This window comes from Pseudophryne corroboree, chromosome 5 (assembly GCF_028390025.1).
Source record: "Pseudophryne corroboree isolate aPseCor3 chromosome 5, aPseCor3.hap2, whole genome shotgun sequence".
Lineage (NCBI taxonomy): Eukaryota > Metazoa > Chordata > Amphibia > Anura > Myobatrachidae > Pseudophryne > Pseudophryne corroboree.
This window is the reverse complement of record NC_086448.1, coordinates 269605887-269750065: the sequence shown is the minus strand read 5'-3', so window position 1 is coordinate 269750065 and position 144179 is coordinate 269605887.

Below are 144179 nucleotides of genomic sequence, written 5' to 3'. Positions count from 1 at the left end.
CCACATGACAGCCTCTCCCTGTGTCAATGATGTGCACGGTGGTTCATTCCAGAACGCTGTGAAGATTGTGATTGGAACCCTGGAGTGGTGCTGCTGAGGCTGAGCATTCCAGGGATGGATTCTTTAGGCGTGGTGTCAGGAGATGCTGCTGCCTGAGGAATGGTTGTGGCCATACATGCACTGCAGCCACTCTGTGGAAAATCCCTTCATTCACACAAGGAAATAAAAGCTTTCCTCGCAATTCACTGACTTCAACTTTCTTTATCTAATTTTGCACCTTAAGCTGTGAAATTGTAATGAGACAATGTGACCTATTTTATCTTTGACTGAACTTGCCATGGCTTCTCACTTTCAGCACTCTTGACATCTTTTCTTTATTTAAGCATCAGAGGCTAGACTGTAGCCATGATTTGTTGCTCAGCTATCTTTATTATCTGTGTCATTTTGGGATAGCATGCTCTGTATTAGTCACTAACATGAGAAGCATGTCTTTTGTTCAGCAGAATTAAGGAATACCTGTGACAGAATTGGCATAGTGGACCTGCTGTGTTAATGATACTTTATCTGCGTTAAATGTGCTTAATAACAAATTTGATTTGCGGGAGCAGAAGAACATCCTGCGTCATTACAAAAGACATGATGGCCTGTCCGTGTGAGATCTTACAAAACATTAGCCTATTGCAGCACCAGAATAACATTCCACTTAATAGACCATTTTAATGTTTTCTTATTAGTTGGTTATGTAGAAATACATTAAGTTGCTGTGGTGCAAATGATTGGTATTCCTTCTATTATTTCAGTATATACTCAATGAAGATATTTAAGAGGTAATTTAACGGTTTCATTTCAAGAAGAGACGAACTGATATCATATAATTAACAAATATTGAGGGCATTTATCAAAGCAGAAAGAGATAAAGTGAGAAAGAGAGAGAAATAAAGCACTAACCAATCAGCTCCTAACTCATTTTTCAAACACCGCCTGTACAATGAGAGTTAGAAGCTGATTGGGTAATGTTTTAAATCTCCCCACTTTATCTCTTTCTATGTTTTGATAAATACCCCCCTAAGTCTGTACAGCTATGTAGTGTTTTCAAGGGCTGGCACTCATGTGAAAGCTATGGCAAGCCACATGCCATTTTGAGGTATATGATGTATGATTAGTTTGTGCCCTTTTGAATGAATAACCCCACCTTGCTTTGTTAGCTGAATGTCATGTTACCCACTACCCACCTAATCAATAATCATTTGATCATATGTAACCTGTGAAGTGTGACGTGTGTGCAGGGACGTGTAGTTTTAAGCTACACTTCCACATTTTACCTATGGCTGATTATATTTTATCAGTGTTGGTTGAAATAGTCCAGTGACTATGAGAGGATCTAAAATTACCTCCATCTCCACAGTTATTGCTTCTACATAATTTGTTATACCCTTGATGGAGATAGAGGATTGCTATTTTCCAAGTAGCGGTATTCTCCAGAAGTCTATGACTGGATCGCTTTAACCACTTCATTGACTAATATTTTTTTTTAACTAAAACAGCTCAGAAATTGACAGTTTTTGTGACTGAATTATGGTAAGAACATTAAGAACATGTTTTTATTTAAAACATTCATTTATTTTTAAAATATCACTTTTCCCCGGCAGTTGCCCCTGTCTACAGCTGCCAGGTGTACACAGCAAAGTAAGGACTGCTGTTTCCCCAGTGGCTGCTTAGCTCTGTAGCCACTGGATGGGGGTGCCGCCGAGCTGCCTGATCAGTAGTAATGGCAGCACAGCAGGAACAGGGGGAGGGAACTATTTGCTTCTGTTTCCAAAGAATAACAAGGCCAGGATTGCGAGCAGAATACAGAGATTTCCTGGCCTCTTGGTAGGAACAGTGGCTGCCAGCTTACCCGACCCCATGGGTCACACAGCCGCAGGTGATCCAACAGATCACTAATGAAAGCAGGAGGCATCTATTTATATCAGACACCTTTTGCTGCATTACCATACAAGTTTATCACTAATTCCTCAAAGGAAGCAGCAGTGATGCACTCTGCAACCACATCTGAAACAGGCCCAGTGGGCTTTTCTGACTGGTTGCATCTGATATGACCATGTCAGGGAAAGCCCAGCCTAGAGTGGTGGCACGCAGGGCCGGTGCTAGGGTGTTCGACGCCCCCCTGCAAACTATAAATTTGCACCCTCCCATACTTTACAAAGGGACAGCGGACATAATACCACCTATAGCAGTGATGCTTATACACATAACACTCCCTGTAGTAGTGCCGCTTATACACACAATAAACCCTGTAGCAGTGAAGCTTACACACGTAATGCCCCCTGTAGTAGTGATGCTTACACATGTAATGCCCCCTGTAGCAGTGACGCTTACGTAACGCCCACTGTAGCAGTGACGCTTACACAAATAACGCCCCCTGTAGTAGTGATGCTTACACACGTAATGCCCTTTGTAGCAGTGACGCTTACACACATAACGCTCCCTGTAGTAGTGACGCTTACACATGTAACGCCCTCCAGAAGTAGTGACGCTTACACATGTAACGCCCCCTGTAGCAGTGATGCTTACACACGTAACGCCCCCTGTAGCAGTGACGCTTACACACATAACGCCCCCTGTAGTAGTGACGCTTACACATGTAATGCCCCCTGTAGCAGTGATGCTTACACACGTAACACCCCCTTCTGGCAGTGAGGCTTATACAAGACTCCCCTTGTAGTAGTGATGCTTACACATGTAACACTCCCTGTAGTAGTGACGCTTACACATGTAACACCCCCTGTAGTAGTGATGCTTACACATGTAACGCCCCCTGTAGCAGTGACGCTTACACACGTAACGCCCCTGTAGTAGTGACGCTTACACATGTAATGCTCCTTGTAGTAGGGACGCTTACACATGTAACGCCCCCTGTAGTAGTGACGCTTACACATGTAACGCCCCCTGTAGCAGTGGCGCTTACACACGTAACGCCCCCTGTAGCAGTGACGCTTACACACATAACGCCCGCTGTAGTAGTGACGCTTACACATGTAACGCCTCCTGTAGTGGTGATGCTTACACATGTAATGCCCTCTGTAGTAGTGACGCTTACACACGCAATGCCCCCTGTAGTAGTGACGCTTACACATGCAACGCCCGCTGTAGTAGTGACGCTTACACATGTAACGCCCCCTGTAGCAGTGTGCTTACACACGTAACGCCCCCTTCGGCAGTGATGCTTATACAAGACTCCCTTGATGTAACGCCCCCTGTATCAGTGACGCATATACGCATAATGCCAACTGTACCAGTGATGCTTACACACGTAACGCCCCCTGTTCGAGTTATGCCGCACAGTCACAGATACACACACATACATACTGTACATACATTACAAACATACACAGTCACAGATACATATACACAGATACTGTATACATATATACACTAGAGATGAGCGGGTTCGGTTCCTCGGAATCCGAACCCGCCCGAACTTCATGGTTTTTTTCACGGGTCCGAGCGACTCGGATCTTCCCGCCTTGCTCGGTTAACCCGAGCGCGCCCGAACGTCATCATGACGCTGTCGGATTCTCGCGAGACTCGGATTCTATATAAGAAGCCGCGCGTCGCCGCCATTTTCACACGTGCATTGAGATTGATAGGGAGAGGACGTGGCTGGCGTCCTCTCCATTTAGATTAGAAGAGAGAGAGTGAGATTGATTTGAGACAGAGACACTTGATTTACTGGAGCTTAGGAGTACTGTAGAGAGTGCAGAGTTTAGTAGTGACTGACCACAGTGACCACCAGACAGTGCAGTTTTATTTAATATAATCCGTTCTCTGCCTGAAAAAAACGATACACAGTGACTCAGTCACATACCATATCTGTGTGCACTGCTCAGCCCAGTGTGCTGCATCATCTATGTATATATCTGACTGTGCTCACACAGCTTATAATTGTGGGGGAGACTGGGGAGCAGTGCCAGTTATAGGTTATAGCAGGAGCCAGGAGTACATATTATTAAAATTAAACAGTGCACACTTTTGCTGCAGGAGTGCCACTGCCAGTGTGACTGACCAGTGACCTGACCACACTGACCACCAGTATAGTTAGTAGTATACTATATTGTGATTGCCTGAAAAAGTTAAACACTCGTCGTGTGACTTGTGTGGTGTTTTTTTTTTTTATTCTATAAAAAACTCATTCTGCTGACAGACAGTGTCCAGCAGGTCCGTCATTATATAATATATACCTGTCCGGCTGCAGTAGTGATATATATATATTTTTTATATCATTATTTATCATCCAGTCGCAGCAGACACAGTACGGTAGTTCACGGCTGTAGCTACCTCTGTGTCGGCACTCGGCAGTCCATCCATAATTGTATACCACCTACCCGTGGTTTTTTTTTCTTTCTTCTTTATACATACATACTACATCTCTTTATCAACCAGTCTATATTAGCAGCAGACACAGTACAGTAGTCCACGGCTGTAGCTACCTCTGTGTCGGCACTCGGCAGTCCATCCATAATTGTATACCACCTACCCGTGGTTTTTTTTTCTATCTTCTTTATACATACATACTACATCTCTTTATCAACCAGTCTATATTAGCAGCAGACACAGTACAGTACGGTAGTCCACGGCTGTAGCTACCTCTGTGTCGGCACTTGGCAGTCCGTCCATAATTGTATACCACCTACCCATGGTTTTTTTTTCTTTCTTCTTTATACATACATACTACATCTCTTTATCAACCAGTCTATATTAGCAGCAGACACAGTACAGTAGTCCACGGCTGTAGCTACCTCTGTGTCGGCACTCGGCAGTCCATCCATAATTGTATACCACCTACCCGTGGTTTTTTTTTCTTTCTTCTTTATACATACATACTACATCTCTTTATCAACCAGTCTATATTAGCAGCAGACACAGTACAGTATGGTAGTCCACGGCTGTAGCTACCTCTGTGTCGGCACTCGGCAGTCCGTCCATAATTGTATACCACCTACCCGTGGTTTTTTTTTCTTTCTTCTTTATACATACATACTACATCTCTTTATCAACCAGTCTATATTAGCAGCAGACACAGTACAGTAGTCCACGGCTGTAGCTACCTCTGTGTCGGCACTCGGCAGTCCATCCATAATTGTATACCACCTACCCGTGTTTTTTTTTTCTTTCTTCTTTATACATACATACTACATCTCTTTATCAACCAGTCTATATTAGCAGCAGACACAGTACAGTACGGTAGTCCACGGCTGTAGCTACCTCTGTGTCGGCACTCGGCAGTCCGTCCATAATTGTATACCACCTACCCGTGGTTTTTTTTTCTTTCTTCTTTATACATACTACATCTCATTATCATCCAGTCTATATTAGCAGCAGACACAGTACAGTACGGTAGTCCACGGCTGTAGCTACCTCTGTGTCGGCACTCGGCAGTCCGTCCATAATTGTATACCACCTACCCGTGGTTTTTTTTTTCTTTCTTCTTTATACATACTACATCTCATTATCAACCAGTCTATATTAGCAGCAGACACAGTACGGTAGTCCACGGCTGTAGCTACCTCTGTGTCGGCACTCGGCAGTCCGTCCATAATTGTATACCACCTACCCGTGGTTTTTTTTTCTTTCTTCTTTATACATACATACTACATCTCATTATCATCCAGTCTATATTAGCAGCAGACACAGTACAGTACAATAGTCCACGGCTGTAGCTACCTCTGTGTCGGCACTCGGCAGTCCATCCATAATTGTATACCACCTACCCGTGGTTTTTTTTTCTTTCTTCTTTATACATACATACTACATCTCATTATCATCCAGTCTATATTAGCAGCAGACACAGTACAGTACAATAGTCCACGGCTGTAGCTACCTCTGTGTCGGCACTCGGCAGTCCATCCATAATTGTATACTAGTATCCATCCATCTCCATTGTTTACCTGAGGTGCCTTTTAGTTGTGCCTATTAAAATATGGAGAACAAAAATGTTGAGGTTCCAAAATTAGGGAAAGATCAAGATCCACTTCCACCTCGTGCTGAAGCTGCTGCCACTAGTCATGGCCGAGACGATGAAATGCCAGCAACGTCGTCTGCCAAGGCCGATGCCCAATGTCATAGTACAGAGCATGTCAAATCCAAAACACCAAATATCAGTAAAAAAAGGACTCCAAAACCTAAAATAAAATTGTCGGAGGAGAAGCGTAAACTTGCCAATATGCCATTTACCACACGGAGTGGCAAGGAACGGCTGAGGCCCTGGCCTATGTTCATGGCTAGTGGTTCAGCTTCACATGAGGATGGAAGCACTCAGCCTCTCGCTAGAAAACTGAAAAGACTCAAGCTGGCAAAAGCACCGCAAAGAACTGTGCGTTCTTCGAAATCCCAAATCCACAAGGAGAGTCCAATTGTGTCGGTTGCGATGCCTGACCTTCCCAACACTGGACGTGAAGAGCATGCGCCTTCCACCATTTGCACGCCCCCTGCAAGTGCTGGAAGGAGCACCCGCAGTCCAGTTCCTGATAGTCAGATTGAAGATGTCAGTGTTGAAGTACACCAGGATGAGGAGGATATGGGTGTTGCTGGCGCTGGGGAGGAAATTGACCAGGAGGATTCTGATGGTGAGGTGGTTTGTTTAAGTCAGGCACCCGGGGAGACACCTGTTGTCCGTGGGAGGAATATGGCCGTTGACATGCCTGGTGAAAATACCAAAAAAATCAGCTCTTCGGTGTGGAAGTATTTCACCAGAAATGCGGACAACATTTGTCAAGCCGTGTGTTCCCTTTGTCAAGCTGTAATAAGTAGGGGTAAGGACGTTAACCACCTCGGAACATCCTCCCTTATACGTCACCTGCAGCGCATTCATAATAAGTCAGTGACAAGTTCAAAAACTTTGGGCGACAGCGGAAGCAGTCCACTGACCAGTAAATCCCTTCCTCTTGTAACCAAGCTCACGCAAACCACCCCACCAACTCCCTCAGTGTCAATTTCCTCCTTCCCCAGGAATGCCAATAGTCCTGCAGGCCATGTCACTGGCAATTCTGACGAGTCCTCTCCTGCCTGGGATTCCTCCGATGCATCCTTGCGTGTAACGCCTACTGCTGCTGGCGCTGCTGTTGTTGCTGCTGGGAGTCGATGGTCATCCCAGAGGGGAAGTCGTAAGCCCACTTGTACTACTTCCAGTAAGCAATTGACTGTCCAACAGTCCTTTGCGAGGAAGATGAAATATCACAGCAGTCATCCTGCTGCAAAGCGGATAACTGAGGCCTTGACAACTATGTTGGTGTTAGACGTGCGTCCGGTATCCGCCGTTAGTTCACAGGGAACTAGACAATTTATTGAGGCAGTGTGCCCCCGTTACCAAATACCATCTAGGTTCCACTTCTGTAGGCAGGCGATACCGAGAATGTACACGGACGTCAGAAAAAGACTCACCAGTGTCCTAAAAAATGCAGTTGTACCCAATGTCCACTTAACCACGGACATGTGGACAAGTGGAGCAGGGCAGGGTCAAGACTATATGACTGTGACAGCCCACTGGGTAGATGTATGGACTCCCGCCGCAAGAACAGCAGCAGCGGCACCAGTAGCAGCATCTCGCAAACGCCAACTCTTTCCTAGGCAGGCTACGCTTTGTATCACCGCTTTCCAGAATACGCACACAGCTAAAAACCTCTTACGGCAACTGAGGAAGATCATCGCAGAATGGCTTACCCCAATTGGACTCTCCTGTGGATTTGTGGCATCGGACAACGCCAGCAATATTGTGTGTGCATTAAATATGGGCAAATTCCAGCACGTCCCATGTTTTGCACATACCTTGAATTTGGTGGTGCAGAATTTTTTTAAAAACGACAGGGGCGTGCAAGAGATGCTGTCGGTGGCCAGAAGAATTGCGGGACACTTTCGGCGTACAGGCACCACGTACAGAAGACTGGAGCACCACCAAAAACTACTGAACCTGCCCTGCCGTCATCTGAAGCAAGAAGTGGTAACGAGGTGGAATTCAACCCTCTATATGCTTCAGAGGTTGGAGGAGCAGCAAAAGGCCATTCAAGCCTATACAATTGAGCACGATATAGGAGGTGGAATGCACCTGTCTCAAGTGCAGTGGAGAATGATTTCAACGTTGTGCAAGGTTCTGATGCCCTTTGAACTTGCCACACGTGAAGTCAGTTCAGACACTGCCAGCCTGAGTCAGGTCATTCCCCTCATCAGGCTTTTGCAGAAGAAGCTGGAGACATTGAAGGAGGAGCTAACACGGAGCGATTCCGCTAGGCATGTGGGACTTGTGGATGGAGCCCTTAATTCGCTTAACAAGGATTCACGGGTGGTCAATCTGTTGAAATCAGAGCACTACATTTTGGCCACCGTGCTCGATCCTAGATTTAAAACCTACCTTGGATCTCTCTTTCCGGCAGACACAAGTCTGCTGGGGTTCAAAGACCTGCTGGTGAGAAAATTGTCAAGTCAAGCGGAACGCGACCTGTCAACATCTCCTCCTTCACTTTCTCCCGCAACTGGGGGTGCGAGGAAAAGGCTCAGAATTCCGAGCCCACCCGCTGGCGGTGATGCAGGGCAGTCTGGAGCGACTGCTGATGCTGACATCTGGTCCGGACTGAAGGACCTGACAACGATTACGGACATGTCGTCTACTGTCACTGCATATGATTCTCTCAACATTGAAAGAATGGTGGAGGATTATATGAGTGACCGCATCCAAGTAGGCACGTCACACAGTCCGTACTTATACTGGCAGGAAAAAGAGGCAATTTGGAGGCCCTTGCACAAACTGGCTTTATTCTACCTAAGTTGCCCTCCCACAAGTGTGTACTCCGAAAGAGTGTTTAGTGCCGCCGCTCACCTTGTCAGCAATCGGCGTACGAGGTTACATCCAGAAAATGTGGAGAAGATGATGTTCATTAAAATGAATTATAATCAATTCCTCCGCGGAGACATTGACCAGCAGCAATTGCCTCCACAAAGTACACAGGGAGCTGAGATGGTGGATTCCAGTGGGGACGAATTGATAATCTGTGAGGAGGGGGATGTACACGGTGATATATCGGAGGATGATGATGAGGTGGACATCTTGCCTCTGTAGAGCCAGTTTGTGCAAGGAGAGATTAATTGCTTCTTTTTTGGGGGGGGTCCAAACCAACCCGTCATATCAGTCACAGTCGTGTGGCAGACCCTGTCACTGAAATGATGGGTTGGTTAAAGTGTGCATGTCCTGTTTATACAACATAAGGGTGGGTGGGAGGGCCCAAGGACAATTCCATCTTGCACCTCTTTTTTCTTTTATTTTTCTTTGCGTCATGTGCTGTTTGGGGAGGGTTTTTTGGAAGGGCCATCCTGCGTGACACTGCAGTGCCACTCCTAGATGGGCCCGGTGTTTGTGTCGGCCACTAGGGTCGCTTATCTTACTCACACAGTCAGCTACCTCATTGCGCCTCTTTTTTTCTTTGCGTCATGTGCTGTTTGGGGAGGGTTTTTTGGAAGGGCCATCCTGCGTGACACTGCAGTGCCACTCCTAGATGGGCCCGGTGTTTGTGTCGGCCACTAGGGTCGCTTATCTTACTCACACAGTCAGCTACCTCATTGCGCCTCTTTTTTTCTTTGCGTCATGTGCTGTTTGGGGAGTATTTTTTGGAAGGGCCATCCTGCCTGACACTGCAGTGCCACTCCTAGATGGGCCAGGTGTTTGTGTCGGCCACTTGGGTCGCTGAGCTTAGTCACACAGCTACCTCATTGCGCCTCTTTTTTTCTTTGCGTCATGTGCTGTTTGGGGAGGGTTTTTTGGAAGGGACATCCTGCGTGACACTGCAGTGCCACTCCTAGATGGGCCCGGTGTTTGTGTCGGCCACTAGGGTCGCTTATCTTACTCACACAGTCAGCTACCTCATTGCGCCTCTTTTTTTCTTTGCGTCATGTGCTGTTTGGGGAGGGTTTTTTGGAAGGGACATCCTGCGTGACACTGCAGTGCCACTCCTAGATGGGCCCGGTGTTTGTGTCGGCCACTAGGGTCGCTTATCTTACTCACACAGCGACCTCGGTGCAAATTTTAGGACTAAAAATAATATTGTGAGGTGTGAGGTATTCAGAATAGACTGAAAATGAGTGTAAATTATGGTTTTTGAGGTTAATAATACTTTGGGATCAAAATGACCCCCAAATTCTATGATTTAAGCTGTTTTTTAGGGTTTTTTGAAAAAAACACCCGAATCCAAAACACACCCGAATCCGACAAAAAAAATTCGGTGAGGTTTTGCCAAAACGCGGTCGAACCCAAAACACGGCCGCGGAACCGAACCCAAAACCAAAACACAAAACCCGAAAAATTTCCGGCGCTCATCTCTAATATACACACACACACATATACACACACACAGGAGGGGGCTGCAGCCTGTTCCCGTGTAGCTCTGCCCCCTTTTGGGTCCCGCACGGCCAATCCGCCCTGTGAAGCTCCACCCCCTCTGCCCCACAATGCCCCTCCTACTTTTATTACGAACACTATCAAGTGGGGGAAGACTGGAGGCTTACCTTTAAGCTGCACAGTGTGACAGCGACAGTAGCCCGCAGCAGGGGGACAGGCGCAGCAGCAGAGCAGGGAGAGGGCCTGCATCCCTTTGCTGAGCGGGTAGCGTCGGGCCTTGTGGCACCTAATACTACCACACCAGGCACGTGGTTAATAATGTTGAAACAATGGTCATCATTAATTCACCTTTGACCAAGTTGGAAATGGTGCGCTCAAAATAAAGAAAAGGAATACATAGTGTTATCTATGACCATCAATAACACAACAATTTCCTCAGTCTACCAAGCCTGCTTCCATGGCATTACCTCACCCTTTTCCTGGCAACTCATACTGTTTATATGAGAAAAATATGTTTTATACAGAAAGTTTGTTTTTTATACTTTCTCCCCTACAACCTAGACTATAGTGTTAATTATGAATACTGTATTACAGATGTGTCCTCTTACATCTAGCCTCAGTACGCCATGCAGCTCAAGCTGTCTGGCTGGAGAGAGCCACCAGGTCCCGCACAACTATGTCAGGTAATGTCAGGTGTCTTTTTTTGCCGAAAATGCTTTTATTTCACAATGCAGTGGGACTAGGATGCATGAGGAGACTTTACTGAGTAATTTGATTTATGACACCTCAATCATACTTGCCCACTCTCCCAGTTCCTGATGGAGTCACACAATTTTTCGGGTAGTCCCCCCGCACCAAAAGAAGAGTCGGCACTTTTCCTGCATTCTGCCCATTTCCTAGTGAAGTGGGCAGAATGGGGAGAAAAATACAGTGCATCTGCTGTCCTGTGGATAGGACAGGGGCCTACTGACGTGTTTCTATGCTAATTGCATTATTTAAGATCCGCCCATATGTAAATATGGACCAATCGCTGCAGTTTCAGTGAGGGGGCGAGGCCTAATGACACAATTAGCTCAGCCCCTCACCACATACCTGCTTCTCCTCTCCGGGACTTGTATATTGTGTGTGACTGAGACCATATGGTATGCCAAAAGGGACTGTTTGTAATAACTGCAGCACAGATGTTCAGTATGAGGACTTACCTGTACATAGTACACTACTGTATCTAGAGTATAAGGAGGCCAATGTGTACCAATATGTCCAGGGATAGTGCTAGGTTCTTCTTCTGCTCCCCCATACTCCCAGACTTGCTCCAGTGCTTGTATTGTGATTGGTGCCCACATCCAGAAAAAACAACAACATTCAGTTCAGTCAGGCTGGCCTTGCTGCCACATCGAATGGCTTACTTTGATCGCTAACCCTATATACAGTTTGTCTAGGCCAGTGTTTTTCAACCACTGTGCTGTGGCACACTAGTGTGCCCCGAGCAGTATCCAGGTGTGCCGCCATAGAAGCAGAGCCAGGCCCATCACTGTTTTTGCCGCTACTGAGGCCCTGGAACAATCAATACTGGTGGGTTTAGTGGTTGCAGATACAGTTCTAATTTTGTGCCCGGGCAGTGTTGGGCTCTTCTGGCTTTCTCAAATGTGCCTCAGGCATTACCTATGGAGAAGTGACGACATGACAATCCTAGGACACGCAACTGCACCATGTATCACCATTATATTTGAGTGTGCTTTGGCAATATTTAAATCTTGTTCACTGTGCCGCGAGTTGTAAAAGGTTGAAAATCTCTGGTCTAGGCTATTAAATACAATAAATACGCTACAATTTGTATGAGTCAGACTACAGCTTAATAAGTGCTACTGTACTAAAGGTGTGTACACACGGTGAGATCCTTGCTATGGCTGATTTTGACTATGCTATTTCCCTTGAACTCCCCGGAGCCCAGCACCACTGATTTTGACTAACTTTTCTTTAGATATGGACTATGTGTGCTTACGATTTTGGCTTATGTGAGATATTGGCTTATGTGAGATGTCACTGACATGTGAGATGAACTAGATAGTACACCGATCTAGCAAGGATTGACTTGCCTGCACAGTCTATCTTTTCTTGCAATGCCGACCTGGCGGGACCACGCATCGGGACTGAATCGGGATCGCAAGGTGACTTTCACCTTGCGATCTACACTAACTTTTCTTGAGATTTTGACTATATAGTCAAAATCGAAAGAAAATATCTCACTGTGTGTATGTACACATCTTTATTGTCCTCTTCATGGGCTGGTCACCGTCATTCTAAAATTGAGCATTTGGAAAGCCCTCCTATAGAAATACTAAATTTTCCCCTGAATTATGAATGGAAACTAATGAGTTGTTCTCCAGGCCCCATTCTCATTGAGCTAGCACCAGGACACACAGAATTTGAGTAGCTCCAGTACAAGCCCGTACTTTTAGGGGTCCAAACTTGTTAGGGGGGTGTACAGTGTAATAACTCGAGGTCATGTGGTGAGGCACCCTTCATGGTGGGCAGCTTTTGCAGAGGTTCCTAGTGTTCACAACCAAGTGTTGCTATGCCACCATATACTTGGCCATACACACTCAGATCCAGAGCACAACATATATCTTGCCAGTCTTATGTATGGGGTCCTTTGTCCAGTACAAGCACTTTACAACCTGATTTTTCTAGCAATTCTTCCGAATAGATAATTTCTATTAGCATTTCACCAAATAAAAACTTAAGGATACACAAATGTGACATGGAATAAGCACAGTCCTAATGTCCCCACACTCTCATGATTAATTTAAGATATTCATGAAGTTAAGATCAAGCAGATTTTTTTTTTATAAGAAAATAGCAGTTGATATTAATGAAGGGTGTGGTCTTAAAGTGGAAGAAGGTTTTCCTTAGATGTGATGTTTTTATTACTTTGACGATGTTGACTTTTTTGGAGTGTCTGCCAGTGAGAAAATGTAAGCACAAAGTGATTATACGGGCATGTTTCCAAAGACTGTGAACATTACATGGGGCATATTCATTATCCTTTAATTGTCACAATTTTTACACTCCCCGGGAGATCTAGAAATTGTGACATTTATCAAACTCTTAAAAAAAATTTTTTTTACGGAGTTTGAATGTGAAATTGTTTGCCATCCTTAGATGACATTTAGTTTCCATTCAGGAAGTGTGTGTGTGTGTGTGTGTGTGTGTGTGTGTGTGTGTGTGTGTGTGTGTGTGTGTATGTGTGTAGCGTGGCGGAATCTTTGCTACATCCCGCTGCAGGGCTGCAGTTTCACCTCCTCATTCCTTTCATTGTAAAGTCCTCCCCAGCAGGCTCCTGTCTCTCTCTCCTTTCAGCATTGGCTCTCTGCTTTCAGAGGCGGTTCGGTGCCCCTCAGCGTGCAGCTTCTAGGGGTAGTGTGGGGGGTCTCCGTGCGGATGCTGCGGAGTGCCGGGGGCTGCAGCTAGGAGGTGTGAGGAAATCCTTATGGACGGCTCAGCTGCAAGGGGACAAATATCACTTTTCTGAAAAACTGCAAAAACAGCAGTTTTTTTTAGAAGTAATATTTTTATTAGAGAGGCATGGTGACTACTGAAAAAATTGTTAAATGAAAGGGTGAGAATTATCTGCCAGATATAGTGTGTACCTAGCTTTAGATTTGGGTGGGTTATATTGTTCTGTGCAGGGTAAATACTGGCTGCTTTATTTTTACACTGCAATTTAGATTTCAGTTTGAACACACCCCACCCAAATCTAACTCTCTCTGCACATGTTATATCTGCCCCACCTGCAGTGCACATGGTTTTGCCCATTAGCTGACAAATTTGCTGCTGTGATCAGGCCTGAATTAGGCACAATGGCCCTCATTCCGAGTTGTTCGCTCGCAAGCTGCTTTTAGCAGCATTGCACACTCTAAGCCGCCGCCTACTGGGAGTGAATCTTAGCATAGCAAAATTGCGAACGAAAGATTCTCAAAATTGCGAATAGAAATTTCTAAGCAGTTTCTGAGTAGCTCGAGACTTACTCTGCCACTGCGATCAGTTCAGTCAGTTTCGTTCCTGGTTTGACGTCACAAACACACCCAGCGTTCGCCCAGACACTCCCCCGTTTCTCCAGCCACTCCCGCGTTTTTCCCAGAAACGGCAGTGTTTTTTCACACACTCCCATAAAATGGCCAGTTTCCGCCCAGAAACACCCACTTCCTGTCAATCACACTCCGATCACCAGAACGAAGAAAAAACCTTGTAATGCCGTGAGTAAAATACCAAACTTCTTAGCAAATTTACTTGGCGCAGTCGCAGTGCGAACATTGCGCATGCGCAAATAGCGGAAAATCGCTGCAATGCGAAGAAAATTACCGAGCGAACAACTCGGAATGAGGGCCAATGTTCATTAGTTGCCCTAGAGCACATAAAGGGTTTGGTAAATAACCCTTATTGATATTATACATAACAACAGTGAAAGCAATACTATGACAAGCTTTACAATATTGCTGGGATAACTAGATCTAGTCAATCTAAATAAGGCATCTGAATTATGGATTGTGAAAACCATTGTACTCACTGGTTCAGAGCAGAGAGTACTACAGGTCATATTAGAACAATTAAACTTATTGGTGCGAGAAAGGGACAAGTTGAACAGTAGGAAGAATGGGATATAAATCATCCATAATGATAATTACTCTTACTATAGCTGCAAAATAATCACAGCTCAGTGTACTATGACATTATATAATATGATTACATTCTCCATGTTTATCAACTTCACAGAAAGATACATGGTATTGGATTTTAAGTACAGATGTGTCCTCTTTCATCTTACTTACTATTTGTAGCAACTGCAACTTATTTGCCATGAATAGTGAGCCCGCAAATGTGCGTGGTCACGTGCATACCTATGCACCTGCTTCCATTGGATTGTATGGTGCATACGCATGCTGCGACTAGTCGTGGTGGGCTGAGAATAGATGCGTACGCACGTGGCATTCATATACATGTAAAATGAACCTGGACACATCTGTACATGTATTTCTAAAGTAAAGAAATATTACACAGTGTCTGCTAGTGAGAAAATGTAGGCACAAAGTGATTATATGGGCATGTTTCCAAAGACTGTGAACATTACATGGGGCATATTCATTGTCCTATAATTGTCACAATTTTTACACTCCCCAGGAGATGTAGAAATTGTGACATTCATCAAACTTTAAAAAAAAAAAAAAAAAAAAAAATTTCGGCGTTTGAATGTGAAATTGTTTGCCATCCTTAGATGACATTCAGTTTCCATTCGGGAAGTGTGTGTGTGTGTGTGTGTGTGTGTGTATGTGTGTAGTGCGACAGGATCTATGCTATGTCCCGCTACAGTGCTGCAGTTTCACCTCCTCATTCCTGTCATTGTAAAGTCCTCCCCATTGTAAAGTTGTTGGTAACTATGATACTAGCAAGGTTAGATTAAAGCTATAAACACTCTTTTTATTTTTTTTAATTTTACATCCGGGATGTTAAATTCTCAAGGGCGTGTCTTGTTAGCACTATAAAATTATCTGGTAGATAATCTGCCAGATCTAGCTGGTTGGAATGAATATCTGATAATGGATGAGAGCAATTAACAAGCTATCATTTGTTCCCAAACACTGGAAAACAAACAAAACCTGTTGTTCATCCAAGTTGGTTAAACACAAATTTAACCAACTTGGATGAACGACTGTTTTTGACAGTTTTGCAGTGTTTGGGAACAAATGATAGATTGTAAATTGCTCTCATCTATTAACAGATTTTCATTCAAACCAGCTAGATCTGGCAGATTATCTGCCAGATAATTGTATAGTGTGTACCTAACTTAACATTAAATTGAATTGACAGATGCACATGAAACTTAACATGGGAATGCTTACTGATACACTATATGGTCAAAAGTATTTGGCCAGAGGCGGAACTGTGGGAGTCAATGGAGTCGGCTGTCGCCGGGCTCCTGACCTGCAGGGGGCACTTCTCCATTACCTCCCACTGCCTGACAGTCCATCCCCGCAACTGACTGGACGGAGGAGCGTGTCAGTGTCATCACACGGCAGCAGCAGCTGCCTCCTCGTCCTCGTATGCACAGACTAGAGAGGAGCTGACAGCTGGCTGCAGCTAGGGGGAGCTCCAGCACACAGCTGCTCACAGGGACTTCCAATGGAGCTGGACTGGCCGGCTGAAGCTCTCTCTTCCTCCGTTCTGCTAATAGCAGGTAGGCACTGGCACCACCTGCCTCCAGCTGCTGCATTGTGTGTGTGTGGTGTATGTGTGTGTGTGTGGGAAGGGTGATTACCGGGGGTATCTTTAATAAATGTTGGCAGCACTGTGTTTATGCGTGTGAATGGTTTTAAGTGAGGTGTGTATGTCTGTGTTTTTTAAAGGAAAGTTGTGTGTTTACGTAAAAGAGGCATGTGTGTGTGTGTGTGTGTGTGTGTGTGTGTGTGTGTGTGTGTGTAAGTTAAAGTGGCATGTGTGTGTATAATTGTGCATGTGAAAGTGTTGTGTGTGTGTAATTGTGTGTGTGTGTAAGTGAAATATGTGTGTGTGTGAAAGTGATGTGTGTGTGTAATTGTGTGTAAGTGAAAGTGGCGTGTGTGTAAGTGAAAGTGGCGTGTGTGTAAGTGAAAGTGGCGTGTGTGTGTAATTGTGTGTGTGTGTAAGTGAAAGAAGCATGTGTGTGTGTAATTGTGCATGTGAAAGTGACGTGTGTGTGTGGGTGTAATTGTGTGTAAGTGAAAGTGGCTCATGTGTTTGTGTGAAAGTGACGTGTGTGTGTGTGTGTGTGTGTGTGTGTGTGTAATTGTGTGTAAGTGAAAGTGGCATGTGTGTGTGTGTAACTGAAAGTGGCAAGTGTGTGTAATTGTGTGTGTAAGTGAGTGATGTGTGTGTGTGTGTAACTGTGTGTAAGTGAAAAAGGTGTGTGTGTGTTAGTGAAAGCGGCGTGTGTATAAGTGAAAAAGGTGTGTGTGCATGTGTAAGTAAAACAGGCACGTGTGTTTAAGTGAAAAAGGTGTGTGTAAGTGAAAAAGGCGTGTGTGTGTAAGTGAAAGAGGCATATATGTGTGTGTGTATGTGAAAAAGGCATGTATAAGTGAAAAAGGCATGTGTAAGTGAAAAAGGCATGTGTGAAAGTGAAAAAGACGTGTGTGTGTAAGAGAAAAAGGCATGTGCGTGTAAGTGAAAGAGGCATGTATGTGTGTAAGTGAAAAAGGCGTGTGTGTAAGTGAATAAGGCGTGTGTGTGTGGGTTTACATGAAAGGCATGTGTGTGTGTAAGTGAAAGAGGCGTGTGTAAGTGAAAGAGGTGTGTATGTGGGTTTATGTGAGAGGCATGTGTGTGTGGGTTTGCGTGAGAGGCATGTGAGTGTGTGTAATTAAAAGAGACGTGTGTTTGTGTGTAAGTGAAAGGAACGTGTGTGTGTAAGTGAAAGAGGCGTGTGTGTAAGTAAAAGAAGCGTGTGTGTGTGTGCAAGTGAAAGAGGCATGTGAGTTAGTGAAAAAGGCATGTTTGTGTAAGTGAAAGAGGTGTTTGTGTTTTAAGTGAAAAAGGCATGTGTGTGTGCAAGGAACAGAGGCATGTGTGTGTAAGTGAAAGAGGTGTGTGTGTGTGTGTGTGTGTGTGTGTGTGTATGTCTATACTACTATTGTGAAAGGCATCTGAGTATGCTGCTACTGTTCACCCTGAGTACCAGATATCTACATATAGCATATATGTGGGTGGGGGGAAGGGGGGGCACCAACATTTTATCATCCCTCCGGGAAACTGGGGTGAACTTACGCCGCTGTATTTGGCCACACCTGTTAATTATTGAATTCAGGTGTTTCAATCAAATTCGTTGCCACAGATGTATAAAATAAAGCTGCTAGCCAGGCAGTCTCCATTTGCAAACATTTGTGATATAAAATGGGTCTTTCTGAAGAGCTCAGTGACTTTAAGCGTGGTACTGTGATAGGATGCCACCTTTGCAATAAGACTTTTTGTGAGATTTCATCCCTGCTGGATATTCCACGGTCATCTCTAAGTGATATTGGGGGTCATTCCAATTTAGCACAGCTACGATCAGGCACTCAGACATGCGGGGGGACACCCAGCACAGGGCTAATCCGCCCCCAGCATGTCAGTGCTGGCCCCCCATGCAGAAATGCAAAAGCATCACACAGCGGCGATGCTATTGCATCTCAGGAGTTACTCCCGGTCAGCGCAGCTCATTCGGCTTACCGGGAGAACCTCTTCGCTGCCCCGGGTCGCAGCGGCTGCGTGTGACGTCACGCAGCCACCGCGGCCCGCCCCCCCAACGGTCTGGCCATGCCTGCGTTCCAGCCCCCTCCCACCCAGCGACCGCCTCTGCCTCAGAGGCAATCGCTAGGCAACGACGGCCTTTGGCCTTCTGGCATGTGCCGGCGCACTCCTGTGCATGCACAGTTCCGACCCGATCACTGCGCTGCGATAAACTGCAGCTAGTGATCGGGTCGGAATGACCCCCACTATTAGAAAGTGGAAGTGTTTAGGAACAACAGCAACTCAGTCATGAAGTGGAAGACCATGTAAAATCACAGAGCAGGGTCAATGACTGCTGAGGCGTATGGTCACCAACGCTCTGCTGATTCTATAGCTGAAGAGTTCCGAACTTCCACTGGCATTAATGTAAGCACAAAAGCTTAATGGAATGGGTTTCCATGGTGGAGCAGCTGCATGTAAGCCTCACATCACCAAGTCCAATGCCAAGCATTGGATAGAGTGCTGCAAAGCACACCAACACTGGACTGTTGAGTAGCAAAATGTGTTTTGTGGAGTGACGAATCATGCTTCTCTGTTTGACAGTCAGATGGGCACGTGTGGGCTTCAGGGATGCCTGGAGAACGTTACCTGCCTGACTGCATTATGCCAACTGTGAAGTTTGGTGGAGGAGGGATAATGGTATGGGGCTGTTTTTCGGGTTTGGGCTAGGCCCATTATCTCTAGTGAAGGGCAATCTTAATGCTTTATCATACCAAGACATTTTGGACAATGCTATGCTTCCAACTTTGTGGCAACAGTTTGGGGACGACCCTTTTCTATTCCAACATGACTGTGCCCCAGTGCACAAAGCAAGGACTATATAAAGACATGAAGCCTAATTCAGATCTGATCTCAGCAGCAAATTTGTTAGCTAATGGGCAAAACCATGTGCACTGAAGGCGGGGGGGGGGGGGGGGGGGGGGTAGATATAACACGTTCAGAGAGAGTTAGATTTGGGTGGGTTATATTGTTTCCGTGCAGGGTAAATACTGTCTGCTTTATTTTTACACTGCAATTTAGATTTCAGTTTGAACACACCCCACCCAACTCTAACTCTCTCTTACACATGTTTCAGATGGAGCCTCCGTTATCTTTGCCTGCCTAGTCGCAGGCGTGCACTCACGGCGTGACTAGGCGATCCGTATGCCTAGTCACGCCGGGAGTGCGCAGAGACGCTCCCATTCAGAGCGTCTCTGTCCGGGCGCGCGGACAAAGACGCTCTCCATTCAAGTGAATAGAGCACGTATCCGTCCGTGCACACCCGTCCATGCGGAGGCGCTCGGCGCACCTAGTCACACATGGAGCAAAAATAACGGAGGCTCCATTTGTATATCTGCCTCCCCTGCAGTGCACATCGTTTTGTCCATTAGCTAACAAATTTGCGTCTGCGATCAGATATGAATTATACCCATGGTTTGATGAGTTCGGTGTGGAAGAATTTGACTGGCATGCACAGAGCCCTGACATCAACCCCATCAAGCACCTTTGGGATGAACTAGTACAGAGATTGTGAGCCAGGCCTTCTTGTCCAACATGAGTGCCTGACCTCATAAATACTTTACAGAATGAACGTGCACAAATTCCTACAGAAATACTCCAAAATCTTGTGGAATGCCTTCCAAGAAGAGTGGAAGCTGTTATAGCAGCAAAAGGGGGACCAACGCCATATTAAAGTATATGTATTTGAATACAATATCATTACAGTCCCTGCTAGTGTAATGGTCAGGCATCTGAATACTTTTGTCCATATAGGGCAGGCATTCCCAACTGCGGTCCTCAAGGCACACCAACAGTGCAGGTTTCAGTGATATCCAGGCTTCAGCACAGATGGTTAAATCAAAATAACTGAGGTACTAATTAAGTCACCTGTGTTCAAGCCTGGATATCACTAAAACCAGGACTGTTAGTGTGCCTTGAGGACCGCGGTTGGGAAACACTGATATAGGGTATAGTCATACTTGCCTACCTGACCCTCTCCATGAGGGAGAAAATGCTTTGTTCCTGGACTTTCCTGGTAATGTATGATTGCCATCACATGTGGTGAGCTAGTTAATTGATAAGAAAGGTGTTTCACCACAGGTGATGGCAATCATACATTACCAGGAAAGTCCAGGAAGAGGGCATTTTCTCCCTCATGGAGAGGGTCAGGTAGGCAAGTATGGGTATAGTAAATGCACATATTTACAAACCGTACATTCTCAGATTTTTCTTATCAATCACATAGCTGTAGGTAGTTTCATTCATGGTTCCCTGCCACAGAATATTAATACAGCTCTACACTAGTGTCAGGGAACCCAATATTATATTGTAAGCCATAATATTAGAAAACACTGGTAAGAGAGAGAAATAAACGTTATGGTAAGAACTTACCGTTGATAACGTGATTTCTCTTATGTCCACAGGTATCCACAGGATAACATTGGGATATTGTCGAGCGACAGCGAAAATGGCACCAACACGGTCACGAGCTTTCTGGCCTCCCAGGATGCATTGGGGCCTCCACTATATAGTCCCGCCCACTGACTCAGTCAGATCAGTTCTTTCCACAGCGATTATAGGCAGGAACATTAGGTAGAGACCTGTACAGGCGATAAGAACACACATGCACACCCTTCCATACAAGAAGGAAGAGGTTTTTAGTGTTTGTCTAGATCCTCAAATCAGATGCGTCCGGGTGGGATCCCTGTGGATACCTGTGGACATAAGAGAAATCACGTTATCAACGGTAAGTTCTTACCATAACGTTTATTTCTCTGGCTGGGTCCACAGGATTATCCACAGGATAACATTGGGATTCCCAAAGCCATTTTAGTGGTGGGGACGCTCCTGATTGCACAGGAGGACCTTTCGCCCGAAGTCTGCGTCATGAGAGGCAAAAGTATCCAAGGCATAATGTCTGATGAATGTGTTTATGGAAGACCATGTGGCTGCCTTACATATCTGTTCTGCTGATGCACCCTGTTGTGCTGCCCAAGAAGGACCTACCTTACGTGTAGAGTGTGCAGAGACATTAGCCGGAATAGGGAGATCTGCATGAGAATAAGCTTCAGATATTACCACTCGGAGCCATCTCGCCAGCGTCTGTTTACTAGCAGGCCAACCTCTCCTATGGATCCGTAGAGGATGAAGAGGGAATCTGTTTTCCTGATGGCACTAGTACGATCTATATAGATTTTTAAAGACCGGACCACGTCCAGTGACGCTTCTCCCGCAGATAGTCCCGATACCTGAAAAGCTGGGACTACAATCTCTTCATTCAGGTGAAACTTTGACACCACCTTTGGAAGATAACTAGATCTCGTTCTGAGAACTGCTCTGTCTGGAAAAAAACTTAGGAAAGGAGACTTACATGATAATGCTCCTAAATCTGACACTCTTCTGGCTGACGCCATTGCCAGTAAAAAAAGAACTTTAATCGTTAACCACTTAAGATCCGCTCTCTCAAGTGGTTCAAACAAAGGACCCTGGAGAAATTTAAGAACTAAATTCAAATCCCAGGGAGCTGCAGGAGGAACAAATGGAGGTTGAATATGTACTACTCCTTGGAAAAACGTACGTACATCCTGTAGGTCAGCAATCTTCTGCTGAAACCATACAGTCAACGCTGAGACTTGCACCCTCAAGGAAGCAACCTTCAACCCCTTATCCAATCCTGCCTGCAGAAAATCCAAAATCCTAGCTACTTTAAAGGCTCTTGGATTGTATTTTTTTCCAGAACACCAATGAATATAGGCTTGCCATATTCTATGATATACACGGGCCGAAGAAGGCTTTCTTGCTCTAAGCATGGTTTGGATTACTTGCTTTGAAAATCCTTTAGCCTCTAAGATAGAGGTTTCAACAGCCACGCCGTCAAAGACAGGCGATCCAGATGACTGTGACAACAAGGACCCTGCATTAACAGATCTGAACGTTGAGGGAGCAGTATCGGTGCTTCCACAGACATTCTCCACAGATCTGTGTACCAATGCCTTCTTGGCCAAGCTGGAGCTATTAGAATGATTGCTCCTTTTGCCTGTTTTATCTTTCTCACTACTCTGGGTAACAGAGATATTGGAGGGAACAGATATGCCAGCTGAAACCTCCATTCTACTGACAGTGCGTCTACCAGGACTGCTCCTGGGTCCCTTGTTCTTGATCCGTACCTCGGAACTTTGTTGTTTAGACGAGACGCCATAAGGTCTATCTCCGGTAGACCCCATCTGTTCACCAGTGTCTGAAACACTTCTGGGTGTAGTGCCCATTCGGTTTCCTGAATGGTGTGCCGACTGAGAAAATCCGCTTCCCAATTTAGTACACCCGGGACAAATACTGCTGACAATGCTGGGAGATGGAGTTCTGCCCACTTTAGAATGGGAGTTACTTCCTCCATCAGACTCTTGCTGTGAGTCCCTCCTTGATGATTTAGGTATGCTACTGCCGTCGCATTGTCTGAGCGGATCTGGACTGGTCTTCCTTGTAGATTGTCCTTTGCCTGAACTAGGGCCAAGTAAATGGCTCTTATTTCTAACAGATTTATCGGCAGGCGACTTTCCCTTGCGGTCCATTTTCCCTGGAACCATAGGCTTCCGAGTACCGCGCCCCAACCTTGCAGGCTGGCATCTGTCGTCAGGACTTGCCACTCTTTTATCCAAAAGGGTCTCCCCTTGTTTAAATGGTCTGTCTGTAGCCACCATGCTAGAGACCTTTTTACATTTACTGGAATCTTTATCATCTGCTTCTTTATTGTTTGATGATTTCCGTTCCATTTTGTCAAAATGAGATGCTGCAATGGTCTGGAGTGGAATTGCACATATTCCACCATGTCGAACGTTGATACCATCAGACCCAACAGTCGCATTGCTGCATGGACTGACATTGTCTGGGCTTGCAACGCTTCCTGAGCCATGACCTGCACCTTGACTGTTTTCTTCTCTGGTAAGAGAACTCTCTGTAGGTCTGAATCCAATATGGCTCCCAAATTAACCATCCGCTGTGATGGATTCAGGGACGACTTCTCCCAATTTATGAGCCACCCGTGTCTCTGTAAACAAACTATCGTCTGTTGGAGATGGCTCAACAGTAAATCTTGCGACTGTGCTAAGATTAATAGGTCGTCTAGGTATGGGAATATCCTTATCCCTTGTTTGCGCAGACAAGCTGCCATAACCACCATGATCTTGGTAAACACCCTGGGTGCTGTAGCTAGCCCGAAGGTCAGAGCTTGGAACTGGAAGTGTTCCTTGAGGATGGCAAACCTGAGGTAACACTGATGTGATAGTGCTATAGGCACATGTAGGTAAGCATCCCGCACATCCAGAGATACCATATAGTCTCCCGGTTCCATAGCCAACATTATGGAGCGTAACATCTCCATGTGGAACTTCGGGATCCATATGTAATTGTTCAACATCTTCAGATTTAGAATTGGTCGATATGACCCATTTGGTTTCTGGATTAGAAACAGATTGGAGTAATACCCCTGTCCCTTTTGTGATGGAGGTACTGGGACAATCACACCTGACTGCAGTAATTTTTGGACTGCTTCTTGCAGGGCATTGGCCTTCGACTCTATACGAGACGGGCTGGTGCAAAAAAATCTTTGAGGAGGCTGCCTCCTGAATGGGAACCCATACCCCTGAGATACTACCTTCTGCACCCAGGCATCTGTTGTTGACTGGTGCCATGTGTGTGCAAATTGCAGGAGTCGGCCCCCAACCCTGGAATCCTCCAGGCGGAGGCCCGTCTCTTCAGGCTGAGGGCTTTTGTTCAGGTTTGGAAGCTGGCTTTTTGCTAGCCCACTGCTTCCTACCCCTGGATTTAAACTGGGGTTGTTTAGGCTCCTCTTTACCTTTCGCTTTGCTTTGCCAGCGAAATGAGCGAAATTTTAAACCCTTGGACTTAGGGTTGTAGGTAGCCGGAAATCTGACCTTCTTTGATTCAGCCTCTGACTCTAGGATATCCGATAAAGGTTTTCCAAATAATATATTACCCACGAAAGGCAATGCTTCCAATTCCTTCTTGGACTCCGCATCTGCCTTCCAGGTCCGTAGCCAGACTGCTCTGCGAGCGACTACTGCCAGGGCTGAAGCTTTAGAAGCAACAGTGCCTACATCAATGGCTGCTTCTTCTAAATACTGGGCAGATTGTCTTAAACGGCAAAGACGATCCTCTTGCTCCCTAGTAGGAGAGGGGATGTCATTCTCTAGTTCCTCTATCCATTCGCCCATTGCCTTTGCTACCCAGGCCGAAGCCATAGCAGGTCTTACCACTGCACCCACAAGAGAAAAAATATTTTTCAATAGGCTCTCTACCCTCCTGTCTGTGACATCATTCAAAGAGGTAGATGACAGTGGCAAAGCAGATTTGTGCACTAGTCGCAGAACATGTGCATCTACTTTTGGAGGAACTTCTCTCTTCGAACAATCTCCAGCAGGAAATGGATAATAAGAATCCCATCTCCTAGGAATCTTATACTTTTTACCGGGCGCTGCCCAAGACTCATCCATCATTTCCGTCAACTCCTCTGACGCTGGAAATTCAGCTTTCACTGACTTTGTTCGTTTGAATACAGGTGCTTTTGCTTTTAACGCTGTCTTGGCTGGTTCTTCCAGAGAAAGCACAGCCTTTACTGCATTAATGAGTTCAGCTACATCATCTGAACTAAAGCTCTGCGACTGATCATCATACGGAGTTGATTCTATTGTTTCCGCATCATCATCCGATGTATCCTCTTGTGTAGTCTGCCATACAGACGTATCTGTCTTAGTCTTACCTATCCCTTGGTTGCTTGTAGAGGCTACTGGAACCAAACCATAGGAAGGGAGCTGCATGTATGGGTTCATAGTGTAACCTAACCCTTGAGGTGGTGCTACTGGAGCTAACCTGTCCGCTATTGAAGACAGAGTCTTTGCGAACATATTCCATGGTGGCTCTACTGGAGGTTGAACTAACTCCTGTTTTTTACTTCGCTGAAAAGCGAAACAGTTTGCACACAAACCCTCATAAGTGACCAATTGAATCATATCAATTACCCCTGACTTACAAGATAAGCATGTTAGGGCTGTAGGAGTGCTTGACAAATTCTCCTCATCACTTTTGCCGCTCACAGACATTTTTCTGATATTGACTACCCAATTTTGTGACTGAACCACACCCTATAATCAGTATATAGAGGTGAAATCAATCTGACCACAGTGCACCTGATTTGAGGGTCAGAACAGGACTGACATTACACAGAAAAGTCAGCACACATACTAGCAGTCAGTCACATGTTAAAGCATTAGACATTGTCATATGAGAATACAACCTCCATAATAACTTATACATAAGTAGGAAATTTGTACTTCTGTTTAACTGGTTCTTTTTCAACATAACATGCAGAAAACACAGTAATATACAGGTCTCATATGCAATAGGTACTAAAAATTAACAGTGCACACTAAGAAGTAGAAGGAATTTTTAGTACTGTATACCCTGCCTCCAGGGAGCGGGATACAGGGAGACTCACCACACTTCCATATCCAAGCAAAGACGCTCGAAAGACGCTGAGTGGATTCAGACGCTACTGGTGTACACTGCCGCTCTTGGTAACTGATAACGGACACGGACGCTCACCAACGGACACGGACGCTGAGCGACTCCACGTGCATGCAGACACTAAAGGCCTGCGACTCGGTCTGGGCGGGTTTATATCCAGTGTACACAACCGCAGCGTCTAAGCTGCGACCGAGTACCCTCGTGGTAGCGTCTGAGCCGGAAGTGAGGTCATTCAGTTCATGAAACGAGAGACCCGCGGGAACTGGCCATGAACTCGGAGGAGGGACGGCCAGGAGAGCGTCTGAAACCCCCTGTTGACTTAAACTCCCAGGATCGCGGCCTCACCTAGTCCTGGCGCCTATGATCCCCGGAGCGTAGCGCTGTCACACTCGAGATGTTCGGCGCATCAACACGCTCTTTGTAGTCTCCACCAAATCAGCGTAGCTGTGTCCTGACCCCTCTAGTAAGAGGAAGTCCATATACTCACTGTCTCCCCATGCTCCGGCCACAGCCTGGTAACGTCTGCTGGACCTGCTAGAACATCCGACACAGACGCCCGTCGAGACAGCACTGTACCGCGAAGGTAAGCGTTGTTGCGACCCAGTGGGGAGTGACGGAGGCAGCTGACTGGACTAAGACCCGACAGGAAAGCCATCTGCATACAGGGTCTATGGAACCCGGGCCATCCAACAGACGTATGCACCGCCAGGATTGTTCTATATGAATAGTCTTGCATCCAGCCGGTAATTGTTCATTTTTGCAGCCTCCAGAGGATTCCCCACTATTGCTATCATTATATTATTGCACTTGCACTTTCTTTTGAATGATTGATGCTGGAAATTATGTTTTTATTGTATTAAACTGTACTTCACCATATGGCATATTTTTTCTTCAATTCCTTACATGCACATGAGGAATAGATCCACTTACGTTACCGTGGAGGAGGAGAAAAAAAATTGGTGAACGTATTCTGTTATACATTTTTATCACACTGGTTCTAGCGCATTGTGATTTACTTTCTGTCACTCTTATTGTATTAGTCTCTATATGGGGAGGTTGAGAGTACCCTCCTAGACAGAATTTTTTACACCTGCTGCTGTTTCTGAGCGCACTCCTACACTCTTTCCTCCACCCTTTGGTTTCACAAAACAAGATATTGAACTACGGTATGCAGTATCATTGTCAGGAATGAAGAAATTGACTCTGGCAATCGGGAACTGTGTTCAATTATGCTGTTACAACAAAGGTGTAGAGTTGATTCTCACCAGTGTGTTTTGTCAGAATTGAGAGAACACACTGTTGCAGGAAAATAAAGTCTTACTCATGCGTACGTTATACAAAACAACTTTCAAGGGCACATAAATATAGTACAAGCATTTTCATTACTATAGGTGTCGGCAGCAGGAGGTGCGAGGGGGTCAGCTGCTGCATGGATTTTGTAGCGGCTGGCAAGCCCCAAGACACCACTATAGGTGCTGGCAGCAGGGGGGATTGCTGCTACAAAGGCTGTGCAGCAGCCAGAGGCGGATTGGTCATAGGGCTTACAGGGAAGATTCCCGGTCGGCCGACGCACCCGTGGGGCCTGTTTTGTTTGAGGACATGTGGTCCTTTTTATAGACATAATGAATAAGATGCAAAATAATTTGCATATATGAAAATTACTTTGCCACTTAGCCTGTGATTGCAGATGATCTAGTGTATGCTCTCTCTGCCTGCTTGGCTGACATATAAGATTGAGTGAATAGTGATTGGGATACGGTTGGTGTAATAAGCAAGAAAATATATATTTCTAAAGAATGATATAGTTTCCTGAATTCTGAAGGTGTATCATATAATGTGCTCATAATATTTAATTTTATTTCTTTTTAACTTCCCCCTTGATGCTGGACATGCCCACTATCTGGAAAGTCTTGGGGGGAGGGTGCTGCTGCCATGGCCTATGGCTAGACCTTACACCTCTGGTGCTGCCCATGTGGGGCCACTAGTACAAATTTTTTCCAGGGCCGCTTTTTGCTCCCAATCCGCCCCTGGCAGCAGCTGGCCAGCCCCTGTATGTATAGTGAATATTATATATATATATATATATATATATATATATATATATATGATATTCACTCCCTAGTTTGAATGCTGCGCATGCCAGGGCAGCCAGAGGGGAAAATTATTACTATCCGGGGGGCATAATGAATTCTGAAAAATGGAAAGATATCCATGTGCTCATTTGAATTCTAAAAGATATAACACTGGCCACCCAATCCTCTTACTCCCTTTTGTCTTCCCCATACAATGGGTATGGGATTATTGAGAGTTGTGGTGGTGTCCCATTGCAACTCACCACTGCCTGCTCCTTCAAGCTACAGAAAACTGCCTTACCCTACCACCTGTATTTCCTGGTTCACTGTTTTGACATCTACCCCGTGTATGGCACTGTACGCTCCTTGTGGTGCCTAATAATACAATATATAATAATTGCTTCCACTAAACACACGGCCTCTGTTATTGGACACATCTTAGGTGACACAAAAATTCTATGGCATATTATTGGAATCTCGAAGTCAAGACTCCCTCTCTTACAGCTGTTATTAATAGGTTTTGGAATGTGTATCATCTAGAACTCATTATGAGTGCTGTTTTCCATTATTTTGGATTACATGGTCACCCTGGCTCTCTGGCTATCTGGCCCCTGACACATTTTCATAAATTAGCTTTCACTGGGGTTAAATCAGATGTGGTTGGAGTGAGCATCACTGCTGCTTACATGAAAACAGCAGTGATGCTCAGATATGTTAATGTAGCAGCAGGCGTCTGGTATAAGTAGACACCTCCTGCATGCATGTGTGATCCTCTGCTGCATGTGAGAAGGCAACATCAGATCACCTGTGAACCCACTTTCCTGCTAAGTAATCCCCGAGGTTACGCACACAGACCATGTCGCTGAGGCCAGGAAATCTCTGTCGGAAGATGGAAGTCCTGGGCTTGGCACTCCCAGAAAATGGAGGCTGTTTTGTTAAACATAGCACCTTCCCGTCCCCAAACGGCTACAGAGTGTCAGTCAACTGACATCTGCATCTACATCAGATGACACAGGACCCGTATTGCACATGCACAGTACGAGCGCGGTGCATGTGCAATGTAGCAGCCAGGGCCTGATCACTGATAAGGCTGCAGCCTGGAGCGCAGTGTCCTGGGGGGGCGCAGCGCCCATCGTCAGCAGACTCACAGTACTCACCCCAAAAATTCTCGTCCTGGCTGGTTCCATTCCCAGAGGAGCACTGCGGGTGCGGCGGATGTCACGTGCGTCAAAACGTCACGCACCGTACCCGCTCGTGCTCCCAGAGCCGCTGCAGACACTGAGGGGGGAGGCCGGGGAGTGACAGCGTTGCTGACACGCCCAGCAGGACCCAGCCAGGCCAGCACCAAGCGGGGAGGCTGAGGAGTGACAGCATCCAGCCCCAGCACAGTCCACTGCAGCCACCAGCCAGTAAGATCGGCCAGAGTCAGACCCAGTGTCACTACTTTTTTATAGATTGGCCAATGGTAAGCTCTAATACTTTATTGCCAAGCATTAATACTATTTGTAGTTTTGAAATGAGATGTCTACAATTGTAGTAGGGATTAAAAATGTTAAATTCATAAAAAATATAAAATATATATTTATAAGAAATAATATAATATTATATAAATAGGCTGAATACTTAGGTATCTCAATCTGTATTTGACCAATTGCTAAAATATGAATTAGCTAAATTGATATTCAGATTGAACTGCTCGTAATAATCAATGTTATATAAAGATGGACATTTAGCTGCATATGATCAAAAAATTGGTGGTGGGGGGTGGGGAAGGGTTGGGGGCGGCCACTTCTGTATTAGCCTAGGGCGGCTGGAACCGTTAATCAGGCCCTGGTACCAGCCATCAGTACATTGCATTCATTTTCATTTGAGATGGGACATGAATCTGGCCCAGTTACCTCTATATATCATATGATTGTCATGGTACAAAATTCTATAGTTTGGAGGTTTGCCTCCCTTTTGCCTGGATGTCCTCATTCAGCCACCCAGTCTCTGCTCTGTTACCATTTAAAAGCTTTCTTATTTCCCATACAAACAAGGTGTCATATCAATGTATATTATTTGGATATATGTTCTTATGTTATACTACATAGCAGAGTCAATTTAAGAAGTCTCGCTTCCTTTCCTTTTTTCTGTACTATTCCGCACCTTCAAACATGTTATGCTTTATAAAGTCTTCAATATATATTAAAAAAAATCATGGACATAGGTATCAAATGTCACGCTTGGCTGGGTTTGAGGATCCGGCAACTAAGATTTGCCCAAAGAAGTAATTGTCTGCGGATGAAGAAGACGAGGCTGGATATAGTTCCTTCTCATGGGACAAGGGATCAATGGAAGACGTAGGCGCAGCTAGGAGTTAGTGAGTTGTAGTTCTTAAGAACGAGGCTGAGGGTAATGAACTGCGGCTTGTGAATGGTGGCTTAAAGACGTGGCTGAAGATAACGAACTGCGGACTTGTGAACTGTGGCTTGAAAGACGAAGCTGAAGACAAAGAACTGCGGACTGTGGCTTGAAGGACGAGGCTGAAGATAATGAATTGCGGACTGTGGCTTGAAGGACGAGGCTGAAGATAATGAATTGCGGATTTGTGGACTGTGGCTTGAAAGACAAAGCTGTAGATAATGAACTGCAGACTGTGGCTTGAAGGACAAGGCTGAAAGGCATGGCCTTGTGAACTGTTGCTTGATAGACGAGGCTGAAAGGCACGGCCTTGTGAACTGTGGCTTCAGAGACGAGGCTGAAAGGCACGGCCTTGTGAACTGTGGCTTGAGAGACGAGGCTGGAAGCCCGGGGACCGTTCATGCCCAGAGGCCCTTACTGGATCGGGGTTTCCAGGAGCGCTTCCACAGGCGGCAGTAGGTTAGAAATAGGGAGGCCAATCCCGGGCGGTTTTTTTAGGTAGCGGTGCGGGAGGTAGGGAGGGTGTAGGTAGCGGTGCGGGAGGTAGGGAGGGTGTAGGTAGCGGTGCGGGAGGAAGGAAGAGTGTAGGTAGCGGTGCAGGACTCAGGAGGGAGGTTGTAGGTCGCGGCAGGGAGGGTTGGTAGCGGCGCGGGAGGGAGGAAGGCTGTATAGGGAGCACTGACTGCACGGAGGGAGAGAGGGTGGGTGTAAGTAATAGTACTTACTATTAGATGGGCGGCAAACCATTAACACACTGAACGCGGCGGCATTTCAAATGAAGCGCCGGCCGCCAGCCAACCAGAGCTGGCGGACCGGCAGCCAATCAGGGAAGCGGCCGCGGCAGTCGCTCCTGACTGGCTGCCGCTGCAGCTTCCCTGATTGGCTGCCGGTCCGCCAGCTCTGATTGGCTGGCGGCCGGTGCTACAATTGAAATTCCGCCGCGTTCAACTTGTTCATGGCTGCCGCCCACCTAATATTAGTAAGTACTATTACTTACACAACCACCCTCCCGCAGACGCGCATGCGCAGTATAATCCCGTGAATCCCGGGATTCATATCCCGGCATTTTTGGGCCCAAATCCCGCCCATCCCGGGATTGGTCTCCCTAGTTAGAAACGGCAGGGCTGCGGCAGCAACTAAGAGACGGCAAAGCAGAGCATGGGGTAACCAGGACACGGCAAGAATCCTGGGAGCACAGAGCTATAGCACCTACAACTGGGTTGTAACTTGAAGCACTGGCGCCCCTGTCATAAACCAGCCCCCTTTTATAAGGAGAGATCTCCCTGGATTTGCTGGATACACAGGAAGCCTGCACTATTGCTTCAGAATTGGTCTCCAACATGGCGGCTCCCAGTAAAGCAGACCTTTCTGCTGGCACCCAGACACTCCCCTGTCCCTGGTCTCCTAGCAACCGCCTTTGAGTGAGACCCACTGCAGCGGCGTTCCGCCGCCACGAGCGGACCCCCACCGCCACCTACCCGCCGCAAGCGGACCCACCACAGCAACCCTCCTCCGTCGCTGCCCACAAGCTGCCTGCACAGCAGACCTCGCAGCCCCGGCGTGCCGGTAAGACCCCGGACGCTGACAGTACCCCCCCTTTGAGGGTGGACTCCGGACACCTATATGGTTTGGCTGGAAACTTGGCATGAAATGCCCGAAGAAGTCTTGGAGCATGGACATCTTCTGCTCCCACCCAAAAACTCTCCTCGGGTCCATATCCTTTCCAATCAATAAGGTATTGGAGGCAGCCATACCGTCTGTGGGAGTCAAGGATCTTATGAACCTCAAATTCATCTCCTTGTACTGACTGGATCTTGGGAGACTTAGGCAGTGCAGCTCTGAATCGATTAAGTATCAACGGTTTTAAAAGAGAAATGTGAAACGCATTAGAAATTCTCAGATGTGGAGGCAACTTCACCTTGTGAGTCACTGGATTTAATACTTTCTCGATTGGATATGGCCCATTAAACCTGGGAGCAAACTTTTTAGTAGGTACCTTCAGCCTCAGGTTACGTGTGGAAACCCAAACTCGATCTCCCACTTTAAGGTTTGGTACAGCTTTTCGCTTTAAATCTGCATAGGTCTTATACCTCTTGGATGTCTTAAGCAAAGCCTCGTGAACTTGTTTCCAAGTTTTGGTGAACTGTCGAAGTGCTAATTCTGCAGCAGGAACCTCAAGCGTAGGTAGAAGTTGAAAGTCAGGAACTCTTGGATGATAACCATAGTTTATGTAGAATGGAGAAGATTTTGTAGCAGAATGGTAGAGATTGTTATGGGCAAATTCTGCAAATGGGAGATAGTCCAGCCAGTCGTCCTGAGAGGAAGACATAAATAAACGTAGGAAAGTCTCCGAGTCCTGGTTCACTCTCTCCATCTGGCCATCTGTTTGGGGATGATACCCTGAGGAGAAGTTCAGTTTCACACCAAGGGCAGAACATAGGGACCTCCAATACTTGGCCACAAACTGAGGACCCCTATCTGATACAATATCCTGCGGTAGACCATGAAATTGGAAGATCTCTGCTATAAACAACTTTGCCAACTGGGACGCTGATGGGAGACCAGACAGAGGAACAAAGTGTGCCATCTTAGAGAACCGGTCAACTATGACCCACACGGTATATCATCCGCCAGAAACAGCTAAATCGGTAATAAAATCCATAGAGATATGCATCCATGGTCTTTGCGGCACAGGTAATAGGTGGAGTAAACCGGATGGAGGACCTTTAAGACTTTTATGTTGGGCGCACTTCGGACAAGCAGCTACGAATTCTTGAACATCAGTCCTGAGACGAGGCCAACAGTAGGAACGCTGAATGAACTTGAACATTTTATGACCACCTGCATGGCCCATAAAGGAGGAGGAGTGAGCCCATGTAAGAAGTCTCTTGCGAAGATTCGGGGCAACGAATATTCTTCCGGGAGGAGGAAGTGGAGACGTACAAGTTGCTGAAAAAGAGATGGATTCCAAGATAAACTGTTCCTTTGAATGATCAGTGGGTTCTTCAGAACTTAGGGAACGAGATAGTGCATCTGCTTTTCTATTGAGAGAACCTGGTCGGTAACTGAGTTTAAACTTGAAATGGGTAAAGAAGATAGCCCATCTTGCTTGGCGTGGGTTCAGACATCGAGCTGATTGTAAATATAGAAGGTTCTTGTGATCCGTGGTTACCGAGATTGGATGCTGAGCTCCCTCCAACAGATACCTCTATTCCTCAAAGGCTAACTTAATCACCAGTAGTTCTTGTTCTCCAATAGCGTAATTCTATTTAGCAGGAGAGAATCTTCACGAGAAGAACGCACAGGATGGACTTTCTTGTTCTCGAAGAGCTGGGACAACACTGCTCCTACAGTGGAGGCATCAACGGACGACTGAGATCGGGTTGTCGCAGAACAGGGGTAGTCATGAAGGCTTTCTTTAAAGATGAAAAGGTTTCTAAAGCCTCCAGAGACCACTTGTCAGGATCTGCTCCTTTTCTAGTTAATGCGGAAATGGGAGCTATGACGGACGAGTAATTCTTAACGAATCTCCGGTAGAAGTTGGCGAATCCCAGAAAACATTGAACCCCCTTAAGGGTAGCAGGAAGCGACCAATCCTGGATCGCCTGGACTTTAGCGGGATCCATCTGTAACTTCTGTCCCGAGAGGATGTAACCGAGGAATGGAATCGTGGATACTTCGAAGGTACATTTCTCTAATTTGCAGAATAACTGATTCCTTCTTAAATGGGTTAGAACATCTTTGACTTGTTCTCGATGGGTCTTCAGGTCCCTAGAAAAGATGAGGATGCCATCCAAATACACCACCAAGCAGTCATAGAGGAGGTCTCTGAAAATTTTGTTAACGAATTCCTGAAAGACAGCTGGGGCATTACACAGGCCGAAGAGCATTACCAGGTATTCGTAATGCCCATCGCGGATTAAATGCTGTCTTCCATTCGTCTCCTGGGCGAATACGTATTAGATTGTAGGCCCCCCGTAAGTCCAATTTGGAGAAAACAGTAGCCCCTTTAACTCAGTCGAATAGTTCTGGAATCAGAGGCAATGGTCCTTAATTGTTATCTCGTTGAGACCTCTATAGTCAATACAAGGCCGCAGACCCCCGTCCTTCTTCTTGACAAAACCCCCCCCCCCGCCCCAGCCGAAGAGGTGGAAGACCGGATGAAACCTTTATCCAAATTCTCCCGGATATACTCCGACATTGCCTGTGTCTCAGGGAGTGAGAGAGGGTAAGTTTGACCCTGGGGAGGAGTTTTGCCTGGTACCAGATCAATGGGACAGTCCCAAGTTTGATGCGGAGGTAAGGTGTCCGCCCCGTGTTTACTGAAGACATCTTGGAAGGCCTGGTATTCCACAGGAAGGCTGGAGGGGCTGGAAGAACAGAGGGATCTTACTGTGAGCAATCAATTCTGAAAGCAGCTTCTCCTCCAAGAGAGAACATCCATTGTTTGCCAATCTATGTGGGGATTGTGTTTAATCAACCACGGGAATCCTAGGATCAGTTCGTGAAAGGCTTTAGGAATTACAAGGAAAGAGATGTTTTCTGAATGAAGAACTCCGACCTTCATCTTAAAAGGAATAGTACAAAAGGATATAATCCCCTCAGGAATATGACTTCCATCCACCGCAGAAATAGTTTAACCAGAGCTGAGGTAATGAAGCTTTCGGCGGCTCCGGAATCAACTAGTGCAGGGATGAGAAGGGAGAAAGAAGGGAGCTCCAGGTGAGTTAACAAAACAGACTCTTTCTTGGCAAGTAATTCTGGGGATTCTCCTAACTTAACCTCTCCGGCACAAGCTAGGAGCGGGCGTTTCCCGGACGTTGACTGCAGGATCTAACAAAATGATCGGATGCACCGCAATACATGCATAACTTCCCTTGTCGCCGTTTCTAGGCATTCTTCGTTGGAGAGACGGGAACGATTGATCTGCATGGGTTCTTCGGTAGTTGGGGATGGCGGTCGTGGCGGCGGGATGACTCGAGGCTTGGGACGATCTGACCGCGATCTCTCCAGACAGCGTTCTCTGTACCTCAGGTCTAATTTATTACACAAGGAAATTAGCTTATCCAACTTGTCTGGTAAGTCCTGAGTTGCTAGGTCATATTTGATCTTTTCGGAGAGACCGTTCCAGAAAGCTGCAATGAGAGCTTCTTCATTCAAGTTCAGTTCTGAGGAGAGGGTACGGAACTGGATTACGTACTGACTGACCGTACGTGTGCCCTGACGTAGGCGCAGGATCTCCAATGAGGCGGCAGAGGTCCTGCCCGGTTCGTCAAAGATTCTTTGAAAGGTGGCCACGAACTCCGAATAGTTAGAAAGGATGGGATCCGTTCTCTCCCACAAAGGTGAAGCCCATTCCAACACTTGCACAGAAAGCAGAGAAATTATGTAGGCTATCTTGGTTCGTGCTGATGGGAAATTGGCGGACTGTAGCTCGAACTGAATTTCGCACTGGTTAAGAAACCCACGGCATTGTTTTGGATTCCCATCGAACTTACTGGGTGATGGCAAATGCAAGCGTGGAAGTGGTACTGGCACAGGAGGAAGCGGAGCCGGAGGCGCTATTGTGGGAGCAGCCGTAGATACTTGGGGTGCCATCATGGCAACACAGAGAGAGTCCAGGCGGTCAGACATATTCTGCATGAACTGCACAATTTGAGATTGTGTGGCCTCCTGCTTACTCAAGCGGGACCAAATATCCGCAGTGGAATCAACTCCTGAGGCCTGATCACCCGTTGGATCCATATGGCCACTGCTTACTGTCATGCTTGGCTGGGTTTGAGGATCCAGCAATTGAGTTTTGCCCAAGGAAGTAGTTGTCTGCGGATGAAGGAGACGAGGAGGCTGGATATAGTTCCTTCTCATGGGACAAGGGATCAATGGAAGACGTAGGCGGAGCTAGGAGTCAGTGAGTTGTAGTTCCTAAGAACGAGGCTGAGGGTAAAGAACTGCAGCTTGTGAATGGTGGCTTAAAGACATGGTACTGTGGCTTGAAAGGCGAGGCTGAAGATAATGAATTGCGGACTGTGGCTTGAAGGACGAGGCTGAAGATAATGAATTGCGGATTTGTGGACTGAGGCTTGAAAGACAAGGCTGTAGATAATGAACTGCGGACTGAAAGGCACGGCCTTGTGAACTGTGGCTTGATAGATGAGGCTGAAAGGCACAGCCTTGTGAACTGTGGCTTCAGAGACGAGGCTGAAAGGCACGGCCTTGTGAACTGTGGCTTGAGAGACGAGGCTGGAAGCCCGGGGACCGTCCGTGCCCAGAGGCCCTTACTGGGTCGGGGTTTCCAGGAGCGCTTCCACAGATGGCAGTAGGATAGAAAGGGCAGGGCTGCGGCAGCAACTAAGGGACGGCAAAGCAGAGCCAGGGGTAACCAGGACACGGCAAGAATCCTGGGAGCACAGAGTTATAGCACCTACAACTGGGTTGTAACTTGAAGCACTGGAGCCCCTGTCATAAACCAGCCCCCTTTTATAAGGTGAGATCTCCCTGGATTGGCTGGATACACAGGAAGCCTGCACTATTGCTTCAGAATTGGTCTCCAACATGGCGGCTCCCAGTAAAGCAGACCTTTCTGCTGGCACCCAGACACTCCCCCGTCCCTGGTCTCCTAGCAACCGCCTTTGAGTGAGATCAGCTGCAGCGGCGTCCCGCCGCCATGAGTGGACCCCCAACCGCCACCTACCCGCCGCAAGTGGACCCGCCGCAGCAGCCCTCCTCCGCCGCTGCCCACAAGCCACCGGCACACCAGACCTCGCAGCTCAGGCGTGCCGGTAAGACCCCGGACGCTGACATCAAAAATCCAAGGGGAAAATATAGTACTTAAGGCAATAAAAACACGAAAACTCCAAAAAAAAAAAAATATTGAGGAGGAAGAGACTACTAAACTGTGTAACAGGATACATTGTTAACTCAGAGAGTGGTACAGTCATTATTCCTTGAAGTAGGTGAAAATATTAATTATCATCTACTTTCTAGGAATTAAGTAATCGGGCCTTTTATTACCTGCAGGAAAATGATCATGGATATCTCCTGCTTACCTAGCAGTCTTGATGATGGCTGTAGTCCCCATACACTAGTATGGGGAACGCCATTAATCAAACTCTGAAAACGGAAAGCTTTTGTCATTTGACTAAGAACCTATGTCATCTTCATATGTGGTTGGTTCATAGAGACCCACTCCATTCTATGGGAAGGAGATCTAGGAATTAGTAGCAGAATAAGTAGTGGTAGGGATAGCTTCTGTTCTGGTAGCATTGTAACCGTTGACGCAACTTGTGGCGTGTCCAATACATAAGTAACAGGTGACTTTAGAAGCATATTGATGAGTATGCCCCGGATACTGTAGGTGGTGATTATATATTTATTGGAAAAACCAGAGCTACTGTATTAAGTTCTGTATATAATTTCTCCAGAAGGACACCAATAACTGTAAGATTATACGAAGAAGGTCTAGTAAATTATGCAGGGTCTACATCACAAAACTTGCCAAGAAAAACTGTAGGACCATCAGATGCATAATTGGAACAGTGAAGATAGAGGTGGGATGTGATGGGAGTTTTCAAAACTATCTAAGGTTTAAGAAAGTACAGCATAGGAAGAAAGCATTCTACAGGGGAAAAGGTGTATTAGAACAAGGCAGGAGTGAACTCTGCATCAGCCTCCAAATCTTTAACAATTTAGCTTGTACGTGTGCAGTGTCGGGCTGGGACATGATGGGCCCACCTGGGGAATGCAGTTAAAGGGGCCCATACTTAGGGGTGTGGCCAGCCTACAAAGGGTGTGTGGCCAGCATCCACAGAGGCTTGAAATACACAATAGTTTAGTGCAGTGTAATGCAATTTATCTACCATGTATAACACAAGTGCACAGTCTGGAACCTAATCCCTAGAGGAAGGAGTGGGCCCTCAGGCAGTGGGGCCTACCGGTGGTTTCCCTGGTACCCCTGTGGGCCAGTCCGACCCTGTATGTGTGTATCTTAACTGGCCACAAGTGCCTGCAGAGTCAGAGTGCCCCATAGGGGTACAGAGGAAGCCTGCCTGAGGGTACACCCTCTTCTCTGGGGATCAGGGTTTAGAATTTGTACTTGAATTATACATTATATATGTTACATTATACTGCACAAGACTATTGTGTATTCACTACACTGCATTGTTGTTATTAATCTGCTACAGTATCGTGCATGGACTTACAGCATTTATTATACAGTATATCGAAAAAACGCACAAGCTTCCCTGGCGCCAATTAAATATCCGGTATAAGTAACAAATTTGCCGCAGCTTTGACAGACAGGGAATACTCAACCCTTTTTAGAACCAGGCAAAAAAAATAAAAAATTGAAAGCGCTGGCAAACTATGTATGTATAAAAAATTATTTTCTTTTTATTATTATTATTATTATTATTATATCATCTAGTCAAATTTAAAACATAATATAAGCAGAATACTATTAAAACAAATTTTCACACATGTCCCTAGATAATTATTTCTATGTGCCCTTTCCGAGTCACAGAGATCGCCGTTGCAGAGTTGAAACAATTGTAGCTTCTTTATGACTCACAGAGAGTAGATACATTTAAAATCATACAGTATGTTCATACAAATGATGTTCAGCCGAGTGTCCTATGTGACTCGGAAAGGGCACATAGAAATAATTATCTAGGGACGTGTGTGAAAGTTTGTTTAAATATTATATTGCTGATAATATGTTTTAAATTTGACTAGATAATATAACAATAATACAAATAAAATATTTTTTTATGCATACATAGTTTGCCAGCGCTTTCAATTTTGTTTTTATTATATGTATTTATAAAGGGACCCAAATCATACAATCTCTAATAGCTAGACAAGCCTCTGTGGTGGATGGCCACACCCCTAAGCATGGGACCCTTATCACTACCTTCCCTGATGGACCCTTCATGCCCCAGTCCAACACTGAGGGGCAGATGTATTAAGCCTGGAGAAGTGATAAAGCAGTGATAAGTGCAAGGTGATAACGCACCAGCCAATTAGATCCAATATGTAAATTTACAGTTAGGAGCTGATTGGCTGGTGCATTATCATCTTGCACTTATCACTGCTTTATCACTTCTCCAGGCTTAATACTGTACATCTGCCCCTTTGTACCTACTGTACTTGTCAACAGTCCTGATAGTTGTGTGGTTGCGATGTGCAGTTGTACCAAAAGGATATGTGGCCAACTTTACCATGTACTGAAAATAGATTTAGAAGAACAGTCAAATCAAGCCCAAGCCCAATATATAACACTGCATCATTTACTTTCACTTTGTTTTATACTGTATGTGTATATTTTTTTGCCATTTACTGACATTTCTATAGTCTCTGTTATACTGTATGATATCATATTTTTATTGGATGCAACCTTGAAGTCTGTACTTAGAAAATGTGTATGGCCTGCCTTGATGAATACCTGGACACAGTTCCTTAGAACGATAACATATCATTACAGCCCTGTTGATCTAGCCAGTTACCATATACAGTACACTCTTTACTTTTAGACATCTCACACATTTGAGAACATCACTGGAAAGATCTAAAATTAGATTATGTATATCAATGACTGCAGTTAGTTGCAGCCCCAGAATCTGTCTTTTACGTTATGGAAAAGCTAATACTGTATGTTTATTTCAGGCATTCTACTTGTAATGATACTATGCAAAACTGGGACAGATTTCTCTGGCTTGTTCAACATTTAAATAGGTCACAAAGCAACTTGAGACCATCTCTCAACCCCAAGCATTTGTACTTACACATGTAAATATCCCCAGGACTCCAATTTATACTGAACACACCTTCCTGGTACTGGCTGAGGTGGCGTGTTCATATGTTTCCTTTTTCCTGTTACGAACATACAGTATATATATATATATATATATATATATACATATACAGTGTGTGTGTGTGTGTATATATATATATATCTGTATATATATATATATATATATATATATATATATATATATACACACACACGTGTGTGTGTGTGTGTGTGTGTGTGTGTGTGTGTGTGTGTGTGTGTGTGTGTGTGTGTGTGTGTGTGTGTGTGTGTGTGTGTGTGCAAAACGACAGCAGAGGCCCAACAGCCTCGGCATTGTTACTGCATTGGAGCAGGTGTAACAGTTTTGTACACTTTGTTCATGATGGAACTTTATGACATGTACTCTCTTTGCTGATTATCCTGAGAGTTGATCCTGCACTCTTCTCTGAAGAGGGGGTGAGTGTGATATACTACTTGTTTATGGATCGGTTTGGAGAGGTGTCTCGTATACCACTATATGCTCTATATATATTTTATATGTATGAATAAAGAATCAAAAAGTTGGTCCAGCACTCCCTGCTCCCACCATGTTATTTGCACCTCAGTAACAACAACCCCTCTGAGCTTTCAAATTTGTAAGACAAGAACAGAAGAGTGCATTCACAATGGTTTTACTTCAGGAAAATAGCAGTGTTTATTTGCTCATGCTAGGATTCTATGTTGAGGTTTCAGACTGCGTACAGATCTTAGTGATTACACTCCACAATCAAAATGACAAACAACCCCCAATGGAACAATTAACCTCTTAGAAACCCACCTCTGTTAGGCTTAGTGATCCACTCTTGGGATGCCACTGGAAGTGACATCTTTATCACATGTATCAACAAATTTAATTTCCAGGTACCATTAGGACATAACCTCAACAACTGTTGCCTATGCTATGCAATTAATGTGATATGTATGTGTAAAACCACATATACCTTTGTCCATTATAGCACTTGTTCATTAATTTAAATATTCTGCTCTACAACAATCTTAGTTTTTGTACATAAGACTAATATGAGGCGTATAGCTAGCAATACCCAGCTTCTTCTTTCTGGGGAGCTTACTTAACTTACTAATCAATGTATTTTCTTGCTATAAATGGAAGACTTTGTGAACATATTTCTGTATAACATTATAAAATGCCATTTACAACTTGATGTGACATTTTCCTTATTTTAGGGTCATGGTTAACATCCTGGGCAGCCTGCTTCTCCATATAAGCTCAACTTTATGCCCTTGCTGTCTGTTCCCTTTCCTCACCCTCCTTTTTTTCTTTACTGTCCCTCTTTTGTCTTCCCTCTATTTAATATGAGATTTTTCAATAGGTTGTAACTACTGTTTGTAGGGGTTTCTATTATTGCATCTATTATTGCATGAATAAAATTAAACAGAAAGATTTTTTTTAATGGTATTCATATTGTGATCACAAGTTTATCTGCTTCTTAAATCATATTATGCATGTTCCAGTGCTTTCTTAAACAACTAAACTTGTTCAAGACTGAGTTCATTGCCTTCCCACCCTCCTGAATCCCCTCATTTCTATCCTTTTGACTATCGATAAAATCACTCTGCCTTTTGGCCCACAAGTCTGCTGTCTAGAAGATGTCCTTGACGCTGCCTTATTCAAATCCTACATTCATGCCTCTTCCATTTAGTCACTTTCAGCTTTGTAATATCTCCGGGATCAGACTGTTTCTCTCCCAGGAGGTGACAAAGACCCTCATGTATACTGGTGATCTTTTTCCTGAACTACTGAAACCTCTTATCTGACCTTCCTGACCTCTGTCTCTCTCCTCTCTAATCCTTCATTAAGGCTGCTGATTGGCTCACTTTTGTCTCCACCAGCTGTATCTGTATTTGCCTCCCTTCCTGCCAATGGCTCCACATCCCTTACAGAGTGCAATTCACACTCCACACACTCGCATATAAAGCCCTCACCCAATCTTTTCCCATCTACTTCTAGCTACACACTCCCACTCGCCTACGTTGCTCTGTCAACTACTGCTGCCATCTTGCTTCCCAACCTATATCATGTCTTTCATATCCTGCCTCCAGAATGTCACCACTGCTGCTCCCCACCACAGTGCCACTCCTCACTGCAGAAACTCACTACCATTTAGACTACACACCATTGCCAAAGCTTTCAATAGGCTCTCAACCTCATTTCTTCATCAAAGTCTTATCAGAAGCTCATCCTAATCCACTTTTATTGTCATTGCACATTGACTCCCACATCATCTTACCCATGTTCATCTGCCCAACCTCTACATTGTTAACTCTCACAATAAGGGCCATCTTGCTCATTCATGTACTCCTTTTTTAACTTATGTCATTATTTCCTCTCCATTAATCCCAGTCTGGATATAGATAAATATATATAGTTCTGAAGCTTGGTTGTACAGTAGTTCTTGTAGAGGAAAAGCTTGACTTTGAACCCTCTCTCATTTGATGTCTTCAAAGTTAAAGCAAATACAACTAATTACTAAATGACTATCGCTCATAATTTGCAACACACTCATCAAGATCATAATCACCTTGAAATTACAAACTGACAAGATAACTACATCTAAGGGCAGGAGCGGACTGGCCATCTTGTACTTCTGGCAAATGCCAGAAGAGCTGATGGCCAGATGGGCCGATCTGAACATCCACAGACCTGCACGAACAGCACTTCTGCCCAGCTAAACAAATTGGCAAAATGCTGCAGACTTGTAAGCCAAGTAACGTTTTATTGTATGAAACTTGCGTGCTGGTGGATGCTGAGGTGACTGATGAGGGCCCTGGATGGACTCCATCTTCAGGAACTGGACACACTGGACAGCATCTCTGGCATCAAGTTTAAAGGATTATGTTGCTTTGACCCGAGATTGAGACCTGAGCGGCGCACTGAATTAGGGTTCCCTGCATACCTGAGTGCCAATATATTTAGAGACATGGTTTCACTGGTGTTTATGCATTGGTTGTTACATTTATCTACATAATGTTTTATAAGGGGCATTACTGTGTGTGGCATAATGTGTAAGGAGCACTACGTGGTGTGGCATAATGTGTAAAGGGCACTACTACTGTGTAACATAATGTGGTGTAAGGGTCACTACTACTGTGTGACACTACTATGTGGCATAAAGTGAATAAAGGGCACCACTGTGTGGTGTAACATGAATAAGAGGCACTATCATGTGACATATTGTGAATAAGGGGCACTGCTGTGTGATGTAATGTGAATCAGAGGCACTACTGTGTGGTGTAATTTTAAGTGGAGGTACTATTGTGTGGTCATACACCTTCCCAGCAAGAACATTCCTTCAGCGTGCCCCCTCCTTTCTTAGAATATTGATGGGACACCAATGCTCTTCATGTACACAGGGCACCAAAATGTGTACTTATGGCTCTGCTTTGGTGTGCACAGATCTGTCCTCCTCTGTGTTCAGCACCTCTGCCCTAAAAAAAGCCTACCGTGAACACTATCTAATCCTTTACAACTGCTAAGCCAGGGCTTGGTTAATTGGGAAAATACCTTCCCTTTTCTTTGTGTGTGTGTGACCTACACCAATGAAGTGCCAGCTCTACCTAACAGAACTAACCAAATACCAAATGTCTGAGTATGGTACATGTTTGAATGCCTGCAGGATGAGCTCTGTTATGTGTATTTTAATACAGAGAATGATGTATACTTGCATGTTGTTCTAATATTAATTGCATTTGTAAGAGCATACACTAAAAAAGTAGGAGGAGTCAGGAAGAGAAGTCTATGCCAGGACTCAGATGCTGATGCCGAGGAGGGCCTGTGTGCTTAAAATTCCAGGGCCTATTTTTAGTCCGAGTCTGGTCCTGCTAAGGGTCTTACCATATGTCTACATACTATACTGGATGAATGCTGTCCCGTTGGAAAAACAGTACAGTATGGGGGTTATTCAGAGTTGGTCACAATCACATGCTGGGGGCAAAGCAAGGCCGCCCAGCATGTGTGGTGCCGCCTTGTGAGGCGATCGCAATTCAATTGCAATTGTATTGCAAAAACCTCAACCAGAGGTTGAGCCCTGCCTACGCAGCATGGCTGCGTATGCAGGGGCACCAACGCCATGTTTCCAATCGCAGAAGTTACAGACGACGTCATCGGTTGGCCCTGAAAACAGCCATGACATGCCTGCATTTCCAGTGACACTCCCAGGTGATCACGCAGAGCTCCCAAAAAAAGTGGGTCCTATGGACCCCTCACTTTTGAAAAAATTGGGGTCCTACCGCTCCTTTTCTGGGACCCATCGGAATGAAGGTTCTTATTAATCTTATTAATGATTCAAATATAAAAACACAGACTTCATTTGGACACTACAAAAGTATTGCAAGGGGGAGTAGGGGATGACAATGCGGAGAAGTAAGTTCTAAGCACACTCCACCCAATTTTAAAAAGCAAGCACAAAAAAGGTCATACCCACTATGTGCGTTAGGTTATTCAATTAGCGGGGTTTATCCTCTGCATTAAACTTCAGTGGTGGACTTTGTGTTGCAACTTTAGGAGCTGCGAAGAAAAGTAATTGAGAATAGGCCCTATCTGGGGTTTAATGCATGGGGAAAACCCATTGATTCAGCAATTTACATGGAATCTGTGGGTTAATGTGCGCAAAAAAAAAAATTAGTCAGCGTGATTACACACAAGACCTGCTGGATGGGATCTGGTCACCCATTCTATAGCAGAACAAAGATGGACTCAAACCATCCACCTGGGGCAGAGAGGGAATGGGTGCTAACCAACCAGCCAGGCAGAGCCGGCCCTAACCTATATGATGCCCTAGGCAAGATTTTGGCTGGTGCCCCCTAGCACCACCGCTGGTTCTGCCTCTGACCTTGCCCCTCACCCATAGCAGTCCTTATTTTGGTGTTTGTGCCCCCTATATTTTAAAGAGGAACAGTTCGCACATTTGGTGCTCAGCCCAAAAAGGGGTGTGTTTTTGCTGGCAAGGGGCATGGCCACACAAGAGTAACCCCAATTCCAGTTACGCCTCACAATACTGCAACTTTATTCACATTTGATCATGCGATAGTGTCCATAATTCATATTACATCCCACAGTAGTATCACTTTACCTTATAAACATTACTCCTCACAGTAGAGCCCCTTATTCACATTGCACCACACCATATTTTTCTTTATTCACATTACACCACACCCTATTGCTCTTTAGTCACATTAGACGACACAGTAGTGCCCTTTCTATACGCAACGCCACATAGTAGAGCACCTTATACACATAATGCCAGAGTAATGCCCCTTACACATGAGACCATAATGACACACATAGTGCCCCTACCCATTTGCTGCACATTATTACTGCCCCTATACAAATAATGATACACATACAGTAGTACACTGTTACACATATGCCGCACATTATTAATGCTCTTATACACATAATGACACACATAGTGCCCCTTACTTACACATATGTTGCACATTATTAATGCATTTTTACATGACACACATAATGCTCCTTACACATATTCCAAACACTACTGCACAACAAACCCACTCACATGCACACAGCACTCACACTGTCACTAACACTGTGACCTCTGCCTCTGCTTGGATACAGATGTGTATTCATAAATCTTGCCTCAATGCTAACTTCAGGCACCTTTTTGTTATGAAAATGCATCTTATTTGCATTGCTATGTGGCTAAGATGCACAAGCAGATTCTGCTGATTAAAATGATATGTAGCATGCCTATATACTGTGTGAGACTGTGGCTGTATCTGCATATGAAATGCTACACACAGACTATAGGCATGCTGCATATCATTTTAATCAGCAGAAGCTGCTGATGCCCCTAGGAATATCAAATGTCCTAGGCAATTGCCTAGTTTGCCTATGCCTATGGCCGGCTCTGCAGCCAGGTAAAGGGTGCCAACCACCCAGGGCAGGCAGGGAATAGGTGCCATCTGAACAGTCAATGTAGGCAGGCAACAGAAGAACACTGACCACCTAGTAGAAATGCTCTCTATAACTGCATTATGGGAGGGCAATATTAAACTCAACATCTACTAATACTTAATAATAGAGTAGCTTTATTAAGACATACCCAGAAGAAATCTACTTCCACAGATATTACAGCCAGTGTTGGTTTGAAGATGTCATGTGGAGCTGATAAGCAAAGAAAATAAATAAAATAATTGTAAAAATAAAATATAAAAATATCCAATCTCACAGGCAATACTTTATCCGGTGCCATGTAATAAATGCAGTTACTGGGAGTAATCAGGTAACAGAACCGTACAGTACAGGTGCCCATCTGATTACCAGCAATGAGCAGCAAGATGTGGAAAGCTGCCTGCCTGATTGCACAGCATATACAGCATGCCCAAACTGCACTAAGAGGCAAAGTTGCAGCAAGAGAGATGTGGCAGCGGGCACATACCACCAGGACTGGCACTGAGCTGTGAAGCAAGTAGTAGGAGGATCCTGGGAGCTGGGGACACTTCTGCACCTACATGCACTCACCGGTGAACTTGGTGCGCTGGTGTCTCCGTCTCCCTCCCCCCCAGTCACGGTAATGAAGCAGATAGTGGGTGCTGATAATCCCGGCAGAAGGGCTGCCCGGTGTCTGGAGGTCTCTTGCTGCTCAGTGCTCCCGTGTCCCATGCGTTGCAGGTGGTGATCATAGGCAAAACTAGATATTTGGTAATGGGTGGTCCCAGTGCTATTGTTGAAAAATAGGTTCAGGAACTCCCTGTGGTGGGCAGAGGTGAGTGAGCGGTGAGTGGATCTGTGAGTAATGTGGGAGGAGCTACAGTGTGGGGGGCAACTTAAAAAGAAAGAATTATCCATTGGAAAACAAAGAATTTGTGCCTTGCAGGAAAAGACTACCTTATACCCCAGTTTTGCATCCTGCATGGCCAAACATTAGCCACCATGCCCCTTACATTATTTGTAATTTTTCCTCCTTATAGTAATGCCCCTTTCACATTATGCCACACACTGTAATGCCCATTACACATGCTACACACCGTAATGCCCATTACACAATATGCCACACACTGTAATACTCATTGCACATTATGCCACACACCATAATGCCCATTACGTCACACACAGTTATGGCCCTGACACCATTTTATGCCCCACACACAATAAAACCCCTTACAAATTATGCCACACAGTAAGGCTTCAAATTACTTTTAAATTACCTGCTCATTGTCAGGGGTCTTATGCTCGTTGCCAAGGGTTTCATGCTCGTTGTCAGGGGTTTCATGCTCTGGGTTCCATGCTCATTGCCAGGGGTTTCCTGCTCATTGCGAGAGGTCTCCTGCTCATTGCCAGGTGTTTCCTGGTCATGCTTGTGTAAGGGTTTTCATGCTTGTGTCAAGGGTCTCATGCTTATTGGCAGGAGTTTCATACTCATTGCTAGGGGTTTCCAGCTTGTTGTCAGGGGTCTCCTGCTCATGTCAGGGATATCATGCTCATTACCAGGGTTTTCACACACAGCACTGGTGACCCCATATACTACAGACAGCATGACTATATACTACGGGAGGACAGCAGCAGCTTCTCCTCAGGCTGCTATCCAGTGCAGTATGGCCGCAGCCTGCGCCTTGGAGGAGGACAGCACAGTAGGGAGGAATGCAGCTTCTCCTCAGGTTCTCACCAACAGAGGCGGGCTTGGGCAGCCGTGTAGTATGGCCACAGCCCACTCCCCACAAGAGGACAGTGCGGGAGGGAGGACAGCGCGGGAGAACTCTGATGGCCCCGCAGGAAGATAGCACAGGAGGGAGGGTGGGAGGAAGCTACATGAGAGGACAGCAGCAGCTTCTTGGCAAGATGATCTGTCCCAGGCCAGGGTATACCTTATTATATGTGCGGAGCAACAGGCTGCCAGAGGCTCCTTGCTACTACAGCAGCGCCCTGCATTGACACTCCGCCTGACAGCATGGTACCATTTACTTCTCACAGCACCCCCACAGCGGGCACTATCCAGCACATCACCCTACAGCCGGCACTAGCAACACAGCACCCCCATAGCGGGTGCCTGCATCACATCACCCCACTCCCAGACTAACAGTCATGTCAGCACCGTAGTGGTCATGTCTCTGTACCCAGATCTAGACTGCCCCAATGGCTGTGACCGTTGAGGGGGAGAGAAAGATGGCGAAAGAAGTGCAGCCATGAGCTTCCAGCAGAGTACAGATGCTACCAGAGGCAGGCTTAGGCGGCCGGTGTAGAGTGGCCGCACTGCCGCAGCATGTACACTGCAGGAGGACAGAGGCACTGGCAGTCAAGGTGGGCAGGAGGAAAGCAGGCTGTTTTAAGCAGTCACCTAGCTGCGAACACTGCACTCCCCCTTCCCCTAACGCTGCGTCGCCAACCCCGAATGCCTGTCATCTGTCAATCATGATGAAAACGCATCCTTCTGGGATATGATCGCATCGTGATAGACCACGCAGTGTGTTCATTACACATGCGCTGATGGCCAAAAAATTGGCTGTTTGTGATCATCGACCATTTGTGACAGGGTCTCAATAAGGCCCTATATGTGAAATAGGGAGGTAATAAAAATAGTGTAAGATGTGTATGAAATGGGGATCTTTGCGAATGATAGGAGCATAAAACTAAAAATCAGCATTAAATATAGACTAGAAAGCAAAAATTTTTTAAAAATCTGCTGTATTGGGGCATTGGAAAGTGATCCCCAACTTTGTGACTATTGTGTGCCTACATATTGTGCAATGTTCAGAGGGGAAAGTGTTGGGGACAATGCAAGAAGTTTGATTTCTCATACGTCCTAGAGGATGCTGGGGTCCACTACAGTACCATGGGGTATAGACGGTTCCGCAGGAGCCATGGGCTCTTTAAGACTTTTTCAGAGTGTGAACTGGCTCCTCCCTCTATGCCCCTCCTCCAGACCTCAGTTTAGAAAATGTGCCCAGGCAGACTGGTCGCACTCTAGTGGAGCTCTACTGAGTTTCACTAAAAAAAACAGTTCGACACAACTCGACAATCAGACACCCTCACGCCGGGACCCGAATTCAACATATTCAATAAAAATTGGATTCGACAGTCCCGCTGTCGAAAAACGGACCAATTGACGATAGTGTGCGTCCTGGATTCGACTTCATGGACGGCACAAAAGTGTGTAAAAAATCCTGGGAAAAAAATGTGTGTGGTCCCCCCTCCTAAACATAACCAGTCTCGGGCTCTTTGAGCTGGTCCTGGTTGTAAAAATACGGGGGGGGGGAATGACAGGGGATCCCCCGTATTTTCACAACCAGCACCTGGCTCTGCGTCCGGTCCTGGTGCCAAAAATACGGGGGACAAAAAACGTAGGGGTCCCCCGTATTTTTAACACCAGCACCAGGCTCCACTAGTCAGAGAGATAATGCCACAGCCGGGGGACACTTTTATATCGGTCCCTGCGGCCGTGGCATTAAATTACTAACTAGTCACCCCTGGCTGGGGTACCCTGGAGGATTGTTTTTTTGTAGCAGAACTACAAGTCCCAGCAAGCCTCCCCCGCAAGCTGGTACTTGGAGAACCACAAGTACCAGCATGCGGGGGGGAAACGGGCCCACTGGTACCTGTAGTTCTATTGCAAAAAAATACCCAAATAAAAACAGTACACGCACACCGTGAAAGTAAAACTTTATTACATACATGCACGCCGACACACACATACTTACCTATGTTGACACGCCGACTCTGTCACCTTCTCCAAGTAGAATCCACGGGGTACCTGAAAATAAAATTATACTCACCAAAATCCAGTGTAGATCTGTCCTCTTCTACTTGTAATCCTCGTACTTGGCAAAAAAAGAAAACGAAAATCCCGGACCACGTACTGAAAGGGGTCCCATGTTTACACATGGGAACCCTTTCCCCGAATGCTGGGACCCCCGTGACTCCTGTCACAGAGGGTCCCTTCAGCCAATCAGGGAGCGCCACGTCGTGGCACTCTCCTGATTGGCTGTGCGCGTCTGAGCTGTCAGACGGCGCACAGCACTATGCCGCTCCATTATCTTCAATGGTGGGAACTTTGCGGTCAGCGGTGAGGTTACTCGCGGTCAACCACTGACCGCAAAGTTCCCACCATTGAAGATAATGGAGCGGCATAGTGCTATGTGCCGTCTGACAGCTCAGACGCGCACAGCCAATCAGGAGAGTGCCACGACGTCCCGCTCCCTGATTGGCTGAAGGGACCCTCTGTGACAGGAGTCACGGGGGGTCCCGGCATTCGGGGAAAGGGGTCCCATGTGTAAACATGGGACTCCTTTCAGTGCGTGGTCCGGGATTTTCGTGTTTTTTTTTTTTTGCCAAGTACGAGGATTACAAGGACATGTCTGAAGCAGGGAGCTCTTCCCCTGAGGGAGCCATTTTAGGGACACAGGAGTTGTGATGTGGTGGCGCTGCCGTCGCACCAAGAGCCTGAATGGGTGAAAGAATTACGTGATAGTGTGAATCATATCAGTAAGAGATTGGATAAGTCTGAGTCTCATGCAGAAAACTGGAGAAAATCTGTCGAAGATGTGATTTTTAATAGTTCTGCCTTTTCATCCACAGGGGATCCCTCTGATTCACATAAAAGGTCATTTGCACAAATAGTACAAACTGATACCGAGACGGACTCTGATTCCTGTGTCGACACTAGTGATTCCAGGGGAATAGATCCAAAGTTAGCAAAAAACATTCAATACATGATTGTTGCTATAAAGGAGATGTTAGAAGTTACGGAGGCCCCTCCTTTACCACAGGAGAAGGCTTACTTTTGTAAGGAAAAGAAAATTAATGTAACTTTTCCTCCATCTCATGAGCTGAACAGTCTCTTTGAGGGAGTTTGGACAAATCCTGAAAATAAATTTCAGGTTCCCAAAAGGATTCAGGTAGCTTATCCTTTCCCTGCAGAGTACAGGAAAAGGTGGGAGCCACCCCCTGTTTTAGACAGTGCCCTGTCAAGGTTAACAAAAAAGGTGATTCTCCCTGCGCCTGGGACGGCTTCACTTAAGGAGCCAGCAGACCGCAAGTTAGAGACTACGTTGAAATCAATTTATGTGGCCAATGGGACATTACTCAGGCCTACCATTGCCTGTGCATGGGTGAGTAGTGCTATTGAAAAGTGGTCAGAAAAGTTGTCATCAGACATTGACACAATAGATAGAGACGAGATACGTTAGGTCATATCAAAGACGCTGCTGCGTACATGCTAGAAGCCATGAAAGATACTGGTCTCTTGGGACCAATATCCGCTACCATGGCAATCTCAGCATGGAGGGCGTTGTGGATTCGCCAATGGAATGCTGACGCAGATTCCAAAAGGAATATGGAGGCTCTCCCGTACAAAGGTGAGGCCTTGTTTGGAGATGGGCTGGATGCTTTAGTTTCTGCGGCTACCGCGGGTAAGTCAACATTCTTGCCTAATGCTCATGCACCGGCAAAAAAGACACATCACTCTCAGATGCAGTCCTTTCGGCCCAATAAATACAAAAAGAGTAAAGGTTCCCCCTTTGCGGGTAAAGGAAGGGGAAAAGGAAAAAAGTCCACAGTGTCTCCAGGATCACAGGAGCAGAAATCAACCTCTACTCCCTTGCGGGAGTCCGCTCGGGTGGGGGCACGTCTAAAACTCTTCAGTCACTTCTGGGTTCAATCTGGCCTGGACCCGTGGGTCGTACAAATTGTGTCCCAAGGTTACAAACTGGAGTTTCAAGACATTCCCCCATGACGATTTTTCAAATCGACCGTAGCAGCTTCTATCCCAGACAGGGAAGTGGTAGCAGCAGCAATACAAAAATTGTGTCAGGATCAAGTCATTGTCCTGGTTCCCTTGTTACAACAAGGAGAAGGGTTTTATTCAAGCCTATTTGTAGTTCGAAAGCCGGACGGCTCGGTCAGACCGGTTCTAAACCTGAAAAATCTGAATCTCTACCTGCAAAGGTTCAAGTTCAAGATGGAATCTCTGAGGGCAGTGATTTCCAGTCTGGAGGAGGGGGAATTCATGGTGTCAGTGGACATAAAAGATGCCTACTTACATGTTCCCATTTATCCTCCGCATCAAGCTTATCTGAGATTCGCAATACAGAATTGTCATTACCAATTTCAGACATTGCCGTTCGGACTCTCCACGGCACCGAGGGTGTTCACCAAGGTGATGGCGGAGATGATGGTCCTCCTTCGACAGCAAGGAGTCAATATAATTCCTTACCTGGACGATCTCCTGATAAAAGCGAGGTCCAGGGAAAGTTTGGTGCAGAACATTGCACTCTCCCTGACAGTACTTCAACAACACGGTTGGATCATAAATTTTCCAGTCACAATTGGAACAGACGATAAGATTGTCCTTTCTGGGGATGATACTGGACACAGAAGTTCAGAGGGTATTTCTTCCAGTAGAAAAGGCTCTGGAAATCCAGAGAATGGTCAAACTAATTCTGAAACCAACAAGAGTGTCGATTCATCAATGCATTCGGGTGTTGGGGAAGATGGTAGCGGCCTACGAGGCCATACAGTTTGGCCGATTCCATGCCAGAGTATTCCAGTGGGTCCTAATGGACAAGTGGTCCGGATCTTATCTACACAGGCATCAGAGGATAATCCTGTCATCCAAAGCCAGAATTTCGCTCCTGTGGTGGCTACACAGTACTCACCTACTAGAGGGACGCAGGTTCGGGATTCAAGACTGGGTCCTAGTAACCACGGATGCAAGTCTCCGAGGCTGGGGAGTAGTCACACAGGGGTAGTACTTCCAAGGAAGATGGTCAAGTCAACAAACTTGTCTTCACATAAATGTTCTGGAGTTGAGAGCCATTTACTATGGCCTTCTACAAGCGGTGCATCTTCTTCAAGATCAACCCGTACAGATCCAGACGGACAATGTAACAGCAGTCGCGTACATAAGCCGTCAGAACGGAACGAAAAGCAGAGCGGCAATGGCAGAGGTGTCAAAGATCCTCCTCTGGGCAGAAAGACATGCAAGAGCTCTGTCGCCAATTTTCATTCCGGGAGTGGACAACTGGGAAGCAGACTTCCTCAGCAGGCACGATTTCCATCCAGGAGAATGGGGCCTCCACCAAGAAGTATTCGCAGAGGTGACAGGTCTTTGGGGAGTTCCTCAAGTAGACATGATGGCATCTTGTCTCAACAAGAAGCTTCAGAGATTTTGTTCCAGGTTGAGAGACCCCCAAGCAATAGCAGTGGGTGTTTCGGTCGGTATATGTCTTCCCTCCACTTCCACTCATTCCGAAAGTTCTCAAGATCATAAGAAGAACAGGCGTTCGAGCGATCCCCATTGTCCCAGACTGGCCATGGAGGGCTTGGTATCCAGATCTTCAGGAGTTGCTTATAGAAGATCCTCGGCCTCTTCCTCTACGCGAGGACCTGCTGCAGCAGGGGCTGTGCGTGTATCAAGACTTACCGCGGCTACGTTTGACGGCATGGCTGTTGAGCACCGGATCCTAGCCCGAAAGGGTATTCCCAAAGAAGTCATTCCCACTCTTATTCAGACCAGGAAAGGAGTAACGTCTAGACATTACCACCGTATTTGGAGAAAATATGTGTCTTGGTGTGAAACCAAGAAGGTTCCAACGGAAGAGTTTCAGTTAGGACGTTTTCTCCATTTTCTCCAGGCGGGTGTGGATGCGGGCCTACGATTGAGTTCAATCAAGGTCCAGATTTCGGCCTTGTCCATTTTTCAAAAAAATTGGCCTCCCTTCCAGAAGTTCAGACATTCGTGAAAGGGGTTCTGCACATCCAACCTCCATTTGTGCCTCCTGTGGCACCATGGGATCTTAACGTGGTGTTGCAGTTCCTTCAATCGGATTGGTTTCAACCTCTCCAGGAGATAGAGTTGAAGTTTCTCACTTGGAAAGTGGTCATGCTGTTGGCCTTGGCATCCGCAAGAAGGGTGTCTGAGTTAGGGGCCTTGTCTCACAGGAGCCCTTACTTGGTTTTTCATGAAGATAGGGCTGAGTTAAGAACTCGTCAGCAATTTCTTCCAAAGTTGGTTTCTTCTTTCCATATAAACCAACATATTGTGGTGCCAGTGGCTACTGACACCTTCGCTGCTTCAAAGTCTCTGGATGTGGTCAGGGCTTTCAGAATTTATGTCGCAGCTCGGATACAGAAAACAGAGGCTCTGTTTGTCATGTATGCTCCCAACAACATTGGGTGTCCTGCTTCTAAGCAGACTATTGCGCGCTGGATCAGAGGTACGATTCAGCACGCTCATTCTACGGCAGGATTGCCGATACCGAATTCTGTGACTGCCCACTCTACTAGAAAGGTGGGCTCATCCTGGGCGGCTGCCCGGGTGGTCTCGGCATTACAACTTTGCCAAGCAGCTACTTGGTCAGGGACAAACACGTTTGCTAAGTTTTACAAGTTTGACACCTTGGCCGATGAGGACCTACAGTTTGGTCAATCGGTGCTGCAGGGTCATCCGCACTCTCCTGCCCATACTGGAGCTTTGGTATAACCCCATGGTACTGAAGTGGACCCCAGCATCCTCTAGGACGTATGAGAAAACATGATTTTAATACCTACAGGTAAATCCTTTTCTCCTAGTCTGTAGAGGATGCTGGGCATCCAGCCCAGTGCGTACTTTACCTGCAGTTGTTAATTTGTTAAAATGTTTTCAGCACGGTGGCTGTAATGTTCATGCCCGTTGGCATGTGTTTTGTTGAATGCCATGTGTGCGGCATGGTTGAAGTGTGAGCTGGTATGAATCTTACCATTAACTTAAAAGTAAATCCTTTTCTCGAAATGTCCGTCTCCCTGGGCACAGTTCCTATACTGAGGTCTGGAGGAGGGGCATAGAGGGAGGAGCCAGCTCACACTCTGAAACAGTCTTAAAGTGCCCATGCCTCCTGCGGAACCGTCTATACCCCATGGTACTGAAGTGGACCCCAGCATCCTCTACGGACTAGGAGAAAAGGATTTACCGGTAGGTATTAAAATCCTGTTTTTGTAACATTTGTAACAAGTACAGTATGCTGCTCTTGTCTATTAAGTGCATGATTTGTAAGGGTATGGGTCGTTGGGTCGACTCAACTTAGGTCGACAGTCATTAGGTCAACAGGGGCAATAGGCCCACGTGGTCATTAGGTCGACATGTACTAGGTCGACAGGTCAAAAGGTCGACATGGGTTTTTGGACTTTTTTTGCTGTCGTTTTCTTCGTAAAGTGACGGGGAACCCCAATTAGTGTACCGTGTCCCCTCGCATGGCTCGCTTCGCTCACCATGCTTCTGCTACCGCTGCGCTCGGCACAGGTTACCGTTCCCAATTGTAGTCCACGTGGATCGTAATGTATGAAAAAGTAAAAAAAAAATTAAAAAGTGAAAAACGCATGTTGACCTTTTGACCTGTACATGTAGACCTAATGACCATGTCGACCTAATGCATGTCGACCTTCAGTGGTTGACCTAATGACTGTCGACTTAAGTTGTGTCGACCTAATGACCGTACCCCATATGTAACCCATGAAAATAAATTAAAAGATTTTGTTACCAGTATATAGTGTTGTAAGAAGACATTCATTTATTTATTTATTTTTATAAAGGTTATTTTGTACAGTTCCATCAAGCTTTGTAATGTACTTAATTTGAAAGGCTTAGAATTAAAAACAGATCAAAAAGAAAAATTGTCAATTCTTTTCCTTTGCTTTGTACCAATAAGTTGTCTGATGAATAGAAATTACTGACATGTAGGACCAAATCAATAGAGAAGACCGTACTCCAGTAAATACCAACATTAGTCATCTGGAAACAAAAGTCCAACCATGTTCTTAATAGGGCTAGTAATATATTAATAAAATGATATAAATGCTTCTTCAGTTACACTTTATTTCTTTAATTACTATATTTCCATAACATTTACTTAATGTCAGAGCAATTCTATCAAGCTATTTTTTTAGAAATAAAAAAGAAAAGAAACCAAATAAAAAACTATGTAGGCTCAAAAGAGCAAGCTTTATTTAATTGTCTCAGAGTTGCAGAATTGTAAAAAAGCTGTTTCAAGATGATATAAGTTTCAAGGTCAAAGTAATAAGCTTTGTTGAAATAAAGAGATAATTAAGATAAGGGCTTACATATAAATATTGCCGTAAACGTATTATTTTTTTATCAACGGTTTCTTATATAGTGCAGCAAATTCCATTGCGCTTTACAACTGGACACAGTGATAAAAAAAAACCTGGGTAATAGCAAATAGTTATAGCGGTAGGAAGGCACTGCTCGCAAGCTTACAACCTATAGGGAAATAGGCATGGATACACAAGGATAGGTGCTGTCTATTGCCTAGTTGTCCACCAGATTGCAAGGGTTCTTGGTGGGCTGCATAATATCACATCACACCAATGATAAACCAGGGTCAGCAGTAAGGGAAAGTGAAGAAAGAGAAAATATGTGGAGGATATGTGTGGACTGTACAGTAGGGATATAATTGCAAAGGAAACTTATGAAGGTTATGTGAGCGGTTCTATCACCTTTTTATCTTTAAACGAAACATTAGCCCTACTTTGATTTTGAAGTTCGCTGTGTTAACAATTGCTTATGTATTCCCAACCAGTAATAAAAATCTTGTACTATATAATTCGAATGTATATACTTAAATGTTTTCATTATGGCATTTGTCCTTAAATAATAGTGGATTTTTGGTTATTCTAACAGGGTTGGGGCTGGGAGACTGGCGGTCGGGATTCTGGCCGTGAGAATGCCGGCCTTGGGGCTGGCGCAGCAAAGCCCCTTGCGGGAATAAATCTTGATGATCGGTATTGCGTGTGTCAGCATAGTTAGATGTCGGGATTCCGGGATCGGTATCCTGACCGCCGGGATCCAAACTGCTGGCAATGTAACCGCTTACCATTCTAACATACAGTATACTGCTACTATTGGGCTTACAGTATATTGGCAAGTAAACCCATGTTTCCCAGAATAAATACAGTGATTGAACAATATAAGGAGTTTTAATTCTTGTACAATGTATTTAAACAGATCTAACATTGGACTTTATTTTCAAAATAGCGGCTTATACCGCTTCTCGGCAGGTTGGAGGTGAAAATGTAAAATGGCAATCACAGTCAGTGTAACGCATACCTTGCTAACAAAGCTACCGCTTCATAAATAAAGGGCAGTGTTTCAAATTTCATCCACTCAGGTCTTCAATTCTGGTTGGATTTGCGAACGCTTTTTGCTCCATTTAATATGATTAACTCAAGTTAATGAAATAACCTCCTGCAAAGAACTAATTAACAACTGTATGTCAAACCCTTTTGTGTTTGACATGTTCTTTTGACCTTGCATGCGCACATTCATTAGTAAGCACAAATAGTTCTATAAATACTGTACTTAGGTGGTCATTCCGAGTTGTTCGCTCAGTAATTTTCTTCGCATCGCAGCGATTTTCCGCTAATTGCGCATGCGCAATGTTCGCACTGCGACTGCGCCAAGTAAATTTGCTATGCAGTTAGGAATTTTACTCACGGCATTACGAGGTTTTTTCTTCGTTCTGGTGATCGTAATGTGATTGACAGGAAGTGGGTGTTTCTGGGCGGAAACTGGCCGTTTTCTGGGAGTGTGTGAAAAAACGCTGCCGTTTCTGGGAAAAACGCGGGAGTGTCTGAAGAAACGGGGGAGTGTCTGGGCGAACGCTGGGAGTGTTTGTGACGTCAAACCAGGAACGAAACTGACTGAACTGATCGCAGTTGCCGAGTAAGTGTGGAGCTACTCAGAAACTGCTAAGAAGTGTCTATTCGCAATTCTGCTAATCTTTCGTTCGCAATTATACTATGCTAAGATTCACTGCCAGTAGGCGGCGGCTTAGCGTGTGCAAAGCTGCTAAAAGCAGCTTGCGAGCAAACAACTCGGAATGAGGGCCTTAGTAAACTACCTCTCTTTCTACGTATTCATTAATATTAGTGTGAAATTGTTGCCATAATGAACAGAACAGAGCAATCCATTACATTACAAAGACAAACCTTATTTTGTGTGTATATATATATATATATATATAATACGTTATTCAAACAGAATAATCCAGAAAACATGAAAAATATATATATTCATTTTATATATCAATCAACAGTAATGAACTATCTATTGGCCTAATTCAGACCTGATCGCTGTTGTGTGAAATCACACAGCGGCCAATTATTGAATGACTGCGCATGTGTATGCACCGCATGTGCAGAGGCGAGCCCAAACAGGGACAGAATGGTGCAAAAATTTTGATCACTAGGCGTAGGTAAGGTGATTGACAGGAAGTGGACGTTTGTGGGTGTTTACTGTGGGCAGTACGGACGGTGTAACGGTTAGCATTACTGCCTCACAGCACTGAGGTCATGGGTACAATTCCCACCATGGCCCGAACTGTGTGGAGTTTGTATATTCTCCCGTACTTGCGTGGGTTTCCTCCGGGTACTCCGGTTTCCTCCCACAATCCAAAAATATACTTGTACGTTAATTGGATCCCAAAAACATTAACCCTAGCGTGAATGTGTGTGTGTGTGTGTGTGTGTACATGTGGTAGGGAATATAGAGTGTAAGCTCCACTGGGGCAGGGACTGATGTGATAGGACAAATATTCTCTGTAAAGCGCTACGGAATATGTGTGCGCTATATAAATAACTGGTAATAAATAAACAGATAACTGGCCGTTTTCTGGGAGTGTCAGGAAAAACACAGGCGTTGCCAAGTGTTTTCTGGGAGGGTTTGTGACGTAAGCTCTGGCCCCGAACAGTCTGTTTCTGACGCACTGTAGGAGCAAGTCCTGGGCTACGCACACACTCCACAAACTGGAAAAATTATTTGATGGTGAGTGAGTTGCAAACAGATTTGCAGATGTCCACTGTCTGGCGAAGTTTTCGCACGGCGTACACATGCATTCGCACACTTGCACGGGGCGGGTTTTCACTCTCTATGGGGCAGCAACAATCTGATCGCAGCCCTTGGCAAAAACGCAGAGGAGCGATCAGGTCTGAATTAGGCCCTACATTCATTGACAGTAGTCTGATCTCTGATTGCTTCTTACCTGCATTGTACAGTATGTCTAAACTTCAATAGCATATTCTCTTTAAAAATGACAGGACGCTCGGTGTCATTAGCCCAAGAGAGGAGTCTCACATTTAAGGTATTTACCGCCAATGCTGGAGAAGACCCCTGAGAGAACTCATTTATGCAAGTTTTATCATTATTGAAGGTATTATTATACATAATTACCACTTGCACGTGGATAAGAATACCAATCATCTCTCACTGGATTTTCACAAGAGGGGTGCTTTTGCACTAATTTTATGCATGATTTAAAGCACGTTCACGGCACCAAAAATAATTACCACCATTTTTTCACGTAGCCAAAATACTACACTATTATTGTCTATATTTGTTTTTTATACCGTGGTTGGTGTACTGGATTACTGGAAACTCCGGAAGACCGGTCTACTAAGATACAGAGAGACATCATGCACTAATCAAAAATCCATTGTTTTCTGGTACGCATATTGATTTTAAATATCCACTACGAGACAACGTACATCACTGTAGGCGCTGGGTCCTACCACTTATTGTATATCTTTCATTTGGACTTTGAAATAAGGTCCTTATCCAGAGGACTTTTTTGCAGCAGCCATCCTTATCTAGGAAGTGATTTATATATGTATTGATTTATTGCTCATATTCACAAATTGTGAGACTTGGATTAAATAGGTAGCAGCGCCAATTACACCCTCATATCTATATATATATATATATATATATATTATATATATATATATATATATATATATATTATGTATAGCTATTGATATATTATTTAAAAAAGGGATTGCTGGTGCACCGAGAAAAATATAGGGACGTGGCTTCATGGGGAATGGGTGTGGCCACAAAATAATACCAATTCATATTACGGTGCACAGTAGTCTCCATTATTCAAATTACACCACACAGTAGTGCCACTACACCAGGTATAGCCCCTTTTACAGATTACGGCGGACAGATTCCCCTTTTGACACATTACGGCAGAGTCCACCTTTTACACATTATGGCAAACATTGTCGCCTTTTTACACATTACGGCAGACAGCGTCCCCTTTTTACACATTACGGCAGAGCCCTCTTTTTACACATTATGGCAGACGGGTGTAGTACGGTATGCCGGCGCTCGGGCTCCCGCCGACCAGCATACCGGCACCGGGAGCCCGACCACCGGCATACCGACAGCATGGCGAGCGCTAAGGAGCCCCTTGCGGGCTCGGTGGTGCGTTACGCGCGCCACACTATTTTATTCTCCCTCCAGGGGGGTCGTGGACCCCCACGAGGGTGAATAGCTGTCGGTATGCCGGGTGTCGGGATTCCGGTGCCGGTATAATGTGCGCCGGGATCCCGACATTCGGCATACTGAAGACCACCCCGGCAGTCAGCGTCCCCTTTTTTACACATTACGGCAAACAGTGCCCCCTTTTTACACATTACAGCAGACAGCGTCCCCTTTTTACACATTACGGTAGACAGAGTACTCTTTTTTACACTTTATGGCAGACAGCTTCCCCTTTTTACACATTACGGCAAACAGCGTCTCCTTTTTACACATTACGGCAGACAGAGTCCCCTTTTTTACACTTTATGGCAGACAGCTTCCCCTTTTTACACATTACGGCAAACAGCGTATCCTTTTTACACATTACGGCAGTCAGCGTTCCCATTTTTACACATTACGGCAGACAGCGCCCCCTTTTTACACATTATGGCAGACAGTGTCCCCTTTTTACACATTACGGGAGACAGCGTCCCCTTTTTACACATTGCGGCAGACAGCGCCCCCCTTTGTACACATTACGGCAGACAGAATAGACAGACAGAATAGATAGATAGATAGATAGATAGATAGATAGATAGAATAGATTATACTTACTGTCTCCGCTGGATCAGGCAGTCAGGCTCCTCGGTGCAGGCAGTCAGGCAGATCCCGGGCAGGGGAGGAGGAGGAGGGAGCCGCAGCAGCCCAATGTAATTGGTGGCGGCAGCGCCGCTGCAACTGTCCCTCTCCTTACACATAGGCTGCTGTGATGAGGGAAGCGCATCCCAGCATTCACAGAAGCTGCGGCCAGCCTATGTGGAAGGAGAGGGACAGCTGCAGCGGCACCGCCACCAATTACATTGCGCTGATGTGGCTCCCGAGTCCCCCTCCCTCCTCCTGCTTCCCACCGTAGCTGCATCCCTACGCTCTGCTCCTCTCCTCTTCGGCGGCCCGCAGCACACAGCAGCAGGCGGCATATAATGAGTCAGTTTGACTCATTACATGTCGGTGGCTTTGGGCCCCTTGACAGCAATGGGCCCCAGTGCAAGGCACCGCTTGCACTGGTGGTAGTTCCACCACTGTTCCCACTGTTCTCAAGTCACAGCCTCATTTAGGGCTCTGGCGGCATGACTCGGCTATTACCGATGCAGTTGAAGCTGAATGCTTCATCAGGAAGGCACAATTCTGTATATTGGGGCTAATTCAGATGTGGACAGTACAGAAGCTATTGTTGCTGCTTCCTTGGAAGCAGCAGTGATAGCTCTGTATGTAAATGAAACCGGAGGCATATATTACAGCTTACAAGTAGACGCTTCCTGCTGCAGTAGTGATCCGAGTTGTGTTGTAGGATGCAGGCATTGGATAACTGTGACATCATTGGGTGGCTTGCGGCACCCGTGGGGGTCGCACAAGCCACCCATCACATATACTTGTTAGAGGCCAGGAAATCTCCGTCCAATGACGGAGATCTTAGCCGCTTCCCTCCCCTAAACTGCAGGAACATGCCTCCGTTTTCACAAGTAGAAGCCATTGCCCGCCCCCTCCTCGTCACCCTACAGCATCAGACTGTGAATCACTGACAGTCTGATGCCAGACTGCTTCTGACGTCACATGACCTGTCTGCGCATGCACAGAATTGGTCGGTACTGCACATGTGCAAAGTCGAAGAAAGTAGCATCTCCATCCACATCTGAATCATCCCCATTTTCTGGGATTGCCCATCGTACGCCCCTTTTGGGTAGCGGTGTATACCCGTATAAAAACTGTGTTATATCTCTTAATCCTGATCCTACTCTGGCCCTTTTACACTGGTATCCCCTTGTAGTCTATAAAGCTAATCGCTATGTACTCAGGGGTGGATGTAGGGGTGAGTTTGTCCCTAGGCACAACAGAAACGGCCACCCCTTGCCTGCCTAATTTTATTATTTTTATTGATTGGTTTTAAGCCCTCATTTGAGGATAGCCAATTTAATAGAATAATAAATAAAAAGTCACTAACAATGACATTTTTTTTATTTTTAATTATCTGTACATATTTACTAAGATGGAGGCACCTGTAATGGTGGATTGCAGCGGGGACGAATTAATATTGTGTGAAGAAGATGATGTACACACTGATGAGGATGAGGAATCGGATCATGGCGACGATGACTTCATCTTATCTATGTAGAGCCAGTGTAAGTAAAGATCATTGCTAGCAATGTTCACTGCACATTGACAGCTTGTTTTGTGGGGGCCCAAACAGACCAATCATTTCAGCCACAAGTGGCAGTTCCTGTCACTGAAATGATTGGTTTGTTAAACTGTCCATGTCCTGTACAACATAAGGGTGCGTGGGAGGGCCCAAGGACAATGCCATCTTGCACTTCTTTTCTTTGCATTATGCCACTGTTTGAAACACAAAGCATTTTGGGGGTGATGTATCAATCCTTTTAAAGAGTGTAGAAGATTAGCCTACAGTATACTTATAGTTAGAAGTTCTTTTAGAAAATTACACCTTGAGATTCTTTCAGTAGGAAATCTGATGGTGAGTTCCCTTTACTGATTTACCCCTTTATTTGAAATAACCTGTTTGATCTGACTAACAACCATGATGCAAGCTTTAACCCACTGAAGCATGAGTATAAAACCAAAAATCAATACTTTAAGAAGGAAACACCAAATAGGCAATATCATTTAGTTTTATATCAAATCTAGTTTGCATGCGGAAACAAAATCAGAATGGCTTGCTGTTTTTCTATCCTATTTATCCAAATGGCCTGGATGACAAGGAAGATTTATCTTGCCATTAATTGAGCTGCATAAGATATTAACAAACAAAAAGCATTATTTTATGAATGGAAAAGAGGAAATTAAAAATTAATGATAATGTTTCCCACAGGCTTTATTAGATAGGTTGTTGTGTGCTTTAGAGGATCAAGAGGAGGCCAGGAAATCTTATCCAGGGTATTTTAAAGCAGAAAACGTTTAGACAGATAACATCAAGATTTCATTCTGGTAAAGCTTTGATTTTTTTTATTATTTATTTGGAGGTGGGGGGGGGGGGGTTTATTATGCCAAGGAAACGTTACTGGTAGGAGGAACAATGGTGACTACTGGCAGCATAATCATATGTATCACTGCGAGAGGAGGCTATCTGAACTAAACTTAAAATGTGAGAAACATCAATGAGCAATAGTAAGAATTTATCTGCTGTTATGCAATCACATGTGTCTAGGGAATCAGTAAGAGTTACCGATGATCATGATGTCGGTCAGTATACCGACAACAGCATCCCGATCACCAGTAAGCTGACAGTGGGGCGAGCGCAAAAAGTCCCCTTGCGGGCTCATTGCACTCGCCATGTTGTGAGCTTGGTGGTGAGCGCAGGTTCTATTCCCACTTTATGGGTGTTGTGGACACCCACGAGTGGGAATAACCCCCGTTAGTCAGAAATTCCGGCTGGCATCATTGTCATCGGTCGGGTTCCCGGCGTCGGTATCAGCAACTTAACTACATACCGTGTCTAGAAACGAAACAAATTTTATATATACCTCAATTTCAGCAATAGCTTTATCCAATACTGTTTAAGGCTTCATGTCAAATTTATATTAACATACTCACTAAATAGTTCACTAAATAGTTAAAAATAGAAGTAATTAGAGAAGAAAATGTAAATTCATTTAAAAATACTGAAAATATTTTTATTGAAATAGTTCACAAGCAATTGTGCAATTACAAAAATTGTGTAACATGTACCAGAAATTACATCTATAACAACAGATGTACAGTATAAATTCACAATAAACTAACAAAAATCTATTTGTGATAATTGAGATATCAAATAACCATAATATACATTAAGTACCATAAAAGTGGGAAGGGAAGGGCAAGGGGAAAGGCAACATTTGACACATACCAGAACTAGAGAAAAACAAATTCACAACACACCAGGGAGTCAAACCAGGGAGTAGTCTATAAAAAGAAGAGTATCAGGGTTCCCAGGTCGCATGAAATTTATGCACAGTGCCGTGAAGAAGGGATGTTATGTATTCCATAGACGCTACATACCAGATCTTATTAATTAAGGCTTAATTAGGCTAGCCTTGCTTTGCTTCCAATTCACGGCAATCAAGAGTTTAGCCACATTATAAATGTGGCCACAAAGTTTATTTTGGGGTTTAGTGAGGGATCTCAAGGGTTTGCTCAATAACACATGTAATGGGTACCTAGGAAGAGAGATGCCAGTCACCTTGTGTATCAAAGAGTAGATTTTGTCCCAGTACGTAGAGATCACTTGACTATCCCACCAAGTATGTATATTAGTCCCAGCGTGGCTGCATTGTCTCTAGCACTGGTCTGATAATCCTGGAAAAATGTGGTGACCATGTAACAATGCCAGTATACTTTGTAGGAGTTCTTCTTTATATTGGTTTTGATGTATGATTTAGCTACCCATTACCTAATGTCTGCCCACACATTACATTTTTATTGCACAATCTGCAATATAAAAAATTTAAATTCTTTACCAGCTTATTGAGCCAAGGTATTTGTGTAGTTAAAAAGTAGACCTATGTTCATTTTCCATAATTGTAATGTATAATTTTCACTAGTAAGATCCCTTTATCTACCCAAGAAATGTTTATATTCCCGTGGAACTAGGTGACACGGGTTGGAACTAAGTGCTAAAACCCGGGTCAGACCACACATTTTGGTGGAAAAAGGGCAGCAAAATACTGTACCTCTGTACACCCCATCTCCCAAAAAGAGAGACCATATAAAACACAGCCGAGTCAAACCTTGTTCACACCGCAGGCTGGACCAGGCATATTGGCAGGTAAACACCTTTCAGACTGCACCCGTGAGCAGTCTCTCTGTTCTGCCGGTGCTTGGAGAGAACAACATCTCCAAGTGCCAGTGATCCGACTCTCTTTTGTGTAATCAGAGTTGCGCTGTTCACACTGCACCATTATCCGGGTCAGTGCCAGGTTCAACCCTAGTTGCTACCAGGGTCAGATTATTATTATTATTATTATCCTTTATTTATATGGCGCCACAAGGGTTCCACAGCGCCCAATTACAGAGTACATATGCACATAATCAAAACAGGAAAACAGTGACTTACAGTTGAAGACAATATAGGACAAGTACATGGTAACTAAGCATATCTACACCAGTAAACAACATAGAGATAAGTTCCAGGTGGCCAAAAAACTGCGGGATCTGGGCAGTTGAGGATTATTAAAGTAAGAAAAGTATAAGCACATGAGGGAAGAGGGCCCTACTCGTGAGAGCTTACATTCTAAGGGGAGGGGTAGACAGACAGGGGTGACACAGATGGGGTACATAGAGAGCGTGGAACAGAGGGTTAGGATGAGATTTGGCTGGGTTTGGTAAAGAAATGGGTCTTAAGAGGCCGTTTGAAGTTTTGTAGAGAGGTGGAGAGTCTGAGGGGGAGAGGTAAAGAATTCCAGAGAAAGGGAGCAGCACGTGAAAAATCTTGGAGATAGGAGTGGGAGGAAATAATCAGAAGACAGGAGAGTCAGCGTGCATTAGCAGAGCGAAGAGGATGGGTGGGAGAGTAAAGGGAGATAAGGTCAGAGATGTAAATGGGAGAGGAGTGGGTGAGTGCTTTGTAAGTGAGTGTGAGAAGTTTGAATTGGATTCTGAAAGGGAAGGGAAGCCAGTGAAGGGCCTGTAGGAGAGGGGAGGTAGACGTAGTGCGTTTGGTGAGGAAGATGAGCCGGCAGCAGCATTGAAAATAGATTGGAGTGGAGAGAGGTAATTGTCAGGGAGGCCAGTTAGGAGGAGATTACAGTAGTCCAGTCTGGAAATAATCAATGACTGAATAATGATCTTAGTGGCATCCTGGGTGAGAAAAGGTCTGATTTTGGAAATGTTTTTGAGATGAAAATGACAGGTTTGTGAGAGGTGCTGAATGTGTGGTATGAAGGAGAGGGAGTAGTCAAGGATTACGGCAAGACAGCGTACTTGGGGCTAGGGCAGATAGTCGTGCCATCAATGGACAATGAGATTGTGGGAGGTGAGGCTGTGCGGGAGGGTGGGAAGATGATCAGCTCAGTCTTAGGCATGTTGAGTTTAAGAAAGGGGCATCCAGGAAGAGATAGCAGAAAGACAGTTTGAGGTACGAGTGAGGAGAGCTGTGGAGAGATCAGGGGAGGAGAGGTAGATTTAATTGTCATCAACATAGAGGTGGTATTGGAAGTTAAAAGAACTAATGAGTTCACCTAAAGAGGACGTAGAGAGAGAGAGAAAAGGAGAGGACCAAGAACAGAGCCTTGGGGGACACCAACAGTTAGTGGAAGTGGGGGGAGGTAGCATCATGAGAGGAGATAGAGAAGGAACGATCAGAGAGGTAGGAGGACAGCCAGGAGAGGGCAGTATTACGCAGACCAAGAGAGTGAAGGATTTGCAGAAGGAGAGGGTGGTCCACAGTGTCAAAAGCAGCAGAAAGGTCAAGAAGAATAAGCAGAGAGTAGTGGCCCTTAGATTTGGCTGCATGGAGGTCATTGCAGACTTTTGTGAGGGCAGTTTCAGTGGAGTAGAGAGAACGGAAACCAGACTGGAATGGGTCAAGCAGTGAGTGAGAGGAAAGAAAGGCAATGAGGCGATTATAGACAATACGCTCAAGAAGTTTGGAGGCAAAGGGGAGGAGAGAGATGGGTCGGTAGTTGGAGAGAGTGTTAGGAACAAGGGTAGGTTTTGTAAGAATAGGGGAGACAAGAGGATGCTTGAAGGCAGGGGGGACAGTGCCTGATGAGAGGGAGAGATTGAGAAGGTGGGCAAGATGGGAACAGGCAGAAGGAGAGAGGTAGCGGAGGAGGTGGGAGGGGATAGGGTCGAGCGGGGAGGTTGTGGGGGGGGGAATGGATGAGGGCCATGACTTCCTCGCTAGATACATGGGAGAAAGATGTCAGAGTTGGTAAGAGGGAAGGGGAGGGGTGGCAAGAGATGGGTGGTGGCTGGTTGCTGGTCTGGTGGGATGTGATATCCTGACGTATGGAGTCAATCTTGGATGTGAAATAAGTGGCAAAGTCAAGAGCAGACAACGAGGAAGGGAGAGGAGGTGGTGGTGGGCAGAGGAGGGAGTTAACAGTTGCAAAGAGGCGCCGGGGGTTGGAAGACTGGGTAGAGATGAGGATTTTGAAGTATGATTGTTTAGCGAGGGAAAGGGCAGCACTGAGGGATGAGAGCATGAATTTGAAATGAAAGAAGTCTGCTTTAGAGCGTGATTTCCTCCAGTGTCGCTCAGCAGTACATGAACATTTTTGTAGATATCTGGTGCATTTGGTGTGCCAGGGTTGAGGTGTTGATCTGCGAGGGTGAATAGTGGTTGGCGGAGCAACAGAGTCAAGGGCAGAAGTAAGAGATGCATTGTATAGGGATGTGGCTTATTCAGGGCATGTGAGAGAGAGAAGAGGAGAGAGAAGTGAGTCAAACAGGGAGGATAGGGATGAGGTGTCAATAGCCTCAATGTTACGCTTATTGATGGTAGCCTTAGGAGGGAGAGATGGGGAAGCAGAGATAGATAAGTTGAAAGAGAGCAAGTGGTGGTCAGAGAGGGGAAAAGGGGAATTGGAGAAATCAGAAAAATCTCAGCGAAGAGTGAAAACCAGATCCAGTGAGCTCCCGTTCACATGGGAGGGTGAGGTGGTCCACAGGGAGAGACCAAGTGAAGAGGTGAGGTTAAGGAGTTTAGAGGCAGGTGATTTTGTGGGGTTATCGATAGGGATGTTGAAATCACCTACAATAATGGAGGGAATGTCAGAAGAGAGGAAGTGAGGTAGCCAGGAAGCAAAGTTGTCGAGGAATTTGGAGGAAATGCCAGGTGGACGGTAAATGACAGCAACTCGAAGATTAGTAGGTTGGTAGAGGCGTATTGCATGGACCTCAAATGTAGAGAATGTAAGAGATGGTTCTGGAGGTATAAGTTGGTATGTGTAGCTTGAGGGTAAAAGGATCCCAACACCACCCCCATGGCGACCCCCGGGTCGGGGTGTGTGTGAGAATGTGAGGCCCCCAGCAGAGAGCAGCAGGAGAAGTGGTGTCATGGGGAGTAATCCAGGTTTCTGTAATGGCCAGGAGGTGCAGGGAGTTGGAAATGAAAAGGTCATGAGTGGGGGCCAGTTTGTTGCAAACAGATCTGGCATTCCAGAGTGCACAGGATAGGGGGTATGAGTTTGTGGAAGAGATGTGAGTGAGATTATCAGGATTGCTGTAGCGTTGAGGTAGGAGTAACTTGGAAGGAAGGGATAAAGAGGGTGTAATGATGGTGCTGGGGTCTTGGCTAGGAAGGGAGACTGCAGGAGTGAGGCAGGGAGGGAGTGCAGTTTGATGCTAGTGGAGGAGAGGTGAGGAGACAGGCAGAGGAGGGAGAGAGCAGGGTTGAGTGGTGGGGTATAAATGGTGTGATGTGGCAGAAGTGAATTGCAATGGGGAAACAGAAGAGGGGAAGGGAGGCAGACAGAGGAGAGGAGAGAGGATGAGATGTAGGAGACTGGGAGAGAGGGATAGAGGTGGTACCAGGGGACAGAATAAAGGATTAGGAAAACAAGGATTAATGGGGGTTGCCAGCCTGGCCATAGTGTGGATGGGGTAAATAGTGGTAGTAAAATGAGACTAGGAGGAGGAGTGGTGGCTGAATCAGAGAGCAGTGAAGTTTGCAGAAAGAAATACGATTTGCAAGTATTTAAAATGTTCTTAATATCTACAGGTTAACAGTAAGTCAAATATTTGCTGATGTTAGATGGAAAATTACACAGTGTTGGCAAACCACAAGTCAGTGTTACGTCATCAAATATGCTTCTCAATAAAACATTTGTTTTCCAGGTATTTGCAGGGTCAGAGTAAAAGTTGCATTGCAGGTGTTTTTGCAGAAAGTGAATGTATAGTTTGCTGAGTAAGTGAGGATTGGAGAATATTAGGTGTGTACAAACATTTGTAGCTGCAGTCCAAGTATTGGTGGATTGTGATGGTTTATTTGCTTTTGATTGGAGTTTCCATGCAGTGTCCGTCCAGTTAAAGTCCAGTATAAGTCACAGACGAAACCCTTAGAAATTTTCTCCCTTTGAAATCTTTCAACCCACAATGATTCAGCTACGCTGATTCAGCTAGACTACACACTAATATAAAGACCAGCAAACATGTGTATGTAAGCACATTGATTGACTGGACCCTCCCCTAGCCCATCACCCATTTGGAGCAATAAAACTTACACAAACAAATGGTGTGTAGGGATGAAACCATCACACATTCCCCAAATAACTAAAAATAAAACTTGATTAAATCTGCTAATAATAATTAATACACTAGACATACCTATAGCTAAGCATTCATGATATTCATATATGATAATTAGCAGACGCAGTACAGATTCCAGAGTAACGTGACCTGTGTTATTTTTATCCGACCCTTTCCCACTCACCCTCAACATGGGTTGCCCTGGCAATAACCCGGGTTAAAAGTATGGTGGAAACAAGATATATGAAGTTGCGTGTTTTGCTAGTTATCTATGTGCAAGTTACTGTGCAATGACCCGTAAGTTCTACGTTGTTCACTAGATTTTGTTCAATGTGTAAAAAAAACTAAAACAACCACTTAATTCTAACCCTTCTAAAAATACAGAAATCCTTATATGTGGAAATTAGTCAATTAAAGGTGGCTTATATTATACCCTAATTCTGTTAACAAATATCAACTTTTTCATTCTTTTTTTATTGAATAATCAAAATGTGAAGAAACAATGCAGACATTTCACTCTGAATGCAGAGTACAGATGCAAAGCAGTAATCAATCTTGAGTAAGGTCATAATGAACAATGTAGAAAGCCATATTGCATGCATGGTATAGTATTATGAACAGCTAAAAGGGTAATGAAAACTGAACAGGTGGAAGAAAACAACACAAGGAGTGGTAGGATAAGTAAAGGTGTGTAAAGAGGGGGAGGGGGTTGCTATGGGGGGATCAGCATCCATGGAGTATACAATGCTCTGGCAGATGTTTGTAGTGTATAAAAGAGAGGTAAATTACAAAGCCCCAGGAACTCTGGTTTCATGTCTGGTGGGGTCATGGTCATGTAGGTCTTAGAGTCAGCAGATGACTTATAGTCTAGCCAAGGAAACCAGGTGTTGATGAAATTAGAAAACTTATCTGTAGAGGAATCTAGGATATCTTCCATTGACATGAAATAATCTTGTGAACAAATATCAACTTTTTACACATATAGTAAGAACTTTTCATAAAAGATAACCGCTGTAGTTTAAGTGTAAAACACCAAAAGATAATCCTTAATTACAGATGTGCACATATTTATTTGCAAACAGATATTATTAAAAAATAATTTCACCTTGATCTCATGGACGTAAGCATGCTACTACGATTTGCTGAGGCAGTGAACTGGTTGATTGTTGATATTATTTGGTTGATTTCCACAGATGAAATGTTCAGTCCAAGATCTACAAACTGTTGAGAAATAAAGTCAAATAAATATTACTCTATACAATTGTATTTTAAATTGTGTAGTATCACTATTGCACAGAAGACAACGCAAACCTTATACAATTGAATGAAAAAAATGTAAACTTTTTATCTGCTCAATAGACCTATGGTACTTTTCCATAAGTGTAATATATCATGATCAGCAGAAAGAGCTCTTTATCTGCCCAAGAAAATTTTATATGTTTATAATTTTATTCGTTTTAGGATATAGGGTGTATAGAGCTTTTTTGGTTGAATCTCTCTTTAATAAATACTCCAACTTTCATTGGCTAGTTTCCACATATACAAATCTCTACTTTGTTTTTTTAGAAGGGTCAAAATGAAACGGTTGTTTTAGTTTTTTACACATTGAACAAAATTTAGAAAGCAACCTAGATCTTACAGGTTATTGCACAGTAACTTGCACATAGATGACCAACAAAACACACAACTTCATGTATCTTAAATTCTGTCAACAAATGTCAGCATTTTACACATACAGTTAAAGATAACCGCTGTATTTCAAGTTTAAAGTGCCAAAAAATAATCTCTAACTACAGCTGTTATAGTGAAAATGTATCATGAAAGTCAAACTTGACAAACATGTCCAATGAGATGCTGGCCAGTAGCGGATTTACTGCTAGGCAACAAAGGCGGTCACTCATGGCCCGGGGGGCCCACTGGTACCTTCCATGGCAAGCATAGCAGACCACGTGGAGGTTTGCAGGACGTGAAACCCACAAACAGAAGGCTGCTCACAATGCTAGTGGTGGTAACTGGGATGTGCTGCAGCAGAACCTGAGCCAACTGGGAGAGGCCTGAAAACTCACCTATTCAAACAAGCTTATCAAATTCCAGAACCGCTCACATTACCTTCATAGCTTTCCTATCCAATTATATCCCCACAGTCCACACATATCCCCCACATATTTTCTTTCTTCACTCTCCCTTCCTCCTGACCCGGTTCATCACTGCTGTGATGTGATATCATGCAGCCCACCAAGAACCTTTGCAATCTGGTGGACAACTATGCAATAGATAGCACCTATCCTTGTGTATCAATGCCTATTTCCCCATAGATTGTAAGTTTGCAAGCAGGGCCCTCCTACCCTCTATGACTGTCTGTTTTTACCCAGTTCTTCTAATTGTGTCCAGTTGTAAAGTGCAACAGAATTTGCTGCACTATATAAGAAACTGTTGATAAATAAATAACTGGGAGGGGCCAGGCAGCAAATCTACTCACCAATTGGGCACAGGCTCCCTGTGAGAGTATGCCCTGGATCCATGGGACTGAGAGACCCTTCCCCTTCAAGCCCAGCCTATGCAGCAACAAAGAGGCAGTGTGTAATCACTGTGATCAGAGTCCAAAGTGACTGGGAGTCTGAGGAGATGGCGAGGGAGGGGCGTGCACTGAGTGCAGGGGTGAATGAGGGCCACAGTTTGGTGTGATGGGTGCCACACTGTGTGTGGGAGGAGAGGTGTGGGGGCCACAGGCTGGGGGTGATGAGGGAGACACTAGGTAAAGGGGTGTGTGAGGGCCACAGTGGGCAAAGGTGGGGTGTGAGGGACACCATCTGGGGTCTGATGGCTCACAGGGAGCGCTGGGACACAAACTGAGGATCAATGGGGACGATGAGTGCTGGGAGGTGTGTTAAGGCCATAAACTGGGTGCTGTGGAAGTCACACTGAGTGCAGAGTCTGTGTGTTTGGGTAACTAATGGGAGACTGATGGTGGGGACACAAAGTTCTGGGGTGTGTGAGGGTGCTATTGTTGACAGTTAGCATTTGAGTACAGACTTGTGTGACTGTAAAAAGACACAAGTGGCAAAGGGTGGCAGAGGTGTATGGGGGCCTCATATTAGGGACGAGCAGTGATAGGGATGTACGTGGGGAACATCCAGGGGCGGTGATGACAGTTTATAGTGCTATGGATTGTTTGAGGAAGAGGGGCCCCAAATCAGTGTCCTTCTGAATCCACCTCTGATGCTACCCCAGTACTTTCCGCAATTGAAAGCTTCTTCACCACTTCCTTATCACAGCAGTTAAGGAGGTGTCAGTATTGGTTTGCCTGGCCACACACATATGTGCAGTTTCCAGGCTGCCAGGAATTGATCCAGACATACTGTGGTTAGTTATCAGGTATAAATCTCCAAAATTCTGTATATGATGTGGTATAATGCATCCAGGGCCGGTGCAAGGGTTCTCAGCACCCTAGGCAAAACTTCTGCCTACTGCCCCTTCCCCCTACCCACCCTTCAGATGAAAGGCATGCTGCTCTCACCCCATCCCCCCTACTCTGTTAAATGTCTGCTGTTCTATCCCCCCCACCATCTGTGTGCATGGTGCTGCTCATCCCCCAGACTGTGTGCATGCCTGCTCCTCATCTCCCCCCCCCCCCCCCTCACCACACTGCTGCTCTCACCCTCTTTCCTTATCAATGCAGAGAATGCATTGTGCAGCCACCTTACCTGCGGGCTGCAGTGCAGAGTTGGGACAGAGTAGTCTGTGAAAGAGCCTGGAATGAAGAGCGGTGCTGCACGTCACCTCCAGCCAGGACTCCAGGAACTGTCAAAGTTACTGCCTGTGCTGAGTGCAGGTGGAGCTGGAGGCTGCTATACGGGAGCTTAGCAGTTGCAGCTACTGTAACATACGAGTTCTGGGGGATTGCAGCAGCTGGGAAAGGTAGGACCATGCAACCTTTTTCAGGCAGCTGTAGCAGGCAGCCCCCTCAGGTCCTGGCGCCCCTAGGCAGCTGCCTAAAGCTGCCTAGTGGAAGCTCCGGCCCTGAATGCATCCTAACTTATAAATCAAGCAACATGGGCGTACATTACTCATATATAAAGTGTACAGTACATTAGTGTATGAACATTGGTCTATTAACCTATACTAGAAGCAAACCAGGTGCCTCCTAATTGGATGCTTTTTGCAGTAATGTACATATGTAAAGACACTGTTTAAACTAGTGATGAGCGGGTTCGATTCCTCGGGGTCTGAACCCCGCCCCCCCCCCCCCCCCCCGAACTTCACCCATTTTACACGGTTCTGAGGCAGCCTTGGATCTTCCCGTCTTGCTTGGTTAATCCGAGCGCGCCCGAACGTCATCATCCCGCTATCGGATTCTCGCGAGATTCGTATTCTATATAAGGAGCCGAGCGTCGCCGCCATTTTCACTCGTGCTTTGGAGATGGTAGCGAGAGGACGTGGCTGCGTTCTCTCAGTTTCTGTGTTCAGTGTGCTGCAAATATCTGTGCTCAGTGTGCTGAAAATATCTACGTTCTCTGCCTGAAAAACGCTCCATATCTGTTCTGCATTGTAGGAGGACAGTGCAGAATTTTGCTGTGACCACCAGTATATATATAGCAGTACGGTACAGTAGTCCACTGCTCTACCTCTGTGTCGTCAAGTATACTATGCATCCATACCTGTGCTGCATTTTAGTTGTGCGCAGTTATATAGTAGGAGGACAGTGCAGAATTTTGCTGACCACCAGTATATATATATAGCAGTACGGTACAGTAGTCCACTGCTCTACCTCTGTGTCGTCAAGTATACTATGCATCCATACCTGTGCTGCATTTTAGTTGTGCGCACTATAGTAGGAGGACAGTGCAGAATTTTGCTGACCACCAGTATATATATAGCAGTACGGTACAGTAGTCCACTGCTCTACCCCTGTGTCGTCAAGTATACTATGCATCCATGCCTGTGCTGCATTTTAGTTGTGCGCAGTATATAGTAGGAGGACAGTGCAGAATTTTGCTGACCACCAGTATATATATAATCAAAATTAAAAGCATCTGATGAGAAGCGTAAACTTGCCAATATGCCATTTACGACACGGAGTGGCAAGGAACGGCTGAGGCCCTGGCCTATGTTCATGGCTAGTGGTTCAGATTCACATGAGGATGGAAGCACTCATCCTCTCGCTAGAAAACTGCAGTGCCACTCCTAGATGGGCCAGGTGTTTGTGTCGGCCACTTGGGTCGCTTAGCTTAGTCACACAGCTACCTCATTGCACCTCTTTTTTTCTTTGCATCATGTGCTGTTTGGGGACTATTTTTTAAATCTGCCATCCTGTCTGACACTGCAGTGCCACTCCTAGATGGGCCAGGTGTTTGTGTCGGCCACTTGGGTCGCTTAGCTTAGTCACACAGCTACCTCATTGCACCTCTTTTTTTTCTTTGCATCATGTGCTGTTTGGGGACTATTTTTTAAATCTGCTATCCTTTCTGACACTGCAGTGCCACTCCTAGATGGGCCAGGTGTTTGTGTCGGCCACTAGGGTTGCTTAGCTTAGCCATCCAGCGACCTCGGTGCAAATTTTAGAACTAAAAATAATATTGTGAGGTGTTCAGAATAGACTGGAAATGAGTGGAAATTATGGTTATTAAGGTTAATAATACTATGGGATCAAAATGACCCCCAAATTCTATGATTTAAGCTGTTTTTGAGGGTTTTTTGTAAAAAAACACCCGAAACCAAAACACATCCGAACCCGCCAAAAAAATTTCAGGGAGGTTTTGCCAAAACGCGTCCGAATCCAAAACACGGCCGTGGAACCGAAACCAAAACCAAAACACAGAACCCGAAAAATTTACGGTGCACATCACTAGTTTAAACACACTTTATTCAGGACATGCCTGTCATCCCTTCCTTTCACTTCTACTAATGTACAAGACATATCATTTATGATGTGTAAAAAACTATATACAGACACATACAAAATGTCTTATTTTACACATATAGAACTGATGTATGTCCAACTCTATATGACCCATATTATTTTCAGAGAAATAACTTTGAGATAATTTGAAACTTGACCTACAACTGTTCCCATTAATATTAAAAACATAAAGGCAGAAAACTGCGCTTCAAAACAATAGTGCTGCACCAGCTGCTGGGGTGGTCACCTCACCCCCAAGGACAAATTCAATCTAAAAAGGTTTGCAGCCGTGCACACTTCTGGTATAGAGTAAAGGAGGAAAGGGATTTAGGAGTCACTATTTCAAGTGACTTGAAGGCAGGAAAGCAATGCAACAAAGCAATGAGAAAGGCAAGTCAGATGCTTGGTTGCATAGGGAGAGGAATCAGTAGTAGTGATAATGCCACTGTATAGGTCATTGGTACGGCCCCATCTGGAATACTGTGTCCAGTTCTGGAGACCATATCTCCAGAAGGATATAAATACATTACAGAGTGTACAAAGAAGGGCAACTAAAATGGTGCATGGCCTACATCACAAAACGTACCCGGAAAGGCTAAAAGATCTTAACATGTATAGTTTGGAGGAGAGAAGGGAAAGGGGGGACATGATAGAAACTTTCAAATATCTTAACAAAGTTCAGGAGGGAAACATTCTTCAAAGGAAGACAAATATTAGAACTCGAGGACATACACTGAGACTGGTGGGGGGGGGGAGGTTCAGGGGAAATTTAAAATTTAAGGAAACATTACTTCACAGGAAGGGTAGTGGATAAGTGGAATAGTCTCCCATCAGAGGTGGTAGAGGCTAAGACTGTAGAGCAATTTAAACATGCTTGGGATAGGCATATGAATATCCTTACAAAGAATTAAGGTTCAAAAAGGGTTGAGATTGCCTAAAGGATAAAAAAAAAAAGGGGGCAGACTAGATGGGCCAAGTGGTTCTTATCTGCCGTCAAATTCTATGTTTCTATGTTTCTAAATCAGTCAAATATAGAGTAACAAGGTGGTAATTTCTAACCATCAAGTTCATCAATTGGACCCAAGGTCTTCAAGTAGTTTTCCTCCTCTTTGTGCTGTGATTTTTTAGGGGAAATTAATCCACACTCGTCCACATGGAAGAGAACAAGAAGGGCATATATAGTGTAATACAGTTATTAGAACAAATTTTATTTCATCATCCAATCCACAGTGTCCATAAAAATCAATTCATGCATGTACAATCCACCAATAAAGTGCCAATGTGCATACCGGATAGTGTGGGGTGTTCAAAATGCCCACCCAAAACAGCGTGATGATAAAAGTCAGTTCCTTCCCGGGTTCAGGATACTGCAGCAATTCTGGAATGGGACGTCTTAATACTTCACACTAGCAGACTGGTAGGTCAATCTGGCCACCAACGCGTTTCTGCTCACCAGGAGCCTTTATCAAGGTATATGCCCTTCTTGTTCTCTTCCATGTGGACGAGTGTGGACTAATTTCCCCATAAAAATCACACCACAAAGAGGAGGAAAACTACTTGAAGACCTTGGGTCCAATTGATGAACTTGATGGTTTGAAATTACCACCTTGTTACTCTATATTTGACTGATTTACTCTATCCCAGAAGTGCACACAGCTGCAAACCTTTTTATATTTAATTTGTTCGCATTGATATGTTGATACTGGTGGTATCCACTAATAAGATATACGAGTCAATATGCCATATATTGAACAATCTAAAGTACAGAATAAAGAGGATTTTTCCAGCCCTTCCTTTTTCTATCATTAAGCAGATACCACACCACTATCACAGCAGATATCAATGTTCATATGGAAACAGGAATGGCAAATATTCATATGAGCTCACCCCGAAAAGTAGTTCGGTTTGATAAATAGGCCCCTAAGACAGTGGTATACAGTGGTCTGAAATACCACTACTTGCAGCAGTCTGGAGAAGGTTTAAGTTGGCTCTGGGATCTGGGAGGGGTGTGTTCGAACTTCAAACTGAAATCTAAATTGCAGTGTTAAAATAAAGCTGTCTAACATGTATGGGCTAAATGCAAAAGCAGCCAGTATTTACCCTGCAAAGGAAAATATAACCCCCCTAAACCTAAATCTCTTTGCTCGTTAAATCTGCCCTACCTGCAGTGCAACATGGTTTTGCCCAGTTGCTTGCTTTTTTGCTTTTCTTGCAAACATGAATCAAGCTCAGTATTAGGTAGAATGAGTGAGTGTGGACAGTATTAGGGAGAATGAGCGAGAATGAGGACAGAATTAGTGAGAATGAGGACAGAATTAGGAAGAATGAGGACAGAATTAGGTCTAATTTGCAATATTATTCAGTTGACCAGAATTTAAGAGATTCATATTACTGGATGTATGCATGCAGTAGACAGTGAGAAGTGTAACTTATTTTCTACAGTCATTTCATACAGAACTGTGGTGTCACTGCACTATGCCCTCACCCAATAAGACTGAATTTTAAAATAATGCTAAATTCATTAAAGCATCTACAAAATTTATTTTATTTTATACGTTAAATTTAGACAAATTCTCACCTAAACAGAATTTAAAAAATTTTTGTTATGATTTTGTATTTTTATTTTAATTAGAATCCAACAAAATTTCATTTCTTATATTCTTTATTTATCATTTTTCAACTTAGAAAACAATAACATGTCAGAACAATAAGCAACACAAAGTATAGAGTCTATACTTTGTGTAAGACCGCATCAGTTAATACATTCCGAAGAATCTAGCATATCAAATAAATATTTATTGTAAGTAATTCCATAGGCACACTGACTTGTGGTCTTGATATACGTAGGTTATTTTCCATAATACAAATTGGGTATTTGCAGAATAATGATTCTTGCAGAACTCAGTGCTGCAGGCAACATCTGCATAAACTATTTATTTTCAGATACACTGTTGTGTTTGTCTCCTATTAGAATCTGGCTGTGATACTTACAGCCAATGCAACATACATTACAGTGCAATTAACCTTTATAATCAATGGCATCATTCCTATTTATTCAATCTCATATTGATCTCCTTTCTGATGGATATGCAAAGTACTGCACTGATAATTAGAACTGAGAGGAGGCCACATTTTTATGACAACTGAGTAATTCTGATATTTTGGTAAAACAGGATTTTTACTGTTTAATAAATGTCATTTTTGCATATGATGTTTTGGCGCGACATAGATTTCTGGCTTATTTAAAAGGATTAAAGATGTTCTCATATTGATGAGACTGCAAGTGTTCTTTATGAGTTGAAATTATGATCATGCGTATTTTGTGATATCTATGCTACTGTCCAATAATTATTTTTTTAAATTATTAATAGTAATACATGTAAGTTTAACACCTGTTTACACCAAGCCTTAGGGGGGGATTCGATTGTACTCAGTAATTTTTTTGCATGGTAAAAACGGGACTTTACCCCAATTTTTTTCCGGGGTAATTCAATTACCCCCCATATGTACCGTGTGAAAAACGTTCACATTTTTGGAATAAAACACATAGGATTTAGGATAAGTTCCCGGACCTATTTGTTTTTGCAATCACATCTGCAAAAACAAGGACCTATCTGGGATTTTGTTTCAGAACCTCAGTGAGTCCCAAAAACGAATCCCCGATAAGTGACAGTGTCAGGGCTAATTGAATAGCCCCCATGGATCATTTAGCCCTGGTCAAAATTTTGAAAGGACCCCCCATTTAACTTGACACATCCCATGATTCCCTTTCCCCCCAAACCCTTCTCACCTCTCCACTACTGCAGCAGCCAGGTAGGAAGAGAGACAAAAGACTGTAGCCTCCATCCTCAGCAGTAAAGAGAATCCCGGGATACTGCCTAAAAAGGGGTGTGGGCTTACAGGTAGGGGTGTGGCCTTGAGGCTCAAATCTTGCCCTGTTTTCATCATTCTACATGCATTGGGTGAACAGATGCTCCCATGCGTATGGTCAGGAATTTCAGAAGACTGTGATCTGGTTTATTTTAGAGATGAGCGAGTTTGGTTTAACTTGGTTTTACTCTGATTTACTCGGTTCTCAAAACAGCATCTTATTGGCTCACGGATGTCACATGCTTTGGATAGCCAATAGAAAAAAATCCAGATAAAACCGAACTGCCGTTAATTCTGACATTACATCCGAACCCGCTCATCTCTGGTTTATTTTCCAGTATAAAGATATTACAGCTATTATTATCTCTGCTAGCTCTAGCATTATTTTTGAATTTATAAAAGAATGAAAATGGAAATTTTTGATGAAGTCTGACATCATTACAGTTACTATGCATATTACAAGATCATTTATAACAATTTAAAAAGGCAAAGTTTGAATTCATCCACTTAACATTTTTGTAACACTTTCAGGGGTTTTGTACACCTGAACACTTGTTTAAAAAAAAAGATAACATGTCTGTGCGAAAGAAATCTGTTTGCTATTCCTATCACTATGCCTCACTGGTTCACATCTAATAACACCTGTTTTTGCTCCTCTTATGATAAATTTACTGGGTGACCTTGTTTCTCAAGTTATTCAGTCATTACTTCCAAGATCTTTTTGCATTCCACAAACTCTGAAGCAATCCCCTTTACCCTGAGACCATGGCAGTGATTTTTTCTTTCTGTCATTGGATGGAAACTAGTGTAAAGAGATAATACATTTCTATCTGTCAGTTTTTTATATGAAATCTTTTTTATGTATTAAAGTGTACCCTAGTATGCAAAAATGCCTTTTTCTGGGTCATCATGGTCATCATGGTAAGCGCAACCATTCACTCAGTGAATATAAATAACTCTAATATTACAAAAGGCATGCTAAGTAACCCTACTACACGCAAAAAATATAATCACCAATAAAATACATATTGGTGAATAGAAAATGCATATATTATTTATGTACAGTATATAGAGGCAACATTGGAGCCCATTGCTGTCTCCCTACACCATAGTTAGGGCCTGATTCAGATTTGTGCACAAAACAGATGCTTTATGTACAATTCCGATGTTTGTGGGTCTGCAGATATAAGACTTGTTCTACACATATGCAGAATGGGTCTTGTGATATTGTTAGCAGCCCCCCTTATCCGCAGCATGATTGAAATGCTGTGATGCTTTAGGGGTGGCAACCATCAACACTCTTCAAAACAGAACATGATGCTCCCTTTATGCAGGCATGCCGGGCCCAGGGACTGCATTTGTTGGATGCAGACTTAATGGATCTGGCTGACCAGATCCGCCAGGCAGTCTGGGTAAGCTGACCAAAGTTTGCTACCACTGCGAGTCCGAGTGATCCAATGCTACATCCTCAGGTACAACACTCAGATCTTGCAGAGGCATGCAGGAAAAATATAGCTACTACAAATGCCTCCTGCTGCATTAGTATTGGAATCAGGCCCTTTCGTGCTGTTATTGTAATAGGCGAATCAATAGTAAATAGAATAAAATTATGAAATTCTGTAAAATCAATCATTTTAACCCCCAATATGTGGAAGGGTAGTGTAAAGGTCATAAACATCAAATTAGGGTGGCTTATACTGGGCTGTTTTTTCAATCTCAGGATTCTGGATTGAAAAACTCCAGATGTCACACCATGCAGACGCTTGGCTGGGAACTGCAGTCCTTAAGTAGGTGGGTGGGTGTGGCTGAAGGGGTGGGCAGGTGTGGTTCTGCACAGTGTGACCTGTGATATCACACCGCACAGCCGGGTAACTGGGCAAGGTCTGAGCCGAGTCCTGCAAGTTCTTAGCACTGCACAGCATAATTAACTAAACATCTCCTTTGTGTTTTGGGTCTGGATTGGTTTTGCCAAAACTGCCCTTGCGGGTTTTGGTTTTGGATCTGTTTTTTTTTTAGAAAAATCATAAAAACAGCTAAAATTACAGAGTTTTGGCCTGTTTTTGTTCCTACAGTATTATTAACCTCAGTAACATTAATTTCCACTCATTTCCAGTCAATTTTGACCACCTCACCAACAGGCCAAAACATGGCTAAGCAACAGAGCAGCGGCGCAAACACATGGCAGTTATTTCTGTTTAAAAATGTTTCACAAATTAGTACTGTATTAGTATTGCGAGTTGCTTCGATTGGTTATTGCTATCAAAAGAAAAGAATCCAACACAGAAATTTCCTAACAATAGTGTGTAGAATATAATTGCTCTAAAGTAGTTAACAAACAGCAAAGAAAAACCCCTGAAACCATGTGTAAAATAGCAACAGCAGACATTGATGCCGTCTACACAAGTGCACATGCCTCCAACACATGCATATTCTCAGTGCCCAGTCTGTACCTCCCTCCTTGGGGCCCTGGATGACTGCTGAAAGGCACCCTGTGCCCATGTAAAGCCCCGATCAACCAGCCTTTTTGTCGAGCAGCTCCCCAAAATCTCCCCAATCACAAAAAACAGCATTCTGTATCTGCGTAGTACAGTGCGGAATACTTTGGGACACACAGTTAAATATTGACCAGGTTACAGTGCTGGTCAGATACAGCGCTGGTCGGATATAGGGGGTCATTCAGAGTTGATCGCAGCAGCAAATTTGTTAGTAGTTGGGCAAAACCATGGGGGTGATTCTGACTTGATCGTAGCTGTGCTAAATTTAGCACAGCTACGATCAGGAACACAGACATGCGGGGGGACCCCCAGCACAGGGCTAGCCCGCCCCGTATGTCAGTCCCTACCCCATCGCAGAAGTGCAAAAGCATCGCACAGCAGCGATGCTTTTGCACTTCAGGAGTAGCTCCCAGCCAGCACAGCTTTTGCGTGCTGGCCGGGAGCTACTCATCGCTGCCCGGGTCGCAGCGGCTGCGTGTGACATCACACAGCCGTTGCAACCCGCCCCCCACACGGTCCGGCCACTCCTGCGTTGGCCGGACCGTACCCACAAAACGGAGGCCAAAGGCCGCAGTGCCGCCCCCTCCCGCCCAGCGACCGCCTCTGCCTGTCAATCAGGCAGAGGCGATCGCTAGGCATTGACAGCCGTCGGCTTTGCAGTTCTGACCTGATTGCTGCACTGCGAAGAACTGCAGCGAGCGATCAGGTCAGAATGATCCCCCATGTGCACTGCAGGGCGGGCAGATATAACATGTGCAGAGAGAGTTAGATTTGGGTGTGGTGTGCTCAAACTGAAATCTAAATTGCAGTGTCAAAATAAAGCAGCCAGTATTTAACCTGCACAGAAACAAAATAACCCACCCAAATAATGGTGTCCTATGTGCAGGGGTTCTGGCTGTGTTGGCAGTGCAGAGGTGCCAGTGATGTCCTCTCTGGGGGGCTGTCAGTGGTTTCCTTGTTATATTTGTATATGTATATTTAAATCGACAAGCAGCACCACCCATATGCATTTGTGTTGAAATATTTGTGTGGTCAACACAAATTGTTATGCCATTATTATTCCCTACATAATATCATTCATTTAAAACCTGGTGCGGGAGTCTCTCTAACTCGAAAAGCAGTTTGGGGGTGCCACGGGGATCCTCTGTACGGGGGAGTCGGCAATGTGGGCTGCATACACTCTGTAATGGTGTCAGCAGTGCAGGGGTGCTGGCTGTGACAGCAGTGCAGGAGTGCTTGTGGTTTCTTCAGTGCAGGGGTGCCAGCAGTGTCAGCAATGTGGGAGTGCCGGAGGTGTCCTCAGTGCTGGAGTGCTGGCATTGTCCTCAGTGCAGGGGTGCCGCCAGTGTCGGCTATTTGGGGGTGCTGGCAGTGTGTGAGTGTCAATAGTGCAGGTGATGTGTCGGCAGTGCAGGCGGCAGTGCTATTAGCACGGTGGGGGCATTCACCTTGCCCCATTGTAGCCTACAGGGACACGCTGGGGGCACACTAGGGGCAGGATGTACTAAGCATCGATATCACGATGTGGTACATCCCGCACCTTACTGCATCTATACTAACACATATTTACTAACATATGCAATTAGTAATGCAAAGGATAGCTCTCTCAATAAGAGCTGTCCTTTGTGATGATGGGACTTCCGGGTTTTAGCAGCAGCGGCTACGAGGGGTGCTGGGAGGTATCCGATTGGATCCTTCTCATAGGAAATGTGGAAAGAAGTCCATAGGCTTCTATAAGGTAACACAAAACCTGGCGTTACCCACCCCAATGAAGCTCCGGGACGCAGGGCTTAGTGCATATGTAAAATGTGTCCAAAGTCTGAAAAGGGGAGTTTTGGGGATTTTGTACAGATTTTCGCTTTAATACATCCTGCCCTAGTAGTGATGTAGTTTTCAGCGGTTATGGATCAATGTCAAGTCGACAGTCAATAGGTTGACCACTATTTGTCGACATTTGACATGGTCAACATGGGAAAAGGTTGACACGGGGAAAATGTCGACATTAGATTTTTTTTATGTTTTTTGGTGTCGTTTTTTCTCTTAACATGGCCAGGAACCCCAATTAGTGCACAAGCGTCCCCTCAATGGCTCGCTTCGCTCGCGGGTTACTATTCCTAATCATAGTCCAGGTGGATGGTAAAGCATTAAAAAGTTAAAAATAAAATTGTACAAGTCATGTCGACCTTTTAATGTGTCGACATGTCCCATGTTGACCTTTTCCCATGTCGACCTTGTCTGTGTCAACCAATAGTGGTCGACCTACTGACTGTCATCCTAAGTACTGCCAACCTAGCATCTGGATACCATGTTCAGCGATGTGAATGCTTGTCTATGCAGTACATGAAGAACAATAATGGGGGTCATTCCGTGTTGATCGTAGCTGTGCTAAATTTAGCACAGCTACGATCATTTTCCCTGACATGCGGGGGGACGCCCAGCACAGGGCTAGTCCGCCCCGCATGTCAGTGCCGCGTCCCCCCCCCCCCCCAAACACACACACAAATACAAAAGAATCGCACAGCGGCAACGCTTTTGTATTTCAGGAGTTACTCCCGGCCAGCGCAGCTCCCGCGGCTGGCCGGGAGTTGGTCTTCACTGCCGCTGGCCGCAGCGGCTGCGTGAGACGTCACGCAGCTGCTGCGGCCCGCCCCCCCCAACAGTCAGGCCACGCCTGCCTTGGCCGGACCGTGCCCCCCTAAACGGCGGCTTAACGCCGCCGTCCAGCCCCCTCCTGCCCAGCGACCGCCTCTGTCTCTGAGGTGATCGCTAGGCTATGACAACTGCCATGTGCAGATCCGACCCAATCGCTGCGCTGCGACAAACTGCAGCAAGCGATCGGGTCGGAATGACCCCCGATATATCACAGTGTTCAACACAGCATCGTTGCTTCACAGATGCCAGGATTTTATTTTAGCAACAATGCTATTGGCTGCTGTAGTGCCAACTACAAAATAGCTCATAAATGGAAATATGGAAACTATAGATGCTAAGATCATTATGGAATGTGTCAACAAACTGGTTACTTTAAAAATAATGAAACATTGTAATTTACTGTATTTCTGTTAGAAACCTTGATTTATTTTTAGATGATATTGGTGTTGTGTTCATTCTGTTACTAAATTAGGAGAGTGTTTAGTCACAGACTATATTGTGTCATACGTAACAATTATCACACCTGCTGATTCCCAAATAATTCAATCTGAATAAAACAATGTCTCTGAAGTGTGATAAATTACATTTTCTTTTATAAAATGTACAAATACTTATTCTAAAATATTGATTGTTTTTGTATAATTTCTCCGTTTTTCTTGCATGTCTGGGAATTTTTCATGTGCTTGATGCACAGTAATTACTAATGGTTGTATACAATGTACCAGCATGCTATTACAGTCCAGTTACTAAGGAGTCTGGCAAAGGAGAGATAAATACAATACATATTGTCTCCATGCAACAAGTATTTCAGCACTCTTGTATTGTATAACAGTACTGTACATGTTCTCTGAAATTCTCTTTTCAGGACAATGATACTTGAACATGTACTATGAAGAACAACAAATGTATTCTTGTTTTAATAACAATGAAAGTATATGTTCAATGTTAACAAGCCTAAAGGTAATTCAGTGCATTTTGGTAGCGTCACACACTGCTAAGGTAATTCAGTGCATTTTGGTAGTGTCACACACTGCTAAGGTAATTCAGTGCATTTTGGTTGCATCACACACTGCTAAGGTAATTCAGTGCATGGTTGTGTCACACATTGCTAAGGTAATTCAGTGCATTTTGGTAGTGTCACACACTGCTAAGGTAATTCAGTGCATTTTGGTTGCATCACACACTGCTAAGGTAATTCAGTGCATGGTTGTGTCACACATTGCTAAGGTAATTCAGTGCATTTTGGTTGTGTCACATATTGCTAAGGTAATTCAGTGCATGGTTGTGTCACACATTGCTAAGGTAATTCAGTTCATTTTGGTTGCGTCGCACACTCCTAAGGTAATTCAGTGCATTTTGGTTGTGTCACACATTGCTAAGGTAATTCAGTGCATGGTTGTGTCACACATTGCTAAGGTAATTCAGTGCATTTTGGTTGTGTCACACATTGCTAAGGTAATTCAGTGCATGGTTGTGTCACACATTGCTAAGGTAATTCAGTTCATTTTGGTTGTGTCGCACACTCCTAAGGTAATTCAGTGCATTTTGGTTGCGTCACACATTGCTAAGGTAATTCAGTGCATGGGTGTGTCACACATTGCTAAGGTAATTCAGTGCATTTTAGTTGTGTCACACTACTAAGCTAATACAGTGCATTTTGGTTGTGTCACACACTGCTAAGGTAATTCAGTGCATTTTAGTTGTGTCACACTACTAAGCTAATACAGTGCATTTTGGTTGTGTCACACACTGCTAAGGTAATTCAGTGCATTTTAGTTGTGTCACGCTACTAAGCTAATACAGTGCATTTTGGTTGCGTCACACACTGCTAAGGTAAGTCAGTGCAATTTGGTTGCATCACACTTTGCAATGAGCCATAGCGCTATATTTTAGTGCACTGCGCTAAGGTAAACAAGTGTGCCCCCTTCCCCCTCCCCAGACATTTGGCTGGGGATAATTGCTACTCTAATCTACCTCCATCTTGGTAAATGTTGTTCTCCGTCTTGACAGGAGTAAGTAAGCCCCAATCTCCCCCCCACACACACACATGCACACAAATATATATATACAGGTTGAGTATCCCTTATCCAAAATGCTTGGGAACAGAGGTATTTTGGATATGGGATTTTCCCGTATTTTGGAATAATTGCATACCATAATGAGATATCATGGTGATGGGACCTAAATATAAGCACATAATGCATTTATGTTTCATATACACCTTATACACACAGCCTGAAGGTCATTTTAGACAATATTTTTACTAACTTTGTGCATTAAACAAAGTGTGTGTACATTCACACAATTCATTTATGTTTCATATACACCTTATACACACAGCCTAAAGGTCATTTAATACAATATTTTTAATAACTTTGTGTATTAAACAAAGTTTGTGTACATTGAGCCATCAAAAAACAAAGGTTTCACCATCTCAGTCTCACTCAAAAAAGTCTGTATTTCTGAATATTCCGTATTTCGGAATATTTGGATATGGGATACTCAACTTGTATGTATATATATATATATGTATATATATATATACATACTGTACATACATACATACATACATATATCCACATATCTTGCTGGGAATATGTGCTGGCCTAATTCCCCTCCATCTAGGTGGAAGTAACTGCTGCCTAAACAACCCCCACCCCTTGGTGGGAGTAAATACTGCCTTCCCCATTACATCTCATCCTAGTTCCCTTCCTTTTCATCACTGTATTTTTAGCTGGCTCCTTTCTATGCTGTAACTGACAGCATGTAACTCAGTGCTACAGGGAGGTACGTGATGTCTTGTAGCACCACATCATACTGGTGCAAACATTTAGGCATGGCGCCCCTTCTGCCCTTGGTGGCTGCCCTGATGATGGCACCTTCATTACTGCCCTTATGAGCACATTGGGATTCCAAGTTTTGGAACTGCTCCTTGAAAACTCTTGACCTGAAAGCTGCATGACCCTTTGTGAGTTTGCAGGTATCCAGCCAATAATCAGCAAGGTGAAAAGAGAAAAAAGATTAATAACTATTCTGTTCAGTTATTAAGCCTTATTGTCTGAAATAAATCATGATGGTAAGGGGCTACCAGGATTGTGTTTGTTACATAGGTCGCTATAGTACCATAGTGTGTCTTGATATGCAGATTACTTCACAAAGTAAATCCATGGAAGAAGTAAAAGAGGTAAAAAGAATCTATTTGAAAGTGTGAACTAGGGCCTGATTTCTGTCACATCAGAAACACTGCCATTTTTATTAGCAAATTCCATAAAATCATAAGGTTTGTTTGAGAAAAACGGGCAGACTAGATGGGCCAAGAGGTTCTTATCTGCCATTAAATACTGTTTCTATCAGAGATGAGCGTTCGGTTCTGTGGGAACTCGACCCACCTGAACGTTGCGATCCGAGCTGGGATCCGAGTCAGGCTTGGGTTTTACCACCTGACTTGGATCCCAAAACAAGGCAAAACGTCATCCTCCTGCTGTCGGATTCTCATGGGTTTTGAATTCTATAAAGGTCCCCAGTGATCGGCGCCATTTCACTCCAGCTGTGGAGCTTGAATAGTGCAGACGTGTCTGTGCTGTGTCGTCATTCCAGGGATGCTACTGTGTTGTCCATCAATGGTGAGGGGTTGTTTTGTCCTCCAGGGGTGCTCTCCGTGCTGTGTCCATCCAGGGTTGCTGCAGTGTTGTCCATCCAGGGTTGCTGCAGTGTTATCCATCAAGGGGCTGGGGCTGTTTTGTCCTTCAGGGGTGCTCTCTGTGCTGTGTCCATCCAGCGGTGCTGCAGTGTTGTCCATTAGGGAGTGCTCTGTCAAACTCGGGGTGCGACCCCAGTGATTTAAAAAAATTGAAGCTCAAAAAAATGTAAAATATAATTGAATGCTATAACCCAGTAAGTATACTATACTATTATTTTTCTGTGACACTGTCAGTCAAACTGCAGTTTATCATACATGCATTGTGTGGCACTGTAGGTGGTCTGTCCCCAGGTGTGCTGCATTGTCAATCCAGGGATGCTCTGTTAAACAAGGAGTGCAAAAAAAATGTTTTTATTTTTATGCTATACCCCCAATGTACTACACTATTATTTTTCTGTGACATTGCCAGTCAGACCGCATTCATGTATTTTCATTCATGTATTGTGTGACACTGTAGGTGGAAGTGAACGGCAGTGTAATATATATTCTGACTCATACGCGTATTGTGTGACACTGTAGGTGAAAGTAAACTGCAGTGTTAGATTATTATTCCTGACTCATACACGTATTGTGTGACACTGTAGGTGAAAGCAAACCGCAGTGTTAGATTATTATTTCTGACTCATACACGTATTGTGACTCTGTAGGTGGTATATTTTTTTGTACAAATTGTGGTGTGAGCTGTACCCCACTTAAGTTCTTGTTTGTTGATAGATATGGATGACAACAATTGAGAGGAGAGCAGAAAGCACATACTAGTGTTGCAGGTGCTGCCACCAGTCATGATGATACAAGTCCGTCAACGTCATCTACTAAAGCCAATGCCCAAGGGCATAGAGGGCTAAAGTCAAGACATGTCAAATCAAATAAGCTATTTAATTTTACAGTGGTAAAGAAAAACCTATCAAAAGGAAAGTTAGCTGCAGAGAAACATGAAATTGGCAATATGCCGTTCACTACACAAAATAGCAAGGAAAGACTCAGGTATTGGCCTTTATTTATAAGTTGTGGTTCTGCACCTGTCAGTGAGGCATTTTCTTCTGTGTCTCAAGAAAATGAAAACCACTAAGGCAGTAGAACAAACTGCGTTCAGAACCGTCACACATTCCTGGGGAACGTTTAGAGGTGTCCACGTTAGCTATGTGTGAGTCTGACATTCACCTCCCTCCACCATTTCTGCACCATCTGCACATGTGGGGAGCAGTACAAATCAAGATGCTGATGAGGACATAATATAAATTGAGGATGCTTTTGTGGAAGTGGTAGAGGATGATGGGGATATGTGTGTACTACATTGAAGATGAGGATGTTGATTACGTTGTTTGTGTAAGTCAGCCACCAGTGGCTGCAGTTCTTGCCTGTGATAAAAAGAAAGTCATTGTGATGCCTGGACATAAGTCCAAAAAAGACAACTCTTGGGTGTGGGATTATTTTTACCCAAATTCTGACAATGTTTGTGAAGGCATCTGCTCCATTTGTGAGGTCAAAGTTAGTAGAGGTAGGGACCTTAACCATCTAGGCACCTCCTCCATGTTACATAATTTGTGGCAAGTTCATGAAAATGTATTTTACAAGATCATAATGTAATTAACACCCTCATCATCAACCTCCTCATTAGTGCTCGGAGGTAGTTCTTCCCAAAAATTGTTTGTGGGGCCCAAACAAAGCAAGCACTTCAGCCACAAAAGTGTCAGTCCATGTTACTGAAGTGCTTGGTTTGTTAAACTGTGCATGTCCTTTTTAATATCCATCATAGGGGGAAGGGTCCCAAGAACAATTTAATCTTGCACTACTTTTCTTTTCTGCCACTGCTGTGTGGCAATGTTTCATAGATGTGCTATAAACTACAGCATGTTTGTTCTGCTGCTCTGTCGGTTAGTAACCAGCCAGCTGGCTACAGCCTTTGGCTTAAAATGGATGAAAACAATATTGTGAGATGTGAGGTAGTCAAAATTGACTATAAATGACTGGAAATGAAGGTAATTGTGATTAATAATACTGTAGGAACAAAAAACAGGCCAAAATTCTGTTATTTTAGCTGTTTTTATAATATTTTGACAAAAATACAAACCAAAACATACAAGGGCATTTTTGTCAAACCAAATACAGATCCAAAATATGAGGGTGATAAAGATCCAACACCAAAATCAAAACATCTCTATATTCTATGTTATATACCATTTGCAGTGGCGCATGCAGGGGGGGTTTCCAAGCACCCAGAAACCCCCCCTCCACCAAAAATATATGTTGTCGTTTTTTTTTTTGCTGCATGAGTATTATTAATGGCTGTCTAGCGTCCTCTGCAGCCTGCTATCTTCCTGGTGGCACTTGTAAGTGCTTAATAAAAGTTTACTTGACTTTAATTATAGTACATATATATCCATGTGCATACATATATACACATGTATACACATACATATAAACACACACACACATATGATATATATACATGCGTATATACACGTGTACTGTATGTATATATATATATATATATATATGCATGTTTAATATGCTATGTGCATATGTATATGTGTATATGTATGTGTATATATATGTGTGTGTATATACGGTATATATATATGTGTAGATATGTATATATATATATATATAGAGAGAGAGAGAGAAAAATATATACAGCGCCACTTGTGGGATCTCAGTAGAGAGTATAAAATCACTAAAAGATTCTATTTAAAAACACACACACATCCTTGTTATAGGTGTCTGCCAACCCTTAAAAATGCAATACTGGTACAAAATTGCTAAAAGGTATGGAAAAGGGGGGAATAAGGGTACCGGCGACCTGTGTTGTTAAAATGTAATCACTAAAATTAAAATTTATGAGCCAAAAAATATATAAGAATATAAACAAGTTTTAATAGTATGTAAAAGTGAAATATAATATCTATAGGACCCTTGGAAGAAGTCTGATGTGACGAACCGCGTTGGGTTCCCTGCACTGACCCCCTGCCTATTTTTAAATTAAGTCGGATCTCCTACCTTTTATTGAGATTTTATATGCTTTTATTTGTACTATAGATATTATATTTCACTTTTACATATTATTAAAACTTGTTTATATTCTTATATATTTTTTGGCTCATAAATTTTTATTTTAGTGATTACATTTTAACAACACAGGTCGCCGGTACCCTTATTCCCCCCTTTTCCATGTATGTGTGTATATATATATATATATATATACACACACACACACACACACACACACACACACACACACACTAGTTTTACCCAGCATATACTGGATCACCTCAGTCCCCACCCCCTTGCTTGGCTCCACCCAGTTCTGAAAACCCCCCCCATGCAAATCCTGCATTTGCCACTGATTTGCACATCTTGTGCATCACCTTTTCAACTTCTTTTTTACATTATTTTTATTATTAAAAAAATCTTGCTTCACAAAATAAAAAATTTGAATATAGTTTATTATACCTTTTCCATATTTGATATGGAACATATGAACTAAGCCTTGAAGAGTGATAAAGTAGAGATAAATTACCAACCAACCAGCTCCTGTCATTTGTCAAACACAGCCTGTAACATGGCAGTTATGAGATGATTGGCTAGTACTTTATCTCACTCCACTTTATCACTCTGCAAGGCTTAGTACTTCTCTCCCCGAAACACAATTTTTTATTTATTTATTTTGAACCAATGCATAGCTCACTAGGCAGTTTGTAAGTAACTACAGTAATTGCCTCAACATGAAAGTTTCTCTAAAAGACTCTGAAATATAACAATGCTGACACCTATGAAAGTAGTGGTCAAAGGCCCTCGTTTAGAGTTGAGCGGACGCATTCAGGAGGTCTGCACACGCGCAGTGGCCATAGTGCAAGACCCTTCACCATCACCATGCAATCTCATCCCGAAAGGATGCGATCGCATGATGATTGACAGGTGGCGGGTGTCCGGGGGTGTCGACACGGCATTGGGGGAGAGTAGATCGGGAAATACAGGCATGTCATGGCTGTTTTTGGGGCCGGCCGATGACGTCACCTGCGTATGGAAGCATGTTGGCGGTGCCCCTGCTTACGCAGGGGTCAACCTCTATTCGATGCGATAGCAAATGAACTGAGATTGCATCACAGGGCGATTCCACACATGCTGGGCGGCCTTTCCCCTGTGCTTGGTGGCCTCCAGCCCTCTGAATAACCCCTAAAGTCTTCTACTCTTTAAAATTCCAAACCATTAAACATCATATTTGTTTCTTAATATAAGAAATTCTGACTATTATACATGCAATAATCAATTCATTACAATTTACTATTCTAGTGCTGGGTGCGTGACTAGACAATTGTTTATCCAGCACTACTCCAAAATAGGCACACTGCACCATGGAAAAATCTTAAAAGGATCATTTGTTTAAAACAACTCAAAGGAAAAAAGTGAGTGGCAATCTTCAGCTACAGGTACCAATTTCATCAGCCTCTTTCCTTTTCAAAAATGTCTAAGGCATGATTCACTGGCTGTACAGCCAACTAACATCTTTATAGGAGGATTTTGATTCAGGAAGGAGACAGCAGCCACCAGCTGTGAAATAGGGCATCTACATAATATGGGAATATTGTGGACAGGATCACTGTGGTTTCCTTTTTTTGTTGTTGTTTTTTTTTTAACTTAACTGACACATCTATGCTGTAGGCTGTAACAGGGAAATCTTTAAATAAGAAGTAGGAACGATTTGATTTTTTAATATATATTGAGGGCTGTGCACTGCTGAGATGAACAATACACATAAGTCCTGATGCATGTAGGTTCGAATGTAGCAGCATCTAGCGAGATTTAGCATACTGCGCTTGTGCTGTAGCTAGCATACAGGACCACTGTAAAGCTTCTCAGTACACTAGACAAACCAGCGCGTACTGTCCCTTCTTCACCCTGTGCCCGATTCCAAGCCACTCACATACTTGACTTGTAATTTACAACTGTTACCTGCCCCTAGCTGCCAAGGCTGAAGTCCAGAGGCACAGATGTCTAGATGGTAGATGCAGGATACTGTCCAGGATTCACTGCTACTCAAGGACAAATGCTACCCAATGGCTAGGTGCCATTGTAAGGAGTATGGTGTAGGAGATAGTCTGAGTAAGAGAAGGAAAAGCACATGAGGGGAGAGGGCCCTGCTCGTAAGAGCTTACATTCTAAAGGGATGGGGCAGATAGGCAAAGGTGACATAGATGGGGGAGATAGTGAGCATGGAACAGGGGCTTAGGATGAGAGATGGCTAGGTTCCGCCCATGGTTTGATGAATAAGTGGGTTTTGAAAGCCCATACTATTTTCAGAGGCGTAACTAGGGTTTTCGGAGCCCAGGGCAAGATGGAAAATGGCACCCCCCAAAAAAACAAACAAACATAAAAAGAAGCATGTATGTGCACCGGAAAATGGGCGTGGTCACACCCCAGAAGGGGTGTGGCCACGCAGCAGAAGGGGTGTGGTCACTGAAAATGCCCCACAGTGCCAGATACAATGCCCCACAGTGCCAGATACATACCCCACAGTGCCAGATACAATGCCCCACAGTGCCAGATACATGCCCCACAGTGCCAGTTACAATGTCCTACAGTGTCGGATACATGCCCCACAGTGCCAGTTACATTGTTCCACAGTGCCAGTTACATGCCCCACAGTGCCAGATACATGCCCCACAGTGCCAGTTACATTGCCCCACAGTGCCAGATACATGCCCCACAGTGCCAGATACATGCCCCACAGTGCCAGTTACAAGACTCTCGCCCCCCCCCCCCCCCCCGTCAGTCACTCACCGCTGCGCCTCTCCTGCCCCTCACCGCTCCAGGTCTCCGGCGGCGGCTATGTGGCGCCGGTTCGCTAGCCAATCAGAGCTCGCAGACCGACAGCCAATCAGGAGCTGGTCCGCAAGCTCTGATTGGCTAAAGCCGCCGGAGACCGGACACACGCAGCGCTGCTAGTGCTGGCAGCGGCGGTGAGGGGAGGGAGAGACGCTGCGCTCTCCTCCCCTCACATTTTGGTGTGACAGGGGCGAGTGGGGCATGATGCCCTGGCCGCCTGCGGCGCCCCCCTCTCTTGGGCCTTCCAAGGCGCCCAGGGCACGTGCCTCACTCACCCTACCCTAGTTACGCCTCTGACTATGTTGAACAATAATATATACTCATAGGTGGATCCAGTGGGGGAGGCATGCGGCCTGTGTCCCTCCATGTCACTTCTGGCATAATTTTTTTTTCACAGCAGTTGAGCAGCAGTAGACCTGTTGTCTCCTTCAGGTTTGATAGAGCCGCTATAACCTGTATAGCAGTTCTCCCATATCTGCCCCTCCACTGTATAGCTGAACTCCCATATGTGTCCATTCCCCATGGCTATACTCTATAGCTGATGCTACCCCCTCCCCATAGGTGCGTTCCCATTTCTGCCCCCTCTACATAGATGCGCTGCCATATCTGCCCCATTCCTATAGCTATGCTCCCATATATGCCAAGTTCCCAGGGCCGCCATAAGGGGGGAAATGCTGGGGCTACAGTCCCGGGGCCGGACAGAGAGGGGGCCCGCAAATTTATGTGCATTACAGGGAGTATTTTATGTTAATTTAATTGTAACTAGCCACTAGCCTCCTCTAATCCATCCCAGGCTCCTCCCCTGTTCCGATGTACTAATGAATCTAAGACTTCTTATATGCGACTCTCATAAATCCTTAAGATTAGGGAGACTATATAATCTTTTTTTTTTTTATTTTTTTTTTCATTTATAATACTATATGCAAGTCACTATTCATTGAATACTGTATGTCAGCTACATAGGCAAAAGAACATTACATCATTTACAATCGTAATAGGTAAAAGGGACAATAATTTGCCCTGCCTATTCTGTCAGTCCTGGGCCCTGCAATTTCTGATGGCAGCCCTGCCTGTCCCCATAGCTATGCTCCATAACTGATATCTCATCCTCCCCAGAGCTGATCTGCTATTTCTGCCTCCTCCCCATAGCTGTGCTTCACATTTGATGCTGCCCCCTCCACAGACCTGTGCTGCCATATCTTCCCCCTCACCATAACTGTGCTTAATATCTAATGTTTTGCTCCAATCTCAGTTTCCTCCCCATAGCTGTACTACCATATCTGCCCCCTCCCTATAGTGTAGCTGCACTTTATTTCTGCCCCCTTCCCATAGTTGAACCCAATTTTTGCTGCCCCCTCCCCATACCTTTGCTGCCAATAGCCCATATCTGCACCTCTGTTTAGGTGTGCTCATATCTGAAGTTGTCCTTTACCCACCCATAGCTGCGATCCCATATCTAGTCCCTGCCTTTAGCTGCATTCCCTCTCTGCATCAAAGTGAAGGCTCCCAGTACCTCCAGATGCTGTCAGTTCTTCATTCCTGCAGAGCAAGAGCCATGGAGATTACTCTAGCAGCAGCTGCACTGGGCACTGAGGGCCTGATTCCGATTTGTATGCAAAAACATAGCAGCTGCGATTTTTCAGGCTACGGACTTGCTCAGCAGCCGCCTGTGCCATCATAAATTCCTTAGCAACTGCGTATACATATACAGTATTGACGCAGAAGTGAGTAACATCGACTCCCTAAGTCTATGGTCATGCAGACCAGCCATCGGGTACTGAGAGACTGGTCCCATGTTTTTTGCGTCCAGGATCATAGATGTACGTAGGCAGATACATACCCCAAAAATGGTTGCGACACTCCTGAAATTTTTGCCACCACTCCCTATTACCTCCCCAAAATGTTCCCTTTCTGTCAATCACATGTGATGACTGGTCGAAAAAAATGCACTTTTCGCCTGTTTTTAGGTTGAATTTACATTTGACTTATTCAATGCCTGTGCCGTTTTTTAGACTGGTCAAAAAATCCAACACTGTCGAAAACCACATGTATCGGCAAATTTGCTGCTGACACACGTGTCTTGGAGAATTCGCGGGCGTTTTGGAGTAATTTCCACCCATGCCAATTAGACAAAAAAAAAGTGAAACGGCGTTGGCGAAAACTGATTGAATACCCTGTGATGAATTGGTGCAGTTTTTTCGACCAGTCAAACAAACGGCACTTAATTGAATACCCCCCATATAAAGAGAACTAAACAAGGAATTAGTTTATTGCAAGTTCAAGAGAAATATTTGTGCTTAAAGAATGAGTTTGCACAAACACAGACAGATAGTTATTGCTGGAAGGACTGAGAAAATTATGCTAGTGTTAATCAAACCCTGCAATAGAAAGAGACTAAGGGGGTGATTCCGACTTGATCGTAGCATTGCTAAATTTAGCACATCTACGATGAGCTTCCCTGACATGCGGGGGGACGCCCAGCACAGGGCTAGCCCGCCCCGCATGTCAGTCTCTGCCCCGTCGCTGAAGTACAAAAGCATCGCACAGCAGCGATGCTTTTGTACTTCAGGAGTAGCTCCCGGCCAGCGCAGCTTTTGAGTGCTGGCCGGGAGCTACTCGTCGTTGCCCGGCTCGCAGCGGCTGCGTGTGATGTCATGCAGCCGCTGCGGCCCGCCCCACCTCACGGTCCGGCCAAGCCCGTGTTGGCCGGACTGCGCCCACAAAATGGCGGCCAAACACCGCCATGCCGCCCTCTCCCACCCAGCGACCACCTCTGCCTGTCGGTGCATGCACAGTTCTGACCTGAACGCTGCACTGCGAAGAACTGCAATGAGCGTTCAGGTCAGAGTGACCCCCTAAGGGCCTAATTCAGACCTGATCGCAGCAGCACATGTGTTAGCCAATGGGCAAAACCATGTGCACTGCAGGGGGGGCAGATATAATGTGCAGAGAGAGTTAGATTTGGGTGGGGAGTGTTCAAACTGAAATCTAAATTGTAGTGTAAAAATAAAGCAGCCAGTATTTACCCCGCACAGAAACAAAATAACCCACCCAAATCTAAAGGTGTGCACACACGGTGAGATATTTTCTTTCGATTTTGACTATATAGTCAAAATTGCAAGAAAAGTTAGTGCAAATCGCAAGGTGAAAGTCACCTTACGATCCCGATTCGATCCCGATGCGCGGTCCCGCCAGGTCGGCATCGCAAGAAAAGATAGACTGTGCAGGCAAGTCAATCCTTCCTAGATCGGTGTACTATCTAGTTCATCTCACATGTCAATGACATCTCACATAAGCCAAAATCTCACATAAGCCAAAATCGTAAGCACACACAGTCCATATCTCAAGAAAAGTTAGTCAAAATCGGTGGTTCTGGGCTCCGGGGAGTTCAAGGGAAATAGCAAGTGAAAATTGGGCATAGCAAGGATTTCACCGTGTGTACACACCCTTAGGGTGTGTACACACGGTGCACTCTGCACATGTTACATCTGCAGATCAATGTAAAGACTTCCTGTTGGAATTGCTGACTCACGTCTGATTCGTATCAATCTATCATACCTCTCTGAGCACATTGCTATGAGACAAGGTACGGGGAACAACATTTCAGGGGAAAGATCCATCACATAGCCACCCAGCACCATACCTCCCAACATTTGCGTCCTTGAAGGAGGGACACTTTCCGCGGCGCCGCTGCGCGCCGCTGAAAAGGGGATGTGGCCTATTGGAAAGGGGGTGTGGCCTTGTGTGGATGACGCCTCCAATTTCCGTCACAGTGGGGGCATGGCCAGTTCTCTGCGGCCCGCGGGAGAGACAGCGGGACAAACCCAAAAAAACTGAACTGTCCCGCGAAAATCGGGACAGTTGGGAGGTATGCAACACCTGTGATACCTCTCTCAACCACTTAGACATACTCTGCCAACCTCGGTGGTATTACACCTCTCTCCCCAGCCCAGCATACGCTACTTTGTGCTGGACTGGGGAGAGAGGCACTGTAAAAATAAAGCTGTCCAGTATTTGTGAGCTCCATGCAAAAGCAGCCAGTATTTACCCTGCATGCCAAAAAATAAATGTGTTTGCACCCTTTGCAATTCAACAGTACATACATTTAATAATGGGCTAGTGAAGATCGTTATCAACGTGAAGTTAAATCACACCTCCCAACATTTTGCTGGTGAAAAGCAGAAAACTGTGCCTCTGAAAATGGGGTGTGGCCCCACAGGGAGGGGCATGGCCTTGTGGCACGCCCCTCTGGGTGTGTGGAGTTGTTATGTGATATTCCTCAGGCCAGCAGCAACTGCAAGGAGTACATGGTGCTGTGACTGTACCTGAGCAGTCAGTATATCCCTATCGCACCACAGGTCAGTGTAATATGCATAGCCTCATGGAATGAGGGTTTGGCTTTGTGGCAGAGAGTCCAAAAAAAAGGTCTGTCCCGCTGAAATCAGAATGGTTGTGAGGTATGGTTAAATCATGTCAAATACTGTACATGGAATAATCCCTTACTTTCAAGTGTCAGACTGCCTGCATTGATTTGGACACATCTATCTTGTTTTATTAATGCTTAAAAAAAATTACAAAAAAAAATATACAGTGCATATTTACTATCATATATACCACCAGTATCTCAAACTAAGAATGCCAAATTGATTTCTCACAAATATTTAAAATGCCCGCTCTAATATATATTGTAAATGCCTGCACCTCTTATTACCATATCCTATGAATGTGCGCTATACATCGCAAAACACTGCATCCCATAAGAGAAAACAATACACCCACACATTATCTGAGTTCCAAAGCTCATTGATGTATATATTTGTTATTAAAAAGGATATGGATTCAATATATATTACAAAGTACAGTATACTTATAGTCACATGGTTACACTCACACAGTAAGCAGTTAAAACATAGTTAAAACACAGTTACATATAGTTACAGTTAAATGCCAGCGATACAATACCATATCTTTCTCATATAAATTTGTCCCTCCATATGACTCTCTCTCTCTCTCTTTCCTCTGTAAAATCACGCAAGACCTCCATCTCCCTCTGAGACCAAAAAGGAACTACTTTCCTGTGTGACCAGCAAAATGTGTTAACTAGTTTCTGGGGGAGGGATTCATGATGAGTCACTATTCTCTTTGTATATGCTGATCAGGTTCAGCCTTGAAGACTGCCAAAGGGCTGGCCTGAGTTCCCTGTCCACTGTAACATTCATTGTTCTAACAAAGTGATTTTAGCTTTTATACATCTAATCATAACTATCCGTCACAATGTCCCACAACTCAATAACAAGTATCAAATTAATCTACACATTAAGCTGGTTGTTTTAATAGTAAACATGACCGGTCTATTTGGTTTAGTTCAAATAATACACATTCATGACATTAAATTCATTAGATAATTTTAAATCATCATGATGTCTGGCGCTTGATATTATTATAATAATGTACTGTATGAAATAAGTGTCGAATCCATCTCTGTGGCATGTCCGTGTAAATGCGGGTGTTACCATATATGGCTGTGCTCGCTGTGCGTATTTGCAAGTATAGCGACTTAAATGTGTGTAGTTTGTATGTTCTCTTTATGTAATATTTTTTTACTTTGACAGTCCACCCTTTGGCAGTAAACAATAACTGCCATCAATTATTAACATAAGAAAAAATATTTCATACAATAATCGGTGACCTAGACACAAGTATGTATGCATTTCGCAAATCAGACACTATATTTGGGGAAGACAGGGAGGAGGACGAGACATCCTCTATATGCACTCGGTGGTCACGGGACCACTGGTTGGGTGTGGGACAACATTCAACCTATAGAGTATGCTGGGACAGTGCTTTGGCCTATAATGTCTGATTTACGATTAACATTTCACACATTCATGTACCTACGTCTTTGTACACTGATGTTTGGATTCAATTGAGGTTCTGCTGGGTAGATGAAGAAGACGCAAACAAATCGTGACAGTGACATAAAATTTTCATGATCTACATATTCCTATCATTTTCTGAACATTGTTTCCATTTCTGGAACGTATGCTAGGTCTGTTTAATCATTGAACAAGGGTTATAAGTAGTGTCCTTCCTAAATAACGTAAACCTTCGGAGTTCGGGGAGAGCCACTCATAAACCTTTCTTCCACATATATTAGTGAGCTCTTTATCTGCAATGTGTGAATAGCCATTGTCTGACTATTCCTGATTACCTCTGAACTCCATAACTACTAGACCTTTGATTTTTCTCTGATTTTAACAAACTGATCGGCTAATCCTGGGATCCTATAAGGAGATCACTCCTTCCTACAGAACCAGTTCCAGTCCCACACTCGACTCCTCATAAAAAAAAACCTCGCAAAAAATAGGACATCCTGAAAGAAAATGTTTGTCAGCGGGAAAGAGAGAAAAGAGAAATAGAACAAAACAACCCTTGTTCATAACAAATCAATTACAATGACTGGTCTTTCTGCAGTCCTTTAGTACGCTCAGGTAGTGTCCAACAGTGTCGCCTCTTAGTCTTCACGGAACAGAGTCTCTGGTGATACGAGGTTCTCTTTGCCTTGCTCTTTGGACACACAGTTCACTTGGAACACACAGTTCACTTTGCTCTCCATCTTGCTCTTTGAACACACAGTTCACGTGGAACACACAGTTCACTTTGAACACACAGTTCACAAACTCGATGAATGTGAGCAATAAACTACTTTGTCACAAGTTCTCTCCAGATCAGCGATCTTCTTGCAGTGGGACGAGTGGACCCAAGTCTCTCTTTCGGCGACCTTTACTGCTGTCATCAAATCTTGGTATGGTCCTTCCCACCTGTCTATTAGGCAACCTGAGCGTTAGAGCAATTACACAGTCTCTTGGTTCACAATCAAGACAGTTAGCATTTGGCATACCAGCAATCAACAGTTTCAAGTTCTTTGTCAAGTTCTCAAATGCTGGCTCATCTCAACAAGGTACTGTACTGTCACCTCATTGGTGTATTTCTGATCATTGTGCGGATCAATCATGACATGAGGTTGTCTTCCAAAAACAACCAAAAAAGACACAAATACCAAAACAAAAACAAATTTCGAAGAGGGTGATTCGTCGAGTGAAGATCTGGGAGTGGTTCCGAAGCTACATAATACTAGTGGCAGTATCTATGATCACAATAGTACAATTTCAGGCTTTGCTCCTACTTCTAGACGTACCATTATCTACACACAAATTTCTGCGCAATTTTTCTTTGCGGTAAACACAGCAGCATCCGTGGTGGCAGGAAATGCCTCTACCCAGTTTGAGAAAACATCAGTGCACACCAATACATAACAATAATTCCTAAAGGGTGTTGACTGTACAAAGTCGATTTGTATTTCCTGAAAAGATCCGTCTGCAGGAGGGATATGGGATGGTTCTGTTGGTATTGCTTTACCAATATTCTTCCTCAAGCAAGTAAGACAGGTCTTTGCTCTCTTACCTGCATGAGAATAGAATCCTGGCGCACACCAGTAGGCTCTCATCAGCCTGCACCTACCATCTTTGCCTAGATGAGTCAGACCGTGTGCCACCTCAGCTAGACTTGGAAGGTATGCTCTGGGGGCTACTGGCTTACCGTGTCCACCTGCCCACAGTCCTGAGGACTCCTGGCCATACCCCTGTCCTCCAGACTGCCTCTTCCTGCAGGGAACACAAATTTTTGTATCTTAATGTAACTATTGTGTGTTTGCAATGTAGAGTACCATGAGCATAATTTAAAAAAAGAAAAGAAAAAAGAAATATCTCTAGAGGAGAGAAAGAAGAAGAAAATGAAAAAGAAAATGTCAGGTTTGCCATTCACCAAAAGGCATATCAGTGTCTATACAAAATTTCCCTTCACCAGTATTCCCATTCTCCACCCTTTGTGCATGACAAGGCACACTGCAGTAATACTGGTGTCATCGTGCTGTTGAGATATACTGGGTTTGGGCAGAACTCTGAAGGACCTAGGCATGTGGAGTTTGAACTGTACTTGGGTCCATGTATTGTACCACCCTGTGTGAATGCAAAAGATGAAGAGGAAACTGTAGAGAAACAGAATAGAGGTTGGTGACAGATGAGTTTGTAGAGGTGGAGAAGATTTTATAAAAATTTGACAACTGGATTGGGCACTACGGGGAAGTGATTCTGTACTTGGTCTACCCCCTTAAAAAAAAATTCTGTGTGTCTTATCTCTACTGGGACTATCCCAGCCATCAATCCAGTGTCCTGTCCATCCTAAGTTCATAGGGAACCCGGTATCTGTGAGTTAATTTTCTCTACCTGTGATGGACATGCATCTAGAACAGCGAAATGTAACATTAGTAAGTTGCATTTATTCTGTTCTTCCCATTAACCGAATCTGTGTTTTCTATATGGCTTATGATTCCTTACTATATGTACCTTGGTCCCGTCTATGTGTTTAATAATTTGGCTTGTGTTTTCTGTCTAGGGGATCTATATTGACTATGTGTCCTACTACTCCTACAATCTCTGGCAAAATGCCCTTCCTTCCTACAAGTGTAACATATTATTGACCATTTGGGATCTGGGGTTTGGACTGATGGGTCTTTCCTGTATGTGCCAGTATACTTACCGTCCTCAACCTCTCCACCTGTTGTTTTCTGCGCCTAACACTATTCTTGTGATGTTTAATAGTACACTATCTAAAATTAACTACTGTGACCTTTCCAATTTTGCAAAGAAGTCTGCACCCTGACACTCAATGCCTTATTGAACCCGTCCATTTGCACAGAGACAGCCACCTCCCATTTGCCGAATTAGTGTTTACCAGTTGTCTTATCCAGATGGAGAGTTTTCTATTTCTGCAAAAGACAAAAACAATTTTTTTTTAACAAGCTTCTAGGTCATGCAAAGTATTTAATTCAATCCTTCTCATCCCGTATTAAGGGTCTGTACGTGGTCCAACAAACATTTCCAAGCTCATCTTTACTAGGGGCATTACTAGGAATGAATACTTCTTATATGGTAACTGAAAGAAATACCCTGGGGTTACCTTGTCTCTGTCCGCTTTCCTACTGGCAAATACTAATGTGCGGACAGGTTTTTCTCCATTTCTGACGTTACTTTCTTGATTTTGTTTTTTGTTTTATTTTTTGTTTTTACTATATATGTACACGAATGATACCATACTTACCTGTTCCACTAGTCTCAGCCACTTCCCCCACAGGCTACTGCTCTTCTTTTACCGGTTGGATACTCCTCTGGGTGCATGAGAAATGGCTGAAAACGATCAGGTCACCTTCTCCTCCTAAATAAAACTTCAACATTCATTAGTACATATATAGGTTACAGTCATATGTTTCATATTTTTATTATTTTCTATAGTTTGAATGCTGGCCGTAACTGCTTCCACATCTACATAAGGCGGTGTACTTGCATTCTCTTTTTTTTTTTTCTTCCTACTTATATATTGTTGCTACAAGTTCAAACAGTTCTTATATTTCCATTCTTGTCTTATATGACTTTGGTTAGATATACCACCTGCAATACCTTAGGATCAAACTCACCAACCCCTCTTGCTGTCACAGGTTTAAACAATTTGTATGTCTGACCCTTTGTTTTTGGGATTTTATCAGACATATTCTTATCCTTAAGTTCTGCAATACCTCTGGTTCAAAGCTGCTCACCTTAGGGAATGGTACCCTATTTTTGTCAGTCATACATTCCCATTCAGACAAAAAGTCTTCAGCGTGTGGACCATATTTCCCACACATAATACTTTTTCCTTTAAACTTCGCTGACCCCTTGGGCCGCGGCTCTTCAACCTGAACCATGGTTAAACGTCCCTTACTTGAGCAACTGGCTCCCATAATTGTGGGCCTTTTCCCACAAACACCAAAATACTCAATATAAGGTGACGGTGAAAGTTCTCCGAGCGCTTCCACCCGCTCACCACCCACGTTGGCCAGTACTACCATACACTGTCGATAGCGAAGGCAATGTACCCAACCTAGGGCCCCTATCAGATCTTACAACACCGTAATTTCTTTCGGTGGAAGTTCTGTTTGGAATATTTTCCTGAGAGAGGCAGCGAAAAATTCCTTTTCGGTATCTTTCAACTGGAATTGTTTGCAGTGTGAAAAACAGAGAAATTAGATAACTATCCTTCACCCTTTCCAGTGAAGCCCACCAGGGAGATTTCCCGACGTTGTCAAAGAAAAACCCCTTTGTCTATACAATCACGTCGGCGTATGCTCTTCCACAGTGCATATGACACAATGGTATCACGTTGTGCTGTGCAGAACAAACGGACATGCGATGCAATAGCACAGCCTATAGATACTAGTTATCTATATGCCCTACAATTGCTGTAGACCACTTTAGCCTAGACCACTCCAGACCACTTTAGACCACTTCAGTTGTATGGGATCACTTCAGACCACTTCAGACCACATCAGTTCCTAATAACGCAGGGTAGCGAACCCTACGCCACCGGGCCTCTACTAACCCAGTGTTACCACTTCAGACCACTTCAGTTTCTGGGTTCAGTTCCACTCACTCCGCTTTCACTCACTCAAATACACTTTGGTTTTTCTGTACAGAAAATATTTTCATTCAGATAGGCAGCTTTACCCCAGAGGCAATACAGTTTTTAAACTACATTTAGAGTAACCTGCTTTTGAAATCTGATAGTTATGTGCTATTGTATTAAATGTCTACTATCCCACCTTTGAACTAAACGACACTATTGTATAATTTGCACTCAGCGCCTGCATTCTTACGCACTTTGCGCAAACACGCGACCGTGCGTGTCTCTTACGCTGCGTGCGCAGTCCTTTACTTTGTCCGAGACACGTGTACAAAACCCTGCGTCCGCAATAAATCACACAGCTCTATAAATGTGAACAATACTAATTACTATTGCCCACTAGACACAACTTGTTCTGTATAAACTTTTATGCAGAACTGCGTTTGTGTCTTTACGCTTACTTCCTTAAAATACTGTTATTTCAGATTTACCTATAAATTTACCTATATAGCAACAAATGTATCCTATTTCACACAGATCTATAATGACTCTAGCAATAATTTAAATGATATGATTCAGATTGGATAGCTATCTTGCAGAACATACACTGATATAAATATACACATAATTATAATAATATAATATATAATATATATTTATATAATATATATCACTTGACTCTCATAGAACCCCCACACAGTACACACCTACTGAATGAATGCATTTCCTTTAAAGTCTGTAATTTGCATATCAACAGAGGTTCATATGCCTGTTCAAGAGGGTAGTGGGACAGGTTAATTAACATTTCAATGGCTATCCTAAACTAGCAAGCAGATTTAACTGAATCCTTGAGGTAAAAGAAAAAAAAACCTTTTTTTTATATCTGTGTGTAATTCTTACACTAAGTATTCATTTCACTATTAACTTTCACTAGGCCCAGCTGAAACTATTTGTAATTGACTATGGCATGGGTTAAATAAATGCATTGGTAACTCATAAATGGTGTTTTATGTGACCAAGGAAAGCTGATTATTCTGAGCAGTGAAAATCAGCCATTTAGAAAAATGACCTTCCCAAAATGGCCGCTGCTCCTCCCCCTTCCACATCCATGAGGGTTACACAAAATGGTGGACAGGCCATGTGGTTAGTCCAAAATGGAGGACAGACCATGCGGCTTCCTTTGTCACAAATAAATCACACATCATACAAACACAAGAAGTTATTTTAGGCCTGAGTTAAAAATAAAAACTATATCAAGGCTATGCAGCAACTTTTAAATATACTTTTAAACCTACTTAAACAGGTAAACAATCCAATCTGAATCAAACACAATATGACTTATTTGAACCTTGTTTTGCAACAATAAAAATACATTTTAGCATCTTAAATATTATGAGAAATGTATTGTCCCTTGAATTTCATATCATTGGCTTACTGATAACACAAAAATACATTAACGTGAATGCTATTTTCATCAGCTTCTCAATGCGTCCATTGGAGCCGGTCAATTACAGACACATTTGTAATGTACAGTGCATCATTAAGACCCTGATATCCCGTAAGAGCCCTCATCTAAGAATGCCAAATTGATTTCTCACAAATATTTAAAATGCACGCTCTAATATATATTGTAAATGCCTGCACCTCTTATTACCATATCCTATGAATGTGCGCTATACATCGCAAAACACTGCATCCCATAAGAGAAAACAATACACCCACACATTATCTGAGTTCCAAAGCTCATTGATGTATATATTTGTTATTAAAAAGGATATGGATTCAATATATATTACAAAGTGCAATATACTTATAGTTACATGGTTACACTCACACAGTAAGCAGTTAAAACATAGTTAAAACACAGTTACATATAGTTACAGTTAAATGCCAGCGATACAATACCATATCTTTCTCATATAAATTTGTCCCTCCATATGACTCTCTCTCTCTCTCTCCTCTGTAAAATCATGCAAGACCTCCATCTTCCTCTGAGACCAAAAAGGAACTACTTTCCTGTGTGACCAGCAAAATGTGTTAACTAGTTTCTGGGGGAGGGATTCATGATGAGTCACTATTCTCTTTGTATATGCTGATCAGGTTCAGCCTTGAAGACTGCTAAAGGGCTGGCCTGAGTTCCCTGTTCACTGTAACATTCATTGTTCTAACAAAGTGATTTTAGCTTTTATACATCGATCATAACCATCCGTCACAATGTCCCACAACTCAATAACAAGTATCAAATTAATCTACACATTAAGCTGGTTGTTTTAATAGTAAACATGACCGGTCTATTTGGTTTAGTTCAAATAATACACATTCATGACATTAATTAATTAGATAATTTTAAATCATCATGATGTCTGGCGCTTGATATTATTATAATTATGTACTGTATGAAATAAGTGTCGAATCCATCTCTGTGGCATGTCCGTGTAAATGCGTGTGTTACCATATATGGCTGTGCTCGCTGCGCGTATTTGCAAGTATAGCTACTTAAATGTGTGTAGTTTGTATGTTCTCTTTATGTAATATTTTTTCACTTTGACTAACAAATATATCACGGGCCGTCAGAGAGGTAAGCCGCCAATGGGAGGTTAGGTTTAGGCTGTGGGGGGCGGGAGGGTTAGGCTGCGAGAAAGCAGGGTTAGGGTCAGGCACCCCCGGGGAGGGTTAGGGTTAAGCAGCAGGAGAGGGAAGGTTAGGTTTAGGCTGCGGAGAGGAAGGGTTGGGGTTAGGCACCACCGGGGATGGTTGGGGTTAGGCTCGGAGGGGAAGGGGGGGTTAGGCTGCTGGAAAGGTGGGTTAGGGGGGTTGAGGATCAGGATTACCTTTAGAAATGACTTCTGCAGTGCCCTGTTTTCACGACTTCTTGACCCTGCACCCAGAGCCACAGCACAGGCTTTCAGCGCTCCGTACTGACAGCCGGCGTCAGTGCAGCAGCGTGAACAGACCAGTGGACACAGGCGGTTCCCAGTCATCACATACGGATGCGGCTAGCTCCGTCATTCCAGCTTCTTACAGACATCTGCTAACCACGGCTCCATTCAACTTAAAGTACATCACTCCTGCATAGGAGATTTCTAACCCTGATTCAGCAATTCACCTGTATTCATCTTCAAACGACAGGTGAGGGGTATCTTAACATATGGAACTGTTGGAGCAGGAATCTGCGTAAATTGAACTGTCCTGGAAATGCTTGCCACATTGTAATTTCTATCATAAAGAGTCTGATTCAAGCCCACTGTGGAACTAAAAAAAGACTGGTGCACTGTTGTCTCTAATTGGACAGTCTTATTAATATAGTCTTTTTATTATTTTTATTTTTTCATTTTTACTCATTTTAAATTTTGAAAAGCGCTTTTCCTCCTGGTTATATATTCACAGCTGTTCAGTTATTATTAGATAAATTGAAATCAGACATTAATGCATGTGACCTTTTTAATTGCTTAATACATGTTTATTGCTGGGGGGGATACTGCGATTAATATTTGTGGTATGTCAATACATATGTGATCTATTGAATAAATCAAACATTAACACCTTTTTCTTTATGGATGGCGCGTCTTTAAACATCCCCTTTTTTTTCTCTTGTGTAATATTGAGATTTAGCAAACTCAATTTAGTAGCTGCAGTCCGGGGAACAGGTGTAATTCATTGACAAATACATATAGACAATTGTGTAGTAGTTTTTTCAAGTGTCTCAGAGTCATTTCACTAGCGCCCACACTCTCTTCCATTTTTTTTACCTTTAGAAATGACTCAATGTCGGCCGTTGGGATCCCGATGCCAAGCTGTGTATATACATACTATACATATACAGTACATAATATCATGGGTAAAATTATAGCTATGCTCACCACCCTGTTGCTGTGCTTGAGCCAAGTCACTAGTATTGTGGACATTGATGGCCTAAAGATGCTCCACTGAGGATTCTCCTCGTAGCACAGGTGTTCTATGCCCTGATTAGGTTTAAGCCAACTGACCATTGTTAAATCCATTTCTTATCTCCAACCTTCTGTTCCTCCTCTGTCCCTTTCTTCTTCTTCTACATACTCATTGCCAGCACTCTCACTCTTCTCTCCATAGCATGCCCCACAGCACCAAACACACAAAAACAAACAGCTTTAAACTAACTATACTACAGCACAAGTAACACAGACATGGAATAAAGAAAAAACAGAAATACTGATAAATGAGTAATTGACAAAACAACTTTCAGACATTGGTAAATAAGTACAATCAGGTCTGAATTACTCCCTAAATCTGTAATCTGTACAGTAAAAAATAGCATGTTTGAAATAGAGATGAGCGGGTTCGGTTCCCTGAGAACCGAACCCTTCACCCGAACTTCACGTTCCGAATCCGGATCAGAGTCCGGCTTGGGTTTTCCCGCCAGACTCGGAAACCAGAACGAGACAAAACGTCATCATCCCGCTGTCGGATTCTCACGGGTTTTGGATTCCATATAAACAGTCGCGCGTCGCCAACATTTTCACTCCAGTCCTGGCGAGTGTAGCGAGGGGACGTGTCTCCTCAGTGTCTGTGCGAGAAAGTGGCGTGGCGCATGGGGTGGCGACCTGCTCTTTAGTATCATTCCAGTGGTGCTGTCTTGTGCTGCATCAGTCCAGTCACTCCAGTGGTGGTGTCCTGTGCTGCCATAAGTCCAGTGGTGGTGTCCTGTGCTGCCATAAGTCCAGTGGTGCTGCCGTATAAGTCCAGTCCAGTGGTGCTGCCGTATAAGTCCAGTCCAGTGGTGCTGCGGTATAAGTCCAGCGGTACTGCCATATAAATCCAGTCCAGCGGTGCTGCCGTATAAATCCAGCGGTAGTGCCGTATAACTCCAGCGGTACTGCCGTATAAGTCCTGGGGTACTGCCGTATAAGTCCAGCGGTACAGCCATATAAGTCCAGGGGTACTGCCGTATAACTCCAGCGGTACTGCCATATAAGTCCAGTGGTGCTGTCCTGTGCTACATATTATTTACTCCAAATAAAGGGGCTATTAATATTTAATCCAAATAATTTTTACAGAGTTTGCCCTGTGTGGTGTAGGGGTACGCTCTCCTGTGCTGCATATTATTATAATAACTCCAAATAAAAGGGTTATTATCCAAATAATTTTTACAGGTTTTACTGTGTGTGTGTGGTTTAGGGGTATGCTCTCCTGTGCTGCATATTATTATAATAACTCCTAATAAAAAGGTTATTATCCAAATAATTTTTAGAGGCTCTGCCATCTGTGTGTGGTTTAGGGGTACGCTCTCCTGTGCTGCATATTATTATAATAACTCCAAATAAAAGGGTTATTATCCAAATAAGTTTTACAGGCTTTGCCGTGTGTGTGTGTTTTAGGGGTATGCTCTCCTGTGCTGCATAGTATTATAATAACCCCAAATAAAAGGGGTATTATAAAAATTATTTTTACAGGCTTTGCCGTGTGTGTAGGGGTACACTCTCCTGTGCTGTATATTATTATAATAACTCAAAATAAAACGGTTATTATCCAAATAATTTTTGCCCTGTGTGGTGTAGGGGTATGCTCTCCTGTGCCGCATATTGTTAAATAACTCCTTCTTTGCATTATGTGCTCTTTGGGGCCTAGTTTTTAAAACTGCCATCATGTCTGACACTGCAGTGCCACTCCTAGATGGGCCAGGTGTTTGTGCCACCCACTTGGGTCGCTTAGCTTAGTCATCCAGCTAACTCATTGCACCTCTTTTTCTTCTTTGCATTATGTGCTCTTTGGGGCCTAGTTTGTAAATGTGCCATCCTGTCTGACACTGCAGTGACACTCCTAGATGGGCCAGGTGTTTGTGCCACCCACTTGGGTTGCTTAGCCGAGTCATCCAGCTACCTAATTGCACCTCTTTTTCTTCTTTGCATTATGTGCTCTTTGGGGCCTAGTTTTTAAAACTGCCATCCTGTCTGACACTGCAGTGCCACTCCTAGATGGGCCTTGTGTTTGTGCCGCCCACTTGGGTTGCTTAGCTTAGTCATCCAGCGACTTTGGTGCAACCTTTTGGCCTAAAAACAATATTGTGAGGTATGAGGTTTTCAGAATAGACTGGAAATGAATGTTATTGAGGTTAATAATACCCACCAAAATTAGGATCAAAATTACCACCAAATTCTGTGATTTTTGCTGTTTTTATGTTGTTTTAAAAAATCATACAGATCCAAAACCCGAAAGGGTGGTTCTGGCAAAACCAATCCAGATCCGAAACACGAGCGGGGATCCAGATCCAAAACCAAAACACGAAAAGTGCCCGCCGCACATCTCTAGTTTGAAACAGAAAAGAGTTCTCCACCTAATAGTTTATTGTAATACCATATATTAGATCAGGTATCTGATATCTGTTTCATTTTTGAGTACTATCTAATTTAATCTAATTTGAATCCAATTGACATTCCCCAGTAATAAACATGCTAAGTTATGATAAACTAAGGGCCTTATTCAGACCTGAATGCAGCCACGCATCTGTATGAAGCGGTTGCTTTTAGAGAGTCTGCGCACTGGCCGCAGTGTGCGTCTACGACCCTCCACCTTGGATGCGGCAGCAAGGTGATTGAAAGCGGCGAACCTCGGGGAGCGCCCTTGCAACGTTATGTGGGCGCGGTCCTGACAATGCAGGTGTGTCTGGACCATTTTTGGGGTGGCTGCGTGATGTCACACGCAGCCTCTCTGACCAAAAAAATGGCGTCGCACCACCTGCCAGCGTAGTCAGGCTGCGCAGGCAAAGGTCGACCTTAAATTGATGTGTCCGCAATTTAATTGCAGACGCATCGCGTGGTGGCGCCACACACATGCTGGGAGGTCTTGCCCTGTGCTGGGCGACCCCCAGCATGTTAGTAGATGGACGCGGATCTTGCTGTGGATGCAACGATTGGCGTCCATCTCTGAATTAGGTCCTAAGTATCCATGCACAAAGCCAAATGGACCCATACACCTTCCTGCACGAGGCTGTTTTGCCCGTAACAGGGAAAACGTTCAATAAAAATAATAGCTACTAAATAAAAACTGCCGTCCACCACTCTGTTCTGTGCCACAGACACTTGTCACTACCGTGGGAATGAGAGCACACCATCCCCCCAAAACAAAAAGGCTAAATCTAAAGATTAGCAGTTGGTCTGTCCTAACAGATCTGATACATCTCACCCTATATGACTTGCTACAGTATATGTACAACTAACTATCCAAACCTGTGCAGTGCACTACTCTAACACAGTCAATCAGGCAGCAAAAAGAAACAATGCAGAAAAATCCAAAAATCAAACAATATCACAATACACTTATGTTCAGAGAATAATTGATAACATGCAATGCAGAGAAAACAATATACTGCACAGAAAAACACAACTGGTGGAGAACAACAGCCTATCTTTAATGGGGCTCTGACTTAAGGAAGCCTTTTATAGAGATACTTGTTACCAACTAGAAATGAGCGGGTTCGGGTTTACTCGGTTCTTAACGCCAGAATTATCGTAAAGTTCTTTTTTTCAGGATTTTTCTTATTGGCTAACCAAAACACGTGACGTCCGTAAGCCAATAAGGAGATTCTGGTAAATCCGAGTAAATCCGAGTAAAACCGAACCCGTTCATCTCTATTAACAACCTGTCAAACTGACGGAACAACCTAGCAGTAATGTGTGCTTGCCAGAATGGAGCAACACTCGACTTGCCCTTTCGGGCACCATCTATTGTCTGCCGGCGCACAAAACACTTGAATTCCCCCTATAGAGGTGAGGAGCAGCATTAGCCTTTTATTATATAGGATGAGTAGGGAGAGCTAGACTCTAATACAGTGTTTCCCAACCGCGGTCCTCAAGGCACACTAACAGTCCTGGTTTTAGTGATATCCAGGCTTGAACACAGGTGACTTAATTAGTACCTCAGTTATTTTGATTTAACCATCTGTGCTGAAGCCTGGATATCACTAAAATCTGCACTGTTGGTGTGCCTTGAGGACCGCGGTTGGGAATGCCTGCTCTAATATACTGTACAGCTTAGCTGCAAAAAAGTTGGAAACTAGGAAAGAATAGATTAGCAGGCTTAATGCCTGAATATGATAGTAGAAGCCACAGGCAGTGGCGGAACTACCATGGGTGCAGGGGATGCGGCTGCTTTGGGGCCCGAGGGTGCGTCGCTCCCCATACACCAAGTCAGTCACGCTGCTGCACTACAATGCTTCTCTCCCTCTGCCTGTGTGTGCGTGGGTAGCAGAGAGCGTGGAGTAGGAGCTGCTGCAGTGGCCGAGAGTGGTTGCGGAACATCAGAGCTGGTGTAGCAGGCAGAGTGGGCATGGAGCAGTCAGCATCTTATTGCATCCGCTGCTGGGTGTCTGGCTACTGTGTGCCGTGCACCTCCTCCCCAGGGACCATCCGCAGCACCAGCACCTCCGTCATGTGGCCCCTGGGCCGTGACACAAAGCCAAAGCCCAGCAAAGCTGCAGCAGGAGTATGGCATCTTCTAAAGAGCAACTGTACGAGCTATGGCTGCTCTACTCCATCAAAGTGAGCACCTGCATATATACAAATACCTGGGGGCCCCAGGATCACACCTGTATACAGATACACCTGGGGGCCCCGTCTGCTGTGTGCTAGGGTCAGTATAGTGTAATAGACAACTCCACTGACCCCTATACTTACTACTGGGCTGAGTCACCATTCACACTCAGGGGACATTTATAGCCATGCTGCAGCGAGTGTGTGTGGGCCAGGCAAGCAACCCCAGGTCAGTGCTACCATCTCCCATCCCCAGCCCAGTAGCCCTCCATATAATCAACATCACCCATCTCAGTGTTTACTTTTTATCCATCCCAGTGGCCTCCACCATCCCAGTTTCTCTCACCCTACCAGTCCAGTGTCTTCGCTCCCCAATCGGTGAACTGTCCCCATGCCACAGACCGCTACCACCTAACCTTCCACAGCTAGTACAGTCACAGTGCCCCTCAGCATCATGCATCAAAGTTCCCCCCACCTTCCAGCCTAGTGTTCGCCCCTCCCATCTCCATTTCACTGACCATTTTTCCATCCAGCCCAGTGTCCTTCACATATATCACTTCCTCCCCCCTCTTTAGTCCAGTGACCCCCACATGCTCACTGGGCCCTCTATCTCAGTGTCTAAAACCCTGCCAGCCCAGTGTCCCTACCTTCCCTCCCCAACCTGCCCACTGCCTCATCTCACTGCTCCCCACCTAGAACCCACTCCAGCCCAGTGTCCTCCACATACTACAGTATATATCACCCCCGCCCCCTCCCCCCAGTCCAGTGGCCCCACCTGCTCACCCTGTTAGCCCAGTGTGTCTCACCTTCCCTCTCCAAGCAAGCCATTGCCCCATCTCACTCCTACCGCTCGGGAACCCCCTCAAGCCCAGTGTCCCCCTCATATCTATCACCCTTTTCTAATGTTCCATAATTTATTTATTTAAAGACATTAAATCCAGATTTTTTTTAATCATTTATTTGTATTGTGCGAACATTATATATATATATATATATATATATATATATATATATATACAAATAGAGAATTCAGCACTCACCATAGCAAGCTCACTTGTCCTCACAACATCAATAAATAAATGATGGGGGTTTAGTTAGTGAATTGGCCAATGCACGGAAGCCTGCATACCGCTCCACGTTACCCCACTTTCATGCAGGTCCTACACTATCACAAAGCCTTAAGAATTAAAACCTGGCAACTGTATCACATATAATATAACTGCAAATATGTCCACTAAGTTTAATGTATGTCTGCCACATATCTAGTGGCTTTTAAAGGCATACTAGTCACCTGACACAGCCGATAAATTACTAAGGAGCAGCTGACACAGGTTTAGAACAATTGAGATTACACAGGGGTGCATGAAAAGGCCTGTGACCATGGTTAATAAGAGTTAACCAAAGATTAACCCCATAATATACAAACAAATATAGAAAACCACAGCACTCGCCACCCCAGAAGCGGGGTGCAGTGTCTGCACTCACCAGTCATAGGGTGGGGTGCATGCAGCCCATGGCCACCTACCCAAATACATACAAATAGAGAATTCAGCACTCACCATAGCAAGCTCACTTGTCCTCACAACATCAATAAATAAATGATGGGGGTTTAGTTAGTGAATTGGCCAATGCACGGAAGCCTGCATACCGCTCCACGGTATGCAGGCTTCCGTGCATTGGCCAATTCTCTATTTGTATGAATTTGGGTAGGTGGCCATGGGCTGCATGCACCCCACCCTATGAGTGGTGAGTGCAGACACTGCACCCCGCTTCTGGGGTGGCGAGTGCTGTGGTTTTCTATATTTGTTTGTATATTATGGGGTTAATCTTTGGTTAACTCTTATTAACCATGGTCACAGGCCTTTTCATGCACCCCTGTGTAATCTCAATTGTTCTAAACCTGTGTCAGCTGCTCCTTAGTAATTTATCGGCTGTGTCAGGTGACTAGTATGCCTTTTAAAAGCCACTAGATATGTGGCAGACATACATTAAACTTAGTGGACATATTTGCAGTTATATTATATGTGATACAGTTGCCAGGTTTTAATTCTTAAGGCTTTGTGATAGTGTAGGACCTGCATGAAGGTGGGGTACCGTGGAGCGGTATGCAGGCTTCCGTGCATTGGCCAATTCACTAACTAAACCCCCATCATTTATTTATTGATGTTGTGAGGACAAGTGAGCTTGCTATGGTGAGTGCTGAATTCTCTATTTGTATGTATTTGGGTAGGTGGCCATGGGCTGCATGCACCCCACCCTATGAGTGGTGAGTGCAGACACTGCACCCCGCTTCTGGGGTGGCGAGTGCTGTGGTTTTCTATATTTGTTTGTGTGTATATATATATATATATATATATATATATATATCCTATATAACAGCCCAGAACTGTGACTCTGTGCTTGTGTGTATAATGCTGGGCGTGGCTAGGAGCTCTCATTGGGTTAGCAGCAGGTCTATCACACCCAGTCCACGGCTGATTGGGTGAGAAATGCACTCCCACACAGGTAATATCCAATGGGAGGCTCTGCCCTTTGGCTGCTGTGTGTTCCGATAGCAGGATTAACAATGGGGCTGATGGAGCTGCAGCTCCAGGTCCACACCCCAAAATAGGCCCACTGCATCTGCAGCAACATACCCTCCAACAATTGACACATAAAAATTGCTACGAATTCGGGGGGCGTGACCATGGGTAAATGGTGTGGCCACGCCACTTTTCTTATACTTTCAATGGCAGTTTGGAGAGCCATAAAAAAAAGGTACTGCACCTACCAAAAAGGTACAGTTGGAGGGTATGCCACTGCATCTGCAGCAAGTCTCTGCGCTGTAGATAGGGAAAAAAACAACCTTTTACTGCAGCATCCTATGTCCTGCTGCCAGTCCGCCTGCCCCCTCCGGCATCAACAATCCCCACTCCCTAGCCGCGGCGCAGGTGGAACAAATGCTGCTGCGGCCACCGGCATAGATGTGTATGAAAGCAGCGCAGCGGAAGGCTTTCATTGCCCTCCCTGCGCGGCATACTTTCTGAGCCCCAGAGCCTCCTTTGCACGTGATGTCACAAAAGTGCCTCCCCGCCACAGCCGCACCCACATCCCCAGAGGTGCTGACTACGCAACACAGCACCTGGGCTGTCGGCCTGGAAGCCCCGAGATGGCTAATGTAACGGATAGAGTGGGTGATATCGCAGAGGGTAATGTCTGGAGGCTGAATCAATGTAAAATGTGACAGTGCTGTGCAGTGCAGTGGGTGTGCAGTCTGAGTGTCACTGACACTGCACAGCACTCTCACCTTTTACATTGATTCAGCGAGTCAGTCAGTTCTGCCAGCCAGTCACTATTGTTAGCGCCGGTGTGTCCAAAAGCGCCGCATTATAGGGAAGTACATGCACTAAATAAACTACAGCTCCGGCGCTATGGGCTGCTGGAAGCTGTAGTTTATTGAGTGCATCTTCTTCCCTGAAATGCGCCATGTTGGGACATCAGCGCTAACAATAGTGACTGGCTGCTGTGAGAGCCACTGCCAAAGGGAGAACAGCAGCTTAGCTGCTTCCAGTACCTCCGGGCCCCATCTGTGGCACCACTCGCCCCCCGTCCACCACCCACGGTGACTTCGGACCCCCTCCCCAACCCGCAGCACCCCCACGCACCTGCCACTCCCCCACACGCGGCACCACAGCACTCGCCACTCCCCTACCCGCGGCACCACCGCCCCACCTGCAGAACCCCCACAACCGCCCCTCCCCCAGCCGTGGCACCCCCGGATCCCATCTGCGTCTCCCCCGCACCCGCCACTCCCCCAACCACAGCACCTACTAGGTGATTCATTATGCCCTGCCCGTTGCAAGGGGCTTCGACCCCTTAACCATCTCACGCCCTTTGTCCGTGCAATATTTAACCACTCACACAATTATGATTGGAGGTAATACTCCATATAATAAAAATATTGCACGCCGCAAGGGCGTGCAAGGGTTGAGGGGGCGTAGCCCCTTACTACGGTGTGAAGAGCACTCGTAGGGCGCGTTGAATCACCTAGTATATATATATATATATATATATATATATAAAGAGAGAGAGAGAGACCTAAATGCGAAAGCCCTCACTAACTGACTGACTGACTGACTCACTAATTCTCTTACTTCCCGATATTTTAGGAAGCTGAAAGTTAACATAGGTATTCTTCAGGTGGTAAATAGGAAAACAACGTAATTATATTTTTAATAAACCTCTCCTATGGGGATGAAAAGGGGGTTGGCTTAATGACATCATTAATGATGCGTGGCTTGTGTCGTGGTAACGATAAAACCCAAATGGACAATCGGATTAAACTTTGGATTGCACCTCCAGTGTGTAGAATGTAATAAACTACAAAAATGGCCCTGTCACTTTTTACCGTATCTGCTACGGGTGCTCCTCGGGTAACTACAAGAACCAGTATAACTGACACCTCAGTCTCCATCCGGTCTGTTCCCACCCTCTACCTGGTCAGACCACTCCCCCTCTGCTTTTCTGACCCCAACATCCCTTCGTTCTTGCGGAGTGCTGGGGGCCCTTTCAAAATGTTGCTATGTGGGCCACAAAGGTCTAGTTAATGTACGCCCCTGTGGTGGCCCAAACCCTGACTGAAAAGGGAGCTCATTCCGAGTGATCTCAGCTTCATATCAAGCACTTCTCCACGTTACGTACAGCACTAAATGTGCAGTGTTATCAGGGCTGTCGAGAGCTAGTATGAGTCCTGGTACTGGTGGTGCATTGCCAAATCGAGGGACGAGTGGTCACGCCCCCTCCAAAGAACAATGTCAAGAAATACTTTGCATTGCAATGTGTTGCCGCACGCATGCCAGCCAGAGGCAGATCTAAGGGACAATCAGTGTGCCCCTCCATACTGTAACACATATTACCTACACTTCTGTTGGTCATGGTATAACAGCACTGCAGGCACATCATACAGGGGAGAGAGATGAGTGTGCTCAGCACCCCTGATTATTATTTACCTTTAGTCACAAATACTGTACATTTTTCACCTAAATACTTCACAATTGTATTGGTTTTGAATAGAGATGAGCGGGTTTGGTTCTCAGAGAACCGAACCAAACCGAACTTCACCATTCGAGTCCAGTTCCAAGCCAGGCTCTGGTTTTCCCGCCTGACTCGGAAACCAGAACGAGGTAATACGTCATCATCCCGCTGTTGGATTCTTGCGGGATTTGGATTCCATATAAAGAGCAGCGCGTCCCCGCCATTTTCACTCCGGCATTGGAGAGTGTACAGAGAGGACGTGTCTCCATTCTCTCAGTGTCCGAGTCTTGTGCTGAATCTGTCCAGTCACAGTGCTTGTGTCCCCTGCTGCCATATGTCTAGTGGTGCTGTGTTGTGCTGTATCAGTTAAGTGGTGGTGTGGTGTGCTGCATCATTCACAGTGGTGGTGTCCTCTGCTGCCATATGTCCAGTGCTGTGTTGTGCTGCATCAGTTCTGTGGTGGTGTGTTGTGCTGCATCAGTCACAGTGGTGGTGTCCTTTGCTGCCATATGTCCAGTGCTGCTGTATAATAAGTCCCTTACAGTGCTGCTGTGTTGTCCTGCATTAGACCAGTGGTAGTGTCCTGGGCATCAGTCAGTCCAGTGACCATTCACAGTGGTGGTGTCATCTGCTGCCATATACCCAGTGCTGCTGTATAATTATCTGTGTTGTCCTGCATCAGACCAGTGCTAGTGTCCTGTGCATCAGTCAGTCCAGTGACCATTCACAGTGGTGGTGTCCTCTGCTGCCATATGTCCAGTGCTGCTGTATAATAAGTCCCTTACAGTGCTGCTGTGTTGTCCTGCATCAGAGCAGTGGTAGTGTCCTGGCCATCAGTCATTCCAGTGACCAGGCAGTCACAGTGGTATAAGCTGCTGCTATATGTCCACTGCTACAGTATTATAATAATAATAATAATAATAATAATAATAATAATAATAACAACCACAAGTCCCTTACAGTGTTGTTGTGTTGTGCTGCATCAGACCAGTGGTAGTCTCCTGGCCATCAGTCATTCCAGTGATGAGGCAGTCACAGTGGTATACGCTGCTGCTATATGTCCACTGCTACAGTATTATAATAATAATAATAATAATAATAATAATCTCCTATATATTAGCCCAGATCCGTGACTTTGTGCTTCATTTGCTAACGCTGGGCGGAGTCACAACACTGGGCGGAGTTAGTCAAATGAGTCACAGATCTGGGCAAATCCATAGGAGCAGAAGGGGTGCATACCTCCCAACTTTCTTCAGACAGACAGGGGTGCATACCTCCCAGCTTTATTCAGGCAGAAGGAGGGACACACGCGCTGCAAAAAGGGGTCGTGGCCAACGGCGAAAGGGGGCGTGGCTTCGCAGAGGATACACGATCATGAGCCACGCCCCCTTTTTCGTCAGTGAGGGGGGCATGCGGCATGCCCAGCGCTCTGTGAGCTGCTGGCATGCCCCAAGGGGCGGATTATGAGTCCGGGGGGCCTAGGGCACTTGAGACAGGGGAGCCCTATCTCATTGCTGTACCTGCTGCTGGTTCGGGGGCGTGGCCTAATCGCGGGACCCGTGGCCACGCCCCCTTATGAAAATTCCGGGAATTGTTGTTTTTTTATTGGGATTTTGGCCCCTCAACTAGGGGTAAATCCAGAGGGGGTGGTCGATCCCCCCTACACACCCGCACAGGCAGAAGAAAGCAGGGAGGCTGCTACCTCCCTGCAATACCACAGACCTACCAACACGCAGCAGCGTGTGCTGACTGTAGCACAATGCTGCTGCTGTTGCTGGCAGGACGGGGGAGCTTCTGTCAAAGTCAGAAAAATATCTCTATGCACACTACTATATTTGCACCTCACACAGGTCCGTGCTGCGCATGCGTACGCTCTCCCGTACGTGCGCATACTCACAGTCGCGGGCACCCGCAGGCGCACGGTATGCGTATTTACGGTAGAGTTTATGTGATCGTAGCGTGCGACTCAATCATTACATATTTTCACTATATAATGTATTTTTTAGATCATGGTCTCTTTGATAGATTCTGAAAGTTTGGTTAATATAGAATGTTCATGAACAGAGAAATCCCTCTTTGTTTGATACGAAGGGTCAGACAGGAGTAATAAAGTGGTGTTTAGTATCCATCGGAAGAATATTTAATTAGAAATATTCCGGTGTTGGTTTGAAGCAGATCAATCGCTCGTGCGAATAGTTATGGACATAAGAAGTTTATGAACATTTACTTTATTTGCACTTTATTACCCATGCGGCGGGAAACCCAGTTTCCCTCCCACCTGAGCTGTTGGAAATAGTCACAGCCCACCTGTATGAATCAACCTATGACCTTTTGTTATAATGCGAGGAGGAATTCCTGTGTCCAATGAACAATGAGATTGTAGGGACCATTGAATTGCATTGTGTGTGGGGCATAAATAGAAAGGCCGATCACATCCAGCTCTCACTCTTCAACGGTTATCATTGCTGAAAATCGGGAGCTGGATGTCCAGAGGCGCATGCGATCGTTTCCTTTGTGCGTAAGTTTTTCTCCGTAATCATACTGTTTCTCTCTTGTTATTATGGGCCATATCTTTCTCTCTCTTCTCTTTCTCTCATTTTTCTCTTAAACTTAATTGTATTGTATTTACTGTGTAGTTACCTGGTTAGTTAGTCTATGTTATATTGTAGTGTATGATTTGTATTTGTATTAATTCTTTTGCAAGTATATCATTCAAAATATATATATATTAGGCGTTGGACCCTAAGCCCAGGTATCTGTGTATTTCTTATAGAGTTAAGTATTCTCAGAGCGTCGGTGACGCTCAAACTGCTTTTAAGCTAGTAAGGTTATACTGTGTTGCATTTACACCATATCACTACACAAAGGGTTTACTGCATAATACACTGTTTATGGTTTAGATATAAAGGTTTTACATTGTGAGCGTATGCGCCGCTGGTGATCTCCTCGTGGTCTCGAGCGGTCGCATCGCTATAGCGAATCATTACGGTATTCGGCAGCCAATAGCGTGCCTGCCAGTGATCTCTTGGCCGTGAGCGAACGTAACGCTTGAGCGTCTCGACCACGGCTAAGCGATTGTTACGCAACGTGCGTACCCTTACGGTACTTCATACGTAGTTAGCGTACAGTGTTCTTAGACCTCATAAAGGGTATTATATAAGATAAATAATCTGCTTTAACAATTGCGGGCTCGTCCTGTCCTTCACATATCTGCACTAGGTAATTTCAGCAGACATTATCCAGCAGCAAAGGGCGGGAGATCATATTCCTCGTAGTGCTGTTTGGATAAGCGTCTGCTTCTCTTAGTAAAGGGTGCTGAAGGAATCCGGGAACCGGAGGTAAGAACAACACGCTAGTCTCTTTTAAAACTGTTTATTTCTGTCTTGCGTACACACGCACGCATATCTACATTTCTTTTCATTCGTGTATTTTCGTATATCACTCTCCTGTTTGCTATTATATAGTTGATAAACGTGCTAAGAGAGATTTGCCGCTATTTTAAAGTGTAAAAGTAAAGGTAACATAGTTAAAATATAGACAAACACACAGTTTTGCCTGAGAGACAAGGCGAAGTCAGTGTGGTGCGCGGTAGATGATAAAGGATCATCTACATTGATAAACGTATAAATTGTGTTACGGTGGATCTTTGCTTTGCGTACACGTGTCTCTAACAAGGACTGAGATTTGTGCACGCAAACCAAAGGCCGACGCACGCAGTGTATATTACGCAACGGAGCGTACGGGTACGCCCACGTAACTCAAATCACAAGTTTTTTTTCTCTCCTCTCAACGCGATAAGTAACGCCAGGCGATAAATCGCACAAATTTATTTTAAATTCGAAATTTAAATTAATAGATCCTTCTCCTAATTTGTAACACATCTGGTCTAAAGAGAAATTTCTGCGCAGAAATAGAAATAGAAACAAAAGTGTATATGCGGTGAATGAGTGTTTGTTTTTACAATTTTAAAGGTTGAACCACAAGAAAAGTCGAGTTCTCGTGAGGTACATGCGTGTAAGTGACGTACATGGTGGCTAGGGAGGCATCCCTGGTTAAAACATACAATTTGAGCATTATAGTGTAGCAGACCAGGAGGTCATACTGTAACAGACCAGGAGGTCATAGCAGACCAACAGGTTCAGGTACAGCAGACAAGGAAGTCCGCTATACAGTCCACAGGCACAACACCAAGAAAGGGTTGGTGCAACACCCATATAGGCCATACAAGCTCTTGCTGAAGGAATTCGCAGCCGCAATTTTCGATTCCACTGGTCGCTCCGTACATAAGATTAGTTGCTTATGTGCTGAACGATTGTACCGCACGTAATTGTGTACATTAGTAAACCTGACCGGTACTATTTGTGTACGAAGGTCATAAACGCTATTTGTACATTCTAACGTGATTTGTGTAATTTTTTTTATTTTAAGGGAAGTTCGCTGCTCACTCAGGAACTATCCAACAACCAATAGTTACTGGAAAGAGTAAGTGTTCTTCGGATCACCCTCACAGGTTCCAGTAAATAGAGGTTCAGGTCGCAGGGGCCCTGGGTCGAGTACGCCAGCACCATATCGGTGTGATCAGGTCGTATTGGTCGGCGTGGGCGAGTGAGTGGGGTACTCGGTAAACCGCCACCGTCAGCCTATTTTGAACATTTTGGTTTGCGTAAGGGTTGGCTGAATAAAGCAACACCTTCGAACTATGGGGGCCACTTGTTCAGGTAGGGGGCGATCAACCTCGGTTCGGGTTGATTCAGTGAACCGACCAGTTGGGTCGGCAAGGTACGTGATGTGTGAAAAATACGGTTCACACACAGAGGTTTTATGTGATGAATGGGAGAGAATGACGGTACATGACGGGGAGAAATTCCCAAGAGTAGGTAGCTTCAGCACAGAAGTGATAACGAATTTAAGGAGAAGGATATGTCTCATTAAATCAGCAAAGAGACGAATCAAGCATTATGATTATTTGCAGTTGTGGCAACAGGAGGGTGACATACAGAGAGGATTGGCTCAGGCGGTGGGATCTGGCTCAATCAGAAAACTGATAGCCACGGCCCCACCGCCACCATATATATCGGGAGAGAAATTGGTTGCGGAGAATGACGCACTAAGGTGTAACACACAAACACTTAGCAACTGTGTAAATGTTAAAGATAATGTTAACCAATTAACCAATGCAAGTATTAACCCGTGCAAGTTGTACCCTGTTTTGAACTTTCCTCAGGAGTGTGATCAAGAAGACGAATCGGCAACAATTTCAGCGCTCTCTCTAGCAGCCACCATAGCAGAGACCACAGTAGGCACAGCTCCACCCACGAGATTAGTAACAAGGGCCCCTAGCGGAGGGATAGGTGAGGTCGTATCTACAGGTAAGTACGGCACCATACACTATGCTGAAGCCATTTCACCACAGGCTATAGAACCCACACAGAGTGATGTTGTTAGAGTTAATCCTGTTAGGGTAATAGCTGTTCCAAATGGGAAAACTGACACATCAGGAGTCACCCCTGTGAGGAACATTGCCATGTATAGCCCATTTTCCAGAATGGAATTAAGGACCATAGTGTCTGAATTCCCTGACCCTAGAAAAGACTTAGTTGCCAGCCAAAAATACATCAGAGACCTAGGTAACACTGTAGAGCCCAACAACAAAGACTGGCAGATATTGCTGAGAGCATGTTTACCCTCCAATGTTGACGCAACTCAATTTTTAGCTGACTGTGGATTAGATCAGGATGTACCTCTTACAGATGTGTACAACAAAGACAATGTAAAAAGAATAAGCTTACAGTTAAAGGAGTATTTCCCAGCCGTAGTTAAATGGAACAAAATATTCTCCATTAAACAGAAGGAGTCAGAAACAGCTGCAGAGTATTTTCACAGAGCATTATCAGAAATGGCAAAATACACAGGCATAGAGGACATTAAAACAAACATAAACCATCGAGAAGTAGCAGTATCGGTACTGATGGATGGTTTAAAAGAATCATTAAAGACTAGGGTACAGACCACACAACCATGTTGGCGAGGTCTGTCTGTGGCTACTTTGAGAGAGGCTGCTATTGATCACGATAGGAACATCACCAGACACAGGGAACAACAAAGTGATAAGTTAATGGCAGTAAGTATACAGGCCCTGACCACAAAACAGCCTGTGTTAACATCACCAAACCCTGTGGGTAAGTCAAATGTGGTAACATGTTATTTTTGTCACAGACAGGGACACTTTGCACGAGACTGTAGATCGAGAAATGTACAAAAATCTTATCAACCCCCTAGACAACGACACGACACACGACATTGGGAGCAGGGTCCGCAGAAACGGAGTTATGAGCCACATGCAGGGGAAACAAAAAGATACCCCCCAAACAGAGATTGGCAAACCTCTGGTAGTTCCCAGCTAACTCCCTCACAAGTAGTTGCTGCCAGCGGGATTCAGGGAGGTCACCATACCCAATAGGGGTGTGGCCATACCTGTAATCTGCAGCCAGTAAAATTGATTGCAAGCCTTGGAAGTGAACCAGAAATTGCAATCAATGTAGCTGGTAAATCATTAAACTTTCTTGTAGACACAGGGGCGGCCAAATCAGTGATAAATTCGACAGTGGGCATGAGAACCACTGGTAAGACAATTCCAGCCATAGGGGTAACGGGAGTAGTCCAGCACTACCCTGTTAGCAAACCAGCCGAGATTACAGTAGGGCCTTTACATACCAAGCATTCCTTTTTGCTGGCTGCATCGGCACCGACTAATCTCCTGGGTAGAGACTTATTGTGTAAAATGGGGTGCGTCATTTATTGTACTCCTGAAGGTGTATTCTTGGACATACCTGAGAATCACGCTCAGGAAGTACGAGACATGTTAGACTCCCCGTCAAAATTAATGTCACATACCATTATGACAAATAGGACTCCCTCCCAAGTAGAAGAAATGACATCTCAGATACCAGAGTCACTTTGGACAAAAGATGGACAGGACACTGGATTAATGGCAAACGTAGCTCCGGTAGTTGTACAAGTAAAAGATGGTAGGATAGCTCCAAAAATCCCACAGTACCCTCTGAAGCCAGAGGTGGAGTTAGGAGTGTATCCCGTAATAGAGCGCTTGCTACAACAGGGCATTCTGGTAAGAACGTCCAGCACTGCCAATAGTCCCATCTTCCCTGTTAAAAAGAGTGGGGGGAGGGGTTATCGGCTAGTGCAGGATCTAAGGGGGATTAACAAAATAGTTGAGAGTCAGTTCCCCGTAGTGCCAAATCCAGCTGTCATCCTAATGCAAATCCCTCCCACTGCGAAATTTTTCACTGTTATTGACCTCTGCTCCGCTTTCTTTTCGGTACCTCTGCACCCTGACAGTCAATATTTGTTTGCATTTACACACAGAGGAGTCCAATACACATGGACTCGATTACCACAAGGATTCATAGATAGTCCAAGTATATTTTTCCAGGCTTTGCATGATTGTTTACAGTCTTTCCAACCAGTGAGTGGATCAGTATTAATACAGTACGTAGATGATCTACTACTGTGTTCTGATTCATTGGAAGCATCCCTGAAGGATACGAAACAGCTCCTGTTTCATCTTTCAGACACAGGACACAAGGTTTCCAAAGACAAGTTGCAATTATGCCAAACTAAGGTAAAATATTTGGGACACTGTCTAACACAAGGACTGAGACACCTGACCGCTGATAGAATTCAAGCAATTAGAGACATGACTCTGCCACAAACCCAGCAACAGATCAGAACATTTTTAGGAATGTGTGGGTATTGCCGTAACTGGATCCCAGGGTTTTCCATCCTAGCGTTACCCTTGCAGGAAATGGTCTCCTCAAACAAACCTGATCGGATTTCGCATACAGACGAGTCTGAGACAGCATTTGAGAGACTTAAACAGTGCCTAACGCAGGCACCAGCATTAGGTATGCCGGACTATGGGAAACCCTTTGAACTATACGGAACAGAAAGTGCTGGTTGCGCGGCAGGTGTACTAACCCAAAAGCGCGGTGATGCCAGCAGGCCAGTAGCATATTACAGCGCTCAGCTAGATACGGTAGCGCGATCCCTCCCCACATGCTTGCGAAGCGTTGCTGCGATAGCATTGCTAGTAACGAAAAGCGAAGACGTCGTGCTAGGTCACAACCTCACAATTCATACACCACATGCAGTGTCAGCCTTGTTAAATTCTGCCCAAACCAGACATGTCTCATCAGCGCGGTTTACAAGATGGGAATTGGCACTAATGGCCCCCGTAAACATCACCATAAGGAGATGCAGTGCATTAAACCCTGCAACATATCTCCCAGGTGTGCCTGGACAGGCACAAAGGGTGGAAGATGAGAGTGGTGGGGAAGGAGGATTTAATACAAAGGAAGACACTCATGATTGTATGGAATATTTGACCCAAAATTTTACCGCAAGGCCTGACATCAGTGACAACCCACTGGAAGATGCAGAACTTACGTTCTACACGGACGGTAGTTGTCATAGACAGTCAGACTCGGGAGACTTGTGTACTGGATACGCAGTCGTAGATGACCAAGGCACCATAGAAGCGGAACCGCTAGGCCCACCTCACTCAGCCCAGGTTGCTGAACTGGTCGCCCTAACCAGAGCATGTGAATTGGCTAAGGGCAAATCAGCCAATATCTACACCGATTCTAGATACGCATTCGGGGTAGTCCATGATTTCGGAGCCCTATGGCGCCTCAGAAATTTCATGACGGCAGCTGGTACACCGGTAGCGCATGCAGCTCACATAAAAAGGCTTCTAACAGCGATACAGGAACCCGACAGAGTGGCTGTTATCAAATGTAAAGCACACACATATAGCCAAGACCCAATATCACTTGGTAACAGCCGAGCAGACGAAGCGGCTAAATTAGCAGCTGGTACCCCCAGACAGACAGACACCACACAACTGATGGTATTTAATACCATCAACACACAGAAGTTGTGTGAGATGCAAAATTTGTGTTCCACACAGGAAAAGGCAGTCTGGAAGGCAAAGGGATATGGCCAGGAGTCCTCAGGACTCTGGACGGATGGACAAGGTAAACCGGTGGCCCCCAGAGCATATCTTCCATGTTTGGCTGAAGCAGCTCACGGGCTGACTCATCTAGGCAAGGAAGGGATGTGCAAGTTGGTAAGAGCATATTGGTGCGCCCCAGGATTCTCCTCTCATGCGAGTAAAAGAGCCATGTCATGCCTTACCTGTTTGAGAAAGAATATTGGAAAGGCAATACCAACAGAACCATCCCATATCCCACCTGCCGGCGGCCCTTTCCAGGTAATACAGATTGACTTTATTCAATTACCCCCTTGTCGAAATTTGAAATATGTACTTGTTTGTATAGATGTTTTCTCAAATTGGGTCGAAGCATTTCCGGCGGCCACAAATACCGCTATGTTTACTGCTAAGAAAATTGTGCAGGAATTTGTATGTAGATATGGTATCCCTAGAATTATCGAAAGTGATAGGGGTACCCATTTTACAGGTGATGTCTTTCAAGGAATGTGTAAATTGATGGGAATTGATAGCAAGCTGCACACTCCATACCGTCCACAGGCGAGTGCGAAAGTGGAAAGAGTGAACAGCACTATTAAAAATAAACTGAGTAAAGTGATGGCAGAGACAGGATTGACATGGCCAGAAGCTTTACCCATTGTACTGTACAGCATCAGAACCACTCCCAGGTCCCCTCTTAATCTGTCTCCCTTTGAAATCTTGTTTGGTCGACAACCGCATGTTATGATTAACCCTCAGGATGATTTGAAGTGTAACAATGAAGTGACTGTAAAATACTTGATTAACATGAGTAAACAGTTGAGGAATCAAAATGATAATCTGAAGTTAGTGATTCCTGATTTACCAGATAGTAATTGTCATGACATTGAACCTGGGGATTATGTAATGATACGGAATTTTCTACGCTCAGGTTGCCTTATTGACAGATGGGAAGGACCATACCAGGTCTTATTGACTAGCACTACAGCATTGAAGGTTGCTGAGAGAGAGACTTGGGTTCATTCGTCCCACTGTAAGAAGGTTGTTGATCCAGAGAAGTCCTGTGATAAGGAACAGACGGTAGAGGTTGTATCACTAGAGTGTCTGTTCCAGGAGGACTAAGGCGGCACCTGAGCATCGAGAACCACAAGATCAAAAGCAGTTGTCGATCCCCTGTTCCCTTTTATTGTTTTTCTCCAACTTCCCATCCCCTCTCCCTCAAATTATTTTTTCCCCCTTCTCATTCTTCTCCGTTTCCTCCTACAAGATGGACTTGCCCCAAGAGACTGTGATCCGGATTTTCCTGTTGACCATGATGTTGACCAGAGCAGTCTGTTCCGGCGAGAGTACCATGGAGGTCGAGAGAGGTTCTGGAATGGGTTCTGATGACAGAGATGGAGGCGTAGTTTTCCAAGAACAACATAATCAACAAGCAAAGGCGAGTATCAGAAAACGATCCGATAGCATTGACCATAGAAGGAATTGTGAAGGATTGTTAGCTGAAGAAAACTGTATCTGTCGGCTTTGTAACAATGTCATTGAGGATGGGTGCATAAAGAAATGCCAATCCAGTTTTAATATCCATACGGACCGGCATCCCTTGAGTGACTATCACTCTTTAGTGGGTAGTGTGTTAAATAAAACAGATTGTTGGGTATGCTCTCAAGTACCTCAAGGTCATAGCAAATCAGGGCTAGTACCATTTCCTTTAACGTTAGGGGAGGTACTTGAGTTAAGTGGTGGGAGACCGGTGGACAGGAGGTTTAATATCTCCAGCCCTCCTAGTTTGAAGCTCCACCAATACCATGTGGATAGGTCCCTATTATGTTTTAACATCTCCAATCCCCGAAAGCCGGGAAATTGGGAAGTGTCATGGAGTAATCAAACCATGACCTTTTCACACAGAGCAGATAGAATGCCTACAGATACAGAGCTTATACGCCACATAGCCAGTAGAGGAAAATCTTTCCGGTATAGGTATACCTTAGGAAATAGGATTACGAGAGTTGGAGAGGTATCACCAGGATACTGTGCACATATCGTACAACCTGATACGTGTACTAAGCAGATGGAAGAATTAGGGTTAGGAGATTTCACATGGAAGGTGTGTAATATGGTTATGTCCTACTCCGTCCCATATGTTCTCCCCGATGATGCATATTTCATATGCGGGAGAAAGGCGTATAAGTGGCTTGCCCCAAACTCTGAAGGATTGTGTTATATTGGAAAAGTACTGCCTGAAGTAATGACTGTATCACATGACAAAATGAAAGACATACACCGTGTTGCCCAAACTCCTTATACTCATACTCATTACGAGCACATCGTTAAACGGCACCTGATAGAAAGAACAGAGCACCCGGCCTCTGACATGATCAGTGAATCCACCGGGATTCAATTCTTAATCGCGTTAGATATCACTCACACCGCTAGAGGAGTGTTGAATTATAAATACATTTCTGCGCTCGCCAATTTGTTAGATAATATCACTGAAATGTATGATGACACGTTTAGGTATACTGGAAGAGAACTTCAGGCTTATAAAACAGAACTGGTACAGCATAGAATGGTTCTTAATTACCTCACAGCAGTAACAGGCGGATATTGTGTCACACTGGCAACACAATACGGCGTGAAATGTTGCACATATATTACGAATAGCACCGAGGACCAGGTCGAGGTCATAGACCAAAAGATGGACGATATTCTCCAACTAAAGTGGGAATTTCGCAGAAGACACAATCTCACCCTTGCTGCTGTGAGTAATGAGCTGACTGGTTGGGTGTCATGGTTGAACCCGCGAAATTGGTTCTCCGGTTTAGGAGAATGGGCCCAAGGAGTTATAATGGATGTTGGGAAGTTTCTCCTATGTATCTTAGGTGTTATCATAACGATTGGTTTGATATTTAGATGCGGTCAGGCTTTAATGAAGTGCAAACATCGTACCAGGGTAATGAGTTTAAGGAGTGAGGAAACTGTAATTCCAATGGACTTGATTTATGACCCAAATGTAGAAACAATGATGTGATGAAAATGCGATTTCTACGGTCCGTTTCTTTCACCTGTTTTTCCGTTTCCTCCAAGGTAAAAAGACCCACTTGGACGAGGAATTTGATGAGCCGATATACAGACAACAGAGAGATTAAAGAAGAAGTTTTGACAACCTGATACACAGATTTTTGATGAACTATGCCATGGATCCCCAGTTTCCCTAGAAATTTTAAAATTACGCTAGCCCAACACTTTTGTAAATCTATGGACATTGACAGCTTTGCTCGCACCTTATGAGCAAAAGCACAAAGAAGACTGCATTCAACAGACACCAAACAAGACCTCAATCGACGAATGTACATTTACCTGACATAGAATACCACCGCATTTACCGTAATTATGTCTTTTCTTCATTTCTACAACCCTCAGGTAATGACACACATAGTCGATAGGGAATACAGGCACAGATACCAGCAATCACATATCTCCCCCATTCATGTATCATCAACTAAAATGTGCTCCCCCATTTTGTTACAACCAAAGCCGAAAAGAGCTCGGTAAAGTTTGACAGCCCATCCACAGACCCGTACCACGGGATAAGAAGGAATTCAAATGTATACTTCGCAATACCTCGAAGCTTGATTTAAAACACGTACGGCACGATGATACATGACCCCCAAGCACGGATTCATACACACATGCTTCTGCTATCTCACTAGGTCATACCCTTTTCCTACCTTCTCCTCTCCTCCCCTACCCAACCATGTAAATGTATTAACCCCTGACATATATTTTTCTCTTTTGAAATGTTTTAGAAGGTGGCAGTTATTATTGACTGCCAAAGGGTGGACTGTCAAAGTCAGAAAAATATCTCTATGCACACTACCATATTTGCACCTCACACAGGTCCGTGCTGCGCATGCGTACGCTCTCCCGTACGTGCGCATACTCACAGTCGCGGGCACCCGCAGGCGCACGGTATGCGTATTTACGGTAGAGTTTATGTGATCGTAGCGTGCGACTCAATCATTACATATTTTCACTATATAATGTATTTTTTAGATCATGGTCCCTTTGATAGATTCTGAAAGTTTGGTTAATATAGAATGTTCATGAACAGAGAAATCCCTCTTTGTTTGATACGAAGGGTCAGACAGGAGTAATACAGTGGTGTTTAGTATCCATCGGAAGAATATTTAATTAGAAATATTCCGGTGTTGGTTTGAAGCAGATCAATCGCTCGTGCGAATAGTTATGGACATAAGAAGTTTATGAACATTTACTTTATTTGCACTTTATTACCCATGCGGCGGGAAACCCAGTTTCCCTCCCACCTGAGCTGTTGGAAATAGTCACAGCCCACCTGTATGAATCAACCTATGACCTTTTGTTATAATGCGAGGAGGAATTCCTGTGTCCAATGAACAATGAGATTGTAGGGACCATTGAATTGCATTGTGTGTGGGGCATAAATAGAAAGGCCGATCACATCCAGCGCTCACTCTTCAACGGTTATCATTGCTGAAAATCGGGAGCTGGATGTCCAGAGGCGCATGCGATCGTTTCCTTTGTGCGTAAGTTTTTCTCCGTAATCATACTGTTTCTCTCTTGTTATTATGGGCCATATCTTTCTCTCTCTTCTCTTTCTCTCATTTTTCTCTTAAACTTAATTGTATTGTATTTACTGTGTAGTTACCTGGTTAGTTAGTCTATGTTATATTGTAGTGTATGATTTGTATTTGTATTAATTCTTTTGCAAGTATATCATTCAAAATATATATATATTAGGCGTTGGACCCTAAGCCCAGGTATCTGTGTATTTCTTATAGAGTTAAGTATTCTCAGAGCGTCGGTGACGCTCAAACTGCTTTTAAGCTAGTAAGGTTATACTGTGTTGCATTTACACCATATCACTACACAAAGGGTTTACTGCATAATACACTGTTTATGGTTTAGATATAAAGGTTTTACATTGTGAGCGTATGCGCCGCTGGTGATCTCCTCGTGGTCTCGAGCGGTCGCATCGCTATAGCGAATCATTACGGTATTCGGCAGCCAATAGCGTGCCTGCCAGTGATCTCTTGGCCGTGAGCGAACGTAACGCTTGAGCGTCTCGACCACGGCTAAGCGATTGTTACGCAACGTGCGTACCCTTACGGTACTTCATACGTAGTTAGCGTACAGTGTTCTTAGACCTCATAAAGGGTATTATATAAGATAAATAATCTGCTTTAACACTTCAGAGCTGGGACAGAGCTACTCCAGCCGGGGGCCCCTTAAAACTGTGGGGCCCGTGGTATGGGCCCCCCCTTAATCCGACTCTGCTGCCGGACCCCCCCTTAATCCGTACCCCCTGATGCCCCCTCTCCCACTGTCTCCACTAAATAGACGCTGTGTGCATGCACACAGCGTCTATTCACCGCTGCTCTGCTAAGCTGAACAGCGAGTACAGGAGCTTCCCAACTGCCCCCCACCCCACGACACTGCGGCCCGCGGTTGGGACAGCGGGACAGACCCCAAAAAATGGGACTGTCCGTCGAAAATCGGGACAGTTGGGAGGTATGGGAGTGTGTGAGGGGGTATGCCGTACAGGCAGACGGGCACTGGCTCACTGTGTGCTTGACCACACACATCAGCAAACTCAGCAGGGTCTCTCTGGCGCGGAGGAGCGTCACTTTCTGGCACACTCCACGCTTCTTAGCTGCAGTTTTGTGGGGCACCTGCCGCTGTGCAGGTTCCGTACTGCCTCTGTTTTCTCCAGCCCCGGCAACCCCACCGCTAGCTGCAGTGCTGCCGCCCGCAATGAGGTGCGCCCAGCTCCTTCACACACTGCGGGCAGCATTGCAGAAGTCCGCGCTGCTTGTGGCTCCGACCCCCTCCTCCCTCCAGCCGCAGCGTCTCCTGGGGGCTAACCAGTCACTCCCGGGCTCCCCTTACCATAGTGCCTGGCAGCCGCGAGGTCCTCGCCGCGTGCGTGCTATGACCCCCTCCTCCCTCCAGCTGCAGCATCTCCTGGGGGCTAACCAGTCACTCCCAGTCTCCCCTTACCACAGTGCCCGGCAGCCGCGCGAGATCCGCGGTGTGTGACTGAGGAGTGGGGGGAGGGATGCAGACAGGCAGAGGAAGCAGGACTCCAGTCTGAGAGAGTCAGCCATGCCAAGTCTCCACCAGCAGCAGATCCCAACAGGTTGGAGTGGAACAGCAGCAGCCAGCAGCAGTGACTCCGGTAATACACATCTGTCTGTCACCACTGTTTTGTCCCTAATACCAATCTCTCCCGTGCCCTGTGTTCTGTCATGTCCCTGTCACCCCTGGCCTTGCCCTGTCACCCTTATCCTGGCCCTGTCACCCTTATCCTGGCCCTGTCACCCCTATCCTGGCCCTGTCACCCCTGTGCTTGCCCTGTCACCCCATGCTTGCCCTGTCACCCCTATCCTGGCCCTGTCACCCCTGTCCTGGTCCTGCTGCCCCTACCCTGGCCCTGTCACCCCTATACTGTCCCTGTCATTTCTGTCCTGGCCCCGTTGCCCCTGTCCTGGTCCCCCCCTGCATCCGCCCACCCTCCACCCGCAGCATCTACAGACACCCTCCCCCATCCGCAGTCCCCCCGCACCCGCTATATTCTGTACATCGTGCCCTGCAGGTGCTGTTCAAACTGTTGCAAAGGCCTGCGCCTCCTTCAGCATCGCACACCCTTTCATTGTGCAATATTTAACCACTAACAAAGGAATGTATGTAATACTCCACATAATACAAATATTGAACCCCAGAAAGGCATGCAAGGGTTAAGGGGGCGTAGCCCCTTGCGACGGTGTGAAGAGCGCCCGTAGGGCGCGATGAAGCACCTAGTAATAATAATAACAACCACAAGTCCCTCACAGTGTTGCTGTGTTGTGCTGCATCAGACCAGTGGTAGTGTCCTGGCCATCAGTCATTCCAGTGACCAGGCAGTCACAGTGGTAAACGCTGCTGCTATATGTCCACTGCTACAGTATTATAATAATAATAACAACAACAAGTCCCTCACAGTGTTGCTGTGCTGTGCTGCATCAGACCAGTGGTAATGTCCTGGCCATCAGTCATTCCTGTGCTGCATATTGTGTTATATAACTCCAGAAACATGATGGAGAACAAAAATTTGGAGGATAAAATAGGGAAAGATCAAGAACCACTTCCTCCTAGTGCTGAAGCTGCTGCCACTAGCCTTGACATAGACGATGAAATGCCATCAACGTCATCTGCCATGGCCAATGCCCAATGTGATAGTAGAGGGCATGTAAAATCCAAAAAGCCAAAGTTCAGTAAAAATACCCAAAAAAAGAAATTTAAATGGTCTGAGGAGAAACGTAAACTTGCCAATATGCCATTTATGACACGGAGTGGCAAGGAATGGCTGAGGCCCTATCCTATGTTCATGACTAGTGGTTCAGCTTCACATGACGATGGAAGCCCTCATAACTGAGGCCTTGACACTTATATTTGTGTTAGACGTGCATCCGCTATCCGCCATTAGTGCAGTGGGATTTAGACAATTGATGGAGGTATTGTGTCCTCGGTACCAAATCCCATCTAGATACCACTTCACTAGGCAGGCGATTGCAAGATTTTGCCATTTAATTCCAGTGATTTGGATGTATAATTATTAATTACAGTGATCTTGCCAATTAATTCCAGTGATTTGGACGTATAATTCCAGTGATTTGGACGTATAATTATTAATTACAGTGATCTTGCCAATTCATTCCAGTGATTTGGACGTATAATTCCAGTGATTTTGCCAATTAATTCCAGTGATTTATACGTATAATTATTAATTACAGCGGTCTTGCCAATTAATTCCAGTGATTTGGACATATAATTCCAGTGATTTTGCCAATTAATTCCAGTGATATGGACGTATAATTATTAATTACAGTGATCTTGCCAATTAATTCCAGTGATTTGGACGTATATTTCCAGTTGGAATTGTTTGTGTCGCTTGGCTTAATCATACAGCTACCTCATTGCCTATCTTCAACATCTTTGCATGAGGTGTTGTTTGGGGCCTAGTTTTTGAAAAGTGCCATCCTGTGTGACACTGCCGTATGAGTCCAGGGGTACTGCTGTATTAGTCCTGGGGTACTGCCGTATAAATCCACCAATTACAGATTTTTTTTAAAGTGACTGGAGCGTGCTGGAGATGCTGTCAGTGGACCTAACAATTGCGGCCCACTCTCGACATTCAGCCACTGCGTGACACTACTAGATGGGCCAGGTGGTTGTGTCGCTTAGCTTAGTCATACAGCAACCTCGGTGCACCTTTTTTTCTTTGTTGCATCATGTGCTGTTAGGGGCCTTTTTTTTATATCTGCCCTCCTGTCTACCACTGCAGTGCCACGCCTAGATAGGCCAATTGTTTGTGTCGCTTGGCTTAGTCATACAACTACCTCATTGCAATTCTTCTTCTTCTTTGCATGATGTGCTGTTCGGGGCCTTTTTTTATATCTGCCCCCCTGTCTGACACTGCAGTGCCACTCCTAGATGGGTAAGGTGTTTGTGTTGTCCACTTGTGTTGCTTAGCTTAGTCATCCAGCAACCTTGGTGCAACCTTTTGGCCTAAAAACAATAGTGTTAGGTGTTCAGAATAGACAGGAAATTAGTGGAATGATTGTTATTGAGGTTAATAATACCGTAGGAGCAAAATTACCCCCAAATTCTGTGATTTTAGCTGTTTTTATGGGTTTTTTTTTCCAAAAATCATCCAGAGCCAAAACCAAAACACGAAAGGGTGGTTTTGGCAAAACCAAGCCAAAACCAAAACACGAAAGTGGAATTAGAACCAAAACCAAAACACGATAAGTGCCAGCCGCACATCTCTAGTTTTGAAACAAGCATACAGTATGACAAGTTATATAAATTTACTGAGGCAGATTTGTTTACCAGTACCACCCATTACTGTACAATGCATTTAAATATAATTTTCAGGTAAACATACAGGTTATGTATTTATTTTGTAAGTACAATTTAAAGATATGCCTTTGATGATAAAATGTAACCTATGCAAGGTGGACAGTTGACATATACAGGTCATATAGTTTCTATAGACATGATTTGCTTTATCAGATGAATGTAGATGCATACAAATAAAGCAGAGCGTAAGTGCAGTCTGCCTGCCTCTGCCAAGACCAGCTAATTTACAGTGAAAATATGCCAAGAGTTGAAGAAGACATCTTCATAATATGCAGCAGAGGCGTAGGAGGGGAAAGTAGCAGGCAGAGTATTCCTCCAGACTGCAGTGTGGCACTAAACCAGGTCTAGTGTTTTCTGGAGACAAAGACGTGTGCCAAAAATAAAATGATGGACCACTTTACAAATAAAACAGCAATTACGGTAAAGTATGTATTTGTCAACTTAATTCCATACCATGTCGGCAGGAAATTTCAGCCTGACCAGTGTTTAATGCCTTATTACAAGCATACTGTGTTTTGCGCATCAATGACAGTACAGAATGTGCTGTAAAACTGTTAATTTTCCCTCATAATAATTTGCCTTGTCACTTCGTGACTTTGTGATTTTGGCCTTTCTGAATTGTATCTTGTGCAATGTAAAGCACACAAAAAGTCCCCTTTTTGCTTTACAGGAATCTTAAAGCTACAATGTAAGTTGTGGACCTAGGGGGTTATTCAGGTTGGATTGCAGAATCTGCAATCCTTTCTTTCACATGCGGAATGCCACCCATCGCAGTGCAAGGCCACCCAGCATGCTGAATGTCCTGCCCAGCTGCTGCATCCACAATTTAATTGCGGTCGCAGCAACTGCGGACAACCCCCTGTCTCCAAAGCCCAGCTTTTTTGCATTGGCGTTGCTGCGTGTGCCACCACGCAGCCACCTCGAAAATGCCACCAACCCACCCCTGTTTTCCCCCGAGTCTATCGCTACCCCGCAAATGCCTCTCCCTGTCAATCACGTAGAGGTCACAGCCAATCCGATGCAATCCCGCATTGACTGCACATGTGCAGGACGGTATAGGCTCATGCGCATTAGTGCCGAGAACGGAAAAATTGATGTTGCATCCCCCCCTAATTCTGAGTCAGACGAATGTCCAAAAATGGACACATCACACGAATATATGCAGAGGTCCCACATCCTCCTCCTCCTCCTCCTCCTCCTCCTCCTCCTCTTCCTCTAAGGATCAGACTGGGCACTTGAATTATACATTATAAGGAGAGTTATGGTAGACTTACCCTAGTTAATTCTCTTTCTGTGAGGTACATTGGGTTCCACAGGGAAACATCGGGGTGTAGAGTGGATCTTGATCCAGAGGCACCAACAGGTTAAAGCTTTAGGCTGTCCCAGGATGCATTGGGGCCTCCTCTATAAACCCCGCCTCCAGGCACAGGAGCTCAGTTTCGTTAACCAGTCAAATACAGGAGCAGGCAAGAGAGAATGCAGATGTTAGTCACATAAAACCCCATTCTCACGACAGGAGAAGGGACCAGCAGCAAATGCCATACAAACCCATAGAAGCTAGGTGCATCAGGGCGTGCGCCCTGTGGAACCCAATGTACCTTGCAGAAGACCGCTCTTTGGACAACAAATCAGAAGAGATGAAGGCCAGAACCACAATCTCTTGGTTAGGGTGAAAAGATCACACCACCTTAGGTAAATAACCTGGGCGAGTTCTTAGAACGGCCCAGTCACAATTAAATATCAGAAAGGATGGACGACAGGACAAAGCGCCTAAGTCCGACACCCTACTGGCAATAGCCAGTGAAAACAAGACCTTGGCTGTGAGCCATTTAAGGTCCACCGACTCAAGAGGTTCAAACGGAGACTCTTGCAGGGCATTCAGGACAACACACAGATCCCATGGAGCCACAGGAGGGACATAGGGAGGCTGAATCCGTAAGATACCCTGAGTGAATGTATGAACGTCGGGAATAGATGCAATTTTTATCTGAAACCAAACCGACAAGGCAGATATGTGAACCTTGAGGGAGGTCGGACGAAGGCCTAAATCCAGGCCGCGTTGCAGAAAAGCCAGAATTCTTGAAGTTTTGAATCTGTATGCATCATAATTCTTATCGGCGCACCAGTTGAAGTAAGAATTCCAGAACCTGTAATAAATCCGGGCAGATGCTGGTTTGCGGGCTTTCAACATAGTTTGGATGACCACCTCAGAGAATCCTTTGGCACTCAGGAGTGGTGCTTCAAGAGCCACGCCGTCAAAGCCAGTCTGGCCAGGTCTGGATAAAGATAAGGGCCCTGTACGAGGAGATCTGGGCACTGAGGCAGTAGATGGGGACGCTCTGCCGATAGACCCTGCAGGTCTGAGAACCAGAGCTGTCTGGGCCACGCTGGGGTGACTAGAAGTAGTATTCCTACTTCTTGTTTGAACTTCAGCAGGACACTGGGCAGGAGTAACACTGGAGGGAACACGTAGGGCAGCTGAAAGTTCCATGGAATTGCTGGTGCGTCCATGAACACTGCTTGAGGATCCCTGTTCCTTGATTCGAAGACCGGAACCTTGTGATTATGTCAAGATGCCATCAAGTCTACATCTGGTAGGCCCCACTTGTCCACTAGGAGTTGAAAGACTTCCAGATGAAGACTCCACTCTCCGGTGTGCACGTCCTGGTGACTGAGGAAGTTCGTTTCCCAGCTTAGGACGCCCAAAATGAACACTGCCGATATTGCTGGCTGATGGTGTTCCGCCCAACAAAGGATTTTTGACACTTCCATCATTACTATGCGGCTTCCAGTGCCGCCTTGATGGTTTATGTAAGCCACCGTGGTGGCATTGTCTGACCGTACTTGAACCGGCCAGAATGTTTATTGGGAGGAGTGATTCCTCCTTGGTCCACTGACCCTGAAAAGAGTGTTGCTCCAACACCGCACCCCATCCCCTTTGACTGGCATCCGTTGTCAGCAGGACCCAGTCGGGCATCTAGAAGGGACAGCCCCTGCTCAATTGCTGGTCCTGTAGCCACTAGGTCAGCAACAGACGAACCTCCGGAGTTAAAGTAATCATGTGAGATCTGATCCAATGAGGTAGGCCATCCCTCTTGGAAAGAAATAACCTCTGCAGAGGGCGGGAATGAAACTGAGCATACTCCACCATGTCGAATACCGACACCATCAGGCCAAGTACTTGCATCACCGAGTGTATTGACACTCTGGGGCGACAAAGCAAGCATCTTATCCTGTCCTGAAGCTTCAGGACTTTTTCTGGAGACAGAAACAGTCGCTGACTGTGTGTGTCCAGGAGTGCCCCCAGGAGTGCCCCCATGCTCTGAGCTGGGACCAGGATTTCTTCCAATTGATGAGCAACCCGTGGGCTTGTAGGAAGCTTACCGTCAGTTGCAGATGACTGAGGAGGACATTGTGGGAATTTGCCAGGATCAGCAAGTTGTCCAGATACGGCAGGATCCTGACTCCCTGGTGATGGAGATGGGCTTTCATTACGGCCATGACCTTGGTGAAGATCCGAGGAGCCGTAGCCAGTCCAAATGGCAGAGCCTGGAACTGATAGTGGAGGTCACCAATAGCAAACCGCAGATACTGCTGTTGCGACATGGCTATAGGTATATGCAGGTACGCATCCTGTATATCCAGGGATACCATATAGTCTCTGGGTTCCATAGCCAGCACAATTGAGTGCAGTGTTTCCATATGGAAATTGGACAATCTCACAAACTTGTTCAGTATTTCAGGTTGACTATAGGCCATTGGGTTTCGGTACTAGAAACAGGGTTGAGTAGTAACCTCTGCCTCTGTGGGACAGAGATACTGGCACTACCACTCCTGTATTCAGGAGGGAACTTACAACCTGTAGCAGAGCTTGCGCCTTTAACAAATCCGAAGGGATAACCGTGGTGCAAAACTGGTGAGGAGGACGTCTCTTGAATGAGACTGCGTACCCACGAGAGACAACTTCCCGCACCCATGCATCTGAAGTGGTCTTTAACCAGACCTGGGTGAACTGCAGAAGTCGGCCTCCCACCCAGGGCTCCCCCAGGGGCAGGCCTGCCCCATCATGCGGCAGGCTTGTCTTGTTTAGAAGCAGGCTGATGGGCTACCCAGGATTGTTTAACCTTGGGCTTTGTGGTTTTGGGAGCTCAAGACTGTCTTGGGTATGCCTGATCTTTTGCTTTCCCGAAAGGGAACGAAAAGTGGTACCTTTTGCCTTCTGTGTAGAAGGATTAGTATTTGGGAGAAAGGCAGTCTTAGCAGCTGCTAACTCAGACACAATTTTATTAAGGTCTTCCCCAAACAAAATGTCCCCCTTAAAGGGGAGTACCTCCAAGGTCTTTTTGGAGTCTAGGTCCACCTTCCATGACCTCAACCACAAAATACGCTGAGCCAGGACAGACGTAGTCGACGCCTTGGCTGCCAACACACCCGCCTCAGAGGACGCCTCCTGAATGTAATAGGTGGCGGTGGTAATGTGAGACAGGTATTGTCTGGCATTGTCAGATATATCCTCGGGCAGCTCTTCCTCTAATGCCTGAACCCATGCTTCAATATAGTACCTTTTGCAGCCCAAGAGGCTGCAATAATGAATCTATGTACAGCACCTGTAAGGGAGTGAATAGACTTCAGGCATCCGTCCACACGCTTATCTGTCAGTTCCTTCGGTGAGGTGACCGTAGCAACAGGCAGAATGGACGACACCACAAGGCGAGTGATGTGATAATCCATCGGCGGTGAATTTACCCACTTGTTAAATAACTCTGCAGGGAGAGGATAGCGAGCCAAGGCCCGATTAGACAGAAGGAATTTCTTCCCTGGATTATACCAGGGTTCCTGCCTGATGTCCACCAAATAGTCAGAATGGGGTAATAGATTTTTAACCACCTTCTGCCGTTTAAACATACCAGTTTTCTTAGCCACAGTAGTGGAATCTTCATCATCAATGATTTATAGGATCTGCTTAATAGCAACAACAAGGGCAGGGACATCAATTTGCAATGGAGAATCCTCGTCAGAAACACCTGATTCAGTGTCTGACAGGACAGTATGCTCCCCCTCCTCTTCAGATTAAACATGTGAGAGATTTGTGGATTGTGAGGAGGAAGTAGCCCGCTTAGATGACCCAGAGACACGGGAGTGACCTGGAGTAGATTTTTGTCTGACCAAAGATTGATTTAATTACTGCAACTGGTTAGACAAATTTTCTGCCCAAGACGGATTAACCATAGGGACAATTTGTGGCTGTAGTGGCACATGTGGTGCCATAGGGGGCATAAAGTGTCTCCCACCAGAATACTTAGTAGGTTTGTGAACGCAGCCCAGGGTGGCTCCTGATTGGTTACAGGAGCTGCAGACTGACTGTGAGATTTATGACACACAGTACACAGACCATCATACAAAACTTCCCCCTCAGGTAAATCTTTGGCGCATGCTTTGCATGATGCAGGAGCGTCCACAGACTTACTGCCCTTCTTGTTAGTCATTGTACACAAATGTAACAACAGAGTGGTTTACATTTAGTATGCTAAAGCCAGACAGAGTACAATACCTGCGAATAAATCCGTTAGTATATAACTGAATACACAGTACACAACACCTGCAAATAAATCCAGTATTATGTGACTGAGTACACAGTAGAACAAATGTAATAGGTAAATACTGTGACACACTATATATATGACCCTGACGCACCTAGGGGCTAATTCAGACCTGAACGCTGCTGTGCATTTTTGCCCAGCAACGATCAGGTATGAACTGCACATGCGCCGGTGCCTCAGTGCGCCAACGAATGCTGGACAGCCGACGGCTGTCTTAGCCCTGCGATCGCCTCTGCCTGATTGACAAGCAGAGGCAGTCGCTGAGTGGGAGGGCCAGCGGCATTTGGCTGCAGTTTAGGGGGATGGTCTGGGCAACGCAGGCATGGCCGGACCGTTGGGTGGGTGGGCTGTGGTGGCTACGTGACATCACACACAGCCGCTGTGACCCGGGCAGCGACAAGTAGCTCCCTGCCAGCGTGCAGGAGCTGCGGTGGTAGGAAGCTACTCTTTCAGTACAAAAGCATCGCCGCTGTGCAATGCTTTTGTACTTGTGCGGGGGGGTCAGGCCTGACTAACCCTGTGCTGGGCATCCCCCCGCATGTCTGATGTGAAAGTCAAAAAAATATTACATAAAGAGAACATACAAACTACACACATTATGAGTTGCTATACTTGCAAATACGCGCAGCGAGCACAGCAATATATGGTAACACCCGCATTTACACGGACATGCCACAGAGATGGATTCGACACTTATTTCATGCAGAACATAATTGTGGTGGTATCAAGCGCCAGACATCATGATGATTTAGAATTGTATATGATGGAGTGGTGTCATGTATGTGTATTATTTGAATGAAACCAGATATACCGGTCATGTTTACTATTGAAGCAACCAGATTGATGTGTAGATTAATTTGATGCTTGTTGTGAAGTTGTGGGACATTGCAGCGGATAATTATGATTACATGTATAAAAGCTAAAATCACTTTTATTAGAACAATACATAGACCAAACAGGTAGTGGACAGGAAATTCGGCCAGCCCTTTGGACGTCCCCAAGGCTGAACCTGTTCAGCATATACAAAGAAACTAGTGACTCATCATGAATGAGAGTCCCCTCCCCCAAACTAGATAACACATTGCTGATCACACAGGAAGATAGTTCCTGTTTTGGTCTCAGAGTTGCTGTAAGGTCTGAGACGATGATGGAGTTATTGCCAGCTCAGTTCCTGTTTTGGTCTCAGCATAAGATGGAGTCCCGGCATGATTTTAGAGAAAGAGAGAGACATAAGCATTGAGGGAATGGTATTGTATCGCTGGCCTGTAACTGCATGTAACTGTATGTAACTGTATGTAATTGTATGTTTTAACTGCTTACTGTGTGAGTGTAACCATGTAACTATAGGTATACTGTACTTTGTAATATATATTGAATCCATATCCTTTTTAATAACAAATATATACATCAATGAGCTTTGGAACTCAGATAATGTGTGGGTGTATTGTTTTCTCTTATGGGATACAGTGTTTTGCGATGTACAGCGCACTTTTATCGTATATGGTAATAAGATGCGCCTGGCGTCTGCAATATATATTAGAGCGGGCATTTTAAATATTTGTGAGAAAGCAATTTGGCATTCTTACTGAAGACTGATCGTAGATATGCTAAATTTAGCACATCTATGATCAGGTCTGAATTAGGCCCCTAGTCCCATAGGGTACATAATACAGTGATAGATAGATCTGGGAAAAACTGAAAGTGAAACCACACAGCAGATACAGGCACACACAGTCACAGGCAATGCAGATAATTATTATGACAATAAAACTGCGCTGGACTAGTATATGTACAGATATATATATATATATATCCTGTAATAGGTACACTCTCTTAACGAACGCTGTTTGTATGAAGACATGTAGAATACTCAAGTGTTTGTAAAGTCACAGTGCTGTATACAGGCAGCTTTACAAGGGAGACCTTGCCCTGCAGTCCCAGAGACCAGCCGCAGCTATGCTTAGAAGGTGGCGCCCAGCGTTAAAGTCAGGGAGTGAGGAAAAATGTGAGGCAGCTCCAGAGCGGGAAAATCTACAGTAGATGGCACCCTGGGCCGGGGGAAGAACTATAGGTCAAGCGCCAGCTCCCCTATGCTGGCCCTCACCACCTGATACTACAGAGTCTTATTAAAATTAGAGATGAGCGGGTTCGGTTCTCTTATGGGATACAGTGTT